Raw genomic sequence first — 144179 nt, forward strand, 5'->3', positions numbered from 1 at the left:
GATCCCCACTGGCATAGCATCGCAGGAGTTGTATGACAGATGGGTATCTATCTTTTCTTTACTCTTGTGCTACAGGGCAGGCCTGAATTTTTTTTTGCACCAAGGCACTCTCTACATTAGTTTCGCCTCTCGGTTGGGGTGGAGGCAGGGCCGGACTGGGAATTAAAAGCAGCCCTGGAAAAAAATATTTACCAGCCCCATAATGCATCGCGCCAGCATCGTGTGCAGATACAGAGTTAGAAAAGAGAACTTAAAATTAAAAACTATTACTCCAACGTAAAGAAAAGCACTCATAGGCTTCAAAATAAACAAAAGTGCTGATTTATTTTAAGCAGACGTGCATGTAATTAATGTTTCGGTCCAACTACCTTGACATATTAAGGAAAGCTTGGTAATGGGACTGAAATAGTGAACGTATGTACGGCACAACTGTAAAAAATTGACGTTATCTTATTTATATTGAAGTCCTGTGGGTGCGCGCTTCACTTCAACCCCTTAAGGACCGGACTGTTTTTGCGATGTTGTACATTTGCGACCAGGCATCTTTTTACACTTTTGTGGTGTTTGTGTTTAGCTGTAATTTTCCGCTCTCTCATTTACTGTTCCCATACAAATTATATATTGTTTTTTTTCAGGACAAAAGGGGCTTTCTTTACATACCATTATTTATATAATCTCATGTAATTTAATTATTTTTTAAATTTTTTTAAAAAAATACATGTTTTTTTACTTTTATGTGAAAAATCTTTTGCTCATCTACAAAAGCGAATGAAAAAAACTGCTAAATAGATTCAAAATGTTGTCCTGAGTTTAAAAATACCCAGTGTTTACATGCTTTTTGCTATTTTTTTGCATGTTATAGGGCTATAAGTACAAGTAGGATATTGCGGTTTCAAAACATACATTTTTAAAATGTATCAATAGTGACATTGTAACACTATTATCTGTCATAAATCGCTGAATAACACCCCACATGTACATATTTTTTTTAAAGTAGACAACCCAGGGTATTCAATATGGGGTATGTCCAGACTTTTTTAGTAGCCAGTTAGTTGCAAACACTGGCCAAAGTTAGCGTTCATATTTGTTTGTGTGTGAAAAAAGTAAAAAACTAAATTGAACGCTAATTTTGGCCAGTGTTTGTGACTAAGTGGTTACTAAAAAAGACTGGACATACCCCATTTGCAATACCTTGGGTTGTCTTATTTTGCAAATGGTATGCCATCATGGGGGTAATTATCATTCCTGGGCTACCATACGATCTCAAAGGCAACGTAACCAACCTGGCCATTTTCAATGTAAAAATATTTGACCCATATATTTGACCCTGTAACTTTCAAAAACGCTATAAAACCTGTACATGGGGGGTACTGTTATACTCAGGAGACTTTGCTGAACACAAATATTAGTGTTTCAAAACTGGAAAATGTATCACAACAATTATATCATCAGTAAAAGTGCTGTTTGTTTGTGAAAAATGCAAAAAAGTCACTTTCACTGACAATATCATCGCTGTGATATGTTTTACTGTTTTGAATCACTAATATTTGTGTTCAGCAAAGTCTCCCGAGTAAAACAGTACCCCCCATGTACAGGTTTTAGGGTGTCGTAGAACGTTACAGGGTAAAATACAGTGATAGCAAATTAAATTCTCTGGACTTTCGGCCTGGGTTGGCAGGCAGGTCCCCTAAATTGCAATCAATAAAATAACTTAATTATGTAAAAATATTACATAAATACGCACGTAGAATTTAAATATATATGCATATTTATAAATTTGAAGTCTACGTGTATATTTATATAATTATTTATGTAATTTTGTATATGGACATATGAATAGTTCGTATTCTTTTTATTTATTTATATATACATAGATATATATACAATTTCATTCTAAGTGTATTTTGATATAAATATATATATATTAATATCAAAATACAGTTAGAATAAAATTTCGTATAGATATATAATTTTTTTTAAATTTTTATTATTATTTTTACATGTTTAATTTAATTTAAATTACTTATTATTTGTATTTTATAATAATATATATATATACAATATATATAGTTATTATATATATTATATATATACGTGTGTAATTTAATTATAAGTGTATTTTTATATTAATATATGTACATATTAATATAAAAATACACTTAGCATGACATTATATATATGATATATAGACGTATATTATATAGGTATAATATATGTCTATATATCATATATATATACACATATATAATAATATTTTTTTTTTATTAACTATAGCTTTAATTTTTTTTCTGATTTTACACTAGCAGGGAGACTGCCTGTCAGCACAGACAGTCCCCCTGCAGGCAGATACTTGGACACCTATTGTGACCATGTGGTCGCCCTGTTGGGCGATCACATGGCCACAGGGGTCCTAATTCGCCATGGGGAGACTGTCTGGGCTGCAGGCAGTCTCCCCACAACGGGAGCACCGCCGATCGCCGCCGGGGGAACGACGGCGATCGGGTAAGTACATCATAAATTTAGGACGGTTCAGGACCGTCGTCGGTCGGCAATGAAAAAATGCCGATGACAGTCCTGAACCGTCCTACGTCCTTAAGGGGTTAAATATGTTATTGTAAATATAAAAGGCATATTTTTATATTTATATATATATGTGTATATATATATATATATATACATTGTAGTAGCTTGCACTCCAAGAAGACTTTTGTAGTGCCCGGTGCTGGTTGTGGCAAAGGTAGATATGGGTGTAGAAACAATCGCACTCCTGGGACTTGGTTGAAGTAGTAAAATTTAGCTTTTATTTATTCCATATAAAATATCAACGTTTCAGCTCCAACATGGAGCTTTCATTTTACTACTTCAACCAAGTCCCAGGAGTGCGATTGTTTCTACACCCATATATATATATATATATATATATAACTAATACACACATTAATATACATGTCATATACCATTGGAGGATCCAGAGCCTGATCCCGGGAGGGGAAAAAATCCATGTACAATAACCAGTACTGCTCTGTGTAGTGGTTATGGTGCAAGGAGTGCCGGGACCCCTTCACAGAGTAAGAAGTCAAACCGTTTAAAACCCCTTAAGGACACATGACATGTGTGACATGTCATGATTCCATTTTATTCCAGAAGTTTGGTCCTTAAGGGGTTAAGAACAGTTTGACAACTTACCTGGGGTCTGCTGGGATATGGGGCTGTAGTAGGGTATAGGAGCAGTGGTGCAATGTGTGAGGGGTGCAGTGTGTGTGTGAAAGGTTCAGTGTATGTGTGTGTGTGGGGGGGGGTGTAGTGTGTGAATGCGTAGGGTGTGTGGGGAAATGTGTGTATGGGGGGGCTGTGAATGTGTGTGTGGGGGGCTGTGAATGTGTGGGGGGGGCAATGTGTGCATGTGTATGGTGTGTGTGTGGGGGTAGTGTGTCTATGGGCCTAGAGTTCACTCTCAACACTGCGACCACCAGGGGAGAGCCTCGTGGGGGGGGGGAGGAGTCTCCCCTCTCCTTCCCAGTCTCTCTCTTCCCCCTCCCCTTGTGTGTGTGTCTCTCCTTTCTCCCTCTGTTTCTCTCTTCCCCCTCGTCTCTCTCTTCCCCCTCCCCTTGTGTGTCTCTCTCCTTTCTCCCTGTCTCTCTCTTCCCCTCTGTCTCTGTCTCCCCCCCTTTCCCTGTGTCTCTCTCTCCCCCACATCTCTCTTCCCCTCTGTCTCTTTCTCCTCCCTTTCCCCGTGTCTCTCTCCCCCACATCTCTCTTCCCCCCTCTCTCCCCCACATATCTCTTCCCCTCTGTCTCTCTCCCCCCTTCCCATGTGTCTCTCTCTCTCTCCCCCACACATCTCTTCCCATCTGTCTCTCTCCCCCACATATCTCTTCCCCTCTGTCTCTCTCCCCCCTTTCCATGTGTCTCTCTCTCTCTCTCTCCCCCACATATCTCTTCCCCTGTCTCTCTATTCTCCCCCCTCTGCCTCTTTCTCCCTCCTTTCCCTGTGGCACTCTCCCTCCCCCTCTGTCTCTCTATTCTCCCCCCTCTGTCTCTCTATTCTCCCTCCTTTCCCTGTGGCACTCTCCCTCCCCCTCTGTCTCTTTCTTGCACCCCCCACCCATTCTCTCTCCCCCTCTGTCTCTTTCTTGCACCCTCCCCCTCTCTCTTTCTTGCACACCCCCCCATTCTCCCTCCCCTTCTGTCTCTTTCTTGCACCCCCCCATTCTCCCCCCCTCTGTCTCTTTCTTGCACCCCCCCATTCTCCCTCCCCTTCTGTCTCTTTCTTGCCCCCCCCAATTATCCCTCCCCTTCTGTCTCTTTCTTGCCCCCCCCCAATTCTCCCTCCCCTTCTGTCTCTTTCTTGCACACACCCCTCCCCCCATCTGTCTCTTTCTTGCCCCCCCAATCTGTCTCTTTCTTGCCCCCCCCCCAATTCTCCCCCCCCATCTGTCTCTTTCTTGCCCCCCCCAATCTGTCTCTTTCTTGCCCCCCCCTATCTGAGAGGAGTCAGGGGGGGCAGCGCGTTCCACGATACAGCCTCGCCGGTCCGGTGGCACTTCTAATGCTGGGGGCTGAGCCTGAAGGAGGAGGGAGGAGCATGTCTCTGTACCGTGCTCCCTCGTGGTTCCTGTGCTGTGAATTGTGGGAACCGCGAGGGAGCATGGTACAGAGACATGCTCCTCCCTCCTCCTTCAGGCTCAGCCCCCAGCATTAGGAGTGCCGCCAGACCGGCGAGGCTGCCACCCGGTCCGGCGGCTCCAGCGTGCAATGCGGCCACCGGCCGACCGGCCGGCCTGCCCCCTCAGAGTATGTGCCACCGGACCGGCCACCCGGTGGCACATACATTGCCAGAGCAGCCCCAGGTGCCGCGGCCCACCGGGAAATTTCCCGGTATCCCGGTGGGCCAGTCCGGCCCTGGGTGGAGGGACTGATTGTATGCCCAGGGGGCCCAAGCAGATGCTTGCCCAGGGTCCAATCAATATTAAAGACGGCCCTGGGTGTTTCTAGAAACCTCGATGGCCTGATGGAATGTTTAGCGTAAAGCTTAAACTTACCTTGAATTCAGCTTTGGGCCGATGTACCAGCGCTCCTTTCTAAACCTCATTTAACCCCTTAAGGACACATGACATGTGTGACATGTCATGATTCCCTTTTACTCCAGAAGTTTGGTCCTTAAGGTGTTAAAGTCACAGCCTCTCTCGCGCCGTCCAGTCAAATGCTTCTCAAAGCAGAGCCAGTGAGGGAGGGATGGATAATGGAAGAGGAAGAAAAGACTTTTTTAAAATATGTTAAAAAAACTACACTGTACAAACATGGGCATCCGCAGGGGGGTGGGGGGTCAGACATGCAGACTGTGACTGGGGGAAGGAGGGAAGCTGCACATGGAGAGTGAGAAGGAGACAGACTGATCTATAACAAGGAAATGAAGGGGTGCAGAAGTGTATTATACTCCAGTATGTGTGAATATTAAGGTGTATTGTAAATCAGTGTGCATGAATTAGGGTTTGACCGATACTGATTTTTTAGAGCTGATACCGATAATCTGTGAACTTTCAGGCCGATAGCTGATAACTTGCCGATATTCTGTACATTTACCAATTAAAAAAATAAACCATTTCTACACAAACCTACTGTTAACTGAACATGTTTATTATTTATTTATTTATTTGCAGATCTTTTTTTTTATTAAGTAAATGCACAAAATATAAAATATGCCAGTCAGAATTGTTTGTGTTTTTAAGAATATATATGTGTGTGTGTGTGTGTGTGTAGTGGATGCAGTGAGAGTATTTGATTATTGAATGCTGTGTGTGTGTGTGTGTTGTGGATGCAGTGTGTGTTTGTATAGTGTGTATATAATGAATGCAGAGTGTGTGTGTAGTGTGTGTATAGTGCATGCAGTGTGTTTGTGTAGTGTGTGTATATGATGAATGTAGTGTGCGTTTGTTTAGGGATGTAATGTATGTAAAATCAGGGGGGCATTTTAAAAAAAATATCTTTTTAAATAATAAATTTTTCAAGATATGTATATATATATTACACAATACACAAGATCCAGCGCACTCACCTATCCACTAAACAGCAACTTCAATGTTGAAAGATTTTATTAGATTTTTTGAAAACACCTAATCTAGGCAAAAATAATGGGGGTTTAGTTACATTATATGATCATACATTGCATAAGCCTGCCACAACATCAATGTACCCCATCTTTGGCAGGTCCTACACTAACAGCCTAATGTCTGCTCTTATGAGATTAAGCCACTTACTTGGGGAAAAAATTCCATCTGGGGCTCTCTGCAGTACAAGGCTAAATAGGGCCCTGGGATGAGGCACCTGTGACACCTGTGAGCAGACATTAGGCTGGTCTGCATTATCGGTAATATCGGTATCTTTATTGGCCGATACCGATATTGCTGAAAATACAGAATATCGGCCAGACCACTAATCGGTCGATCTCTAGCAGGGGTATATTTGTGTGGTATGTATTTGTCCATGAATGCAGGTGTATATTTGTGTGGGATGTATTTGTCCATGAATGCAGGGATATATTTGTGTGGTGTGTCTGTATGCTTGAATTCACTGGTATATATGTGTGTGATGTGTTTGTGTGCATCAATGAGTATTGTTTTTTGTGTGTTGTGTCTTTATGCATGAATGCAGGAGTATAGTGTATTGGTGAAGCGTGTCTGTGTACATTAATGCAAGATAACAGTATGCTGCCTGTCTGTAAATAATCTGCAACTGTGATGTTAAAGCGATACTGTCAGAAAGAAATGTTTTACTACTGTATTGTACCCAAGTAAAGCATTATCAGTAAAATAAAGCAATTTTTTCTTTTTGCAGTGAAAAATAAAAGTGCTTCTCCAATATTGAGACTCAGGATACCAGGGGTACCAAAGTGCAGTAACATGTTTACTGTCTCCCTAGATCCCTTGCATTAGATGAGTTCAGTCATTAGCAGTTAAAGGGTCTCTCCAGTTCCAGGAAAACATATCCGTTTTCCTGGCACTGCAGGACCGTGCAGTGCCCCTCTGCCTCCCACCCCCCATCCCATGTTTCTGAAGGGATTAAAACTTCTTCAGTGACTTACCTAAATCCAGCACCGATGTCCCTCGGCGCTGGGTCAGGCTCCGCGCACGCACACATAAGACCCCCCCACAGGAAAGCATTATTCAATGCTTTCCTATGGGGATTCCGGTGATGGTGGAGGTCCTCATGCATAGCGTGAGGACTTCCAGCGACGTTTAAAACACTTTTCGTGTTCGAAGAACACGGAAGTCCCTCTAGTGGCTGTCTGTTAGACAGCCACTAGAGGAGGACTTAACCCTGTAAGGTAATTATTGCAGTTTATAAAAAGTGCAATAATTACACTTGCAGGCTTAAGGGTGGTGGGAATTTGCACCCAGACCACTCCGATGAGCAGAAGTGGTCTGGGTGCCTGGAGTGTCCCTTTAAGGTTAGATGGCAGGACTAGTATGATGGTTGCAGGCTCTCCTCTGCATCTGACTGCTGCAAATGGCACTGGTGAAACATACTCCGTCACTTACGGCTAGTGCGGAAAGCATTGCGACTCCTTCTCTAGCTTCTCTCATTTACCTTTCAGTCCATGCATTCAGGGCACAATTCTAGAATGCCACTGAGTCCATTAAATGAGCATTCAGGAGAGCAGGATCTTCTGTCCAATCTACCCAAGCTGCAGTACAATCCCCTCTACGCAGCAAAACAAACTATAAGCAGTTTTCTAGTAACTTAGGGCACAGGAGGGGAGCAAAAGACGGCACAGAAAGTTAAGGGGGGCTACAGTGGACACAGGAAAAGGGTAGAATAGGGCACAGAAGGTAAAGGGGGCTAAAGAGTGCACAGAAGGGGAAGGGGCAAAAGAGGGCACATAAGGTGATGGGGGGCTAAAGAATGTACAGGAGGGGAGTACAAGAGGGCACAGAAGGCAGAGAAGCTAAAGAGGGCACAGGAGAGGAGCAAAAGAGGGCACAGATGAAGATGGCTAAAGAGGGCACAGGAGGGGAGATGAGCTAAAGGGGACATAGGAGAAAAATAGGACACAGAAGGTGAAAGGGGCTAAAGAGTGCACAGAAGGGGAAGGAGGAAAAAGAGGGGCTCAAGAGGGCACAGGAGGGGAGAAAACGAGGGCACAGATAGAAAGACACACTGAAGGTCTGGGGGAGAAAGAAACAGAGGGGCTAAAGAAGGGGAACAAGAGACACACAGTAGGGCTAGGGAAGTGGAGAATTAGACACATGGGGAGTTGTGAGGATAGAGACACACAGAGATGTTGGGCGAAGAAAGAGACAGAGGGGCTGAGGAAGGGAAAAAAGAGAAACACAGAAAGGGGCTGAGAAGGGGACAATGACACACAGAGAGCCTGGGTAAGGGGACAATGACACACAGAGAGCCTGGGTAAGGGGACAGTGACACACAAAGGGTCTGGAGAAGTGGATAATACAAACATAGGGTCTGGAGTAGGGGACAGGTTCACACAGAGGAACTGGAGAAGGGGACAATGACACAAAGAGGGGCTGGGGAAGTGGACAACAGAGACTCTCTAATGGATACTGAGACAGCCTCTGTTAAAGAGACCCCCCTCCAAGGACCATTTATATTATTAATACTGCATGCACCTGGTCGCAGGGGTCGCAGTGCATGCAGATACACATACACTTAAATGACCACTACAGACACCCAGATCACATCAGCTCAATGAAGTGGTCTGGGTGCCAGGTCCCTCTAGTTTTAACCCTGCAGCTGAAAACATAGCAGTTTCAGAGAAACTGCTATGTTTCACTGAGGGTTAATCCAGCCTCTACTGGCTGTCTTACTGACAGCCGCTAGAGGAGCTTCTGCGATTCTCACTGTGATAATCACAGTGAGAAGACGCTGAACATCCATAGGAAAGCATTGAGTAATGCTTTCCTATGGGCGGTTTGAATGCGCGCGTGGCTCTTGCCACGCATGTGCATTCGGAGCTGAGAGGCGGATCGGGGCGGAGAGATCCCCAGCGCCAAGGGAGTCTGGTGCTGGAGAAAGGTAAGTGCTTAAGACACACACACTGTCATGAACAGACGCATACACACTAGCTAACAGACACACACATTTACTGACAGACACACACTCAGTGACAGACACACATACACACTCACTGACAGACAGACACACACTCACTCACTTACAAAACGCACACAAACTAACACAGTCAGTAACAGACACACACAGTAACACACTCACTGACACACTCTAACACTAACACACACACGCACTCTAACACTAACACACACTCTAACACTAACACACACATTCTAACACACACTAACACTAACACAAACACTAACACACACACACTCTAACACAAACTCTAACACGAACACACACACTCTAACACACACTAACACACACTCTAACATTAACACACACACTCACACACTAACACACACACTCTAACACTAACTCACACAAACTCTAACACTAACACACACACTAACACACACTAACACTAACACACACACACTCTAACACTAACACACACTAACACACACTGACACTAGCACACACACTCTAACACAAACTCTAACACGAACACACACACTCTAACACACACTAACACACACTCTAACATTAACACACACACTCACACACTAACACACACACTCTAACACTAACTCACACAAACTCTAACACTAACACACACACTAACACACACTAACACACTCTAACACACACTAACACACACAAACTCTAACACACACTAACACACACACACTCTAACACACACACTCTAACACTAACACACACACTCTAACACTAACACACACACACTCTAACACACACACACACACACTCTAACACACACAAAAAAAATTAATCCCCCCAGCCTCCCTACCTTTGGGAGTGCGCCCGCCAGCCTGCCCGGTGACACCAGGGCCAGCCTCGGGGGGCCCTGAGGTGGCCGGCTCCAGGGCCCCCCAGGAGAAGAGGCTGGCCACAGTGGGTACATACCGGGTCGCCGTGCGGCCGGGCCCCCTGGTGGGCCGGGCCCGGTCACAGCCACGACCCCGGTATGTACGCCACTGAAGCCAGTGCTGTGAGTGTCCTTTAGTACTCTGGCAACTGCTGTGCGTGCTCCCTAGTGCTGTGACAATAGCTTTGTGTGAAGTTTGGTGCTTGTAATCTGGTACTGTGCTTGTAATCTGGCGCTGTGATGTGCTGTGGGTGCAGTATGATGTAGAGGATACAATATGGTGCTCTAGCTGGTGCTGTTCATGCCAACTATTGCTGTGGCAAAATGTAACATTAAATGCAGATTCTACATTGTTATTTTTATAATTCAGTTATAGTGCCTTGATCATGGGTGTATGACTAATGGGGTGCATTGAATAGTGTTAACATTAAAACAGATTAGAAATCTCAATACTCAAATAGGTCAATGGCAACTTGATTCTTCTAGTAAGATTTTGCATCAGGTTTCTCAATCTTTTGCATGTCTGCGCTTAATGTGATAATCATTATGCCTCTCCCCTTCATGACACTGTCAAGCGGGAGATAAAAACTTTTAAAGTTAGTTACATCTGATTGAAAGTGAAACCAATTTTTTTTCATGCAGGCTGTGTGAGTCACAGTCAGGGGCGGTGTGGCTAGGGCTGCATAAACAGTAACAGAACTGATTTAACGCCTAAATGGTAGTGAATTGAGCAGTGAGACTGCATGGGTATGTCTATACACTATAACTGCTTTGTTAAGCTAAAGTTGTTTTGGTGACTGTAGTGTCCATTCAAGCAAATATAGCGTATCTGGAAAAATAATTGAAACACTAGTTGGAAATTTTTTCCAGTTTGGCTATTTTGGTCTAATAATTTTTAAATTTCCTGGTTAGGTCATGACAATTTCTGATTTAGTAAATAACCCTTCAATAATTCTAGATATATCACATTAAAAGTCATGACATGAAATTCAAATGGCAAAGCATACACTGAGAGCTCAGTCATTCTAAAGTGGCCTTGTGATTACAGATTTAATTTAATTTTTAAATTATATATATAAAAAATAAAATTATTTCTGGGCCTGTCTATAGAGCATATTGAGTAAGTGTGAACACTCGGCATCATTAGGGAGTTTGACTGCCAAGTGTCTGGATGTGGTAGGTCAGTCAAATGTTTTTGGTCCCTGTCCCACTGTGCTGGGGTATAGCTGTGATATTCCAGTCTATCTGTCCATCCAATACCATCACTTTGTAAGTGCACTGCACATCGACGACTTCTAGAACTTCCCATCACTCAGTCTATGCAGATAAGTCCCCTTAAAAGTATCATAAATATCACAAATTGCTTCATGGCAGCTCTTCCCCTTTACCATTTCCAGGTATGCGAGTTTTGGGAGCTACTTAGCAAAATCAATGCTACTGCAAGGAAAACTGAACAGATCTCTGCATATACATTTTAAAGCATGAAAACAATAGAGAAATAATGAAGAAGACTTTATTTTTTTCTTCTGGTATAAAGAAGGCATTCAGACTATCTTTGCACTTTCTGGCTGAAGGCTAGAATTTTTCTGAGCTGACAAAATCTCAATGCAGCAAATTCCACATGATTAAATCATTTTAGATTAGGGTTGGACTTTCAGAAGAGATATGCATGCTGCCACTAAAACCTTAGTTACAAAACTTGGAGTACAACTTCTGCTGCTATACCCTACCATTTCTCAACAGCTGGTGCCTTCTCCTAGCACGTACCACGTTTTAAGTGCACCTTGCACATAATATATCCATGTAGCTAAGAAATTCTTAGTGTACCCAACCTAGGAGTCATTTCCGACCTTATTGGTAAAAAGCAATCGCGAGTTATTGACAATGGTCGGTATTTTCTAGTGGATGCTACTTACCGACAGATTTCGAACCTTGTTGCTATTTCTTACAGGATGGCCACCAATAACATCTTCTAACAAAGATTCCGACCACTTGCAGATGAGCCAGTTGTCTGGTAAAGCACAGAAAAACGTGTTGTGCAAGTGGTCACCATAGCAAACACACCTCGTCGGTAAAACCAGGCTCATCCATGCGTGTGGACTTCATCCTATAATTGCAGGAGATAGTAACAATGTATTTAATGTATTAAACAGTACATATTGATGTAACTTGTGAGATTCATTTCTTCTATAGTAACTAAATGACATACGCTGAACGTATATAAAAAATAATATATATACAGAGCTCAAAATGTCCTCTTTACCACTTATGCTAGCGAGCAGAAATTCACTCGTGGTGGTGCGCCATGGACTCTTTAGTCAATGTGTTCACTTATTCAGAGTTATTCAGAGTTTTAACTCAGAGTTTGGTATAAAGATAACATTACAAAGTTTGAACTAACATTATTAAATGGGTCAGCAAGACAATCACAGTCACAGCAGAGTGAATGGAGATCAGCCCCAGAATGGCTCCATAAGTAACTGATTGGCAAAGAAAATATTTTGCATTTATAACACCTGTTCAAAACCATTAAAAGAGTGCATGTTAGGAGAGAGAAGTGTTTAAGTAATTGCTCTCCTGGGCTCTTAAATGTTATGAAATTTGGACGAATTGTTAAACAATTTGTGGACCATTTCTTTAAACTAATGTCTATTGGAGGTAAAGCACACACTTGTGAGTGTGTTGGCCGAGACATTTTGGGTTTCAGCTCCATTTGTTTTGACTGCTGTAAGCATGTTTAGAGCTAAGTGTTGCAAGGGTTCGTTTACAGAACGGGAAAACATATCCAGAAGAAATGTTTGGAGCTTAAGTGGTAGCAAGTATTTTGTAGTATGGTATATTAATCTTTGAACAAAAGTCCAATAACATTGAAGAAGAGAACAGTCACAAAAAATATGCAGCACTGTGCCATGCTGAGATTCACACCACCAACATGTGGTTGAGCATTGTGGAGAGACCCTCAATGGAACATACACTTGGATGCAACGTGCATATGTTCCAGGTGGACAGAGGATGCATTTTCCCTAACTCTTTCTCCAACTGGGTCATATCAGTTAGCTTGACATTCCAGTAGAAAATTGTAACACTGACAATGGCTTAAAGGATCACTATAGTGTCAGGAAAACAAACCGGTTTTCCTCACAGTATAGTGCCCTGAGGGTGCCCCCACCCTCAGGGTCCCCCTCCCATGGCGCTGAAGGGGTTAAAACCCCTTCAGCAGCTTACCTTATTCCAGCGCTGGGCTCCCTCTGTGCTGGTTAGCTCTCCTCCCCCGCCGACGTCAGCAGAGCCGTCCGACATCATTGGAGCCGAATGCGCATGCGCGGCAAGTGCCACGCATGCATTCAAGCTGTCAATAGGAAAGCATTTCTCAATGCTTTCCTATGGACGCTCTGCGCGATGGATGCATAATATGCCTTCAGCGTCGCAGATGCGTCTCTAGTGGCTGTCCGGAAGACAGCCACTAGAGGCTGGATTAACTCCAAATGTAAACATAGCAGTTTCTCTGAAACTGCTCTGTTTGCATCTGAAGGGTTAAAACCTGAGGGATATTGCACCCAGACCACTTTATTGAGCTGAAGTGGTCTGGGTGACTATAGTGTCCCTTTGAATAAAACGAAATTAAATACAATGGAGAAGATTCAGAGCTTGCCAGATGTTGTATATTATATGAGGTTAAAATGTTGACTCACAAGTGTGTATACTTGTAACTAGTGGCATTTGTTTTAAATTTAAGTTTTAACTATTACAATGCTAGGATAATTAGTTATCTCAAAAGTGATACAAGAGAGCCTGCATAGAATATTTTTTCAGATGGTTTGGAGGATAAAATCATCCTAGCCCTAATGAAGTGAGCAGGGAGAACAAATCTGTATATGGTTAAAGGGACACTGTAGGCACCCAGACCCCTTCAGCTCATTGAATTGGTCTGGGTGCAATTACCCAGGTCCCGTAACCCTGCAAAGGTAATTATTGCAGTTATTGGCAAAGGTAAATTTTCTCTATACATAATGTCTGCTTAATTAAAAGTTTTGCAGGGTGTCGGAGGCTTGCCGAGAAAGGACAAAGCCTGCTTGTTTTTTATTTTTTTGTTTGTTTTTTTTATTTTTATTTTTTGTTGTGCATAGGAGGTTACAGCATTGCTTGCATAGCCACAGCAGCTCTGACAAGCGAAGTCGTGAACATATTAGTGGCATACGAGTAACTAGCACATTTTTTGTTTTAGTAGATGAGTCTTATAACGCTTAGTAATTGCTAGCATAATATCAAGTAATGAGTATACATGCAGGTAGTTGCTTAGGTTAGTTAGGTACATGCTTAAGTATATACGATACAATATCACCCCATACGCCCCTTAGCTACACATGGATGCATTAGGTAAGGCCTGAGAGATACACCATCAACCCCTAGCCACTTATAGCTACACATGGATGCATTTAGCACATGAAGACAGGTAATATTTCGTCATGGTTACACTAGGGAGAGTAGAGACTATTTAGGTCATGCTTATAAAGTCTCTTTGTGTCTTGAAAGTCCTGCCTTCCATGGAGTCAGCTTGTTCCCGCTGTTGTGGTCTGCTCCTGTTGCGGCGTCTGTGGGCTGGCTGCATGTGGTGCCGTGCGGCTTTCGTTTCTCTGGACCTGGGTCTCGGAGTGTCCATAAGGAGATGTGTTGCAGAGTGGGGGCTAATGTGTTCTGCCGGTAAGGTAGTTGCAGGCTTGGTGCGCTGTGCCCTTTTTCCCACCGCTGGTTGCTGATCCCTCTCCTTACGTGAACCGAAAGCTTAAAGAGGATTCCTCGAGGTAAGTGAGTGTCTCAGTAGGACGGTATATTGCGGGTATACGTCTGGAGCTTGTGGGTGGCTGATCCCGTAGAGCTGTTGAGCCACTTTAGATGCGGCGTGTGTGGGGTGTGTTTCTCCCGCTGGGATCTTAAAGTTAGGTGCGTGTCCTCCGCCATTTTAAATTCTGCCTCTGGCAGTTCCGCAAGGCCCCAGTCCCAGTCATGCCGGTCAGGGTTTCGGGGTGAGGACCGGGATCACCCCCCCGGTCCAGAGGGGGGGGGGGGGACGGAGCCGGTTCCTCGAGGGCCAAGGCCCCAGTCTGGGCGCCGTTTGGCGGGATAGCGGGGCGGCGGCCGTCCGCTCCACTCACCGCCAGAGTAGGCCTCAATTTCAGATTTCCCTCCCAGGGGACTAAAACTCGGCGAGCTAGCCTCTCCCCGGGTCCGGTGCACTATGCCCGTCGAGGGCCGCCGTTGCTGGCCGGAATTTTTGGCGAAAGCTTCAGTTAAAGTGCTGAAAGGCTCAAGTTTTGCTGGAGCTGGTCTGTCTTGCGACCGTCCAGCTCGGCGGTCCGGCCCCGCCCCAAGCCTGCTTGTTTTTGATAGTCTAGGGTTCGTAGGATTTGGTTCAGTCAAAGTGGTACAATTTTAGAGTATAATCAAGCAGTGGCGTACTAAGGAGGGGGCGGGGGGGGCGGCCCGCCCCGGGTGCCACTGACTAGGGGGGTGCCATGACTTCCAGTGTCATGTGTCACCCCCCATCATTACGCTGCGCACAGCCGCAGCACCTTTGCGGCCAAACACCGGCGGGACTTCCTTCTTTATGAGGAGGAGGGGGAGGAGCGTTGCGGGCCGCGGCGTCGCGCAACGTGATGACGACGTGCGCAACGCCGTCAGTCCGCCTTCACGGATCTTCAGCGGAAGGATCCATTTCCGGGCGGTGAGGCACCCAGTGGTCGGATTCGGCGGGCAAGCAAGGCATCATCAAAATGTAAGTATAAAGTAGTTATTTTATGTCTGGGGCTGAATTAATTAAAGGGGGGGTGTATTAATTAGACGGGGGGTGGATTCATTAAAGGGGGGGTGTATTAATTAGGGGGGGGGGTGGATTCATTAAAGGGGGGGTATATTAATTAGAGGGGGGTGGATTAATTAAAGGGGGGGTGTATTAATTAGAGGGGGGTGTATTAATTAGAGGGGGTGGATTAATTAGAGGGGTGTATTAATTAGAGGGGGTGGATTAATTAGAGGGGGTGGATTAATTAGAACGGGTGGATTAATTATAGGGGGGTGTATTAATTAAAGGGGGGTGTATTAATTAGAGGGGGGTGGATTAATTAAAGGGGGGTGTATTAATTAGAGGGGGTGTATTAATTAGAGGGGGTGGATTAATTAGAGGGTGGTGTATTAATTAGAGGGGGGTGGATTAATTAGAGGGGGTGGATTAATTAGAGGGGGTGGATTAATTAAAGGGGTGGATTAATTAAAGGGGGGTGTATTAATTAGAGGGGGGTGTATTAATTAGAGGGGGTGTATTAATTAGAGGGGGGTGGATTAATTAGAGGGGGTGGATTAATTAGAGGGGGTGGATTAATTAGAGGGGTGTATTAATTAGAGGGGGTGGATTAATTAGAGGGGTGTATTAATTAAAGGGGGTGGATTAATTAAAGGGGGGTGGATTAATTAGAGGGGGTGTATTAATTAGAGGGGGTGTATTAATTAGAGGGGGTGGATTAATTAGAGGGTGGTGGATTAATTAAGGGGGGTGTATTAATTAGAGGGGGGTGTATTAATTAGAGGGGGTGGATTAATTAGAGGGGGTGGATTAATTAGAGGGGGTGGATTAATTAGAGGGGGTGGATTAATTAAAGGGGGTGGATTAATTAAAGGGGGGTGTATTAATTAGAGGGGGTGTATTAATTAGAGGGGGTGGATTAATTAGGGGGGGTGTATTAATTAAAGGGGGGTGTATTAATTAGAGGGGGTGTATTAATTAGAGGGGGGTGTATTAATTAGAGGGGGGTGGATTAATTAGAGGGGAGTGTATTAATTAGAGGGGGGGTGTATTAATTAGAGGGGGTGTATTAATTAGAGGGGAGTGTATTAATTAGAGGGGGTGGATTAATTAGAGGGGGTGTATTAATTAGAGGGGTGTATTAATTAGAGGGGGTGTATTAATTAGAGGGGTGTATTAATTAGAGGGGGTGTATTAATTAGAGGGGGTGGATTAATTAGAGGGTGGTGGATTAATTAAGGGGGGTGTATTAATTAGAGGGGGTGGATTAATTAGAGGGGGTGGATTAATTAGAGGGGGTGGATTAATTAAAGGGGTGGATTAATTAAAGGGGGGTGTATTAATTAGAGGGGGGTGTATTAATTAGAGGGGGTGTATTAATTAGAGGGGGTGGATTAATTAGAGGGGGTGGATTAATTAGAGGGGGTGGATTAATTAAGGGGGGTGTATTAATTAAAGGGGGGTGTATTAATTAGAGGGGGGTGTATTAATTAGAGGGGGTGGATTAATTAGAGGGGAGTGTATTAATTAGAGGGGGGTACATTAATTAGAGGGGGGTGGATTAATTAGAGGGGAGTGGATTAATTAGAGGGGGGTGTATTAATTAGAGGGGGGTGTATTAATTAGAGGGGGGTGTATTAATTAGAGGGGGTGGATTAATTAGAGGGGGTGGATTAATTAGAGGGGGTGGATTAATTAGAGGGGGGTGGATTAATTAGAGGGGGTGGATTAATTAAAGAGGGGTTGTGTATTAATTAAAGGGGATGTGGATTAATTAAAGGGGGTGCAGCACGGGGGAAGTTTATTTAGAGGGGGTATGTTTAATTAAAGGGGGGTGCAGGTTGTTTTTTTTATTAAGGGGGTTGCAGTATTTTATTAAGGGAGGATGTGCACTGCAGATTTTTGTTTTTTATTAAGGGGGGGGCATGTTTTTTGTTAGGGGGTTGTGAAAGTTTTTGTTTTTTATTAAGGGGGTGTGCAGGGTTTTTATTAAGGGTTTGCATGATTTTTTTAATTAAGGTGGGTTGTGCAGGTTTTTGGTTTTTTTAAAGGGGTGTGCAGCTTTTTTTTTTAATTAAGGGGGATGTGCAGGGTTTTTTATGTGTAGGGAGTGTATGAAATTTATGTGATCGGGGTGCAGGGTTTTTATGTGTACGGAGTGTATGAAATTTATGTGATTAGTGTGCAGGGTTTTTATATGAAGGGCGAAGGGCAGGGGTTTTCTAGAAGGGGCGAGACCAGGGGCTTTGTAGAAAGGGGCAGGGAAGGAGTTTTCTAGAAGTTTCTCACCAGCCCCTTTCTACAAAAGCACTTGTCTTCCCCCTTCTACAAAAATATCGCATTTATACAAAACCCCTGCCCTGGCCCCCTTCTACAAAACCTCTGCCCTGGCCCCCTTCTACAAAACCTCTGCCCTAGCCGCTACATCTTTTGAACTCAAATCCCTTTCCTATGCTATTTCTAAGGATCCGCTCAATAAAGTGGTATGGGTGCCAGGTCCCTCTAGTTTTAACCCTGCAGCTGAAAACATATGTTTCACTGAGGGTTAATCCAGCCTCTAGTGGCTGTCTCACTGACAGCCGCTAGAGGCGCTTCCGCAATTCTCACTGTAAAACTTACCGTGAGAAGACGCTGGACGTCCATAGGAAAGCATTGAGTAATGCTTTCCTATGGGCAGTTTGAATGCACTTGCCGCGCATGCGCATTCGGATCTAACGTCGGCAGGGGGAGGGAGGGAGCCCGACGTTGGAGAAAGGTAAGTGGCTGAATGGGTTTTAAGGGGTGACCTCTTCTCCCCCGCCGATGTCAGCTCCCGAGTGGAGCCGAATGCACATGCGCGGCAAGAGGTGCGCGCACATTCAAACAGTCAATAGGAAAGCAAAAAATTGTGGGTGTTTTCTTACATTTTTATTATGGGGGGGGGGGGGTGCCACACTCAGGGTCCGCCCCGGGTGCCAAATGCTCTAGGTACGCCCCTGTAATCAAGTGTCTATTTTTAGTAACGGAATTGAGCGATAATTAGCACAGGTAGTTGGAGATTTGCCTGGCTTAGGGAGAGTTACAATATTATCTTAAAGCATTTCTGACGAAAGAGTCAGAATCTTCAAGTCTGTCAAATGAGGAGGTCTGCAGCAAAAGTTGCATGGTAAGTTCTGAGCAAAGACCAAATTGCTGTTATAGTTTCATCATGATGGAGATGGCTAATTGTTCCGCTTGTTCAGCGGTTACCAATGGGAGATAAGTATGCTAAAAAAGGTTCTACTTCTGACATAGTGGGGGTATGGGTGGATGAATCTATAGACAGGTTGTATAATTTGTGTAGAAAACAAATAAATGCATTAACACTGCCTTTTTTAATGAAAGTAATACAACAGTAAATGCATTCACAGCTTAATTTGGGGTCTTATTGATTTAATACTAAAGGGGTGTGTAAGGTGAGAGGAGGGAAAGAGGCATGAAAATAAGGAAAGTAGCAAAGATTGAAAGAAGGCTATGAGATATTGGGGAGTGATGCTAAAAGGGGGTATTAGTAGATGGATAGTAGAGGGGAAAAGGAAAACTAAAGGAAAGGAGAGAGAAAACAATCCATTCAAAGTCATCAAAGTATCAGGAAGAGACTGACATATGATATGAGGGAGTGTGAAAGATCTCTAACTAAAGTTTCTAGGCTGTGTATTTACCACAAGGCAAACAAGGCATTTGCCTAGGGCGGCACTTTCAGGGGGGGCGCTATAAAATGCCACCCCAAGCTCCCAGACAAATGCCTTGTTTGCCTCGTGTTCTGGGGATGTCCATCCTTACTGTGAGTGAGTGAGTGTAGCTGTCAGTGTGTGTCTGTGAGTGAGAATGGGTGTGCCTGTGAGTGTGTGTATGTCATTTTATGTGTATCTGAGAGTGTGTGTCTGTCAATGAAAGTGTGTGTTGGTTAAACAGTGTGTGCCAATGATTGTATGTGTGTGCCAATGACTGTATGTGTGTGCCAATGACTGTGTATCTGTCAGTGAGTGTATATCAGTGCATGTATTATTATTTTATTATTTATTTAGCGCCATCAGATTCCGTAGCGCTGTATCAATGAGGGCATGTGTCTGTCAGTCAAAAAAATGTCCTTGACACGAATTGGGGCGGCAAATTTAGATTTTGGGGGTGCCCGAATTTAGTCGTGCCTAGGGCAGCACAAATCCAAAATACACCACTGGACCGTAGGCAACATGTTGCACTTACGATTTATGAACTACATGTCCCATAATGGTCTTATAACAACAATAATGCTGGTAAAGCATTAGGAGAGATGTAGTCCACAACCCCTGGAGTGCCTTCCCCTGGTCTAGACCTTAAGAGTAAGGGCAGGGCCCAACCATCATACTCTATCAGTGAGCTCTTGTCCCGGCATCTCTCACAAGCAATAACCAGGAAGCCATGGGAGGATTGAAAACATTGTATCCTGTGTCCTTGTCTGTCTAGTAGCCCAGAGTCATGTGAAGACACCTTTATGCGGAGTCTCTCATTTAGTTTTACTAATATTTATGCTCACAACAGAGCGCCTTACTACAGAGACTCTCACACAGCAGTGTAAGGCTATAGGAGGACTCATTTGGCCCTCTACGTGCTTTTAGCTTTTTTTTACTTTGCTACTCTCTACACCCAATTTGATAAAATGTGCATGTGACTTTGAACATATAATGCTCCCTGATAAATATATTTGTGCAGGGGTGCAGTAAGTTTTCCCTAGATACAATACGCCAAATGTTCCCTATAATTTAGAGAAGGGTCAGCACCTGGCAATACACAATCTAATTGATGCCCAAACCCAGAAAATCAATTTGTTTTAGTGTAGACAGAATTTCCTTTTAAAAAAGTCTGTCCCTTGGTTGACTCTTAGACTGACATTTTGCTCCAAATATGCCTCTCAGATGCAACCTCGTAGAATAATCTCTGAACTGAACTCTGAATTGTACTTTGGACTTTAGTCTTAATTGTGCACATTTAAATTGGAAGCTGGAGTCTGCTAAACACATAGAAAACCGTTATGTTGTAGTGGTTATGGTGGAAGAAGTAACCTACCGATATAAGAAGTCACATCGTTCGCTCATGGTTTGATTTCTTAACTGGGGTCTGACAGGTGCTGGTCCCTGCCAGACCGACCTTTCAGCTCCAAAAAGTCCTAAAGTGGTGCCCGGAAGTCCACAGGTAAAAAGTCAAAGTGTTAGACTGCTTATATTGGAGGCACCAGGTCACTCCTGCCAGTATAAACACAACAGTGTATTGTAGTGGTTATGGTGCTTCAGTGTTTCATTAAATATATATTTATAGCCCATAGGAACTTGCTTACACCTGTGTGCACGTAATTCACCCTTCCACATTTTTCCATTGTGCGGTAATGAAACTGTGTTGTAATTTCCAAAGAAAATTGTGAGACTCTTCATTCAAATAAAATATATTCTGTGTTCCTGGCAGCGTTCCATCCCTATTCCCATGACAGGATATGTAATATCAATCTTTTTGAGCATTTGGATGAAAGTCAAACAGACATAATTATTGGCAAACACAAAAACAAAACATGATTACATCACACAAAGGCATCCCCATCTTTCCTTTCATCCATCCTACCCCCACCCTCCGCCACATGTTTTCTGATTTTTTTTCCCATTCATTTACAAAACACCAAAACATTGTGCACCGCCCACAACGGACTGACACAACAAGTAGGTACTTGGGGACATACCTTTACGCACACTGGAATAAATGTTAGAGACAACCCTGCTCCATGGAGCTTACAGTCTAAAGTGTGGGTGGGCAAAGGGTAAACTTCCCAACTCTTCAAGAGCTTTTACATGATGCGTTTCCATTCTTAAAGGGACAGTTTAGGCACCATAACAACTTAATCTAAATTAAGTTATTATGGTAAGAGCGCAATCTAACCTCATGGTGTTAAACCCTCCTTGAACAGTTTAAATCCAAAGTGAGCCTCCAACGTTAATCTAATTTCCCCCAAGGTGGCACCCGGCTTCTGAAATTTCAGTTTCAGGAAGCGCAGAGTGCCGCCAGGCAGGCACTTAGATTAACCTGTTTTGGTGCCTGGAGTGCCCCTTTAAGGCTGGCAAAGCATCATTGGAGTTGTAGATGTACAGCTATGAATCTCTCTTTTTGGCCCTGATCATAGGGGATAAGTTACAAAATGGGGTGTATTCATTAAACTCCAATTTGTAGTGACTGAAATCTGTATGGCAAAATGGAGGCACACACAGTCAAGCTGTGACTATAAATTTTACAAAACAGCTATTTCAGCCTAAATCTAGTAATTTGGATTTCAACTCGCTTAAATTCTCCAAGGTGTAACTCAAATTATTATTATTATTATTATTTTTTAAATTAATTACAGACTAGACCAAATATTGCACGAAAACTACAATTTTAGATTGACAGTGAGTTCTGGCTATGGATGCTGTTGCCAGACAAGGTACCAGCTCTCCAGCCCAGGAAATATTGGAGCTTGATAAAAGTTCTGCTCCCCATGGCCCATATCAGAGATGCAGCAGCTGATCCCCCTCCTCCCCTTTTACTGCCCAGTCCCATGACTGGCTCCTGCCATGCTCCCATTGGCTGTGCAGCCGGTTCCTGCGGCTGGGACCTCACTGTGTCCGTCTGAGGAATGCGCTCCCCCTTGTTAGGAGCTGGGAATGTCTGAGCTGAGAGCCCTGGTCCCTCCCAACCCAAAGCATGATTCATTTCCCTGTATCCCCCGGCCCGGGTGTCATCTTACACTCCTTATATAGCCTGGGAGCCGGGGAGAGCTGGCAGGACTGGGAGCCTGTACTTCTTCCGCCTGCTGCCTTGGGTGAGACTGTGGGGGAGCAAGCTGGGGTGCATGGATCTCCCCTAGGAGCAGCTAGTGATAGTGGGTGACCTTGTGCCCTCTCCTTACTGCAGATACCTAGGAAGGGAGGAAGGGAGGGAGATTAATCTGAGCAGAATCCCTGGGTTTTCTCTAATGTTCTATATGACAAGATCTGTGTTTAAAAACTATAGATCAGCTTTTAAGAGACCTTTTAATCCAACAGTGATACCCCTTTAACACCCCCTCCTTCCCCTCATGAACAGAGGGAGCACCTATAGAAACTTTTTTGTGGGTAACTAACCATATTGTGTTGGTGTCTTATCTAAGGTTTAACCTGTTTTATCTTTTATTTTTTATTTATTTTTTTTTAATCTGCAGTTTTGTGACATGGAGGATTACAAAGTAACTCTGGATGGACCTGCTCCTTGGGGCTTCAGACTGCAGGGGGGCAAGGATTTTAACATGCCCCTTTCCATCTCCAGGGTGAGTGGATGACTACTGGCTGTCTCTGTGCTTGTCTCCATGCAACGCTGTGTAATTAATGCTGCTTCTAAATGCTGCTCATTGGAAATGTAAACAGGGGCAGATACGCTGTCATTTAACTCGTTTAACCCTTTGAATGCTGCCGCGGGGGTACTGTGTTATTTTTGCTGTTCCTGGCAACGAAAGAGTTAACAACTCCCCAACACCTCTTCATTATTATGCTTGGTTTGTATTTACTATATGCCTGGAAGGGAACAAAAAGTTTTCCGTGGTGGTGGGGGGGAGGAGGAGATGCAATAAAAGTTTGATTAGAAATTGGGTGCAGAAGTTCTAGAAGTGAGGTAGTCACCATGGAAACCAGTGGAATCAGCAGTAATGGTTATTGTATTTTGGTTTAGTTTTACACTTCATTGTTAAAATGTTATAAAACAATTCCAGGGGGTAAACGTAAATGTAGGCAAAAAAATAGTTGTGTTTTTTTTTTTTTGCAATTCTAATATTTTAGTCTAAATTTTGCATTGTTTTTGCAGTTACATTACGCTAGTGTAAGCGTTTAGTGAATAATTACCTAAGTCGGTGCTGTTCACTGTGGGTTGTTTGAAGGGTAAAAAATGTAATATGCTTCCCATTAATAGAATCAGCAAGGGGAATATGAGAAATAGTAGTAGTTGCTCTGTATCTTGTTTCAGCTGAGGAATTCCTTGAAGTAGAGGTTCATATTTCTGTGGCCTGTCATATTGGGATGGTCTGTGTTCTCTCTGCAGTAACACAACTAGAAACAAAATGGACTGTCAAAGGTTTTCACAATTTACACATGGGAGGTTAATGGTTTCTAATGATGCAAAATCAACATATAAAGGGGAAAAAATCATTAAACTGTGAATTGCCAGGAATTAAAACTTAATTTTAAATTATCTAGGGTAAACTAGCTGAATGGAAATATATATATATATATATATATATATATATATCTCCAAACCAGCTATTATGGCCTAATTTTTACTTTTTTAAATTAATTTTGAATTCCTGTCAATTTACACCTAAGTAAATAGCCCTGACAGACGTACTTTTATTACAGTGTCAACTAAGGGATTACAGTTTTAAGTACCAAAAATGTGTCTCCCATTGTACTGAAATCAATTATGACAAGGGATTAAGAAAATACCATTATATCATGGTATGTTGTTTGACATTAAGGGGTTAAGGGTAAACATTCCTCCATTTAACACCAACATGAGATGAGTTCCTTTGGGATGGAAGAAATGATCCTTTTCACCCATGTGTAATACCACACTTGCCTCTTAGTCATTTGTCTAGCTGTGTGGCCCCTGTTTACGCCATGAAGCCAAGCAAAGCATCATGGGAGTTGTGTTTCTACCTGTTTATGCCTAGGTGTGTATAGCTTCGTGCACACTCTGTATAAGGTATCACAGGCAGCATGTACTCTTATAAGAATAGAGAGTTTACTAATGACATTGAAATGGAATGTACAAAACTCATTACAGGTTTTTCCGAGTTTTGATAATAGTGATTAACAGCAAGTGGGGGTCTGAGCATTGGAGTGTCTGACATTTTTTCTTCACACCCTCTTCCCTGGGTGGGGCTGCTTTTGTTCCCAACTATGTTGATTTTGCTTCTGTGCCACGTTCAGACAATCCTTTTTCCTTTACACAAAGAGTTTTGTTCTGCCCTTGTGTGTTTGTTTCGTGGGAGGTTCTGCCCAGACAAGATAAGTGTGCGCCTGTAGTTACTGATGGGCTTGGCGTGAGAAACTACTACTGCCCCAGACCAGTATTACTATACCTGTGTTGTCTAGCAATACATTCTAAAGTTTGTAACAGTTTTTGTCTTCAGGCTTATTTGCTGTGCCACATGCCTGGGGCTATTTTGAGGCCTTGTAACCAGTGTAGAGCTCAAGGGGTTTTAGAGATGCAGCTATTTGAATTTCTGTCTCTCTGGTTGTTTGGTGTTCTATATCATGCTTGACATCCAAGACCTCATTAATAGTCCTAGGCTCTTTCTGGACCGTTTCAAGGTGACCTTGAAACAGCTGGGAAGGGGGAGAGGGGGTAGTTTGAGTAGTTCTGCATGAGATCCACTGCTTTCAATAAGTACCCCTGATTTTTAGCAGTATTCGACTGTTGCAGGTTTCTTTTGAATTTAGCAGAATTCTGCTGCCCGAAGAGCATTAAAGAAACTCTAGAGAAACACTAGAACACCCTCTCTCTTTATAAAAGTGATATTTTGAAGATAAATCAGCACTTTTATAAAGTTACTGGTTTGCACCCTCCAAAGTCTCAATCGCAATGGAAGGGGGCTTTTCCTTGTACACTCTGAGCACTTGCTCAAAGCAGATGTGTGGTTTCCCATAGAGAAGCATTGCGTAGATTGCTGCGCATGCACCCTGCCTCCAAGTGTTTCTCAATGAGAAGCATTGAATTGGTCAGATGATCATTAGTAGTGAGGATCTTCCAGATACAAAGCAGAGATGCAACAAGGAGGCCTTACTGCTGCTGAATTAGTTACTAGTAATCTAAATACACTTTACAGCACTCCAGCATTATAAATAAATGCAATTATTAAAAATGGTGAAGTGTTCCTTTAAGCTTGGCACAATAGCTGCTTTTTTAAATCCAAATTTTGCTTCTGACTCCTTGTTACGTAAATAATCCCCTATGTTTCACAAATACAATTTCTTTCAAAACATAGTTGCATTTATTATTTTATTATGATCGTCGATGCGTGCCGATCGCTGTTCTTAGTTATGCTTTGCATATAAAAAAATAATAATATATGCTTTGCATATAAAAGTATCGAACTACTTCAACATTTTTAGCCCAAAATAGGCGAAATAGAAATAATTCTCCAAGTCTATTCTGTTTTCAGTCCAAATATTTTGGCCTTAAAGGGACTCTAAAGGCAACCAGATCATTTTATCCCAATGCATTGCTCCTTTGTTATTTTTAACCCTGTAAAAAAATATTGTTGTTTTGTAGAAAAGGCAATATTTTCATTGCAGAGTTAAAGGGACACTATAGGCAACCCGACCATTTCAGCCAATTGAAGTGGTCTAAGTGAAGTGTCCCAGGTTTTTATTAAACTGCAATAACTACCTTTTGAGGGTTAACTCCACCTCTAGTGGCTGTCTACCAGACCGTCACTAGAGGGACTTCCAGGTCATGGTCGCCTAACTGACGCTGGATGTCAACTTCGGCATACATGGACTTTGTGTCTTGTCCAAACCTATTATTATTATTATTATTATTATTATTATTATTATTATTATATTGGGGTGGGGCACTGACTATAAATCGGGACACTAGTCTATCAGTGTTATTTACTAAAGGTGGAATTTTAGGTCACACTAGCCGAACTGGAAAAAGTTAGCTATGCTTTCAGTTCAGCTACTCTGGCCTTAAATTTGAAATTCATTTTGAATTCTCACTTTAGTAAAAAAAACTCCATATAGTGTTAGGAATACATGTTTGTATTATGAATTCTATAGTGTTCCTTTAAATTTGAATTTCCCTGTGAATTCATGACAATTGTCACTTAAAGTGACGTGTTAGTCACCAGAACCACTACACTTGTAATGGTTTGGGAGTTTATAGACAGTACCTGCAGGCTTTTTAATGTAAATACTTCCTTTTCAGAGAAAATGCAGTGTTTATATTGCTGGCTAGTTACACCTCAAGTGGCAGTCACTCAGGCGGCCACTATAGGTGCTTCCTAGTCCAGTGTTACACAGTGTGCAGCACCTATGTTTAGTGTCTCCATGCTCTGCATAGAGATGCATTGATTCAATACATCTCTATGAGGAGATGCTGATTGGCACAGTGTGGTGTTTTGCTGTGCATGCACAATAGCCTTCCTAAACTTTCCTATGGAAAATAATTGGATTGGCTGAAATCATCATGTGTGATGATGGAGACAGCAATGGCAAGACCGATGCAGCGTGGGAGAAAATAGGTAAGTAAAAACACCATTGGAGGGGGACCGTTCACCTAAATACTGTAGTTAGTTTTACACTATAGTGTCAAGAATATATTTGTGTTCCTTTAAGTGAATAACATTGTTTATTTTATTTTTTCATATTTAAGTGCCCTTTTAAGTAGTTTATTTATTAGACTGCTCTTGCTAGTGTACATTGCTAATAGTTAATGACATGGGTCAGAATATTACAAACTAAATTTGCTGGCCAACTCCTTTATTTAAAAAAAAAAAAAAAAAAAAAGCCTTGTAACAGAAATAAATAATTAGATATTTAGCAGCCAAGTTTTAGGTGTAGTATTTTGTATTCCGCATAAAATTGTGTGTGGTGTTTTTGTTTTCTTATTTCTCTAAATTCCCTAATCACCTAAATTGTAAATCCCAACAAACACATCCTTATTGCCACTTGTGTCTTTGTATACTTTCATTTGGCAGTTACCTCCCAATCCTACGTCAAAATAAACATCCTCCCTACGGATGTTTTCCTGAGCAACATTTTGCATGCTGATTAGAAGAGCAGAAGGTGTTTTTTTTTTTTATTCTCTCTAGTAACATTTGTTCCATGATGTTCATAGTGTGGTTCTTGAAAGCTTGGGAACACATTGATAAAACCGTAATTAAAAGAAATTCGAATGTATATTTTCCTGTACTTTTAATGCAATTTGAAGAACACCGGTTCATACACCTTAATGATTATGCAATTGGAGTTTTTTTGTGTGACACTGTGTAGCATTAAGTCGCCCATTCTAAGGCTTCTGGGCCGGCCAACTTACTTAACCAGACTCTCACAATACTGTGTACCCTTTAAAACTTTTCTGAGAAAGCTGTGTTTGTTAGTTTAGGTTGTGAAGTCATTAGGGTTCACTTCTGAAGTGTTCTCAGTTGTGTACTGGCCACACCTATAGGTGTTGGCAGAAGATTAAGCCGTCCATCGATGCAGTTTATTTTTAAACTGTATGTCTCTACCCCAACATATGTCTTTTTAAGTCAAATGTCAGCTGGGCCTTAGTGTGTTCCACAGAAATTCAGCCCGAGCCTTATTTGAATGCCTGTGTTTTACAACTGTACAACATCCATGTGGCCATTGATGGGTTAGTTTTTTTTTTTTTTTTCTTCATTATTTATCAGTAAGATGACTGTCGGTTAACGTTTTGACACCCCAGTCCTGTTCTTTCGAACCCTGTAATATTCAGAATGGTACGTTGGCTGGAAAAACGTTTTGGATTACGCTGGTGAGATTACTAAGACAATGAGACAAACCTGTTAAAAACTTTTCCCTTCAACCATCTGTGGGATTTTTGTCATGCAATTGCTTAAAATAAATTTCTACTAATATTTAAACTGGCTGTATGCTTTTTTTAAGATTGCACACTAAATATTTGTATAATGTGTATTTATTTGGCACAAAAAGCACAATTGGCAGGAGGCCACGATTGACCGTCTGACCAGATGTTTTGTTTAATAAATCTTAAATTAAAAAACAAAACAAAATATGTTAACCACTCTTATCTTTTTTTATTATCAGTTCTCTAAAATTATTCAGCATATCCTACTTCAACTCGTTAAAAGGGGAGCTGTCACTATTCCACTTTCTCTCAGCCTAGTTCATGCTATTTAAATGTTTTATGGCGTGAGGACTGTATACAATACCACCATCCCATGATGCACCAGTTGTGTACATATTTCGGAGTGCAAGCTCATATGCTCCTGTGCACTATTTTTAAGTCATTTCTTCACAACACATTGCATCAATGGGGGAGAAAGTAATTGGTACATTGTGCCAGAATATCAATACATTTGCTACACCTCAAAACCATTAGATTCATAGTTTCTATGCGCACATGTACGGTTTCCATTGAAAGCACAGAGTTCTGCTTTTTCCTGTGGCACAGAGCAATCAGGAAGAGCACCCTTCCAGCTGTATTAACTGGCAGCTGGGAAGGTACGACTTGTCTCCTCTATAAAAGTGTCAATTTTCTCTGAAATGGGCACATTTATAAAGTGTGAAAGAGGGGACCGTCTGTTATCTGTTAAAGCACCACAGCAAGGGTTTTTGAGTGTTCCCTTAAATAATTGACATACTTTGCCTAATTTATAATAAAATTATCAATAGACATTAAAAAAATTAAATAAAAATATTTAGCACAATCCACTTTTAGTTAGATATAAAATTGATGACTTGAAAGTTATTAAGTTAGTAGTAACTTGCAAATCAGAAAACTATATATGACCATTATTTTTATTGATGTGATTGTTTCTTTAATATTTAACCAAGTGTATTGTATATATTTTTTCTTACATGTGAAGACCTTAAATGACTAAAGCAGACTGCTTGAGCAATGTCTGAAATGTTTGGATGACTGTCACAAAGCACCTTGCATTCATTTTTGTCACAGATTACTTTCTGTAATTAAAAGTCCTGTCCTACCTTGACAAAACATTAGCTTAGTATTCTCTGTGCAAATACAATAAAGCTGATGTGTGCCGTATTTTAACACAGAAATTTGAAACTTTTATGGTTTACTCTAAAAGGTTTTAACCTGTCCGTGATGTGTTCATTTTCATATGAATACAAGCTAGAGCCTCGGATAAAACAGAAAATGGGAGAGACGTGATGTACTTATACATGTATTTCTAGACATTTTGAAAGCAAATGTCAGTGTTCTTAAGTTTAGTTGTTTACAGAATAACTGTAAAGAATATAATCATTGGTCTTCAATCGATCCTGCAATGTCTAAACGCCAAATATATAGCCAAAAAACAAAATTTAGGGAGCACTCCAGGTCTCAAATCCGTGGAAAAACATTGTTTATTCTATTTCAAACAAATAGACTGTGCATATTCAAATCAACGTTTAGACCCCCTAAGGGTCTTTATAAAGGATCTTAAAGACCCTTACGGGGTCGAAACGTCCATTTAAATACGCACAGTCTATTTGTTTGAGATACAATAAACAACGTTTTTCCACGGAATTGAGACCTGGAGTGCTCCGTAAATTTTGTTTTTTGGCTATATATCTCCGCAGGATTTGCACCTAAGCATTGGTATCTACATTATCAATTTAGGGAGGAGTGCCAAGCATTACAAAGTGTGTGTGTGTGTGTGTGTGTGTATATATATATATATATATATATATATATATATATATATATATATATATATATATATATATATATATATATATATATATATATATATAATTTTTTTTTTTTTTTTTTTTGTTCCTGACCCTATAGTGTTTCCTTTAATATAGTTGTAGTTTAGATTATTGGTTTAACCTGGCCATAATCAGTGAGTAGCACAGACATAGGACAAATGCACAGCATTCACCTTGTTCTACCATTGACTACAATGCCAGTAAACGGTTCGAAGGCAAAGGAGTTTGAAATTCAAAGATCTTAAGGAGGAAGTGCTTTGCATGGCTCCCCTTCACTAAGGGATAAATAAATTGTTTAATCGGACAATAAGTCAGTTAAACACAACAAAGAAATAGACCTGTTCGTCATTAACCAGTAACTATATGACATGTTTTAACTTGTAGTTGATTATTTGCTAAACATTGAATTGAAAACTTAATTAAAAAATTTAGGCTAAATGTACATTTTTCCAAATCAGCTATTTTCTCTAGAGTTTCAGTTTTCCAATCACTGCAGTTCAGTTTAGTGAATACGTCTATTAGTTCCTGTAGACCGTTGGAGTTTTCAGCAGACGACTATACTTTAAGAACCTGTTATGAAGATTATTTCTTAAACCAGGATTTTGTTGTCAGTTTATAAACAAATTGCATTTTCGTTGTCGAATTTTTCAAATTAAGCTGGTAAGTGTGAAGCGCAATCTTGGAATGTGACACATTTGAAAAGAATGATGCATTCTTTGATTGTGTCTGTCTGTTACTACAAACACTGGTAAAACTACACAAGGCGTGAGAAATTTATTGACTTGCTATAACTGTTTCAGTGCTTTAGTTTTGTGTGTGTGTGTGTGTGTGCGCGCGTGTTTTTATTGATCTAATTATTTATTTTATTACTTCCCTACTGTTATGGAAACATCCAGATATAGAATTAACAACATAATGTTTAATTATATGTTCTGTGGTCAGTTAGACAGCATTGTGGAATACAATGTCATATAAGCAAAGGATACATAAGGGATACATTTATAAATTACAATACTGCCAGTGTGCCAAAACTTTGCTCCCCACATCACAATTCCAAACATCAACACAAGTGAGTGGGGGGGGGGGGGGGGGGTAGTGATTGAAAACTTTTAACAATGAGTGGCCACATGGTAGCCCCTTACACCTGTTGTTCTACAACAGCTGTAAGGGACTGCCTTCCAACCCTGCCTTAAACTGGCACTAGGCATCCAAACCGCTACATTGTAACGTAGAGGTTTGAACATTTGGCAAACATTCAGTCACTGCAGTCTGCCAAATGTAAGAATTGCTAATTGTGAAAAATGGCAATGTTTTCATTTGTCACTATGGGTGCCTCTTTTGACTGAAAGACAGCCACTACAGGCACTTCCTTGTGAATACTTTCCATTGTTGAAAGTCTTGGTGATCCACATTGCCGAATTCTGTTACCAGTTTGCATGATCTAATTCCATGATTTATGACTCTTGCTGTCTTTGACTTTCTGGCCTTCTTCCATAAATCTCTAGAAGGCTTTATGCTTCTACATCCTCCAAACCATAAAAGGGCAATAACCTCCCTGAAGTAAGGGATTGTTATAAATGTTATTAAAGAGACTCACAGTTCCATGGAAACTTGCACATCACCAATTGGTAAATTAACTTCATAGAATACTCTGACATTCCTTTAAAGGAACCGTATGGGGTTTTAAAAAAATGATTTCTACTTAATTTTTTTTTTTTTTTACTTTTAGCATGCGTTGGGGTATTTAGTTTTCAGGGCAACCTGTTTTTCATTATAAAAATTAGTTAACCAAACACTTACTTGCAATCTAACATTGAGATATCCTCTCCTTTTCTGTCCAGTCATTAGGCCTTATGACCGTTTTGTCCAATCCGATGCTTCTCATAGAGAAACATTGTGGACCTAATGCAATTGGTGCAATGCGCCAATTGAATTATTTTATATAGAAGCATTAAATACAAAGTATCATAGGACATTCAACGTCCTAACTCAATGCATGAGAATGTTGAAGGTCAAGAACTGCATTAGACTGAAGGTGTTTTTCAAAACATTGCCATAGCTCTGAAAAAGTAATGTTTTACATTGCATGACTGAAACGGCAGGGTCACTGCACCCACACCACTTCTTTGAAATTAAAGGGAAACTATAGTGCCAGGAAAACCATTTATTTTTTTTCCCTGGCACTATAGCTTCCCACTCTTTCAAGGCACCCCCACCCGTGGTGCAGAAGGTCACTTATTAGGGTCCACCGCTGATGTCCCGTGGTGCTGGCACAGGTCCACCTTTTCTCCTCCCCCAGCATCATCAGCCAATGGCAGCGCTCGCATTAGGATTTCCCCATGGGGGAATTCCAGAGTTTTTGGTGATTCTAGATGTCCCCATGCATAGCAAAGCTGGTGAACATCCCGGAAGTCGACAGCCACTAGAGAGGGAGTTAAAGGGACACTATAGTCACCAGAACAACTACAGCTTATTGAATTTGTTCTGGTGAGTAGAATCATTACCTTCAGGCTTTTTGCTGTAAACACTGTCTTTTCAGAGAAAATGCAGTGTTTACATTGCAGCCTTGTGATAACTTCACTGGCCACTCCTCAGATGGCTGTTGTAGATCCTTCCTGGGTCATGGCTGCCTAAAATGCATCCAAACATTCAGTATCTCCTCCCTCTGCATGCAGACACTGAACTTTCCTCATAGAGATTCATTGATTCAATCCATCTCTATGAGGAGATGTTGATTGGCCAGGGCTGAGTTTGAATCATGCTGGCTCTGCTCCTGATCTGCCTCCTTGTCAGTCTCAGCCAATCCTATGGGGAAGCATTTTGATTGGATCAGGCTAACACTTCTGATGATATCAGCAGACCGCTTGTTTTTCTGAGGCAAACAGCATGCAGAGTTACAGCTTCAGGCTTGAATACAGTAAGGTTTTGCTATATTTATGGAGGTATGACGGCTCCAGGGGGGGCTAGATGGTGGTTTTAACACTATAGGGTCAGGAATACATGTTTGTGTTCCTGACCCCATAGTGATCCTTTAACACTAGCATGTAATTATTGCAGTTTATCAAAAACTGAAATAATTACTCTCTCAGGGCTAAGGGACCTGGGACAATGCACCCAGACCACTTTAATGAACTGAAGTGGTCTGGGTGCCTATAGGGTCACCTTTAATTGGTCCTGGTGTTTATAGAGGACCATTAATATTGCCATGGTGAATTCCCAATGACATGCGTGATGTGTCATAGAGCTCTATTTAGTCCATGAGCATTTTAAGTTAAGTATCATTGTGTCTCGGTTTCAGAGAGTTTAACATTTTCAGCAGAGAGCAGACATCCAAAGGAGTTAATGTGAAGTGAATGACTAACTTGAAGGTCTCAGACAGACGATTAGCGTGGAGACAGCGACATCTTGTGACCTCATGCACTGGCGGCAAATTAATTTACTATAAAGAGACTGAGCCGTGATCTGAGTCACACCTTATTAGGAGCTTTCAGTTTAACAAGGCCCCAGAATCTTCATAATGTCGGTTCACCAATACCAAAGAAACCATTTCATGTTTCTTTTATTTATATACACATATATTTTCTTTATGCATTATTCATACCAAGTGCAGGCCTGCTACAGAGTACATTATGGTTATGGAGGAGAATATTGGTTATACCTTTTGGTAGGCTTTTTTATTTTCTCTTTTCTTTCAGTATCCTCAGCAGTTTTACATTATGGCATTGACATTGTTGCCCAATATAGTGTGAAATTGTTCCAAATGTTAGCTTTGATTAATTACCCAAACTGCTGTTATTAGTTGACTGATTTCCATATGAAATGGTAATAATTTCCCATACTGCTTGGAAGAATTTAGAAGCGGTGTAGTACCCCTTATCTTTGGTCAGCAACTCGAAAACCTCTACTCCTATTTCTCCTATTATCCCATATAGATCACTCAAGCTAATTTGTAGATTTGTTACAGCTAAGCATCTCGTCACCTGAGCAGACCTAATTTGATTTGTTTGGCAGCTCAACAAATGTCCTCTGAGTCTTCACGTAGGAATGTAGACATTAGTGAGCCTGTTTTTGAACAAGGACTTTTTTTTTTTTCTGTTCTCTTCTTGTTCTTTACATCTATGTTGACGGGGCTGTGTGGAATGCTGGCCATACATACAAGATCTCGCCATGAAGACGTCACTCCAGCAGTCTGTCAGCACCTTGGCTGCCAGACAGGTTTAACTGAAATGATTCACGTTGGTAACTTGCTCATTGTATGCTCTCATACCTTTCATCCTTAAATAATATTAGACCTGCCACTTTTACATAGCCTCCAACTTGGCAATTTTTTTCAGCTTGTCTAGTTTGGACAAATAATTGTATCAAATCTAGATTACTTTTGATTTATTAATTGAAGGGACACCATAGGCAGAAGAACAAGTTAATTTTAGGAATAAATCTTAGTAATACGAACACTAATTCTAACTCCATATTAATTTTCCTTGACCTCTCTGCTGCCTTTGACACAGTTGATCATGCTCTCCTCCTTCAAACTCTTCAATCACTCGGCCTCTGTGACTCTGTCCTCTCTTGGTTTTCCTCCTATCTCTCCCAACGCTCATTCAGTGTCTCCTTTTCCAAGGATACCTCCTCCCCCCGCCCTGTCTCGTTTGGAGTTCCCCAAGGCTCTGTCCTTGGTCCCCTTCTATTTTCTCTTTATACTGCCTCTCTTGGAAAACTTATTGCCTCTTTTGGATTAAACTACCACCTGTACGCTGATGACACTCAGATATACCTCTCCTCACCGGACCTCTCCCCTGCCGTCCTGCAACGTGTCACTGCTTGCCTCTCTTCCATCTCTGACTGGATGTCGTCACGCTTTCTCAAACTTAACCTCTCTAAAACTGAACTCCTTGTCTTTCCTCCTCCTAATACTGATCCTCCTCTCTCACTCTCCCTTCAAGTCAGTGATATCCACATAAGTCCATCCCTACAAGCGCGCTGTCTTGGCGTCATACTTGACTCTGGTCTCACCTTTGAGTCTCACATCCAGTTTGTTGCCAAGTCCTGTAGGTTCCAACTCAAAAACATAGCCCGCATCCGCCCCTTTCTTACGCAAGATGCTACCAAGGAGCTTGTCCATGCTCTAGTAATTTCCCGCATGGATTACTGTAACCCTCTCCTGATTGGTCTCCCCAAAAGCCGTATTGCCCCGCTACAGTCTGTAATGAATGCTGCAGCTAGACTGATTTTCCTCTCCAGTCGGTCCTCTCACACCTCGCCCCTCTGCCAGTCCTTACATTGGCTCCCTGTATCCTATAGGAGTCAATTCAAAGTGCTAACCCATACATTTAAAGCACTGAACAATTCCAGACCCTCTTATATCTCTTCACTGATCCAGAGATATGCCCCTCCTCGTACCCTCCGCTCTGCCCGCAACCACCTCCTGACCGCTGCTCGCATCCGTACGGCCAACTCGCGCTTGCAGGACCTCTCACGGGCGGCTCCTCTCCTATGGAATAACTTGCCTACTGCCATCAGACTCTCCCCTAGTCTTCAATCATTTAAGAAGGGCCTTAAAACCCATCTCTTCAGGAAAGCGTATGGCCTCCCAGAGTAATCTCTCCCTTACATACCTGTCTTTTACTCTCTCCAATGGGATAGTGCTTTGCTCTCTCCTCCAGCTCTGCTTCACTCCTCCTTGATATTTCCTATCCTAATGTTTCTAATACCCCACCTCCTATAGACTGTAAGCTCATTTGAGCAGGGTCCTCTTCAACCTATTGTTCCTGTAAGTTTTCTTGTAATTGTCTTATTTATTGTTACATCCCCCCTCTCAAAATATTGTAAAGCGCTACGGAATCTGTTGGCGCTATATAAATGGCAATAATAATAATAATAATAATAACTAAAGTACCGGTATTCCTTTAAAAGGACACTATAGTCACCAGAACAACTACAGCTATTGCAGCTGTTCTGGTGAGTATAGCATGTCACTGCAGGCTTTTTTTTTTTTTTTTTTAAAGAAAAGGCAGTGTTTACATTGCAGCCTAGGAACACCTCTAGTGGCCACTCATGAGACGGCCACTAGAGGTGCTTCCTGGTTCAGTGTTGCACAGTGTGCAGCACTGATGTTCAGCGTCTACAGGTTCTCATCAGAATTGACGATCTCAGCCAATCCAATGCTTTCCAACTCTGTCAGCCAAGGAGGCGGATCAAGGGAGGGGCCACACTGAGGTGCCTTTCTAACCCACTTAAGGGAGCCAACCACCTAAACGGTCATTTTAGAACTATTTGTGTTCCTGACCGTATAGTGCCCCTCTAAGTTTTAAATGGATTACGCATCCTCTTATTTTACAAGTTTTCAGCCAATTTCCCCCCCTATGTCTGTATTCATAACAATTGTTATGACATTGTTTTCAATAATTTTTGTGTCTTTTAATTTGGTCTGTTGCCTTCTGATTCCAACTTTCTTTGCCAGTTTTTTTTGTAGTATTTCAGTTCACAAATAATTATTGAAGTAGTAGTCTTTCAGCTTTCAGTGGATTTGAGCTAAAAATTGGAAAGCCTATTTTTGAGGGAATTTTGATTTTGGGACAATGTGGACCCAGTAATCGTTGAGAATTCATTTAGGAAACCGTGGTTTAGAGATTGAGAATTTACCACTAGAACATGAGCTCTCTCCTGACCTCTACCTGTTAAAATGTAGAAGCATTGTGTATTTGAAATCTGCTTTTTGGTATGGTTTTCTTTTTAAACCCAGACCTTGCCAGAATGTTTTACTTTGGCCGAAGAGCAATAAGAGTTGTGCATTAGTAACTTTAACAGGGCTATTTGCTAAAGTGAGAATTCAAATTGAAATTAAGATTAAAGGTCACAGTAGCCAAACTAATAGAATGGATGATTTAGGTAAAACATTTTTTTTCAACTCTTTTGACCTTGAAATTCACTTTAAAATTAACCTTAAAGGACCACTATAGTGCCAGGAAAACAAACTCTTTTTCCTGGCACTATAGGGTCTTTAGGTCCCCCCCCATCCTCATGGCCCCCCTCCCGCTGGGCTGAAGGGGGAGGAAGGGGTTAATCACTTACCTTTCTCCAGCACCGGGCTCCCTTGGCGCTGAGGAAATCTTCTTCTCCCTCTTCCGATGTCAGCGCTGAATGCGCGACAAGAGACGCGCGCACATTCAATCCGTCCTTAGGAAAGCATTTCTCCATGCTTTCCTATGGATGTCAGAGTCTTCTCACTGTGATTTTCACAGTGAGAAGCGCGGATGCGCCTCTAGCGGCTGTCAATGAGACAGCCACTAGAGGCTGGATTAACCCATGTGTAAGCATAGCAGTATCTCTGAAACTGCTATGTTTACAGCTGCAGGGTTAACCCTAGATGGACCTGGCACCCAGGCTACTTCATTGAGCTGAAATGGTCTGGGTGTCTATAGTGTTCCTTCAAGTTTTCACTTCAGTAAATAAGCCCTGTTAATATGCTCAATGAAGTGGTCTGGGTGCCAGGTCCCTCAGGTTTTAACCCTTCACATGTAGATATGGCAGTTTCAGAGAAACTGCTATGTTTCCATAGCAGGGTTAATCCAACCTCTAGAGGCGCTTCTATGAAGCTGGATGCAAAATTCGCATCCAGCGTGCAGAATTTCCATAGGAAAGCATTGAGAAAGCTGACGTCGGCGGGGGAGGAGGGGTCACCTGCGCTGGATTAAGGTAAGCTGCTGAAGCCCTGAGGGTGATGGTCCCCCAAGGATGACATAATGTCAGGAAAACTGGCTTGTTTTCCTGACAATATAGGGATCCTTTAATTATATGGTGTTATTTTAGAAGAACTGCCATCTTACAGTTGGTGACAGATCTTTTTTGCCATACCCTAGTAAATGCTGTTGAACATTTCTTTACACACTTCCTGGAGATAAGCACTTCTCTGTTCACACATGCAACCATAACGCAGTGCATGCGCAGGAAGATTAATTGCATCAGGTGATTAAAGAGGAAATATTGCTCCCAGAGAAAAGACAGCTCTTTGTTCCTTCATCCCAGCAAAAGCTATTTCAGCGTTTACTTGGGTAAATAGAGCAGCAGAAGTAGGGGAAACAAAATAGCATTTCTCCGCTGTATGTCTGTACTTTGGGGGGCTTCATGCTCCATGATACCTTCGACACTTGGGCATCTCAAAGAGAAATTCAGTATGAGCACATGCAAGTTTGGGATTTTGTGTTGTATTTCCACTTGTGTTGTGCTTACATTACTGCAAGGTTGAACTAGTTTAAATACTTTAGCTGGCCTTAGAAAAGTAATTCTTAAAAACGTATAGCGCAATCAATAGCTAACATTTAATTGGCTCTTTTGTTTATCCTCTTTAATTTCCAATGAGGAGGACAGGAAGCGGGGGAGCAAAACAAAAAATAAACATAGCCAACGTCTAGATGGCTTTGAGAATAGATAATTAACTTTTTGTAGGGACAGTTTCTCTTAAAATAAAGGTTTTATTTTTCAATTCTAACACTTTGTATGATGAGTGACGTGGGAATGAATGCAGCAACCATTTTCACACCTTGCTTGGCAGAATCGTAGGAAATGCGTATTGTGAATGCATGCTTGCAACAACTATAGGGTGATGTTATTGTAAACAGGAATACCAGGAGGCCGTGCAAATGTATACCATGATTTAAATATTTATAGGACTATGAGCATGTTGTGACAAACTATAATCTCACTACTTGATTTATATTTAAATAGTTTCAAAGTTTATCCTGTTGGTGGATCACACAGGAGTTTAGCTAGGTTATGCATTCCAATGAAAAGCATGTGTTGATTGAGAGAGGGAGTGTATCTTTTTATAGAGGACTCCGTCTGCTGAATTTTAAAGGGACAATATTATAATAAAGTAATATATCTGGCAATCTGAAGCACTGCGTAAATGTTTTATGCTTTAATTAAAAAAATAATTTAAAAAAAGGTGTGGTAGAATATCTCTTTTAAAAGGTTACTCTAATCACCTTGACCATTTCAGCTTTAAAGGGATACTATAAGTGCCAGTGATACAAAGCTGTATACCTGGCACGATCGCTCCCTCTGCCTCCCTACTCCTTCGCGCCCACTGCGCCGCTGTAAATAATGGGTTAAAAATCCTTAATTTACTTACCTGATCCCTCAGAGCTGGGTTGCGGCTCTTCCTCCTCCTGTGGCGCTCGATTGGGGGGGGGGGCACTAATGCTCATGCGCGGCGAGTGCCGTGTGCGCATTAGGCCCTCCCCATAGGAAAGCATTGCATCAATGGTTTCTTATATGGAAATAGCTGATTGCTGTATGTCCTCATGCAGAGGACCAAAAGTCTGTTAACAGCCAGAAAGCGCCTCCAGTGGCTGTCACTGGACGCAGACATAGTGCTGCAATGTAAACATTACAGTTTCTCTAAAACTGCAATGTTCTACATTGCAACACTAAGTGCAATAGGGACACTGCGTCCAGGCCACTTAAGTGAGCTAAAGTAGTCTGGGTGCCAAGTGTCCCTTTAAGAAGCGTTCGTGGTGTTGGGAATCTGTGTGTGCAGAATTTCTGTTTGAAACGCTGCATATATTGAGAAATATATACTTTTTCTAGAGGTTAGTTACTCGTTCGGCTCACATGACCTGTCAATCCTGTGCAAAAAAGACTTCTGTCATCAGTACGCGCTGCATGCTAGTGACAGATGTAAAAAGTTTCTACCCTTGAAGGCAGCACTGGGATGATGAGGGGAAAGCTTCAATGTCATCTCTTGCCCGTCCTTATTTCAGACCTTCCTCCTATCCTCACCCCCCCCCCCCCCCCCAACATCTCCTTTGTCTATTCCCAAATCCCTACCTCCTCTACCTGACTCGGTGTGCAAGCATATACTCTGAGCCGGTGAGAATGTTCCAATCAATAAAGCATTAGAATGGACCTTGCAAAGGAAGCAAGTAACATTGGATGGGGCATTTAGACAAAAAGAAGTAAACAAGAAAACAAAAACCAGTTAGAGTAACCCTAACCAAAATTGTACATTTGGTTTGCCCAGCCATTAGCCAGTCTTTTCAGATTCTTTCAGCTGTTCCAAGCTGATATATTTAGTGTCAGATGGATACATTTTATACAGTTTATCACTGAGCGATTTATCTTTTGGCAATCATCTGTAACACAGATATGTTAACTGACCACTCAGGTTATGTATCCTATGGTTGGCTTAAAGGATCACTATAGTGTCAGGAAAATAAACCTGTTTTCCTGACACTATAGTGCCCTCAGGGTCCCCCTCACTTGGCGCTGAAGGGGTTAAAACCCCTTCAGCAGCTTACCTTAATCCAGCGCCGGGCTCTTTCGGCGCTGGTGACCTCTCCTCTCCCGATTGGCAAGTGCTGCGCGCGCATTCAAACAGTCCATAGGAAAGCATCCAGCGCCGCAGATGTGCCTCTAGCGGCTGTCAGGAAGACAGCTACTAGAGGTTGGATTAACCCTGCTATGTAAACATAGCAGTTTCTCTGAAGGGTTAAAACCTGAGGGACATTGCACCCAGACCACTTCATTGAGCTGAAGTGGTCTGGGTGACTATAGTGTCCCTTTAATAGTTTGCTGTTGTAATTTTAAAGTAAGCTAACGCCTAATGTGGTGATTTTGCTGATATGCTCCTAGCAGTTTTTAATTTATATATACTTAACTAGGGAAAGTCCAGATAAAATGGTATCCTATATTTAAGACCACAGTGACCCCTTTTTAAAGAAAAATGTATATTCTGAAATGTCTTTTTTACACATCTGAAATGATATATTATTTGTTGCATCTATCTGTAAGGCTTATAGCATAAAGATAAATATGATTCTCTGTTCTCCTACAATTGCTTTGGCATGTAAAAGCTCGGGGTTTTTGATCTGATAATTTGCAGCACATTCAATTTTCTTTCTTGGCACTACAGTATTTTCATAATTAAACATGGGGCAAACTTCTGTTTTCAGGTGGTGTAACAAAACCCAGAGGAAGTGAATTTTATATTAAGGTCTCCTCCTGTTGATTTGTGCAAAATTGTTTAAAATTTATTTTTAGACTATTCGTTCAAATCAAATTCCTTTTTAAACAACATTTGAACAAATTGATCCATCTGGGATTTACCTGTGTAGTCTTATTCATTGAATAAGACTTCAGTGGCAGATCCCAGACAGATAGTCATTGCTGTGTGGATGGAAAGAAATCTGATTTAGGATGAACCGACAGAGACCAATTTCTTATTATGTTTTATTCTTTATTTTTGATAGTGCATAGCATAACAATTCGCTAGAAAATGACATTCCACATGAGTACAAGTATAACAATTGCATAAGTGGATAGTGGTTAGGAAATGTCAGCATACAGCACGTTTTTTAGTATTTGAGAGACAGGTTTAGGGAAGAATAGAATACATATCAGGAGAAAACTATTATAAGCACTGGGTTGGTAAACAGGTAATTAGAAAAAGAAAACATCATGAGATAAGTATGTTCAACACACCTGTCCTAAACATTGTAAAAGGGATAGAGTTTTTGTATGTGCACAGTCACCTTTTAGCTATTTCTTCACATCTATCCTAACATAATTAACGCTTCCTCCCTCTTTGATTCAACACAATTTCTAACCTTTTAACACTCTCTTTATGATTTTATACTTTATTGCGTAAAAGAGACATATCACGTGAATGAAGAAAGTGGGGAAAACAAAAACGAATTCCGTGGGAGGAAGTCTTACAGTATTTAATTGGACTTCTAATCAATCAATTATGAGCAAATTTGTTGCAATGTAGAGTGCTTTCATGTAGTCGCATATCCCGGACTGCATTCTCCAGAAATAGCCTGCCTATTTAAAAAAAAAATGTTTTTACAGGTTGCAGAGAGCACAATGGGTTGCTTTTTTTAAGCAGAGCTATTTCAAGACGAGCCATGCACCCTCTCTGCAGCCAAGGGCACAGCTGAACTGGAATATGGGGTTGTTGCCAAGAGACCTTTTTTATTTGTTCATTCTACCCATATTTTTGTCAAGTGGGAGGGTGCGATGTAAGATCTGCATCTTGCGTCATCCATACCAGAAATTAGATACTAGGCGCTGGGTCTCGGTGGATGATTATAAATCTGTGCTGGAGCACATTGTGGGGGTTCAATTACACAGTTACAGGGTGACTAAGACTGCAAAAAGTAGCTATAAAAACTTTGAAAATAGGCTTTTATATATGTTGACCTCCCTTGATTCCTGTAATCAGAACTACATAAATTTTGCTTCATATATGCAGTAATGATACAATATAGAGTAAGTGGTGGTGTATGCAATAATGGTGAACTTTTGTACTGGTGAGCAATATTATCTGGTCTATACTAGTGAATACGGTGTTAAATGCACCAATACATTGTCATTGGTGATATAAAGAGTGATGAGGACCAGTATTGCATACCTACCAAGCATCCCTATTTTGGAGGGAGAGTCCCTATTTTAAGTCCAAATCTTTCTGTCCCTCTTTTCTATCCTAATGTCTCTCTTTTCTATGAGCTCCAATCTGTTGGTGTAACTGAGTGTATAACAGAGCTCCTCTGTGATAATACTCTCTGTAATGTGTGTTTAAAGGGACACTATAGACACCAGAACAACTACAGCTTATTGAATTTGTTCTGGTGAGTAGAATTATTACCTTCAGGCTTCTTGCTGTAAACACGTATTTTCAGAGAAAATGCAGTGTTTTCATTACAGCCCAGTGATAACTTCACTGGACACTCCTGAGATGGCTGTTAGAAATCCTTCCTGGGTCATGGCTGCCTAAAATGCATCCAAACATTCAGTATCTCCTCCCTCTGCATGCAGACACTGAACTTTCCTCATATAGCTGCATTGATTCAATTCATCTCTATGAGGAGATGCTGATTGGCCAGGGCTGTGTTTGAATAATGCTGGCTCTGCCCCTGATCTGCCTCTTTGTCAGTCTTAGCCAATCCTATGGGGAAGCACTGTGATTGGATCAGGCCACCACTTCTGATGATGTCAGCAGACTGCTTGTTTTTTTTAAGCAAACAGAATGCAGATCCACAGCTTCTGGCTTGAATACAGTAAGATTTTGCTATATTTATGGAGGCATGAGGGGCCCAGGGGGGATAAATGGTGGGTTTAACACTATAGGTTTAACACTATAGGGTCAGGAATACATGTTTGTGTTCCTGACCCTATAGTGATCCTTTAAACTACTATAAATGTGTTTAGCAATCAGTCTGTGTAAAAAGGATATATTGTTCTTGTTATAAAATTTTAGTTGCAGAAATTATTAGTAAGACACCTAAATAATGTTTTTTCAGAACAACCCCGCCTCCACTCACACTCCTAAACTTAAAACGTGCCTCTGCCCATTTGAAATGTTGGGAGTTATGGTATTGGAAACACTAATTTGTGGCAATACCTGCACCAAGTACGGTAAAACAGTACTTGACAAATGTCCCCAGAATTGAGGGCCAAAAAATAGAATGATGGCAAAATATTGTGTATAAACAACTCCCACACACGTTATTGGCAATAATAATATTGTGTGTGTCCCTCTCACACACATAGCTAGACTACTACACTCTCAATCATACTACATCAACTGATTTCACATGCTATTCTAGGCATATTCTCTCTCGAACGCCTACAGGATTTTTCACACACCGGTTTATTTACTAAAGTGAGAATTTAAAGTAAGGCCAAAATTCCCAAACTGAATCCAGAAATGATTTGGAGAATTTTTCTAAACTTGCTATTTTGGCAAAAAAAATTAAATTCTCTTTGAAAATTGTCACAAATTGTTCAAAGTGAGTTTTAAACAGAAGGCTACTAAAATAGACAAATTGCAAAAAACCTCCAACTAAATTCAAATGAAATTGTTATGGCGCCCATAAGGAAATAATGCAGACTTAAAGTGGCTCTGTCATATTGTTTCTTTTTTGTTTTAGAAATGTTATCTCCACCTAAGCCACCTCTCTCTATTAATATATTTAAAATGTTTTTTTTTTTTTTTTAAAGCTATGATCATTTTAGAAGTTATACATAAGGAAACGTAGGGACTACGTTAACTTGTGTATAACATGCAGGTATACAAAAGTTGACAAAGGGTAGAGCTTTAATCAGCTTTACTCACTTCACAGCGGCGTCCATCACTTTCTTAGCAACATCAGTTCTATGTTGACTCCCGCAGGAACCCGAGAGCCAGCACAGTGCTGTAAACCCTCAATTGAGGTCCTCACGGGCATTAGTGTGATTTGAAGTGCTGTCGCAAAAAATTGCAAAGGATGACATTTTCCGTCAGTGCCATCTTGGAAAAGCCAGGATGGCGGCACTTGAGTGAAGACCCCTCAGGACCGGAACAACATAAATGGAGGTAAGTAGCACCAGTCCCAAACCACTAAATGTTATAAGGGGATGGGAGAAGCTGTAGAAAGGCAGGGGGGTGGACAATAATTATAGTGACCTTGTCTTTGGAAGTTTCCATATGTTTTAAATACACTTAAAGGACCACTATAGTGCCAGGAAAACATACTTGTTTTCTTGGCACTATAGTGCCCCCACCCTCAGGGTCCCCCTCCCACCAGGCTGGATGGAGAGGAAGGGGTTAAAGCCTTACCTTTCTCCAGCACCGGGCTCCCTCAGTGCTGGGGACTCTCCTCCCTCTTAGTCTGAATGCGCATGCACGGCTAGAGCCGCGCGCATTCAGCCAGTCCATAGGAAAGCATTCTCAATGCTTTCCTATGGACGCTGGCGTCTTCTCACTGCGAAAATCACAGTGAGAAGCGCGGAAGCGCCTCGAGCGGCTGTCAATGAGACAGCCACTAGAGGCTGGATTAACCCATAGGCAAACATAGCACTTTCTCTGAAACTGCTATGTTTACAGCAGAAAGGGTTAATCCTAGGTGGGCCTGGCACCCAGACCACTTCATTGTGCTGAAGTGGTCTGGGTGCCTATAATGGTCCTTTAACCCCTTAAGAACACATGACATGTGTGACATGTCATGATTCCCTTTTATTCCAGAAGTTTGGTCCTTAAGGGGTTAAAGAGTATTGCGTAGGATAGATGCCTTTTTGCCAAAAGCAACAACTGCTCTCCTAACACACTCGCACCTGACCTTTTCCATGATTTTACTAACCTACCTACTGCAGCGTGCTAACCTTATTTTATAAATACCGTACATTAACCCCTTAACGCCGTTACGGCGTTCTATGCCGTCGCGGCTTTAAAGGGCTTTAAAGCCGTTGCGGCGGCATAGAACGCCGTAACGGCTTGCAGCCCCAGGAGCAGAGGTGTACTCACCTCCGCCGCGATCCTCTTCTGGGGGGCTGTCTGAGAGCCCAGGCAGCCCCCCTCCGGCAAATGAGGCCCCCGGGGGCCATGTGATCGCTCTCAAAGAGCGATCACATGGCCCCCTATAGCTGGCTATGGATCTGCCAGCAGGGGGACTGTCTAAAATATTAGACAGTCCCCCTGCTGGTAGGTAGTGTAAAAAAAAAAATATATTAAAATGTTCTAAAATAAATTAAATGCCTTTTTATATATATATAATATGTATATATATTATATAATATATATACATATTATATATATGTAACGTCATACGTAATGTATTTTAATATTAATATTAGTATATATATTAATATTAAAATACACTTAGAATGACGTTACATATATATAATATGTATATATATTATATAATCTACATATATATATTATATATATATATATACGCATAATTACAATAATAAATAAATAAAATAATTAAATAAATAAATAAAATATTGAAACAAAATATAAAATAAATTATATATTCATATGTAATTTCATTCTAACTGTATTTTGTTATTAATATATATATATTGGAAACAGAATACACTTAGAATGACATTCTATATATATCTATCTATATATAAAATACAAATAACCGCAAATATATATATAGAGATAAATACATATAATTACATAAAAGATTACATTAGTATACACGTAGAATTTATATACCTATGAATGCATATATATTAAAATTCTACGTGTATATTTAAGTAATTTTTTAACATAATTATGTCATTTGATTAATTAAAATTTGATTGACATGCCTGACAACACAGGGAGAAAGTGCAGAGAATTTAATTCGCAAGCACTAAATTAGACCCTGTAACTCTCCAAGACACCATAAAACCTGTACATAGGGGGTACTGTTTTACTCGGGAGACTTCGCTGAACTCAAATATTAGTGTTTAAAACTGGTAAATTGTATTACAACGATGATATTTTAAGTAAAAGTGACGTTTTTTGCATTTTTTTTTTTTTTTAATTCTTTATTTTTCAGTGCAGAGTGAATTACAGGCGTAGATACTGACTTGTTCAACATATGAGATCATAAACAATTTGTATGGGTAGTCAAGAAATACTGCACGTTTTTTTTTTGTGATCACAAGTTTGAGACATGAGGAAGACAAGAAAATAATACAGTGATGATTTACACAACTGTTTAAGCTAGGCATACATATCTAGTCGATTAACTAGGATTAAGTTATGTGGAAATTACTTGCTAGATATGAAAAGGTTGTTTAGAAACACCCCAGGGGTTCCCAGGTAGCTTTCTGCATGAGTCCGTCAATCTCGGTATAGAGATGGGTGTACAAGGAGGAATGCCATGGTATTAGATTGCTTTGGGATTGGTAACAGTGTTAGGCAATAAGGTTGAAGACTGGTCCCCTTTAACCTATGCCTGTGGTAGGTAGGACATAGTCACCCCAGAGTCTGCGGATCTGAAATGTTCGGCACTGGACTGCTGACAGCCTGACTGCAAAGAGCATCTCCGGTTCCCTGTGTGAGTTCACGACTATTTCCCTCCTCCTGGAGGTCCAGATGCTTGTCACCGGAGGAGGCCTGTGTGCCTGCCGCCGCAGGTTTTGCAGTCTCTGCCATTTTGAGGCGCGTCTTACGGGTTTTGTGGACCACACGTCGGGCTTGCTGGCTTCTTGGTGTTGTTTTCGGCGGGTAGGTGGTTTGGACTCGTGTGGCAGCTTCCAGCTGTCTGTTCTGCAGCTTCCTCCAGAACGCCTCAAAAAGGCTGTCCAGCCTGGATAATATGTTCTGTGGGTCAGTAGAGCACGTGGCGACCGCCATCTTGGGAGTGCTGCTAAAGGTGCTGTCGCTTGTTGAAGCTGTGCTGCCTGCTCTCAGACCAGTCGGGCAGTCCCCAGGGTGCGGGCCGGGATGACCCCCGCCGGCCCGGGGGGGGGGGGGGTTGCAGGGCGCTTGTGCTGTGTGCATGGTAGCCGGCTCCCGCCGGGTAGGGAGATCGGCCGTCTCTCCCCTCTTCGGCATACACCAGGCCATACTTATGGATCTGCGTCCAGAGGGCTTCATGTGGCTGCTGACAGCGACCCCGAGCCGGACAGTCGGTGCTGGGTGCCTGAACCGCTCAATTTGCCTCCGAATAATAGCTGATACTGCCGGTTTTTAGGGTGAATTGAGTATTGCTCGAGGAGCTTGTTGAAAATGTGTCCGGGCGCCATTACAGTCAGGCCCGCCCCCCCCCGTTTTTTGCATTTTTTACAAACAAACGGCACTTTTATGGACTATATTATTGTTGTAATATGTTTTACTGTTTTAAAACACTAATATTTGTGTTTAGTGAAATCTCCCGAGAATAACAGTACCCCCCATGTACAGGTTTTATGGTGTTTTGGAAAGTTAGAGAGTCACATATAAGGCTTGCATTTCATTTTTTTGACATTGAAATTTGCCAGATTAGTTATGTTGCCTTTGAGACCGTATGGTAGCCCAGGAATAAGAATTACCCCCATGATGGCATACCATTTGCAAAAGTAGACAACCCAAGGTATTGCAAATGGGGTATGTCCAGTCATTTTTAGTAGCCACTTAGTTACAAACACTGGTCAAATATTTGTTTTTTTACTTTTTTCACACAAAAACAAATATGAACGCTAACTTTGGCCAGTGTTTGTGACTAAGTGGCTACTAAAAAAAACTAAACATACCCCACGTTCAATACCTTGGGTTGTCTACTTTTTCAAATGGTATGCCATTATGGGGGTAATTCTCATTCCTGGGCTACCACACCGTCTCAAAGGTAACATTACTAATCTGGCAAATTTCAATTTGAAAATGGAACGTTCTATATTTGACCCTGTAACTTTCCAAAACACCATAAAACCTGTTAATGGGGGGTACTGTTGTACTCGTGAGACATCGCTGATTACAAATATGTGCATTTTGTTGCAGTAAAACCTAACAGTATTATGACATTTACAGCTAAAATGTGAGGCGGAACTACAAATTTAAAAAAAAAATTTAAATTTCTCAGTTTTTTTTTATTTTATTCATAATAAATTGTTTCATATACAAATATTTTATATGAAATGAAAGCCCTGTTTCTCCTGAACAAAATAATATATAATAAGTGTGGGTGCATTTAATATGAAAGAGGGGAACTACGGGTGAACAGACATATAGCGCAAATTCCAGTTTTTGTTTACGTTTTGTTTTGATCAGAACGTGTACTATTGACTCCGTCCTGAAGGGGTTAAAACATGAAAATGGAAAACCTTCATGCACAAACTCCAAAGTATGGTTTTACCACCAATGATACAAATTATGACTGCCAACTGCTCATGTGATTCCCGCAGACAACAAAAAATAGAAAATCCTTGGTTGACCATCTTCTCTGCTAAATCTTTGCTTTGCTGATTATTTACCTATTGTTTATTTTGATCATTTAACTTGTTGCCCTGAACAAAACATTTAAATTTTATTTAAAAAAAAAAAAAACCCTTGGCCAATCTCGAGACTTTAAACACTTCTTAATGTTTGCAGGTGCTCTACCTCCCCCTGTGTCCCACTGTTGTGTTTTGCAAGTTACTGCATAAGGTATTTAACCCCTTAATGACGCTAGACGGTTCAGGACCGTCATCGGCATTTTTGCGTTGCCGACCGACGACGGTCCTGAACCGTCCTAAATTTAAGAGGTACTTACCCGATCGCCGTCGTTCCCCCGGCGGCGATCGGCGTTGCTCCCGGTGTGGGGAGACTGCCTGCAGCCCAGACAGTCTCCCCATGGCGGATTAGGACCCCTGTGGCCATGTGATCGCCCAACAGGGCGACCACATGGTCACAATAGGTGTCCAAGTATCTGCCTGCAGGGGGACTGTCTGTGCTGACAGGCAGTCTCCCTGCCAGTGTAAAATCAAAAAAAAATTAAAGTTATAGTGAATAAAAAAAAAATATTATATATGTGTATATATATATATATATATATATATATATGATATATAGACATATATTATACCTATATAATATATGTCTATATATCATATATATAATGTCATGCTAAGTGTATTATTATATTAATATGTACATATATTAATATAAAAATACACGTATTATTAAATTACACACATATATATATATAATATATATATAATAACTATATATATTGTATATATATATATTATTATAAAATACAAATAATAAGTAAATTAAATTAAATAAAAAAAATAAAAATAATAATAAAAATTTAAAAAAAAATTATATATCTATACGAAATTTTATTCTAACTGTATTTTGATATTAATATATATATATTTATATCAAAATACACTTAGAATGAAATTGTATATACATCTATGTATATATAAATAAATAAAAATAATACGAACTATTCATATGTCCATATACAAAATTACATAAATAATTATATAAATATACATGTAGACTTCAAATATATAAATATGCATATATATTTAAATTCTACGTGCGTATTTATGTAATATTTTTACATAATTAAGTTATTTTATTGATTGCAATTTAAGGGACCTGCCTGCCAACTCAGGCCGAAAGTCCATAGAATTTAATTTGCCATCACTGTATTTTACCCTGTAACGTTCTACGACACCCTAAAACCTGTACATGGGGGGTACTGTTTTACTCGGGAGACTTTGCTGAACACAAATATTAGTGATTCAAAACAGTAAAACATATCACAGCGATGATATTGTCAGTGAAAGTGACTTTTTTTGCATTTTTCACACACAAACAGCACTTTTACTGATGATATAATTGTTGTGATACATTTTCCAGTTTTGAAACACTAATGTTTGTGTTCAGCAAAGTCTCTTGAGTATAAAAGTACCCCCCATGTACAGGTTTTATAGCGTTTTTGAAAGTTACAGGGTCAAATATATGGGTCAAATATTTTTACATTGAAAATGGCCAGGTTGGTTACGTTGCCTTTGAGAGCGTATGGTAGCCCAGGAATGAGAATTACCCCCATGATGGCATACCATTTGCAAAAGAAGACAACCCAAGGTATTGCAAATGGGGTATGTCCAGTCTTTTTTAGTAACCACTTAGTCACAAACACTGGCCAAAATTAGCGTTCAATTTAGTTTTTTACTTTTTTCACACACAAACAAATATGAACGCTAACTTTGGCCAGTGTTTGCGACTAAGTGGCTACTAAAAAAGTCTGGACATACCCCATATTGAATACCCTGGGTTGTCTGCTTTAAAAAAAATATGTACATGTGGGGTGTTATTCAGCGATTTATGACAGATAATAGTGTTACAATGTCACTATTGATACATTTTAAAAATGTATGTTTTGAAACCGCAATATCCTACTTGTACTTATAGCCCTATAACATGCAAAAAAATAGCAAAAAGCATGTAAACACTGGGTATTTTTAAACTCAGGACAAAATTTTAAATCTATTTAGCAGTTTTTTTCATTCGCTTTTGTAGATGAGTAAAAGATTTTTCACATAAAAGTCAAAAAACATGTATTTTTTTCAATTTTTCATCATATTTTTTCATTTTTTTAAAATTAAATTACATGAGATTATATAAATAATGGTATGTAAAGAAAGCCCCTTTTGTCCTGAAAAAAACAATATATAATTTGTATGGGAACAGTAAATGAGAGAGCGGAAAATTACAGCTAAACACAAACACCACAAAAGTGTAAAAAGATGCCTGGTCGCAAATGTACAACATCGCAAAAACAGTCCGGTCCTTAAGGGGTTAAATAAATGTGCACCTGTATTTTCATATGTGCAGTCATGGATTTCACGATTCCAGCTCCAGCAGCTAGTGACACTCTACCTAATAATAGCCACTATACAGGGAGCTACTGCGCACGACTTGTTCCTTTCACCACCGCCCACTCATAGCATTGCTCTAAAATCACACTTTAAAGTCACCGCATCTGTCCTCGGGGCCTCTTCCATGTCTTTAATTAACACATTCCTCCTAGAGTTGACTGCATAGACAGACCCTTTCAGAGGTCATTTGCCCAATCAAACCTTTCTAATCAGAACATGGTGACTGAATGTCCATGATCTCTTTCTAAAAAAAGATCTGTCTTCAAGTCAGGCACTTGCACTCCATTCAGGAGAACTGTATTGGTTCTGATATCTATTCTTGTGAACACTGGGGAAAATCTTGTAATTCTCTATCAATCATTTGCTATGACAGGCTGTGGCAAATATATTGCATTCACCTAAAAATAGATTATTTACATAATAAAAAATATCTTGATAATAGCCCAGGCGGGACCATAACATACATTTTGGATGTACTTTTTGTTATCACATAAAAGTTTTTTCATAAAACGAAACCTGAGAGTGTGCCAGTTTGTTTCTATGTATGTGTGTGTGTGTGTGTGTATATGTATATGTTTTTTAATATTTATAACCCCCCCCCCCATGTAATTGTGGCTTCCCGTGTTGCTACTGTTGAAGTCACAGCAATGATTTCTCTAACAAGGTTATTAACTTAAACGAGAACTGTCAACAGTTCTCCAAAAGTAGCCAAAGTAGCTGTATTAGAAGCATAGCTGACCGATCATTTAAAAAAAAAAAAAATGTAGCTACTTTAGCCTCAAATTTGAAATTCACTTTTTTTCTTCTCGACAATTCTCACTTTAGTGAATACTGCTGTAAAAAAAATTGTGTTTATTGTATAATGCATGCTTTTGACAATTTAAAGGTCTAGTATCTCGCTAGCTAAATCTGTCTCTTTACTCCTTGTGACTACATTTTTAGAGTCTCCATACATAATAAAATAAAAATCTACAGAATGAAAATTGATTTAAAAAAAGCTATGTTTTTTCTACAGGGTTCACATCACTGTCTTAAAGTGGCACTGTGATGCCGAACTTACCGTTCCCTAATTGCTTCCTCTTCTCTTCCTCTCTCAGGATCTGTGCTTCATTTCTTCCTGTCTGCTCTAGTTTTCTTTAAAACATAAGACAAAGTAGGGACCTATTGTCCTCCCTCCACCCATGAGCGGCAGGTGGGGGACCTATTGCCCTAACCCCCCGGCCCCCACCCATGAGCGGCAGGTGGGGACCCTAAATTAAATTGGCGGGGGAGGCCTATTGCCCTCCCCCCGGCCTCTACTCATGAGTGGCAGGTGGGGACCCTAAATGAAAATGGCGGGGGAACCTATTGCCCTCCCCCTGGCCTCCACCCATGAGCGGCAGGTGGGGACCCTAAATCAAAATGGTGGTGGCACCTATTGTCCCCCCCTCGGCCCACACCCATGGTTGACGAGTGGGGGCTAAATGTAAAAATTCCCCCCCAAGGTGACATGGGGTCCCCAAGCCCTACCTACCCCCCTTACCCTAAAAATAGTGAGAGGGGAGACAATAAAACTAAATACCTGTAAGTAAATTAAAACAATACTTACCATTTGATGTCTTCTTCTTTCTAAAACCTTCTTTTTTTCAGCCCTAAAAAAGGCCAAATAAAAATCCACAATACCCGTTGAACTTTTAAAATAAAATTAAAAATACGCCCCCCCCCCCCAAAAAAGCCCAGACGCTAAAAAAAAAATCCATCTTCACCCAGCGAGGGCACCGCGCATACTGAGCTCTGCAGGGCAGGGAAAGGCTTATAAAGCTTTCCTACGCCCTGCAATTTGACTTGGAGTGCTCTGATAGGAAACTAGTGAGCCTTACAGGTAACCATTCAGGTAAATGGTGAGCCTTACAGGTAACCATGCCACGTGTAGGGGCATTCGGGAGATTTTAATCTCCCTTATGCTAACATGGGGGTCATATTGACCCCCAAACAGTAAGGGAGGACATGGGGGACTTAGAAAGTGGCGGGGGGCACTGCTCACTGCCACTTCTATCTTTACATATTACAGGGAGGGAGCTACCGGCTTGTAATCAACTAAACGAACACCGGTATTCGATGTTTGTTTGTTCATTTGACATTGCTATTCATTCATTTGTCTTTCTGACAAATGAATAGATTCAATTCTCTTGGCGAATTGGCAAATGCCCCAGTGTTTAACTGGGCATGCACGGAAATTTCACAGCGCTATCAGGCAGATGACGTGGGGACTTTATCAACCCATACAAAGATGGTGGCGCCCAGGACCTAGGTCCGGGCACAAAGTAAAGCATTAAAAAAAAAAAAAAGAAAAGGGAAAAAAAAAAAAGGTAATATGGGGGTTACTAGGGGGGAAGATGTAGTGGAGTCGGGAGGGGGGGTTAAAAACAAACAGATGCGGCCATGACAGTGCCGCTTTTATTAGTGATAGGTGATTTTTAAAAATGTATTCATGTTTTTTTTGCTATGATTTTCTCCTTATATTCTTATCTGCTTATGTTGGGAAATTTGCTGGCCATACTATTTTTATACAAACACAAGTAGGTGTGGTAGTGGTTGGCGCTTATTTTTTATTTTTTTTTATATATGCAGGATTCAATTGTAGATGTATAGTAGATTTATTCCAAAGTATAATTAAAATTAACAGTAAAGAACACAATGATTAAAAAATAAATAATAAATATAAAACAGTCTCAATACTCTGTGTTCACTCTGCCAAGGCGCATTTCGCTCCGATTAGCTTCCTCAGTTGGCTGTGATGTGTATTCTGTTCTGGTTTTTTCTTCGTTTTAAAAGCCGGCTGACTGATTTTATATATATTTTTTTTATTTTTTAGTCATTGTGTTCTTTACTGTTAATTTTAATTATACTTTGGAATAAATCTACTATACATCTACAATTGAATCCTGCACTCTTTCCGGTTAGGGGAAGTGTCACTCGAAAAATTGACACCAAGCCTGCAAACTTAGAGCCAGTAACTAGAAGGCTCTGAATAAGGTAAGCACCCTTTCTTTTTATGCTTAAATATAAGTCAAGTGGTTATCTGAAATACTGCACCTGGAGTATTTTCTCTCTTCCTGTCTCCTTTACATATTGTGAAAGGGAACATATATAAGGATCGAAAAAAAAGGGTCAAGCTGTCTACCTTAAAAGACACGGAAGCCTGGAAGTTTAGAGCCTAAAATCTTAAAAGTTAAAAATTTTAACTCACACACAATATAATAAACAATAAAAATGTTTTGGTGTATATACAATACTGTACCATTATTTTGTATTTCTTCTGTCTTTCATGCACACCCCCTAACAAGCTCACAGAGAGGGGTGAGTGATATATATATATATATATATACATATAGAGCGCTGCACTCCAACTAGAGGTTTGGAAGGTGGAAACACCAACCAGACCCCGAGTTATCCGTTTTTTGGTGTTTACTATTTTTATACCCAATTTAATTTACTTGATGCTAAATTATTTGACTAAAAGGCTAAAATTGAATTAATGTGAGAAAATAACACTTTTTTTTGTCTCAGAACCAGTAGTTAGTTTAACCTTTTTGTTGCTTCAATGTACTCTTTTTGCACAATTGAATGATTATGTAAAGAATTATGAGGACTCTCTATAGTTGATAATTATTACAGAACTGATGTAGATTTAGAACTAAAGGAACACTATAGGGTCAGGAACACAAACGTCTATTCCTGACCTTCTAGTGTTAAAACCACCATCTGCCCTACTCTTGCCTCCCTAAATATAGTAAACTCTTACCTTTATTTCAGTCTGTTGCTGCTGGCTCTGCCCTTGATCTGCCAGCTTGACTGACATAATCAGAAGTGGTGTTCTGAGCCAATCACAATGCTGAGGAGTGGCCAGTGGAGGTATCCCTAGGCTCTGAAAAGACTGTGTTTACTGCAAAAAGCCTACAGGGAATGATTATACTCACCAGAACAAATACAATAAGCTGTAGTTGTTCTGATGACTAGTGTCCCTTTAAGAAATCTCCCCTTTAGGTTAACCGGTGTGTGGGATTCATAATCATAAATCCAGTGCAGGCTCTGAACTTAGTTTGAAATTGATCCTCTTCGGGTTTAGTTACACCAACGAGACTTCCTTCTGATGAGCTGTTGTCACAAATACTGTAATTTATGGAGCATACCAAGTGCACATGTCAAGTAAGGATAAGTTAACTGTGTTTCAGTAGAAAGGTTTCAAGATATAAATCTATACGATAGGCAAAAATATTGCCCTGTAATTTAATAGCCATACTTTTAATGCTTTCTCCAGGAAAAACATGTTGATTTGAATGCTTTATTTTACATTCAGTATCAGTTACATGCGGTGTGCATATATCTGCTACAAACCAGACAGCGTGTTACAGTCAGGAGACGACGGAGGCTGTCTTAAGGCATTAGGTTTACATAACCCTAAACTCAAAGTAACAGATTGCCTGAAGTGGCTCCTAATGTAATTAGGTGCAGGCGATGAGTTCTATGGCTCCCCCATTAGGGATCCTGGCGTGGAATGGGTTAATGACTTCATGTGAAAGGAATGCATGTGGTGTAATGGTAATGTATGTGGCCTTGTACGTGATGGGAGGATGTAACATTACCCTGCTGTTTTTAGATGCTGCTTTTGTATGTATGTTCTGTTACCATCAAACTTCACCACTAATTCAAAGGGCACGTTGGTTATCAAGCTAGTTCTCTTTAATTAATAGTCTGACATCAGTGGGTGAATCCACAAAGTCAAACTTTCAGCGAATTCACTCCCAGTCTCGTTGTAATCGTATTAAATGACTTTGCCAGTAAGGGAGGATTTAGCTTTCTCCTGTTATCAACATGGCCTGGGATGTTGATGATACTACCACCCAACTGAATTGCTGACTCTGAATTGTCAACGCCATGAATCAAACCTGAAAGTTCTAGATCGAGATACTGCAGGTGGAACACTAACCACTTAGCCATCTCATATGCTAGTGGAGATTTCACTGAAGATCACTCTCCTGCAACAAGATATTGCAGCATTAAAAGTGTTAATTTGGGGGTTTCTGTTGCTTTTTCTATTTGCTTAATGATGCATGTTTTGTGTATAGATCATGACCCTGCAGTCTCACTGCTCAATTGCCATTTAGGAGTTAAATCCATTTGTTTATGAAACCCTAGTTACACCTCCCTGCATGTGATTTACACAGCCTTCACTTCCTGTAGAAAGTCTTCTAATGTTTGCACTTCCTTTATTGCAAATTCTGTTTAATTTAGAATTTCTATTCTCATGCTCCGTTAAAAACTTGCTAGACCCTCCTGTGCACAATTAAAGTAACATTTACAAAGTAGAAAGTAAAAACTTTCAAAGTAAGTTACATCTGATTGCAAAGTAAACCATTTTTTTTCATGCAGGCTGTTTCAGTCACAGGCAGGGCAGGTGTGGCTAGAACTGCATAAACAGAAACAAAAGTGATTTAAAGGCACCCTATAGGGTCAGGAACACAATAGTGACCATATGGTGTTTAACCCACCATTTAGGTGGCTTTCCCCCTATTTGCCCCTTCGAAAAGGTGAAAATTCATCATATTTCCATCGCTGCACGGGTCTGCCTCCTTGGTGACATCATCGGAATTTGCCAATTTTTAACCAATCCAATGCTTTCTCATAGGGAGAGCATTGGATTGGCTGAAATCGGCAAGGAATCAATGCATCTCTGAGAAAAATGCAGCGTCCCCCGGAAGAGAGTGGAGACGCTGAACGGCAGTGCTGCCTACTGTGCAGCACTGCCCCAGGAAACAACTCCAGTGGCCATCTGAGGAGTGGCCACTTGGTGTCTCTAGGGGGCAATGAAAAAAACAGTGCCTTTTCTATGAAAAGGCAGTGTTTGCATTAAAATGCCTGAAGGCAATAATTATACTCACCAGAAAAACTACATTAAGCTGTAGTTGTTCTGGTGACTATAGTGTCCCTTTAACTCCTAGATGGCAGTGAGACTGCAGAGTCATGATCTATACACCCAAACTGCTTTATTACAGTTGTTTTTGTGACTATAGTATCTATTTAATGCACCTCTTCCGCCATTGCTTTTCTGTTCCATTCTAGTTTGTTTTTTGTTTTTTGTCATTTTGTCATTTTGTTCACAAGTGTGTCTGTTCCGTTGTGTAAAAAAAGAAGATGGCAAAAGTGTGCCTTTTTCTTTCCAACAAAATTTTCACTCTGCAATTGTCTTATTTCATGAATGTAATCAATGGCAAAACCATTAGGGGGTAAAAAGGAGCAAGAATCCAAATAGGAATAACAACTGGAGGAGATCCAGATTATTTTAGTGCAGTGAGAAAAGGAGGGAAAAAGTCTCCAATCTATAAAGGGGAATAACCCTTTTATACATAAGAAAATGGGACATGCATGCAAATCTGCTGCAACACTCTATATGCAGAACCATTAGCATTAGTCCCCAGGGTTTCAAACCTTAAGGTCTGTTTATGGAGAAGTGCAGGGTTGTGCATCTGCTGAATTCGTATAGCCAAGGTGGGCATACGTAAGAAGTTTCAAGTTAAAGTATTGGCTAAAAATTGACCCTCTGTATTTTTTTATTTATTTTTTTTGGGTGTTTTTTTTTTATTATTATTATTATTATTATTATTATTATTATTATCAAGATAATGCATTAAACATAAAGCACCTAATAAATTGCAATACATACATGTAGTATTTACCTCCGTGCACTATTTGGGTCTACCTGCAGCTGCAAGCTATCCCCTATCTTATCAGGAAGTGATGTTTTTCCCATAAATGGCTGAGGAGCATAGTTTTATGGGATCACTAGTTTCGTTTATCCCCAAAAGCAGCTCCTCCTGTAGTCCTGTGACATCACTAAATGGAGGGGGGCAGGGGTGCTAATAGATTAAGATTATTGTTTAAAAAAACAATAAGGAACTGCACTCTATCCCATCACTCTGAGCCATGGTGCAACCAAACCAGGACTAAGCACCAGGTCCCAATAACAATATGCATAAAGTGCAAAGAGGTTTAGGCACTCCAAGGTTCAGAAACTGCAGTTTATTGAAGCCCAATGTCACACAACGTTTCAACCTACACGGTCTCACACTGCCGTTTCTGTACCTTGGAGTGCCTAAACCTTGTTGTATTTAATGCATATTTCAATGGAGCTGTGTCTTTTTTTTTTTTAATGAGGAATAAACAAAGCTTTGGGCTTGCTCTATATCTGGGCTATAACCCACATCTGTGATAGTCATTTTAAAGAATGAAGGTCACAGTGTTTGCAAAACAATCCTATAGTTATTTTCTTTTCTTTTAATTCAATGCTTTCCCATTGGGAAAGTATTGGATTGGCTAAAATTGGCAAGGGGGAGCAGCGAAACGCCATTGTGGCCAATTAGCATTTCTTCATAGAGATGCATTGAATTAGTGCATCTTTGTGAGGAAAATTCAGCGTCCCCATGCAGTGCATGGAGATGCTGAACTTCAGTGCTGCCTACTGTGCAGCACTGCCCCAGGAAGCACCTCCAGTGGCCATCTGAGGCGTCGCCACGTGGAGGTGTCCCTAGGGGCAATGTAAACACTGCCTTTCCTCTGAAAAGGCAGTGTTTACATTAAATTGCCCGAAGGCAATGATTATACTCACCAGAACAACTACATTCAGCTATAGTTGTTCTGGTGACTATAGTGTCCCTTTAACAGTTTAATTGATATGCTTTTGTGAAAAAGTGAGTTTTAATGATATTTGGAAGGAGGGGAGACTGGGTAAGCGTCTAACGGAGAAGGGAAGGGAGTTCCACAAGAACGGTGCAGCCCTAGAGAAATCTTGAAGGCGTGCATCAGAGGTGGGAGTATGAACAGAGGAGAGACGCAGGTCTTCAGGAGAGCAAAGGGTCCTAGACCGGACATACTTGTGTAGTAGGGAGGATAGATAGGTGGGAGTAGCATTATGTAGAGATGTATGCAAGGTAAAATAAATTAAAAGAAGAATTAGAAAATAACAGATGCAAAATGGAAAAACAGGGTTATTACCTAAAGTGAGAATTGTTGAATTTCAGAGTTAAAGGCACAATATCTGAAGTGGAAAAATTCTCAAAAAAAGTTTGACTACTTTGGCCTTAATTTTGAAGTTCTTGAGAATTCCTGCTTTGGTAAACAGCATTACATCACTTAAAGGGACTCTATAGACACCCAGACCACTTCAGCTCATTGTAGTGGTCTGGGTGCAGTTTCCCAGGTCATTTAACCCTGCAAATCTAATTATTGCAGTTTTTAATAAACAGCAATTACCTTTGAGGGTTATTGCCACTTTTGATCGCTTGACGCTGTACATCCTCACGTTATGCAGGAGAACATCCAGCGTCACCCTAATCACATAGGAAAGCTTTCCTATTGGGGAAGTCCTAATGCAAGCATGGCCATTGCTGCGCATTGGGTCTCCCGCGGAGGCCGAGCCTAAGCCTGAACCAGTGCCGATGTCAAATAAGTGTTAGGATGGGTTTTAAACCTCTTCTGCACCACAGAGAGCACTATAGGGAGCTATAGTGCCAGGAAACAATCTTGTTTTTGTGGCACTATAGTGTCCCTTTTAAATGGAAATTAGGGCTTCCTTTAAATACCCTACATGTATATATCAAACAACACTAAGTAGGAATAAAATATATATATCTTTTTAAATGTAAAAATAAAAAAAAACAAAACAAAAAAATATTTCTCAGTTTAAATACTTTCTACACACCAAGTGCAACTTAAGAAACCAACTCAAAATAAATTCACTAATTAGTACTGACTATAAAAATGCCTAATATGTCTATGATTTCAATAAATTTTTAGCACTTCTAAAAATGTTAAATAAAATAAAAAGAATATTGAAGGGAGTGAATTACCGTTTTAAAGCAAAAACCTTGCAAAATGTGTCATGCTGAGTTTACAACTTTTGTAGTAGTCCCAGAATTCAAAATTGCTACACAAAAGTATATATTTGTAGAAAGTACATCCCCCATCCAATGTTACCAAGAGCATTTTGACACTTTTGATTTACCCATTTTATCAATCTCCGTCAAAATATTTAAATGTGTTTTTTTCAAATTGCCTCGGTACTAGCAGGGATTTAACCCTGCGGGTACTTTTACTGCATGACAGTCTATGCCAATAACTTGCATTAATGTCCTGCACAGCAAGACATACTTCATATTGTCCTTAAGTGGTTAAATGGTCCCAAGAGTGTAGTTCTTGGCCTCCTTTAAATATGTCATCAATGATATTTTATCAACCTCAGAAGGACGAATTGCTTATTGATTCTTCCTTTATTCCAACTTACTTTTTTAGAGAACATCACCAAGCTATCTAACAAGCTTGCGATACAGGGGGAGAAAACACCTCTAGAACTACTAATGGATCATGTTTATTGCTTGACATAACTCCACTGATGAACCCAAGCCACCCAAATGGTGGGTGTAGCACTATAGGGTCAGGAATACATGTTTGTGTTCCTGACCCTATAGTGTTCCTTTAATGGCTCAAAAAAAACAAAAAAAAACACACTAAGTCTTCATTAAGTACTATTCAACAAATCTACTTCCCTAATACTATCCTTACCTTTTGTGTCACTTTACCCCACTCCCTCTAGCATGTAAGCTCATTGAGCAGGGTCCTCTGTTCCTGTGCATCCAACCTGTCTGGTTACAACTACACGTTTGTACGTCCACCCATTGTAAAGCGCTGTGGAATTTGTTGGCGCTATATAAATCTAATAACATATGTAAGGAATGCCCGAGCCCACATGCCCTCATATCAACATGAAATGCAGGTGTGTGTGCTGTTGTTGTGGTTTATTTAATTTATTTTTTTACTCCTTTTTTCTCTAATCTAGTTGCAGTCTAACTCCAGTAACTGCTTCAGTAACACTTGCTGTGCAGAGAGGATGAGGAATTGTCACTTTCAGAGCAGTGTCCGTTCCGTTAATTTTCACCTTGCTACTTTTCATCCTCGTCTGGTAAAGCGATCTAAGCAATGGTGCCTTTTGTCAGAGCCAGAATTCCTTGGCAGTAGTTACATCGCTATTCTGTAATGTTGCAACTTGCACACTGGCTTCTGTTTGTGAAGACTAATTATCTTACACCTAAATGCAGACACTAATTGTGTCATCATTGTGCTAATTTTCTCATGGAAGCACTTCTATCCACGGATCCTGTAATGTCTGGCAGAGGCTCACTGACTGTGAATATAGGAAACAGGTGGAGAACGTGTCCCAATGCCGTCATGCGGCTGTTCTGCAGAAATGCTGAGGTTGTGTAATTTGAGTTATAAATACAGTGATCCGTCTCTGCTCACGCACAGGGGACTCTAAAACTGCTTCGTGTTTCGCTCTCTGGGGAGAAGTAGGAATACCTTAGACCTGGCGTACGTTGTTTAAGGAGCCAGAATCTCCAAGCCAATTCCATAAATTATTTAATTTAAATACCAGAGGATGGGAAGAGTAGTAAGATTGCTAAAATGCAAGTATTAGGATGACTTCTTTAAATGTGAAAACCTTAAATTAAAGAGCACTATAGTGTTAGGAATACAAAAATGTATTCCTAACACTATAGGAACCCTTTGCCCCCAACTCCCTGGGTGATATGAAAGGATTAAATAACGCTTTAAACACTTAAATAATTCCAGCACCAATGTCCCTCGGCACTGGGTCAGGCTTCCCCTCCACAAACGTCCGCGATTGTCAGCGCACGCATTAGTGCTCACCCTCCCCCCCATAAAAAAGCATCAAACTCAATGCTTTTCTATGGGGTTTTGAAAATGCTGGATGTAATCATACAAAGTGTGAGGAGGTCCAGCGTCTTTTCACAGAGTCAAACTGCAGGAATCACTTTTAGTGGCTGTCTGGTAGACCGTCACTAGAGACAGTCTTAACACTACAATGCAAATATCGCACTTATATCTCTAAAAATATTATTGGAACAGGGACCACTTAAACAAGATATAGTAGTCAGGGTGCCTATAGTGTCCCTTTAAAAACCTTCTTATAGAAATCTGAATGCTTCTCTTTTTATTAATTTTTCTCTTCGTATATATTTCTACAGAACTAATATTTTCTTTAACATTGTGCAATACCCTTGCTCACCTTTTTTTCTCCTCTCCAAAATGTTATATTCTGTACTGCATAGAATATATATTACACTAAATTTTGCAACATGTCTCAATATTAAATTAATCCATCCCAGAAAATGTTTGTACCGGATCAACAACAGCAAAAAATAAATAAAAATAATCACCCTGCAGAGTGTACACCCTCTATTTGTTTGCACAGCAGCAACCAGGAAGTATCTGACCTAGTCAGCCAATCAGTTTTTTGCGTATAGCCCCGATGTTTCCTATACAAAACATTAGAGCATATTAACGGTAATGCCAGAAAAACTTGCCAATACTTCTACAGAAGTTAATTAATAAAGAAATTCCTGTTGGAATCAGAAGTTGAAACTGAAGGTAAATTAGGATTTTACCTGTAGTCTGTTTTTTTATTTTTTTTATTTTGGAAAATGTTCTGCATGTGTATTAAGCAAGACAAGTTGTCTTACCTTTTAGTTTCAATATGCATAAAGATTGCTCGGGTGTGTGGATTGCCTGTACAAGTTTTTAAGAGACTTTGGAAGGATGAGCAAGTGTTTGATTTGTGCCAGCTGTCAATAGTTGATGGCACTGACCTCTTCTTGTTCGCTTCACAATTGAAAATTGTAAATTTAAAGGATCACCATAGGACCAGGAACACAAACATGCATTTCTGACCCTATAGTGTTAAAACTACCATATAACTCTCTTGGGCCCCTCATGCCTCCATAAATATAGCAAAATCTTACTGTATTCAAGCCTGAAGCTGTAGATCTGCATGCTGTTTGCCTCAGAAAAACAAGCAGTCTGCTGACATAATTGAAGTGGTAGCCTGATCCAATCACAATGCTTCCCCATTGGATTGACTAAGACTGAAAAAGGGGGCAGATCAGGGGCAGAGCCAGCATGATTCAAACACAGCCCTGGCCAATCAGCATCTCCTCATAGAGATGAATTGAATCAATGAATCTCTATGAGGAAAGTTCAGTGTCTGCATGCAGAGGGAGGAGATACTAAATGTTTGGATGCATTTTAGGACGGTGTTTACAGCAAAAAGCCTGAATGTAATGATTCTACTCACCAGAACAAATTCAATAAGCTGTAGTTGTTCTGGTGACTATAGTGTCCTTTTACACTTTGCATGAATACTTCCAGGATCTTGTAAAATCCCATAGCAGAGCATTGATTCAATGCTTTTCTATAGGGAGGCTTAATGTATGAGAGCACTTGCCACGCAGTCGCATTAAGTTCTCCCTCGTGATGATGTTGTAGGGGGTGCGCAGGAATCGGGCAAGTGTTTAAGGCATGGGTAGTCAACCTGGTCCCTACTGCCCACTAGTGAGCGGTTTGGGATTTCAGGTGGGCGGTGGTGGGTTCTGCAGAAAATGTTCGCCATGGACCAAGGCCGGCAGGGGAGATCCTTTCATCTCCCCTGCTGGCCTATGCAGAGATAGCCTTGCTGGTGAGGAAAGATCTTCCTCTCTCGGTCTGGTGAGGAAATCAAAGATATCCATGGGAAAGGCATCAGTCATGCGACACACTCCGTTGGGGGGGAAGAAAAAAGGACAAAAAAAAAAGTTTCATCTGTATGTGTCTTACTGTATCTTGTTCCTCTAATAATTGCTTAGTGAAAAATACTAATGCAAAAAAACTTACAACACTCAAATATGCGGGACCTGCGTGTCCCACCTTCAAAAACTATCAAATTGCATGTACTGAATTGCCATACTTCATGCACAATAAACCGCTTAAACAGCTTTGAAATCCATAATAGAAAAGAGAAAAAAATTAGAATAAAATAGATAAATTGAAGTACATATGTTTTTTTTGTTTTCTTTTAAAAACTCTCCTTTCTAAAAAGAGAGAAAAAAAAAAGGTAGAAAAAAAAAATTGCACTTGCGCTATAAAATTAGTTACTGTGGCACTGGTGGGCGTTAAGGAAATGTTACCATCAACAAAGATTCAAAAGTGGGCGGTAGGTATTTAAAGGTTGACTACCCCTGGTTTAAGGTTTTTTTTTAACTCTGATTGTCACAAGGGAAGGGGGAGAAACTATAGTATTAGGAGTACAGCTTTATATTCCCAACACTATAGTGTTTCTTTAAAGCAGAACTGTCATTTTCTTTTCCTATTTGCATTCCTGAGATATGACACAAGAAAAGAAATGCATTTACCCATATTTTGCCAAACCGCTGACGTCAAATGCTTCTCCCCAAGAGCACACATTTTAAGGTGCCTTTCATATAATTTTTATTAATGTGAGTAGTGGTCTGGAACGTAGCGAGCATACAGAGGATGCTACTGGAACACTGTCTGCATGCTTCTTGTGCCCTTAACACAATTGTGCACTTGCGTAAGCGAACACTGCACTAAGGAACACAATCAAGATGGCGGAACCAGAAGATATAGTGTGTGTGTTTGTGGGGAGTGGGGGTATTTTATGATTTTTTTTTATTTTTGCTCCAAATATTTTTGATATATTTGAATGAACACTGGACTGTTGGGAATGCAAACCTGTATTCCTAATGCTATAGTTCTCTCTTTATTTCGATTAATGCCACCCCTATATCCGGGCAGCCGCTCAATCTGCCTCCCACAGCATCACACCAATGTGTCTAAAATCTAACGTTCCTCATAGCGCTGGCAGTAACTACTATAGAAGGTAAGCTGTGAGAGCAAAGTTTGACCTGGTTCTTGCAGCGGAAGCGCCTCTAGTGGATTTAACCCTACAATGTAAACCTTGCTGTATTTACTAAACTGCAATGCTGTACTTTACAGGGTTTTAACAGAAGGACCTCTGCACCCAGACCACTTCATTTAGAAGAGATAGCCTGGGTGCCTATAATTGTCCTTTAAAGAAAATGTTTATTTTAGGCTCTATAACATCTGTGTCTTTTTCACATTGTGTTTTAATAGTACATTATCTGCGGTCATAACTGTGGGGAATGTTTTCCAAAATCTTGGATTAGGCACATATGACTAATTGTTGCCATGCTTATTGGTCGCAGATGATACACATGTCTGGATTTCCTTGCGTGCCGCACATGGCGGGTGCTTTTATTTAAGTGGATTATGCAGAGATGCTATTAACTGTTCTTTTACCACAAAGGAGAAGGTATGGTTTCTGTGTTTGGTGACATATCTGTGCTTTATGCACTCCTTTGGTTCTGTAAGAGCGAACGAGAGGCTGAGTAATCTCCATTCACTATATAAAAATGTTTTATATAAATTACATACATTGTATGATAAATGGATACTACTTTCAAAAGGAATACAAAACAAATCCTGTCTAATAAACGCTGTGCCCAGCTACTTGCATGAAACTTATATTTGGGTGTTCAGGTTGTATGGGGAAAACCGATCACAGGAGACAGAACAAATTATTTTTTTTTTTACAAATCAAGCCATGATTTTTACTATCTTTGCAGAAATATCCATTTCAGAATATACCCTCAAATTGTGGGCAAATTGAAAGAGAAAAGTGAATCAGAAGACTTTTCTGTTGGGAAAATATAACGAGAATAAGGTTAATCTGCTGCGTTTTTGACATGATGCAAAAGAAGCGACAGATGAAAAAGAAAAACAAGAGATTTAATAAAATGCAAAGAAAAAGAGTAAAACTGTCTGCAACACTGACAGTTTGTGGTACCAACATCAGTCCATCCTTGCAAGCGCGCTGTCTTGGCGTCATACTTGACTCTGGTCTCACCTTTGAGCCTCACATCCAGCATGTTGCCAAATCCTGTAGATTCCATCTTAAAAACATAGCCCGCATCCGCCCCTTTCTTGCACCAGATACTACCAAGGAGCTTGTCCATGCTCTGGTAATCTCCCGCATGGATTACTGTAACCCTCTCCTGATTGGTCTTCCCAAAAGCCGTACTGCATCCCTACAGTCCGTAATGAACGCTGCTGCTAGACTGATTTTCCTCTCTAGTCGTTTCTCTCACACCTCACCCCTCTGCCAGTCCTTACATTGGCTTCCTGTATGCTATAGGAGTCAATTCAAGGTACTTACTCACACCTATAAAGCACTGAACAACTCTAGCCCCTCTTATATCTCCTCACAGATCCATAGGTATGTCCCTTCTCGGTCTCTCCGTTCTGCCCGTGACCACCTCCTGTCCGTTGTCCGCACTCGTACGGCCAACTCGCGCTTGCAGGACTTCTCGCGGGCGGCTCCCTTCCTATGGAATAGCCTGCCTACCGCCATCAGACTCTCCCCTAGTCTTGCATCTTTTAAGAAGTGCCTTAAAACCCATCTCTTTAGGAAAGCATATGGCCTCCAAGACTAACCCTTACCTCACATACCTGTCTCTTGCCCTCTCCTAAAGGGCAGTCCACCTTATTTGATTGCAAATTCATGTCCTAATGTGTTTTACACCCACCTCCTATAGAATGTAAGCTCGATCAAGCAGGGTCCTCTTCAACCTATTGTTCCTGTAAGTTTATTTGTAATTGTCCTATCTATAGTTAAATCCCTTCTCATAATATTGTAAAGCGCTACGGAATCTGTTGGCGCTATATAAATTGCAATAATAATAATAATAATAATAATAGCCCCCTTTGTGTCCAAATAAAAAATGCATTTAAAGGGACACTATAGTCACCAGAACAACTACAGCTTATTGAATTTGTTCTGGTGAGTAGAATCATTCCCGTTCAGGCTTTTTGCTGTGAACACTGTCTTTTCAGAGAAAATGCAGTGTTTACATTACAGCCTAGTGATAACTTCACTGGCCACTCCTCAGATAGCTATTAGAGATACTTCCTGGGGCAGTGCTGCACACTGTGACTGACATTCAGTGTCTCCACTCTGCATGGAGACACTGAACTTTACTCATAGAGATGCATTGATTCAATACATTCCCTATGAGAATATGTTGATTGGTCAGGGCTGTGTTTGGCTTGTGCTGGCTATGCCCCTGATCTGCCTCATAGACAAGAAGCTCAGCCAATTCAATGTTTTCCTATTTGAAAGCCTAGTGATTGGCTCAGAACACCACTTCTGTCAGCCAAACTGGCAGATCAGGGGCAGAGCCAGCACATTAAGCTGTAGTTGCTCTGGTGACTATAGTGTCCCTTTATGAATTGTATTTTATTGTTGAAAATCAAGCTTTGTTCAAAAAAATCCTGGCTCCTAAATTTTTCAGCTGGCTCCTAGGTTCAAAGCAAATTTGTCAAGCCCTGCTGCATAGTACAATATTACATTTTCTGTTTAATTTTGCTATGGGTAATGTGTCATGGCAGATAATATCCTGCTTTCTCTTCTACAGTTTTTATTCTCATTGCCCCGTCCGCTGCTGCCTATCTTTACACCGTGTTGACGGCTCTTCATTTTAGGATTAACCCTTTTTTTTTTTTTTTTTTAATGACAGCTGACACCAAGTGGAAAGGCAGAACTTGCCGGAGTGAGTGTAGGGGACTGGCTATTGCAGATTGATGGCGAGAACACATCAACCATGACTCATATTGAAGCTCAAAACAAGATCCGTGCCTGCAGCAACAAACTGAGTCTTGTCTTAAGCCGGTAAGATGGGATGACTAGTACTGTATCCATATGTGGAATGTAATGTTTTCTTTTCTTAGGAATTCTTTCCCTAAATCCACCTCCCTAAATCAATCATTAGTGAACACGCATAAATGGGAACTGCCAATTATCTGGAATTACATCACCGTAAAAAAAACCTTTACGCTCACCTATAAATACTTTTTAGCGTTTTTCGTCTTGCTCTCTTGTCTTTTAAATTTATATCAAAGATTTATCATGTGATAGCTTTGTCCAGGCACGGTCAGGGCACAACATGAGGAGAAAGATAAATAGTGTTTTATTTCTCCTGTTCTCTGTATGCTTTCTCTCTGCTGACTGCTAGGTGCAAAGAGACACACACAAACACCCTCTCTTAAGGCAAACAGTCACACACACACACACACACACACACACATACCTAAAGGCAGGCAGACGATCACATACAGAAACACACACAACGTTGCAGGCAGACAATCACAAACACACACCGTTGCAGGCAGACAATGACAAACCCACACAAACTCGCTCACAAACACCTAGATCTATGGTATGTATCGGTTTCACCGACGCGATCTGCCTATCAGCAGCGCTATGTTGGAGACTCCATGATTGAATCTCAGACTTGCACAGATCCTCAGCACTGGACTGAAGAGTGGGGTTAAACCCTTCAGTAACAATTTAACCTCTGAATGTGAGCCGGCGCCACGGACTCTTCGCAATATAGCAACTTCATACCAATGATGGTGTTATGGTGCACAGAGTGACCTTTTAAGTATTTAAAAAAAATTAAAAATAATTTAGTGTACCAGCATATAAACACATTTCAGCAGGGCCCTCTTCAACTCTTCTTTCTAGCCAAATTTATTTCATTTATTTGCTATTTGATATCCCCATTATATAATGTAAAAGTGTAGTGAGTATTTTGGCGGTATATAAATAGACTTTGTTTTGATCTGTAAGCTTGCATCAAGACAAACTAAAACTTTTTTTTATTTTTATTTTGTAGGTTCTCACATAACCTGGCTAATCAACCAAAGGTAAGTTTCTCGAGGGCTCTAAATCCTTAAACATGAATGAATGATACGTGAAATGTAGAGGTACAGGTTTTTGAACGGTGGGATTTTTGTACTATTCATCAGCACATGTTTATTAGTCTTTCCTATTCCCTTTTCATGTTTTCTATGGAAATTTAAGTTATCTGCTTTATTTGTCCCACCTGTTCTGATCTCAGCAAACTCCCTACATACAGAAGCATTGCCTTTTAATTGGCATTCTCCTACTCCTGGCTGTGGCTACCTTGGCATTAAACCTTTGGGCTTCCCGGGATTTGCATGTTCTCACTCTCTCCCTCCTCCTCTGCTGCATTCCTGGAGCGGCATGTTCTCTGCAGGATAAACAGCCTGGTTTATTCTAAGCGATTGGAATGTCTCTAAAGCTCTCAAAGGAATACAGCACTTCAGGAAGACTAATTATCACTCATCTATTAACTGTGCTGTCAAAAGCATGTAACGCAAAACCCAAACTTTCTGATTATTGCTTGAAATACAGACAAATCTCAGATATATCATATCCTTTATTTTCCTATTTGACAGTTAACTGCTTTTTCTTTTGAGGTTTATTGCCATTCTACTTTTTCCATGCAAATCCTTTGGGGACTATTCACTACAATTGGGAATTGGGAAGCACTACAAATTAGTGGCCAAAATATCCAAATAGAAAGCATTCTCTGATTATCCCGTGTTTTGTGTGACAGCATTACAGTTTAAAATTATTAATTTTCTTCTAGGTCATTGACATTATGCTGTGACTCGCACAATTCTGTTAAAGGGATACTATAAGCACCAAAATGGCTGACCAAGGTATCCGGTGTAAGACCACCGGTGATCGAATTGAAATTCAATACAACTTTAGCCAAATTAAGTGATTTTTGGTGTATAGATCATGCCCCTGAAGTTTCACTGCTCAATTCTCTGCCATTTAGGAGTTAAACAATTTTGTTTATGTAGCCTTAGCCACTCCTACACTGCATGTGACCTACAGTCTCTAAACATTTCCTGTCAAAAGAGATCTAATGTTTAAACTTCCTTGCTTTATTGCATAGTGTTTCACTTAGAATTTTGTATCTCCTTCTCTGTTAATTGCTGGCTAGAGCCTACAGAAGCCTTGTGCGATTGCGTGTGTGATTAAAGTTCAATCAGCAGTGCAGGAGATAAAAAGTTTTAAAGAACATACATTGTGCTGTCACGTCTGATTTAAAAAAAAAAAACAAAAAAACAAAAAAAACAAACATTTTTTTTCATGCAGGCTGTGTGATTTACAGTCAGAGGAGGTGTGGCTAGCGCTACATAAACTGAAACAAAAGTGATTAAACTCCTAAATGGCAGATAATCCGTAAGACTGCAGGGGCATGATCTATACACTAAAATGGCTTCATGTTGTTTTGGTGCGAATGGTATCCCTTTAACTGTGTTTTTACATTGTGGCATGCATGCTGTAACCTCCACCACTGTGTTTTGTTTCTAAACCTAGCCTGTTTACTTGGCACAAAATTGTGTCCTACAATATTAAAAGGGCTTAAACAGTACATTCCTTGATATATTAATCTTGCATGGGTTTAATTTCTTCTGACCTCTGACCCCTCTCCTGCTAGGTAGTGCCTTTAGAATCACAATACAACTTTACCAGCAGGAAATGGTTTATTTAACAGGTGTGTGTGTGTGTGTGTGTGTGTGCCTGTGTGTGTCTGAGGGTTGACGGGTTGGGCATGGGATGCTCTGTATGGGTGCATGATGCCTGGTTTGTTCCCCTGTGCTCTTCTCCCAAAGGGTTTGATTGCTCCAGAATCCCAAGGAGTGAAGTACAGTTTTGCACCAAGCAATGCCCTCAACAAAACTGCCCGGCCGTTTAATGCCGGTACACCACCTCCAGACAACTCTCGGCCTGGTCAAGTCACCAAGGCAGTGACATACATACCCCCTCCAATGTCCTTTGCTGACAGCCCAACACCCAGATCCCAACAACAGAACGGGTATGTGATTTGTTGCTCCTGTGTATGTATGCACTATGGGATAGTGGAGGAACTGTATAGAAGGGTTGCTGTCAGAAAAGTAGTTTAAATATGGTATAATTCATGACTGCTTGCATGTAGAAAAATGTTTCATTAAAGTAGAAAAGTTCTAGTTGTTTGTAGAATAATTAGACGGAGAACATTATTTTTCCATAAAATTAATGTAATATTTGTAATTTCTTTGACTGTAACATAGTATATTAAGAAACATCCATTACCCCAAATATACACCTGTTAACTAAAATGCAAGATATTGTCTCTATGTGGGTTTTAACAGAGAGCTTAAATAAAGGAAATATTGCTAAGGCTTATGATTGCTTATATGTGCTCCATTTAGTAAAGAACATGTTTAAATATTTAGAAAGCATGACGCGTCTGATCACGTTTCATTGGAACTATTATGACATTATTGTGTATTGAACCTGTATAATTAAAGGGAATATCTACGTTCCATATGTATATTTTGTAAGGGAACAATATAGCGTTAAAGGGATTCTCCAGTGCCAGGAAACATATTAGTTTTCCTGGAACTACAGGACCCTCTAGTGCCCCTCTACCTCCCACCCCCCATCCCAAGTTGCTGAAGGGGTTAAAACCCCTTCAGTGACTTACTGGAGTCCAGCGCCAATGTCCCTCAGCGCTGGGTCAGGCTCCGTGGGCGTTGGCGTGAGAAACCTATGCGCATGCGCGGCAATGGCCACGCACTCGCATTAGACTTCCCCATAGGAAAGCATTGAATAATGTTTTCAATGCTTTTCTATGGGGATTTCGGCGACGCTGGAGGTCCTCACATAGCACAAGGGCGTCCAGGGTTGTTTTAAACCACTTTTCGTGTTCTATGAACACAGAAGTGTCCTCTAGTGGCTGTCTAGTAGACAGCCACTAGAGGAGGACTTAACCCTGCTATTTAAATATTGCAGTTTATGAAAACTGCAATATTACACTTGCAGGGTTAAGGGTAGTGGGAGTTGGCACGCAGACCATTCCAATGGGCAGAAGTGGTCTGGGTGCCTGGTGTATCCCTTTAAGAATACTAACATACAGTGTTACCCTATCTGTGAGGGTTTAAAAGTAAGTCTTTACTTCTTTGCCGAGCTGGTATCGCTGCTGCCGCCCCACCTCTCTGGCTGAGATCATTAGGACTGATTATCTTGGCTAATTCAGTGTCATAGGTAAGCTTTGGGAGGCTAGTGAAAAATGCAGTGCTGTGCCAATCAGGTAATCTCTGAGTGGCATTTTATTGAATACCCAAGTCTGACTGGGTTATTTAGTTGGAGTAACTCTAGTATCTGTCAGGAAGACAGTCACAATGTATTTAGCCCTGCAATCACAACGTTGACGTTTCTTTAAGGACAGCGGGCGTTCTATGTCGTCCTTTTTGGGATGGCTCTAAATGCCAGAGGGCTCCGTAGAACGTCCCCGCCGTCCTTCATACTCATCGGGTCCCCGCCGATCCCACGTCGGCGGTCGCGATCCTTGGGTCTGCCTGGGAGCTCAGGCAGACCACCTCAGCCCGATCCAGCCCTCCCGGGCCATGTGATCGCCGGATCCTTGGGAGACTTCACTGTACACAAATATTAGTGTTTCAAAACAGTAAAACATATCACGACGATATTGTCAGGGAAAGTGACGTTTTTTTTAATTTTTCACATACAAACGGCACTTTCACTGACAATATACCGTATATACTAGAGTATAAGTCGAGTTTTTCAGCACAGTTTTTGTGCTGAAAAACCCCAACTCGACTTATACTCGAGTCAATGTCTGTATTATGACAATCTACATTGCCATAATGCAGACAAGGGGGCTGTGTAGGAAGCACTTACCTCTCCTGCAGCTCCCTCCTCCTCCGCGCCGGTCCGGTCAGCACCTCTGTCAGCTCCCAGTGTAAGTCTCGCGAGAGCCGCGGGGTCATAGTGCGGCTCTCGCGAGACTTACACTGTGAGCTGACAGAGGTGCTGACCGTACCGGTGCGGAGGAGGAGCTGACAGGAGCTGCAGGAGAGGTAAGCACTCTCTGCCAGCCCCCTCCACTGAACTGCCAATGCCACTGGACCATCAGGGAGTGAGAGCCCCCCTCCCTGCCATGTATCAAGCAGGGATGGGGGACGAAAAAAAATACAAACAATAAAATATCATATTTAAAAAAATAAAAAAGAATAATAATTAAAAAAAATATATAACAAAAAAACTATTAATATTAAAATAATAAAAATGCCCACCCCCCACCAAGGCTCTGCATCACAATCTGCATCACACACACACACACACTCTGCATCGCATCACACTCTGCATCACACACACACACACACACTCTGCATCACACACACACACACTCTGCATCACACACACACACACACTCTGCATCACACACACACACACACTCTGCATCACACACACACTCTGCATCACACACACACTCTGCATCACACACACACTCTCTGCATCACACACACACACTCTGCATCACACACACACTCTGCATCACACACACACTCTGCATCACACACACACTCTGCATCACACACACACACTCTGCATCACACACACACACTCTGCATCACACACACACACTCTGCATCACACACACACACTCTGCATCACACACACACACTGTGCATCACACACACACACTGTGCATCACACACACACACTGTGCATCACACACACACTGTGCACCACACACACACTCTGCATCACACACACACACTCTGCATCACACACACACACTCTGCATCACACACACACACACACTCTGCATCACACACACACACTCTGCATCACACACACACACTCTGCATCACACACACACACTCTGCATCACACACACACACTCTGCATCACACACACACACTCTGCATCACACACACACTCTGCATCACACACACACACACTGTAAATAAATATTCAATTAATATCATTTTTTTAGGATCTAATTTTATTTAGACATTTACCAGTAGCTGCTGCATTTCCCACCCTAGTCTTATACTCGAGTCAATACGTTTTCCCAGTTTTTTTGGGGTAAAATTAGGGGCCTCGGCTTATAGTCGGGTCGGCTTATACTCGAGTATATACGGTAATTGTTGCGATACGTTTTGCTGTTTTGAAACACTAATATTTGTGTTCATCGAAGTCTCAAGAGTATAACAGTAGCCCCCCCATGTACAGGTTTTATAGTGTTTTTAAAAGTTACAGAGTCAAATATACGGCTTGCATTTCCATTTTTTCACATTGAAATTTGACAGATCAGTTATGTTGCCTTTGAGATTGTATAGTGGTCAAGGAATGAGAATTACCCCCATGATGGCATACCATTTGCAAAAGTAGACAACCTTTTTTAGTAGCCACAAATACTGGACAAAATTAACGTTCAAATATTTTTTTTGGCATTTTTCACACACAAACAAAGAAGAACTGGTTGAACAGACATATAGTGCAAATTCCAGGTTTTGTTTTGATCATAACTTGTAGAACTGCCTCAGTCCATAAGGGGTTAAACAGCAGTTATTTTACATTGCAAAATTAAAGGGGCCACTACATCCAGACCATTTCATTGAGATGAAGTGGTCTGTGGATGCTTAGTGCTCCTTTTGATTAAAACAATATATGCAATGAAAACTTGTATGCATTTCATTGTGGTTTTAGGGCTTCGACTAACACATTAAGTGATATTCATAATGTTGAATATGGCACTATGTAAGAAATCTAAATTTTTGGAAACGCACACATTTTTTTGTTTGTTTTTGTTCTTTTATTGTCCAGTTCAATGTTATGCTGTTTTTGTTGGAATAGACGTTTGCGATATGCGTTGTTATAATTATATATATATATTTTCTAATGTCACTTCAACTGTTTTTGTGTTATACATTTTATCCTGCCGAACTCTCAATCAGTGCTTGATTTATAATTAACAGGATGTGAACGTAATTCACATATTTATTAAAGATGGAAATCTTTGTTCCAATAAAAGAATGTTGTACACCTCTCCTACTTCTCTGATTGGCCAAGAACCTTGTGTGCGTTTGGCAAAGTGCACAGCAGTAGTGTTGGTGCCTGCCACAGGTTTTCTCACGTAGATACATGCTTTGGTGTTCTACTTTGAACTGCACAGCTTTCTGAAAATAGCTGAACGAGAAATCCAACTGGGGGATGAATAATTCTCTCCGAGAATGCATAAGGATTTGTTAAAACGTTTCAACAACTTCCTAGTCTGGTTGCAACTGTGTGTAGAAGATTGTGGGTTTTTTAAAAAGACATTTTTATGAATTTGTTCCTGTCTACCTCGTATAAAACATTACAATCTGGAAAACGTTTTGGAAAGTCTGGTCGTCAGATGTTTTTTGCATTCTGGGGAATTTTGAGTTTTCTATTACATCATGGATTTCTGTGTGCAATCAGAAAATGCACCCTAGGGATTTATGTTTATTCTCTATTAAATACATGTTGCTTTCAGCAGCTCGGTTAGGGCCCATCTTTCCTGTTTACCAGTGTGCTGGCATGGGTTTGTAATGTGGAAAAAGTAAAACTAGTCCTGCTGGGCCAATTAATATTTATCTGCAGTCAAATTCTGGATTCTTATGGAACACAAATCTGTGCGCAAGTCTATCCAAGGCAGGGCACTAAGTGGGATTTTTTTTTTTTTTTTTATAAAAACCTGATTTATTATTATTAGTATTTATATAGCGCCAACTAATTCCACAGCACTTTACAATATTATGAAAGAGGGAGAAATTTACAATACACGAGACAATTACACAGTGACACCGGAACAATAGGTAGATGAGGCTCCAGATTGTAGCTGGGCAGTACGGCTTTTGGGAATACCAACTAAGAGAGAATTACAGTAATCCAGGCTGAGAACATGAACAACTCCTTGGCAGCATCTTGCGTGAGAAAGGGATGGATGCGGGCGATATTTTTTTTTTTTTTAATTCTTTATTTATTCCAGTGCAAAACATCACAAGCAATACATGCACAGTAATACAGAAATTCCAAACATAAAGCAAGTATATTGATACCGTTACATGAAATACCAACAAGAGGAGTGAACTAGCATGAATTTCCAGGTCACCCTGTCTCGTATCCCCATAAGCATGCCCAACTCCCGTTCACCACAGAAATCAAAAACCCCACAGGAGCTTGGATGTTCCGCCTGGCTTTTTTGTTATTATATAAAACAGTAATCGGTTAACCGATGAATAAGGTCGGCCGCACCTCCATCGCAAATTTGAGGAAAGAAGCATCTCGATAGAGTTTAGCACCCCAGCGTACTACCTTTCCTGTAGCATTAGTGTCACTCAAAAATAGTTCCGCTACGTGCGGCTCAGCCGTAAGAAGATTAAGAGACAGGAGAAAAGAGAAAGATGAAAGGTAGAGCCCGAGAGGTCGGGGCCTTAGAGAATGGGATAGAGAGAGGAGGAGGAGGGGGGGGGGGGAGGGGGGGGTATCCGAGGAGTGAAGCCCCTCACGAAGCCTCGTGAGGGGTATGATGCCCGCTCACCACTATCTCATACAGGATTAATTAGTTCTTCTCCCTGTAGGTCGTATCTAGTCCGCCTAAAAAAAAAGCGGGCGATATTTTTAAGGTGGAATCGACTGGTTTTAGCAACATACTGGATATGTGGGGCAAAGATGAGGCCAGGATCAATGATAGCACCAAGACAACGAGCTTGCAAGGATGGACTGATGCCAGCACCATCAACTTGCAGGTAGAGCGAAGGAGAAGGATCAGCATTTTGAGGGGGGGGGGAATAAGAAGCTCAGTTTTAGAGAGATTGAGTTTCAGAAAGCAGGAGGACATCCAATCAGAAATAGAAGAAAGGCAAGCAGTGACACGTTGCAGGACCGCGGGGAAGAGATCAGGGGAGGAGAAATGTAGCTGGGTGTCGTTGGCATACAGATGGTAGCGGAATACAAAGGAGGTAATGAGTTTGCCAAGAGAGTCAGTATAAAGAGAGAACAGAAGGGGACCAAGAACAGATCCTTGGGGGACTCCAACCGAGACAGGGCGAGAGGAGGAGGTGTCATTGCCAAAGGAGACACTGAACGAACATTGGGAGAGATAGGAGGTGAACCACGAGAGGACAGTGTCTCAGAGGCCGAAGAATTGAAGAGTTTGGAGGAGGAGAGCATGATCAACAGTGTCAAAGGCAGCAGAGAGGTGAAAAAGAATTAGTATGGAGTAGTGGCCTTTGGATTTAGCTGTGATTAGGTAATTTGTAACTTTCATAAGAGCAGTCTCCGTAGAGGGGAGGGGGCGAAAGCCAGATTGGAGAGGAGGGAGTTGTAATTTAGGAAGTGAGTCATACGAGTAAAGACAAGTCTTTCTAGAAGTTTTGAGGAAAAAGGAAGCAAGGATATCGGACAATAGTTGGAAGGGGAAGACGGGTCTAGGGATGGCTTTTTTTGAATGGGTACGACAGTAGCATGCTTAAGGGGAGCAGGGACAGCACCAGATGAAAGAGAGCAGTTTAGGATGTGTGTTAAGGATTAATAGCTACAAGAAAGCCACTTTGAGTAAACATACAGAGAATGTTAAATGTGATCCATGACGGCAAGATAACCGTGAAAATTTGCTTGGGATAATTGAAGAGGAACTCAACAGGAACAATCCGATTACGAGTATTTATACAGATTGGAATTGCAGAAATGAACCCTGGAGTGGGCGCACTGTTTATATTTTATTTTACCTTTACCCCTCAATCGGTTAGATCCACTTAAAGGACAACTGTTACCTGTTTATTATTCTAAGAGTCCTTGCAGCATGTAATGAAAAGATATGGCATTTAAACAAAAAAAAAAGGTATATGTAAAATTACCTGAAAATCTGACCCCTACTTTCACAGAACTCTAGATTCCCCTGCCATGTTAGTACTCCTTTGGTCGGACTGAGGTTAAATCCGACCGTTAGACTGCTGCTTAACTCCCTGTACAGAGCGGTGATGTCATCAGCCATTGTCTGGAGTGCTCTGCCTGGTCCAAATTCCAACCACATTGACAATTCTCCTATTCACTAAAGTCAAATACGCTCAGAATTTGGTCGGTCTGACACTCTGTAAAATTGGTTCAGATGAGGAAATAGCTTTTCTTCTGAACTCATCTGAATATATAGCAGCAGAATCACAAATGATCAGTTACCTGCTAAATACCATATCTTTTCATTACTGCTGCTATAAAAAAAAAATTAAAAAAATTCTGGTGTCAGTTTAACAACAAATACAAAAAATAAATACAAATTCTGGTGGCAGTTTAACAACAAATACAAAAATTAAATACAAATTCTGGTGGCAGTTGTCGTTTAACTACATTGGGTGTCACTGCTGTGCAGTATGATTGTTTACTTATCAAATGCCAACAAATACCAGAGAGTCTGCCCAATGCAATGGGGTAAAAAAATAACCTGCTACACATTATATAAAGTTAAAGGTCTTGCTTGTTTTAAATGCCAAACTTAAAGTAAATGTGCCCAAGACCTAATTAAAAGAAAGAACCTTGACCGTTATATTATTCTTTTAATTGTTTACTACATTTTGATTTAAAGAGGGTTGTTGACTAAATATCCTGATTTTAATACGGCCACGTATTGCCAAGTACCCAGGTGAATTATTTAATTAATAAACTTTTTCAGGAATGCAGATTTCTGTTCTAGCACATTCACATTCACATTCATCATTTTTAAGGTTGAAAAACCTTGTGCTATTGAGTTACATTTCAAATGAAAAACCCGTTGCTGCCTTAGTTGTAATAAACAAGCAGGTATATACTGTCAAGTGATCGCTGATAAAGATGCACGTTCTTCCCAACCAATCCATTTTGGATGTTGGCAATGTGCGTTGGTAAAGGGTAAAGTGAAGTCTGCTCAGATCTTCTATTGCCATGTAATTAGAGGGGATAACAGTTAAAAATTGTCTCCATAATAAACATATATCTCACTGCATGTAGGATGGGTTACTAGCACTGACCTAATAAACACTTCTAATTAGTATTATACATGTGCAGGCTAATTAATGAATTAAAGATTGTTATAATGTGGTATGAAGACATCCACCAATATCCCACAAACTCTAGTAAGATTGATGTTGCAAGTTTTTAAATTTCACCATGTGTTTGAACCATTTTCTCCTTCCTTAAGAGTGTGTGCAATTCCATTTGTTGCCACCTGGTGGTAATGTCTACACATTTAAATTGTAACTTGTTCTGTAGGTGGGGATGTTTGTGTAGGTCGGGATTCACACATACGTGTATAAAAACAATGACACTAAATATATCTTGCTTCCCAGGGAGGAACAACCAGGGTAGAGGAGTGCATCAGGCATTTTGTTTATATATTTGTGTATGATGTGTGTTTATCATAATTAACTGTGCTAAGCTTAATGCACACTTTACATGTGTGATAGAGAAGGTGGAGTATGCAAGCAGCTTTGTGAATTTTATGAATTCAATTTCCTTTAAATGTTCACAGTTTGTTTACGATAACATGAAAACCAGATAAGAGCTCATCTCTCTTATCAATTGCTGCTTGCATCTACCTTGCTTGGCTTATACTGACAATTCCTTTCTTCTTAATGGAAGATGTGTCAATTCAACAAAATAAGCTATCCTGATTTCAGTCTCCGAGGAACAATGGTTTTAGAATGTATCTCTATTCTAACTTATATAGGTTCATTGCAATCTTTGTCATTTTTGTGTATCTTTATTTTGATGTAACCTGTGGACTAGATGCTGTGAAATGTTATTCCGTAGGACATGCACAACAAAATGCAATCAAGGCAGCTCGTTTTGTTCAATTTTTTTGTTTTTTATTATGCTGAGAATCAAAGTTTTAATTTGTAAAATGTGATAATGACGCCTATTGTGATTTAGAGTCAAAGCAGATTAATCTTTTTAAAAACCTCTTTATCTTGACTCTTTATTTTTGCCTAAAATGCACTTTTTTACTATGTGCATTATTTGATGCTTTTTACTCCAACCCCCCTTTCCCCTTATCATTCTAAAAGCTTTTTTAGAGTTGGATTCTTGACGAATAATTTTTGGCAGCCAATATCTCTGAAGACAGACTATATGACCTCTTCTTCCCTACGAAACTGAAAAAATAATACTGGATATTCCTTTTTGCCAAAGAATGTTTAGACAAAGGCTCCTTTAGAATTCTCCACCTTCCTTTTTGGCCCAATTTCGAGGCCAACCCCTAGTCCTCTATTACATTGCAGTATACATTCTCCACTCCCTCGCTGTATGTTTTAACACATTATCACTATGTTGTTAACATACATTTATTGTGTGTTCAAAATGAACTCATCGTACATTTGATACCCATGTCTAGCCTGAACAGTGAGGGGGTGAGGCTGTTGATTTGAAGCTAGCGGGTTTCAGCAGTTGGATGTTGGAAGCTGTCTTGTTTACTGTTGGAATTGTACTGTAACTAGACCTCTTGCCCCTCCTCTTGATGTACTTAACAGTGCGTTGGACTTGGTGGGGGTTCAGGGCAACCAAGCTGGCAGAGCCTTACTAGGGCTGAAGTAACTTGACCTGAGGCTATATTGAGGCTGCCAGCATAAGCAATTTTCACCAGAAGCTTTGCACATACAGGAGCTGCTAACATCTACTCTGTGTCCACTCAGGTATTTGGGGTTTTCATAAAAACGAAAGGGTCCAGATTTCCCAAGTGACATTAAGCTGAAAGACTTCTTAATTGAGAGGCCTCTGTAGATCTAAACACTCCTTGTAATGCTATTGGCATGTATTGTGTGGCTTACGGGGCATATTGAGCCATACGTCATTAGCATCAATGATCAGACTTTTTTCGAGAATTTTTTTTCATAGAACATCTGGTATCTTGGGTTTGGCTTGGTGTATGAGATTGTTGGTAGAAAATGCAATGTATTAACATTTCATCAAGCATGAGTATTTCACAGGTTGTTGGTATTTTACCCTTTTTTATTTTTTACTTGGACGGGGAGATTTTTTTTTTAAAGTGTTGCTATTGGAAAACTGGGGCAACATTCTAAAATTCGAGAAACCATGGAAACCAAGTGAATCCGTAGGAACATTCCACTTGTTTCCATGGTGATTGCGCCTCTTTTAGATGTTGCCCTTGCTTTTCTCATAATGACACGTTCAGATCTCCCCCAATGTGATTGGCATGAATGATGGATTTTTACATGAGTGATTTTGGAAATGTGTCTGATTGGGTTTTGCTGTTGTTATTTAACAGTGTCCCGAGAATGTAAACTATGATTCATTCAGTTGAGATACAGTGGAAAAAAAAAATCCGTCTTGATTTGTTTTTCCAAATTACTGATCATGGGGGAGGTTGGGGTAATCTCTAATTTTTTTTTCTTTCTATCCTCTGACTGTACATTATATCTGCTTAATGCTCTCTTTTCTCTTTCACCCCTTTCCTCTGTCCCTTGTCTTTTTCTCGCAGGTGGAAAACATAGAAAAGTCAGTAAGCATTATTTGTCTTTGTGTCTTTTAAGTATTAATGGCATTGTTTATTTAGAAACGTAGGCTTTTTATCCAATATCCACTGTCTACCACACCATTTGTGATACCAGATAAATGCATTGTGGCTGATGTCTGTGTACATAACCAGAGTCTTGCATGTTAGTGTAATTCCTTTTGTGATCTAGAGCACAGATAATGGCTCCTCTATGTATTAAACATGTTCCGCTCTCGCAGGGTTCACGTGTACCCAAAAGAGCAGAAGTCATCAGGGGCCCTAAACGGACTAACTCAATCATCTCTCAACGCTTTTTTGTTGGACGATAAGTAAGTCAGTTTTAATCTTGTTTTTTGGGGGGGTTTACCCCTTTGGTAACTTAGACTGCAATCTACATTAGTAACCTGACCCTTCCACCCATCCCCACCTTGCCGTATACTAGACACTCTCTTAGGATGGATAGTCAACCAGCCATTCTTCCCAATGACTCCAGCAAAAAGAGGCTGGTAGAGGACACTGAGGACTGGCAGCCTCGGACAGGCACCACGCAGTCCCGTTCTTTCCGCATCTTGGCACAGCTCACTGGCACGGACTTCAGTAAGTTGGCCTGCATGTGTGTTCTGAAATGACCATACCTGTGCCATCTAGCATGTCTAGATCGTAAATTTCATATTACTCTGCAGTCAAAGCATGACAAAAATTGTATAAAATAGAAATATATATATATATATATATATATATATATATATATATATATCTCCAAATCATTACTTTATCAACTGGTTATATTTTTTATATTCTAGAAAAGATTTGATTAACCTGCATCATCATAGTGGCTGCTGCTCTATTGAATCACTCATTCAAATTGGACTTTCTGCAACAAAATTGCACCAAATATCGAAGTTCTAGATATCCAACCCTGATGGTAGTTCACTCCAGGAATGTTTTTCTACATCAATAGAGATCCTTAAATCTAGATTCCTTTCATTTTGTTGTATTGTTATGTCTTCAGCACTTCTGACAAACACACTGCAGCAATGGCATTTGTCTAGAACCTCTTGAATATTATCACCCATTAAAAGTGACACAAGCTTTCTAAAAGCTAGAGTTGGCATCTCATTGATGTCTCCTCCTTGGCAGGAAGGGATCGATGCCTCCCCCACACGCAGCAGTGCCCATTGATTCTGCAGTTTTGTGATAAGCACAACCCTTGTGATGCAGGTGTTTATTTTACCTACCTGTCACATTTATTTTGGTCTAATAGAATGATGTGTGTGTGACAATAGACAAAATAATTACAGAAAACTACTTAGACAATGTCCTATGCCTGTTAGAACTGACAGCTTCTGGCAGAGGCATTAAACCTGTATTTCATTGTTCATTTTGTTTGTAATAAACCAAGCTGATCTTCCATGTCTGTCTTTAAATAGATATGGCAAATCTTTTTCTGTCCCGACTATAGTAAGGACTGATGTATATTTAATTCAAACTTCTATATTTAATAATCCCGTATGTATTAGTTTCCGATCTAAATTCTCTTTCCTATCCTCCAAGAACAGCACCCCTGGCCTCGTAATTTTAGTCGCAAGAAGCAGGGTGCACATGTATTTGGTAAAAATGGAGAGGCATTGTAATCAAATTCTCTCTTGCGCTTATATCTTGATTTGTTGCAGCTCATTGTAGGTTCAAAAAGCTCCAAATACCATAACTACTTATGCATTTTGCTTAAATTATAGCCCAAGGAAGTTCTCCGTCCTTGTTTAACTTCAAAATAGTGTTCATAACTGTAGGGGTTTGCAAACATCGATGTAGCAAGAAGCCCACCCATAATCATTTGCTTGCTGCAGCAGAGCTGAAGTGAATATCTAAAAAAATACACGGATGGATCTTGATTTGTAAGAACTTTTCAGCCACTTCCTGGTCTGGAGATAGCTTGTTGCAGAAGTGGCAAATCCTGCATTTTTATTCTGGTCTCCACGTTTTTTTATTTTTTTTATTTACATTTGCATATTTTAGTCAACTAAAAATGACCATCAATCCCAACTTGTACTTTTCATCATTTGAAGGCTATATCAGCAGGAGTCTGTAGGAAAGTTTCATACTGTGTTGTGCATAACTCCTAAGATTAAAGTACGCCAACTTATGTTACAAACAGGTTATTAGATGCCCCTGTTCCTCGTGTATGAGTTTTGTGTGACAGTAGATGTCTCAAAACCACCTGACCATTCTAATGCCACTGGTTATAAAAATGAAGAATCATTCACCCCCCAAAACTCTTGGTTCTAACTGTCTCCCTCACAAAAAACATGTGTCCAAAAGTTTCCACCACAGACTCCACTTCATTTGACTTTACTTTGGAGTCTATGGTATAAACCCAATGCACTGTTTATAGAGGAGACCAAACCCTGCTAAATATAGTCCTCTAGTTTCTAATTTGTTCTCTACCACTAAGAGCAGAACATACTTCATTCCCAACACCTCTTATATTGATCCAGTTCATCTGTCTCCACTTTGTTATTTATCTAGCTTGTGGCAGGCGTGCCCACCACCTAAGGCAGTGCATTCCTTAAAATCCTTAAATGATGGACCACTCAATGCCATTTTCAATGGCAGGCCCCATACCTTGTCCCATCTTCTTACTCCTAGCATTCACCTTCTCTTCAGATCTGTCTGTCTTGTATTCTTGTTTATACTAGTAATCTGCTCTCATGTTCGTTCTTTCCTTCTTTCTCTCCACCTTTCTCATGATTCTTGCTACTCACAGTGCAAGACCCAGATGATGAGAACATGAAGCGGGTGAGGTAAGGAACTGTCACTTACAAGGTGTATTGTTGGGAACACGTAAAATATACAACCACAATCCACTATTAACCACCTATAAGACTTTTATGAGTCATCTTTATAGACCAGCGGTATATTAAAAGGGTTTTTGAAGGTTTTTTTTTTTCTTCTTCCAGGATTTAATGTTTTTCATTAAACCAATTTTATGTTTTATTTTGAGCACAGATTCAGTTGCCTAAACAATTCCAATTAGATACCCCTGGTTGAATGTGAGGGTACCCTAAAACTAACTAAAATATATAACATTGCAAAGTGTACCTGAATCCTAGGAGAAGCGTGCAGACATTGGATTTGGCTTGTCGGACCTGCTCCATCATAAAGAATGAACACCTCGGTAATGATAAATAACGTCTAGTCAAAAGTTGACACCGCTGAAATGTTTTGTTCCTCACCGGCACTTCTTCAGAGACTTTCTTCATGATGGTGGAGTTCCGACAATCCATTCAAGCCCAGTGCCCTAAAAATTTAGATACGACTTTTGGGGCATGTTACTACTTTTCTTATTGGGCAAGAACTTTAACTTCTTAGCGTCTGCCTCTACCACTGCTCGTGAAACCCAAAAATAATTATCACAGGACAGCATTCCATTTAGTGCGTGTGTTAACACTAAATAGATCTGCTAGTTATTACATTTGAAATAGAAATCACACATGTGAAGGCAGCTAGGAAAAGCATGGACTAGTTTAGCTAAACCATATTCATTACAAACCAAGAGTTTAAAAAAAAATAAAAAAAAAATATGGAACACGAGTCCCAGAGCACAGGGCCTATAAATAACCCCTCTCAGGAGCATATGCTAATGGGAGCAGAGACAGATTTTAACCTCACTTAGAATGCCTGCTATCCCGAAAAGAATTGAGTTCTTAAAACGGTGCGTTGTGTTTTTACTTTACTTACCAGTAAACGGAGCAGCTGCAACTAATGTAAGCTGCAGTGAATGATGGAATGCATATATTAGTTGCCTTGAGCCAGCAGCTAACCGTCATACAGCACTGCCGAGCACCATTCCCCTGTGTCTGAATGACTGGCATATCATTTAAATACACTGGCCTAGATTTACAGCGCTGAAAGACAATATTCTGTCCAAATTGAATAAATGTTTAAAAAGAAACTACATCAGACCTGCTTTGGAATAAAACTGTCTAAATATATCCATATGATATGATTTAGGGGTTTACGTGGTATGCAGTGCACACTGGTGAATGGACAAAAACATTTTAATTGTAAAATGTCATTAAAAATAGAAATATTGGAAAAATGCTAGTTTATTCTAAGTTTTGCGATATGCTTGGCCAGTGAAATATTATTTATTGAACATAGAATTTAAAGAGAACTTATCATAAAAATTAATGGCAGACAAAAATCTTTTTTACCGTGGTAATCAGATTATTCCATATCTGAAAAATATGTAGTTTTGGCTCTCTTTAACAACCCCCACCCTGTCTCTGCTTACAGGCTACTTATTCAGTGAATTTACAATGCTTTCAGGGTAGGGTTGGATTGACATCTTAGGTGCCTTTAGGCGCAGAATTCTCACACCCCCCTCTCCCTCCAAAAAAAACCCCTTAAAAATATTGCTCTGTTACTTGTATCATGATTTGAAGGATAGACAAAATAGTCAGGAGGTACATCTCTCCCATCCCTGCAAATATAAGAAGAATCCAATTATAGTGTAAAAAAAAAAAATAAGACATAATAATATATCTAAAATTAATGAATACAAATTTATACTCTGGGTAGGTGTCCTTTGTAGATGGATACCTGTCGGTAGCTGTCTACTTGCAAATCCACTAAGCCAGGAATTCTTTACCAAAATAGCAAAGTTTGTCAAATAGCCAAGTTGGTTATTCCCATACCAGCTCTTTAAATCGCGCTATGTTTGTTGGAACAAACAACTGAATTATATTGAAAACTGTTTTTTTTTTTTCTTTTAATGGAGTTTAATTGCTTGCTTAGTAATTTGGGACATGCATTTAGGAACAAAGAGGTTTGTTTTCCCATTGATTTTTCTTTTGAGATCTCTGTATCAATAGACTTTTTGTTGTGGTGCAATACAGGAGCAGTCTGGGCACTATAACCACAAAATGCTGATGTAGTGGTTATCATGCTATTAGGTCACAGATGTTGTTTCATGATCCTTGGTTAAACTATTCTGATCTGACCAAAACCAGGACCCCTGAGGCAACTACAGCTAGCAACCACTTGCCGAAAATGCTAATGTTGAGGTTTCACTATCCATCCGCAACATTAATTCCATCATCTGACCTGCTCTGCCAATGAATGACTTTAAAATATGGATGACTTTTAAGCGGAACTTTCACATTGGCAATTCCGGTAAGCAGTGGCTGAGCAACAAATATCTTGGGTACACCTGATTTTGGTAAAACTTATCAAAAAGTGTTTGACCAAGTACTGGTGGATTGAGCCCGCAGTCTAATGGCTCAATAACCACTTAATCAGTGTGGATTTGGTGCCTAGACTGCTTCTTTAAAAGGAACACTCAATAACCTAATCACCACAGCATATTCTAGTATTTGCAATGCAATAAGTCTTTTGGTGCAGTCACTCAGTTTTTGTTTTATTGTCAAACTGTTTTTGATTTTCACTTCCTCCTTATCCATGCAAATTTAAACAGCAATGACGTATTATTATAGAGAATCTCAGCATAGCATTCATAGATGTTCAATATGTTGTATGATAATGCAGTGTGTGCCCACTCCGTTCAAACATTTGTATGATTAATGAGGATGTGAAGTGTGTAATGCATGAGAGTGGGCTCGAGGGCCCTGTTTTTTTTTTGTCAAACCACCTGAGAACCGTTTTCTTTAAAAAAAAACAAAAAAAAAAAAACACGAGGGAATGTACCCAAAGACTTGTTTCATAACTACTGCAATAAACCTCTTAAACAATGACCCTTTAATGTCAGTAATGCAGATAGAATTGGATCTTAGAGCTGTTCCTCTCGCGTACTGTAACCTTTTCAGCATATACTATCTCTGCATGTTTAAAGTTCTCCTGTTTCGTTTTCAACTAAATTCCTCCTGTTCTTTTCTTTTTATTTTCCCTTTCCCTTTTGCCTGTCCTATCTTCCATTGACCACCCTCCTCCAAAACCACAGGGAAAAGTTCATCACAGAGCTTCAGAGCCCCCGATACACCCGCCTGCGTGACTGGCACCACGAGAGATCAGCCTGCTCCCTCAATGTGAAACCCTGAGCACCAAAAACAGGAGCAGGAGGAAGGGGAGTTGGCCAAGTTGGGTGGAAGTACATTAGGGAAACGTCACAGGAGTTAATGTGATCGTGTATTCTACTTGTTGCATTTTCCACTGTGTTCCATTTGATCAGATCCTACTTTAACCCTTTCCTCAAATTTCTGTTTTCCTCTCAATGTCTACTAGCTTAGTCTAATAAATGTTTTAAGTGCCAGAGACACGAGCAGCACTTTGCTCTAAGTGTCCTTCGCACCTAGACCCATCACCCCACATACCGTGCTGAAGATCTTTTATTTATTCCACATTCTCAGTGTTAAAGACCTATTTAACATGGCTATGTGCATTGGTTATACCAGACCGCATGTCTAAATCTCCTCTGCAGTGAAGCCTTTGTAGAAGAAACTCCCACATATCTCGTTAAGGGGGAGATGAACGCAATGCTGCTGTATATAATAGAATTAATTTGGGACGCACAAACACAGAGGTCTGGGAGAGCATCATTTTATTCATTTTTTTTATTTTTTTCTCAGTGTGTTGAAGGTGTCTCTTCAGTACCATGAAATAGCCCAGTGTAATATAAAATGTACGGTAACTGACATCTCCCATATGGCAAATACACATTGATTGCTTTGTACCATGTAAATTATCTTCTGCTCTTTGCTTTTCCCTGCTTGTTCCGATTGACTGTGAGATGTAACCTAAATGTGTTAGATCAGCTTTAAAACCACTGCCCCCTCCTAATCCAATTGTAAAAAAACTGCTACTGTCTAGCCCTCCCTCCTTTTTGTGGGTTAACATGGGGAGCACATTGTATATGTTTCACAAAAGCATGGGTAGTGTTAGGCAAAGGCAACAGATGTTTTTAGAATGCATGGGGTCAGGGCTCTGCTTTTAGCTGACAGAGTAAAACCTATTCACAATAAACTTATTTCACGTATGTGTATCAGTGGAATTATTCATGTTATTTTTTTATAACAAAGTATTTGAAACCTTTTTCAGTCTAGCATGTGTCCACAATCTATTTTGAGCATTTGACATTTCTTGTCCTCTTGGCAGTCTCACCCATGCCGACTCTGTGCAAACATGAAATATTCTATTTATTAAGCCTCAAAATCATTATGTAATCATGCTGCAACTGAATAAATTGGACTTGCCAGCATAGGATCTTTAAGAACTATATTGTTATGTTGCTACAGATTGCTCTTCTTACTTTTAAGAAAAATACACCTACAATTATGCCCTTTTCACAATGTAGATCATGGGTGACCTGGCATGGCTGCTTATGTAGAACAGTACAAAGAAAATTTGGGTTATTCACAAAATGTTGGGAATCCACCTTGAATTTCACATTTTTGCCGAGCTGAGAACATAGCAGACTTAGAGAATGTATTCAATTTGGCTATTTTCACTATAAATTTGGAATTCACTTTGAATTCCAAACAATTCACACTTTAGTTAAAACCATGACAGTGTTTGCAACAATGGTTTTTCAATTAAAGTAGTTTATTATAGATGTGTTTGTATCCAGACCACTGGAACTCCTTAGCAGGGGCTAGAGATTATCTTTTTTGGCATTGCTACAGGTACGTCATGGTCAAACTTGGGTTAAACTTTACATAGTTACATAGCTCAAAAGAGACTTGCGTCCATCAAGTTCAGCCTTCCTCACATATGCTTTTGCTGTTGATCCAAAAGAAGGCAAAAAACCCAGTCTGAAGCGCTTCCAATTTTGCAACAAAATAGGAAAAAATTCCTTCTTGACCCCAAAATAGCAGTCAGATGTCTCCTTGGATCAAGCAGCTATTACCCCACTAATTAGAAATTATATCCCTTGTGTGCACTGGTAATCATAGACGCGCAACTAGATGACCATGAAGTACGATGACCACTTACATGGTTTGCACACTCTGGGGCATGCACACAATCTACTCTGACTTGGTAATTTTCCCCCAAAAAGCCAGTTGGAGACACATTTTGGATTATACTAGATGTAGAGAGGCTGGATGCCTAAACGTGTAGCTAACACTGACTGTTCCAGTTTTTCTAGAGGTTTCTCATAGATCATTTTTGATCTTTAAACTTTGGGGCTATTAAGAGTGCAGATCCATCAAACTAGTTCTCTAATGTGTTTTGAGCTTGATTGTATCACCATGGCAACAAAGACTAGGAATGCATACCGTATCCTTCTGGTACAGGAAAGAAGATACACATGGGCCAAACTTGGACAGAAGGGATTGGGGGAATACATATATTAAAATAATAAATCCTAATGCTTTTTTGAGGAAAAAATATATACAATTGATCAAGGTAAAAATAGTGATTGTGGGATACAAACTCCTAAATTTACAGTAGTCCTAGAAACCTCATGTATCACTCTGTGTGAATTGCTCAAAATGTATCCCTTTATTGCAGTTTTACTATGGTTTTTTGGGGGGCCTTTTTTTTTTTTTTTTTTAATTATACATGTTCTATATGAAATAACAATTGTACTTACTCCAGAGTTACAGTTGTCGTTTATTTCCATTTTACAAATGGCATCTCCAACAGAATAGTCTGAGAGGAAAATACATAAATAAACAAAGGAAGTATGCCTTCTCTGAAAAATAATCTGTTAAATAATACATTTTTTTTTTATATTACCTATTTTTCCATGTGCTGCTCCTTTTTCTATTAAAATGTTAAAGATTTAACAAGTGACATCACAATCCTTTTCAGTCGGGGAAAACTGCAGATGCAAGCACTGTTTGAGTTTCGTCTCTTCCACAGTATTCACTGGCAGAATAGAGCAACATAGCGATGATTGACAGGGAGACAAAATGGAGGCACCCAGTTCCAGGATAGATGTGTGGATTTATACGATTAATAATTTTTTTTCTAAAATCTCGCTGATTCCTATTTGCTAAATATAGGAGACATCAACTTAAAATCAAAGGAAGTCTCTGTTCCCTTTTACCATCACTCTTTGTAAGACAGAATACACTGGAAAGAGTGGTAACACGTCCTACTTGCCCTTCCTACAGGGTGTTAGGTGAGGAATCAATAAGTGCCGGTGCCAGTGGGTCTATGAGCACATACATCAAACTCAGATTGCTATCGGTATGTCCGTTATACTAACTCTTAATTTAACTGTTCGAGTGTCAGAGGTAACCCATCCCTTTGGCAACCACTGTTTAAGAGTGATTAATGGAAGGAATGTAAACTTGACCTAGTTTGAAGAGCTAATGTCGCTGTGGCCTAGTTTCCCCTAAAGCAGACATTAAAAGAACCATTGTCATCAAGACTCGGCTATAACACCACGTTATCCAATAACAAATTCGCAATGATCTTGTATAATAGTTAAAATGATAAAACATTTATTTTTGGTACTAGTGGTTTGTATTGCAATGTAAATGCTCCTTCATGATAGTTAGACATTTTAAAGGGGAACAGTCACTACCCAGGGTTTGAAATATTTTGTTTTCTTGTCCCCATGTATTAAGCAAATAGGTGTTTTTAAAAAAAAAAAAAAAAAATTTAAATGAGAAATCCTCACTGCTGCATTTAGCTCTATCTTCAAACAGGGAGCTTCCATCTAATTTCCCTTTTTAATCATTAGGATTCGTCATTAAATTCTGAATTGTAGTGAATAGAAATCCAAATGGCAACATTTAAGGTAAAGACTTTGATTCATATCGGCTAGTTTACCTACATTTTGCAGTTCTGATTTTAATTTGGTACAATTTGGAATTTTAGTGAATAAATAAATGCTTCCACAGGGCTGGGTCCACATGTGGGACAAAAATACCAGTACTCGATTCTTCGGTTAAAAGATGTCCTTTATTAAACACAAAGTATTACATTGAAGCTCAGTGTCCAGAGGGCGGCACAAAGGCGGGAGGCGCTAACGCGTTTCCTGCCTTACAAGGCACTTGCTCGGAGACCAAATTGTATCCAGTATTTTTGGAATTTAAGTGAATAAGCCTGTGTTTATTTTCTTCTTCTCGTAGGTATTGTGTGCTCTGCGTTTGCCTGAAGCAAGCAGTAGAGTAATGTCCCTTGCTAAATCTTTACTATTCATGTGAAAGAAAATGGAGCAGCACATAAGAAAAGGTTATAGGTGATTTTGTATGTTTTATTCAATCGTGTTATTTCTACCTCCCCTTTAAGCAGTGCAGGCTTAGAGAAAGTGCTATCTATTTACAACCTCTGAAGGTATCTATGCAACAACCAGATACATTTTATCTCAGAATAACAGCCCTGGTGAATGTTTTGTGGCATGACATTGCTGGCTGAACGTTGATTGTGCCAGGTATCCTTACAGGTCCCTCCGGTTTTAACCCTTCACATGTAAACATAGCAGTTTCAGAGAAACTGCTATGTTTACATTGCAGGGTTAATCCATCCTCTAGTGGCTGTCTTCCTGACAGCCGCTAGAGGCGCTTCTGTGACGCTGGATGCGAAATTCGCATCCAGCGTGCAGAACGTCCATAGGAAAGAATGAGAAATGCTTTCCTACAGACTGTTAAAATGCACGCGCGGCTCATTCCGCTACACTCGGGAGCTGACGACGGCGTGGGAGGAGAGGTCACCAGCGACGAGGGAGCCCGGCGCTGGATAAAGGTAAGCTACTGAAGGGGGGGAGGGAGGGACCCTGAGGGTGAGCATCCTCCAAGGATGACCTAGTGTCAGGAAAACGGGTTTGTTTTCCAGACACTATAGTGATCCTTTAAGCACTTCAATGTTGGACTACATTTCCAGTGTAGCTCAGGTAGCAACACTGAGCTAGTACAAGGAGAATGTTGGATTTGACTAGTGATTATGGTACTAGGACTACCTGAAGGGGTGCTATTTTATTTTAACTTTATACCCAGCACAATTTTTTTTTGCACCTGAATCGAAACTCACACAACATATGTTCAGTGAAACTCAAAACAACTATAGAATACATAAGGATACACTTGAGTGACACTGCAAGTTAATAATTCCTTCTGATTCCTGCCCACAAATAGATAGATGGTACAAAAACTTGGACGAGAGGAAGGAGCTTGACTCTGTGGCAAGTAACCCTAATCTATACCTCCCAACATTTCAAATGGACAAAGTGAGACACTTCAAAGGGATTCTTAAGTCATATTGAAGTTGTCTGGATGCAGTGTCCTCGTCCTCTTAACCCTGCATTGTAAAGCATTGCCGTTTTTGAGTTTAACATTGCAGGGTTAAAGCCACCTCTAGTGGCTGTCAGTATGCCGATCTCCCTTGGCCAAACCGTTAAAGTCACTTAGCACCAACGAGACGGCCAATCAGCAGGCAGAGTCTTATTGGTAGTCTTTTTTTTGGTGCAAAGATTTTACTCCTAAACGTAAACCCTTCCTACAATTGGCACATGCTATATAAGCATTCTCTTTCATTAAAGGATCACTATAGGGTCAGGAAAACAAACCTGTATTTCTGACACTGTAGTGAAAATCCACCCTTTAGGTGGCTTGCCCTCCCCTTAGCCCCCTTAGAATGGATTAAAACTGCCCCGCCCCTTTAGTGACATACTGTAATCAAAATGGCAGATTTTTGTCCAATCCAAGGCTTTGCCATGTGAAAGCCTTGGATTGGATAAAATCGGCACGGGGTGGGGCCAAACGCCGTTTTGGCCAATCGGCACCTCCTCATAGAGATGCATTGAATCAATGCATCTCTATGAGGAAAATCCAGCGTCTCCATGCAGAGCGTGGGGACGCTGAACGGCAGGGCTGCTTACTGTGCAGCCCTGAGCCAGGAAGCCCATCTGAGGAGTGGCCACTTAGAGGTGTCCCTAGGGGCAATGTAAACACTGCCTTTTTTCTGAAAAGACAGTGTTTACATGAAAATGCCTGAAGGCAGCCCTTATACTCACCAGAACATTACGCTGTAGTTCTGGTGACTATAGTGTCCCTTTAAATATAGCCCCTCTTTCCTTCTTAAAGTTCTGTTTTGCACTAATTGTGTCGAATGAAGTATCCAAATTATTAGTGATGACCTGAATCCAGAGCAAGGGGAGAGGGGGCTTTATAGTGTAAATGTCACAATCTTTTTTTTTTTTTTTATTGTCATCTCTTCCATTTAAAGCGTTCACACAATGCCACAGCGATCCATGACATTCTTTATCTATTACTGATGACGATGATACCTGACCTGTATGTAATTAAATCCTGAAAATCTCAAAAGCTCAAAGCTCTTAGAAAGATGTATGCTTTTTTTTTTTTTTTTTTTTCCTTGTTATGGCAAATTGGCGTTTTGAACATTTCCATTGTTCTTTTTTTAGTTCTAAAGACTGAATCCTGAATAGCCTTATATGGGCATTGCAGAGAGAAGTATGGTTCTGAGCTGGCTTGCTTGGAACCACACAGTGAGTTTGCTACTGGTAGAATAAGGGGGGAGGAAACCTAGCATGGTATTATATTGTACTGAAGGAAGGGGCGCAATATCCAGAAATCTAAATTCATTATTAGTTGACTGCGTAATAATTCCATAGCGAGTCCTAAAGAAAAGCAGCAGGCAGCAAAAAGAGGCATTGTGCTTTTTCTGTTCAGGTTCGTGGTGTAAAAAGCCTATTGTTAAATGATTACTACTTTTGCTGCAATATAGAACAAAACTTAGCCAAGCCAAGAAGGGGTTAAACCGACAGAACCATTTTCTTTCCCTTCCCCACCTCTATATTAAATGGGCATGGGAGCTGTACAAGTAGAATTATTAATGCATACGGGAGTCTGTCCAGAATCCAAATGTGAGGAAGAATTCTCCTTTCAGTGTGCAGCCCAAGGGAGCTGGTACAAAGTGAAGGCTGGGAGCAGAAGGCTTTGTGCTACATCCTCCCTCTGACAAGTAATCCCGTGTCTGCCCCCACACTCCTGACCAAGGACAGGACAGATGTTGCACAGATGTTGGCTGATTAGGAGGCAGACTGCTGGCCACGTAACCCTTACTCTGCCAGTGAATTGAAAGGATCAAAGTAAAGACCCCACTGCTACCGTATTTATTTATTACTGGCATATTCCGCAGCGCTGTACAATTGGGGAACTCAAACCGTAAAATATACACAGACAAATGAAAGAGTAAAGAGGGCCCTGAGAATTAGCCATTGAAGTTTATACATAGTACTTCGTTAGACAGCCCTTGAGCTTATAATGTGTATTTGAGACCAGAGGAAGCAGGGGGACTTAAAATAAGTACCTTCCTGAACACAACAGAAAATATTTTTCAGATCAACCGTAACTTGGTGTTTTTGTGTATTACATTTGTGTGTGTGTGTATCTGTATACACACACACACACACACACACACACATACACGTATGTGGGTGTGATCATTTGCAGTGTTTTTGTGGACATTTCTCAGTTCATTAATGGCAGTGCGTCTCCCAATTAGCGCCTTACGTTCCATAGAAAATTTTCTTTGAATAGATCAAATCATGAATGTATTTAATCCCTTGTGTGGCAGTGTCTATAGATAATAATTGGGTACAAAAGTAATTTATACAGCTTAAAATGAAGCAGCCTATGGATTACTGACTTAATGCATATATTTAAAAAGTCTTCAGTTCCCTCATTTATTGATTTTAAATTTTTTAAAGGGACACTTGAAGCTTGGACCCTGCATTTGTTTGTGGCAATGCAAACCATTGACATTTCTGACAGACCGATAGCCAGTAGATGCACCTCCTCATTGAAGACTTGTAATTACTGAAGGTCTGGACAGCATGAAGCCGCAGAGTGATTGGATTGCTTCTCACAGAGAAGTTTCTCTATGTGAAACACCCTTAGAGTGAATACATCCATTTGGGGGCTGTGTATAAAACAATTCTGGGGCAAAGTTTACTATTATTCTTCAAACCACTTTGAATATTTCCCTTAATTTTTTAAATAAATTTAACAATGTGACCCCTCTGCCCTCTCTTACACACACCTTCACAGGCCCCAATTTCTGGAAGCCATAGCTGAACTTGCTACAGTTCCCCCAAGGCTCTAACATGCGTTAAAACATACTTTGTTCTTTATATATAATACTGAACCTGTGCAGGAAGAGCTGCCTCTGGCTGGGTATTTATAAATTAGACTATAATATATTTTAAATAGAGGATTGTTGTATTGTAAGCGCTTGTTGCACTGCATGCTTTAGTCATGGATGGTGTACGAGTTACATGGAACATGCGTTTTCCTCTGTTAAGATGTTCTGCATCAGCGTTTTTGTCATTACAATTTGTTTAGAACAACCAATCTCTCTGGGCTGTAGATGAATTGACAGATCACATTTATCCAGCCAATACTTATATTAATGAGTATGAAGTATGACTGCTCTATTTGGAAATCTCCTCAGTCATCACGTAAGGCTAGGTATAGTTCATCTAAATCATGGGTGGTCCAACTTCAGTGACGTGGGATCTACCACCTAATCAGCACAGGAACGTTTCTGCCACCATTACCACTGCAGGACACAGTTCTCTGTAATGGTTATGGTGCTAGGAGTGCCCTGAGACTGGCCCATGGTAAGCAGTGAACCTTTTTTAGTAGTGTGACAACTTACCTTGTTCCCCATGCACCACAGCTTCCACATCTCATTTATAGCCCACATTTCATCGTCGGTTTCTCCCTTCTAAAATCCTTCACCCCATTTAATCTCCAGGCGACTATTTTTTATTTTCTTCAAGGGAACAAAATAGCAGTTACAAATTCCATGTTGTTGTTGTTTTTATCATTATTGGTATTTATATAGTGGCAAATTATTCCGCATATTGTATGAGGGGGAAAGTTAACAATAAATGAGACAATTAGAAAATGTTAGAGGAACTATAGGTAGATGATGACCCTACTCAAACAAGCTTAAGGTCTAGAGGAGCATATAGAACCTCAGCCGCTACTCAGTCTCTTCTTCAGTTACCTGCTTTCCAGCCAAGTGTCATCCCAGAGAGGTGACTGCACTGCTCTGATCCCACAATGTAATATCCCTGCCTCTCTTCCACTGGAGAGGAGACAGATGCCCGACCTATTTGCTAATGCACATGCTGTATGCATACACTGGACAGCTCTAACATGGCAAAGGACTAAAAAAAAAAAAGCTATTTTGATCTTCTCATTTTAAGAGGCACACATATGCCTTGAAGTTGATATTCTCAGCCAATTCAGTTTACCCCAGTATCAAAAATGTATATAAAATAAGGAAGGTGACCTTCCACTTAAAATACATCAGAGGAGCAGACTAGGCTTAAGGTGATTGGGGGACCTAGGTGTCAAAATGTATTAAACTAATATGTGTGGGGCCATGCCAGGGGACTCATGGGACCATGACGATTACTGTGCTCTGTAGTGGTTATGGTGCATAGACTGACCCTTTAAATCCCTGAAGTTCAGATTTTCGGGAGTTCCAGGTTTAAAATAATTTGATTTCACAATGTTCCCCGGCAACTTGATAGGTTTGCACCCATAAATAGTCCAGGCATTCAATATGTAACTTATGGAGGAAAATGAACTGGTCACCTTAATTTTCCTATTGTTTGTGGTTTTTATTTCCTCAATTTTATATTTCTAAAGACATATTCTGCAGCACGGTGTATAGAATTGATGCATTAAACATATAGCTGATAAACAACAAATGCAAAAATAGAGACCAATAGTGCAAAACGCTTTTAGGAAAGCTGGATCACGAACAACATAGAAGTAGAGAAGTGCCAACTCACAATTTAAAGAGCTATGCCCAGCTCTAGGTAAAACAGCATCAGGGCCGGCGCTACCTGTAAGGCGGACTAGGCAGCCGCCTAGGGCGCCCCTTGGGAAGGGGCGCCGCCAGGAGCGCCGGCCCCCCTAATGCTGCAGCCGCCCGAGCGCTCTGTAGAGAGCCTCAGGCGGCTGCAGCTTTGCCCGGGCTGGTGCGTCCATGAGGGCGCACCGCCCGGGCACAGCATGAGGAGAGGGAGGGGGCTGACAGGAGGGAAGCGCTCAGCGCTCCCTCCTGTCACTCACTCTCTGTAGCGTGACCGAGCGCAGTATAGTCCGCCGGTACAGGGAGCATCTGTCTCCTGTATTCGGACGGACTAACAGGAAGTGAACACTGGTGTTCACTTCCTGTCAGTCCGCCGGGTACAGGAAACAAAAGCTCCCTGTACCCGCGGACCATGATACAGAGCTCGGCCACGCTACTATAGAGGTAGGGGAGGGTGGGGGGAATAAATAGAGAGGGGGGGGGAGATAAATAAATGGAGAGGGAGGGGAGGAGGAGAAATCAATGAAGAGGGAGGGGGGGAGAAATAAATGGAGAGGGGGGGAGGGGAAATAAATGGAGAGGGGGGGGAGGAGAAATAAATGGAGAGGGAGGGGAGGAGGAGAAATCAATGAAGAGGGGGGGGGGAGAAATAAATGGACAGGGAGGGGGGAGAAATAAATGGACAGGGAGGGGGGAGAAATAAATGGACAGGGAGGGGGGAGAAATAAATGGACAGGGAGGGGGGAGAAATAAATGGACAGGGAGGGGGGAGAAATAAATGGACAGGGAGGGGGGAGAAATAAATGGACAGGGAGGGGGGAGAAATAAATGGACAGGGAGGGGGGAGAAATCAATGGACAGGGAGGGGGGAGAAATCAATGGACAGGGAGGGGGGAGAAATAAATGGACAGGGAGGGGGGGGAATAAATGGACAGGGAGGGGGGGAAATAAATGGACAGGGGGGGGATAAATGGACAGGGAGGGGGGAATAAATGGACAGGCAGGGTGGGGGGAATAAATGGACAGACAGGGAGGGGGGAATAAATGGACAGGGAAGGGGGGGATAAATGGACAGGGGGGGAAATAAATGGACAGGGAGGGGGGGAAATAAATGGACAGGGAGGGGGGGAAATAAATGGACAGGAGGGGGAGGGGATAAATGGACGGGGGGGATAAATGGACAGGCAGGGTGGGGGAATAAATGGACAGGCAGGGTGGGGGGAATAAATTGAAAGGGGGGGGATAAATTGACAGGGAGGGGAATTGACGGGATTAGGAGGGGGAATGAGAGTGGGGAGGGGAGAAGAGAGTGACAACGGGGGAGACGAGAGTGACAAGGGAGGGGGAGAAGAATGGGACACGCAGGGGAGAAGAGAGTGACAAGGGAGGAGGGGGGAGAAGAGAGGGACAAGAGGGGGGAGAAGAGAGGGACATGGGGGGGAGAAGAGAGGGACAAGGGGGGTTGAGAAGAGAGTGACGAGGGAGGGAGAGGGGGAGAAGAGAGTGACAAGGGAGGGGGGAGAGATTGACATCCATCACACACACACAATGCACCCCTTGCACACAGAAAAACACACAATGCATTACACACAGACACACACACACACAAGCAATTCAACCCTTACACACAATGCATCCCTTACACGCACAGAAACACACAATGCATTCCTTACACACACTCAATGCACCCCTTACAGACGCACACACTGCATCCCGTACATACACAGAAACACTCATTGCAGCCCTTACATATACAAACACAGATTCACACAATGCATTCCTTACACACATATCAGGACATCCCCTACTCCTGGTGGAACATTGGTGGAATTGGTGGAACATGAAGGTGGACCATGGGGCCCAGACCTTGAGCTGTGCAAAGGGCCTTAAAAAAAATGGAGCCTTCTTCCTGTTCTCCCAGAACACAAACAGCCTCCAGAGAGCCTGTTCTACACCAGACCAGTGGAGCCAGACTGCAGGTAGAGCCCATCACCATCCTCATCTGATTGTAAGTAGGCAATCTAGTATATTATTCGTGGCACTAATCTCTAATTTACCTCACATTAAAGGGACACTTTAGTCCCCAGAACCACTGCAGCTTAATGTAGTGGTTCTGGTGTCTATAGCCTGTCCCTGCAGGCCTTTTAATGTAAACACGGTGGCACTGCAGCACTTGCGTTAGTTAACATGGGGCATTGTGATGTCATATCGGGGGGGGATGGGGGGCGGCAAACTTTACTTTTGCCTAGGGCGGCAAAAATCCTTGCACCGGCCCTGAACAGCATACAGTGGTATTTAAACTCCCCACATGTAGGATATCCTTCTAGCGATGCTTGCAGTGCCGGTCTTATGAAATAAAATCACAAGAGAGGGCCCATAGTGTTTACCGTATAAAAAACAGCAGTAAAAAGTAACATGAAACGTACTTACAGTGTTCAGAGCAGCCACACTGCTCTATGAACCAGGCGTAGGTGGAATAATTCCCACCAGGGATTTCTTTTGTAGTACTGGATCTTTAAAATGATTAAAAAAAAATCAGCCAGGATAAAACAGCAACAAATAAAAGTAAGTGTGCAAAATACTTTTATTGGATTCTTATAAAAAGACATCTTGCATAAACTTGATAAAGCCTGTGTTGGCGAAATGCGTTGTGTTTTTATAAGAATCCAATAGAAGTATTTTGCACAATTACTTTTATTTGTTGCTGTTTTATCCTGGCTGATTTTTTATCATTTTAAAGATCCGGTACTACAAAAGAAATCCCTGGTGGGGATTATTCCACCTACGCCTGATTCATAGAGCAGTGTGGCTGCTCTGAACACTGTAAGTACATTTCATGTTACCTTTTACCGCTGTTTCTTATACGGTAAACACTATGGGCCCTCTCTTGTGATTTTATTTCATAAGACCGGCACTGCAAGCATCGCTAGAAGGATATCCTACATGTGGGGAGTTTAAATACCACTGTATGCTGTTTTACTCAGAGCTGGTTATAGCTCTCCCAATTGTAAGTTGGCACTCTTAGGACCTCAGTGTTGTCTGTAGTTGCAGTTAACCTACGTTATTGCACCATTGGGTTTTTCCCCCTTTTATGTATTTTATATGCTGACGCTTATCTGGAATGCTGTAAGAAGTCTTGAGGATACACCTCCAAGCAGGGCCGGTGCAAGGATTTTTGCCGCCCTAGGCAAAAGTAAAGTTTGCCGCCCCCCCCCCCATATGACATCACAATGCCCCATGTTAACTAACACAAGTGCTGCAGTGCCGCCGTGTTTACATTAAAAGGCCTGCAGGGACAGGCTATAGACACCAGAACCACTACATTAAGCTGCAGTGCTTCTGGGGACTAAAGTGTCCCTTTAATGTGAGGTAAATTAGAGATTAGTGCAACGAATAATATACTAGATTGCCTACTTACAATCAGATGAGGATGGTGATGGGCTCTAGCTGCAGTCTGGCTCCACTCGTCTAGTGTATAACAGGCTCTCTGGAGGCTGTTTGTGTTCTGGGAGAACGGAAAGCAGCTCCATTTTTTTAAAGGCCCTTTACACAGCTCATGGTCTGGGCCCCAGGGTCCACCTTCATGTTCCACCAAATAGTTTGTTCACAGGAGTAGGGGATGTCCTGATATGTGTGTAAGGAATGCATTGTGTGAATCTGTGTTTGTATGTGTAAGGGCTGCAATGTGTGTTTCTGTGTATGTACGGGATGCAGTGTGTGCGTCTGTAAGGGGTGCATTGAGTGTGTGTAAGGAATGCATTGTGTGTTTCTGTGTGTGTAAGGGATGCATTGTATGTAAGGGTTGAATTGCTTGTGTGTGTGTGTCTGTGTGTGTAATGCATTGTGTGTTTTTCTGTGTGCAAGGGGTGCATTGTGTGTGTGTGATGGACGTCGATCTCTCCCTCCTCCCTTGTCACTCTCTTCTCCCCCTCTCCCTCCCTCGTCACTCTCTTCTCTCTCCCCCCTTGTCCCTCTCTTCTCTCCCCCCCCTTGTCCCTCTCTTCTCTCCCCCCTTGTCCCTCTCTTCTCTCCCCCCTTGTCCCTCTCTTCTCTCCCCCCCTTGTCCCTCTCTTCTCTCCCCCCCCTGTCCCTCTCTTCTCTCCCCCCCCTGTCCCTCTCTTTTCCCCCTCTTGTCCCTCTCTTCTCCCCCCTCTTGTCCCTCTCTTCTCCCCCTCCCTTGTCACTCTCTTCTCCCCCTCCCTTGTCACGCTCTTCTCCCCCCTCCCTTGTCACTCTCTTCTCCCCTCCCCACTCTCATTCCCCCTCCTAACCCCGTCAATTCCACTCCCTGTCAATTACTTCCCCCCACCTTGTCAATTTATTCCCCCCCCTTCAATTTATTCCCCCACCCTGCCTGTCCATTTATTCCCCCACCCTCCCTGTCCATTTATCCCCCCCTCCCTGTCCACTTATCCCCCCCTCCCTGTCCACTTATCCCCCCCTCCCTGTCCATTTATTCCCCCCCCCTCCCTGTCCATTTATTCCCCCCTGTCCATTTATTCCCCCCCCTCCCTGTCCATTTATTCTCCCTGTCCATTTATTCCCCCCCTCCCTGTCCATTTATTCTCCCTGTCCATTTATTCCCCCCCTCCCTGTCCATTTATTCTCCCTGTCCATTTATTCCCCCCCTCCCTGTCCATTTATTTCTCCCCCCCTCCCTGTCCATTTATTTCTCCCCCCCTCCCTCTCCATTTATTTCTCCTCCCCCCCACTCTCTCCATTTATTTCTCCTCCCCCTCCCTCTCCATTTATTTCCCCCCTCCCTCCCTCTCCATTTATTTCCCCCCCTCCCTCCCTCTCCATTTATTTCCCCCCCCTCCCTCCCTCTCCATTTATTTCTCCCCCCTCCCTCTCCATTTATTTCTCCCCCCTCCCTCTCCATTTATTTCTCCTCCCCCCCACTCTCTCTCCATTTATTTCCCCCTCCTCCCTCCCTCTCCATTTATTCCCCCCCCTCTCCATTTATTTATTTATTTCCCCCCCCCTCCCTCTCCATTTATTTCCCCCCCTCCCTCCCTCTCCATTTATTTCTCTCCCCCTCCATCCCTCTCCATTTATTTCTCTTCCCCCCCCCCCCTCCCTTTATTCCCCCCACCCTCCCTACCTATGTTGTAGCGTGGCCGAGCTCTGTACTGTCCGCGGGTACAGGGAGCTTTTGTTTCCTGTACCCGGCCGGACTAAAAGGAAGTGAACACTCAGTGTTCACTTCCTGTTAGTCCGTCCGGGTACAGGAGACAAATGCTCCCTGTACCGGCGGATCATACAGGGCTGGCCACGCTACAGTGAGGGAGTGACAGGAGGGAGCGCTGAGCGCTTCCCTCCTGTCAGCTCCTCTCTTCATGCTGCGCCCGGGCGGTGCGCCCTCATGGACGCACCAGCCCGGGCGAAGCTGCAGCTGCCTGAGGCTCTCTACAGAGCGCTCGGGCGGCTGCAGCATTAGGGGGGCCGGCGCTCCTGGCGGCGCCCCTTCCTAAGGGGCGCCCTAGGCGGCTGCCTAGTCCGCCTTAATGGTAGCGCCGGCCCTGCCTCCAAGTGTCCAGTTATATCCTACATGTGGGGAGTATTAAATACCACTGTATGCTGTTTTACCTAGAGCTGGGCATAGCTCTTTAAATTGTGAGTTGGCACTTCTCTACTTCTATGTTGTTCGTGATCCAGCTTTCATAAAACGGTTTTGCACTATTGGTCTCTATTTTTGCTTTTGTATTTCATATTTACCACTGAGGATTCAAAGCAAGAACTGAAGAATTTACACTCCAGGTCTTCGCTGTACTTTAAGAGACTCTTTATATTATTTTTGTTTATTATCTCTCATTGTCCTACTTAGCGCACCCTGTATTTGTTGTATCTTGTTCTCTCCATTCTTTGAAGGGTTTGAGGGTTACCCTTCCCCTCAGGTGTGCAGCTCTATTCTCCCCTGTGATCAGTACTGTAGCGCTGTTCCTCTCCTATTTTTTTTTTCTGTTACGATAAACAACAAATGTAGGCTTTTCTGACCATTCTGATGTTAAAGTGCAATTGCAGATTGCTCACTGCTGGAGGGGATGTACTGAGCCCTCTAGGCGTAAAAGATAAATAATCAAGTATGCACTTTGTACTGATGTCTGCATGACCCTGTGCAGCAACATGTAAACTGTAATTGGATTATGGAATTGATTGATGGCATGTATGAGCCTTGTTTGGCTGTGACACAATCAGTGTGAAAGTATTCCTTTAAATTCTTGCTCTCTTTACATTTTAGTTTTTGTTTGGTTGCTTTATTAATTGAAGTAGAGAAAGGCAAAATAAAAATGGTATCAATCAGGAAATATGATTTTATACAGAGACCAAAAAAATGATATATATATATATATATATATATATATATATATATGCACCAGGCAAACAGGGGGTGAGGGGGTTAATAAGTCTACTTAGATTTAGGGTATTGATGTGTGCTTATGCCTTTGAATGCTAAAGCACTGGCGAATCCGAGGTTCTCTCTCTCCCCTGCCGGCTAATGCAGGGCTGGCGCTGTCCAAGCGCCAGCTCTGCAATGTGCCTTCATGGACCGGAGGGGAGATCAGGCACTGTTTGCTGGCCGCCGGCAGTGGAGGGAGAGAGAGAGGACCCGGGGGAGCTCAGTCTGCAGCTCCTCCAGGTCCTTCTCTCGCAAGCACAGAGCGTTGCCACGGCAACGCTCCGGATCTCGCGAGAGTCAACTCTAGCCCTGGAGACCGGGGCTAGAGTTCACTCTCACCACATGGACCACCAGGGATTCCCCACCGGACCACCAGGGATCGAGAAATGTCCCCCATACACACACACTGCCCCCATACACACACACTGCCCCCATACACACATTGCTCCCACACACACACATACACTTCCCCCATACACACACATACACTTCCCCCATACACACACATTGCCCACATACACTGCCCCCAATACACACACACCCAACACACACATTGGCCCCCCACACACATACACACAAACTGCCCACCACTCACACTGCAACGCACACACACTGCCGTCCTCACGTACACACTGCAACTTTCTCACACACACACTGCTCACACAGTCCTTCTTACACAAACACACACACACTGCACCTCTGCTCCTATGGCCTACTACAGCCCCATTTCCAAGCAGACCTCAGGTAAGTTGTCAAACTGTTCTTAAACGGTTTGACTACTTACTCTGGGAGGGGGTCCCGGCACTATAACCACTACACAGAGCTGTAGTGGGTATTGTGTCTGGATTATTTCTCTAAATAATCTGTGTAACGGATCGCCTGGCACCCCGACTTGGTACCTCCGTTAATGGATGCTCCTAGTGCTTCCTGAGGACTCCAAGCACTCTGGCAGACACCACAATCACCGAATCCGAGAAACCTTTTAAATTCTCCCAAGCATATGAATGCTGTAGATTATTGAATAGGAACCATACGAATAGGCTTACACTCCTAGCAGTCAACTGGAACAGCATGCAATAAATCCTTCCCCCAATAATGAGACGACACTTCACTTTGAGGGTAAAACAGGAACTCTCGACTGGCTCATCCAGCCTGGCTTTTATTACAATAATACACATACAGTCCACACCCAGGGGGAGGCATAAAATACCCAATCACATACATGGTTCAGCCCACACATCCCCTTCCCTCAGATAACATTAAACCCAATTATCCGGTACACCTTTTCAGCCAAGTTCTGGATGTACCCCAAAAACCGGGGGTACACCTTTAAATCCAGCATCGCTGGATAGCCCTTATTCAGAGGGACAACATATTCAAAATTCAAGTCATTCAGATGAATGGTTCGGGAGATATGGGGTTCCAAAGATTTTACCGACCGCATGGGTAAAGTATCTGAAAACAGTTCCATGCATTTTGGCCCTGCGGTCGGTCACAGAAAAGGGAATGAAACAGACGAATTGCCTGGGTTATAGAGACTAAGGGGAATTCGCATGAATCCCCTAGTTCGTGAGTTTCTTTCTACCGAACGGCGGGCCGTTCGGTAGTTTCCCCACAAAATCCTGGAAGTCTGGAGGTCTCAGCGGTGTTTGCCTAGTCGAGTGTCCGATTTTAGTTCCAGACACTCGACGGCAAAACACCGCTGTTCGGTAGTTTAAGATGGCCGCCGCCACGTGTTCGTTTCCCGAATGGCGGCCACCCAGAGGACAAAGAATACATTACACTGATTGCCAATTACCCGTTTGAAACATTGTTGCAAACGGTAATTGGAGGCACACTTATTCCTGGGTGGTCTGGTTGTTCGGTAGTTTCACTCAATATACTGAATGGAGTGATTCTACCGAACAATCAGTTGAATGCTGCATACTTATCCCAGGTTGACTCAACACATAAATACATACATAATATTAAAGGCAGTATACTGTAATATGCTCCACAGTCTTAAAGGTACAGTATCCCAAAAGTCCCAATAGGTCCACGGATGGCCCTTAAAGGCCCAATAGCAGTAATATAAACTATTACATGCCCAAATATAGTTTTTACAGTGCAATATGTCCAGGGGCCATAGTCGCAGGGCAGGAGGCTAGCAACCAGGCTTCTCCAGTTCTCACTGGCGAGGTTGGTTCCGCCACAATCTGCAAGTGCCCCTCCCAAGGTCAGGCTCTGGATCCGCCACTGTGCTAAAGATGTTTGCATTAAAATTTCATATCAATCAGAGGGTTAAAACCATCCAAGGAACGGACCAGTGACCATTTTTTCTTCACTGTTTAAAAGATATGCCCAGAAAGAAAAGATGCATGTATTTCTTTTCTGTATGTTTTCTTTGTGGGTCTATGAAAACACAGATTGCAGAAACTGCAGATCTGCTGTCTGCAGCCTTTGCAAACTCTTCCCTTTTATCAAACCTTTAATCGTTGTTGATTTTACAAGTGACAGCTGTAGGATTCAGGCATCGACTTGCTCATCGCAAAATGCAATCTATGGAGGGTCTTAACCCCTTAAGGACACATGACATGTGTGACATGTCATGATTCCCTTTTATTCCAGAAGTTTGGTCCTTAAGGGGTTAAGGGACCCTCCCTAGACCTAGTGTTGTGCTGTCACACATGCACAAGATTGCAGCACTTTGTGGCACCTGTCAGATGTAGCAACAGACTCTGAAGAAGTTCTATAGGAAAAAGTTGGCGACGGCCACAAGGAACAGCTTCAGGTATGTAAACCTACGTTACACTGCACCCCACAGCCACAGGACCCTAACTGGAGATGCCAAAATTGTGTTATTTTCTTAAAGCAGATTTGTCACTTTTAGGAGTATTTACATGACACCTGAAAGTAGATAGACTTTCATATTAAAGCATTTTGCTGAATTTGGATGTGTACTACATGACATAATTATTGAAAAGCATGATCTCCATAGACATACCTGCACTACTCTGTGCTCTTACCGTAATACCATTTGTAGATCACTACCATATGTTCTTAGTGCACAGTTTTTGGCTCTATACCAGATAATACACAGGATTCCTACTTTCCAGGAATATTAATGTCTGTAGGCACATAAAGTAATATGTAATAAAGTGAGTCAGGCACCCCACTGGACCATAAGGGACTCAGGACCCCCAATAGACCACCAGGCAGAGCTAACCTCTGCTTGACCAGCAGAGAATATGACCCCCTCCATGGGGATCATTGCCTCCCTCCCTGTAAGAAGGGCAAGGAGTAGGGGGCTATACAGAGCATGACCACACACATAATATACACACATCACATGCAGCCAGCACACATCCTATACAGTCAGCGCACACACACACATTACATACAGCTTGAATTTTTGAGATGATTTTATGGTAAAGTTATCTTAAAGATGGTTTTTAGATGTTTGGGCAAGGGCCATGAGGGACGTATTTGCAGTGCTTGCCATGGGTGCTTTCTTAAGTTGATACACCTCTGCTTATCTGTGATGCTGCTATACTGCATAGCCGAGTAGAATCTGCTGAATATAATATCACTTATATTAATATAATTATCCCTTGGCAGATAGTATATTTTAGAATATTGCTGTAGGGTTATTAGCTGTGTCTTGCATTATTTAGTTTGTCAGTTTGGTCTCCTGAGACTTGGAACCAAACTGATTTTTATCTGGATCTCTTGCAGGCCTGGCCAAGTCTCATTAGACAGATTTCTAATTAATAGGCCTGGATCAAGAAGCTCACTCAGTGATGTCGGAAGCAAATTTTCTACAATCGTGTATTTCTGTGGTTCAGTTTGGGCGACCCTCATTGATCATCGACTCTCATAGTCTGGAAACTAGACTTCGGTATTTGTTTTTGGACAAACATGTTTTCGTCCAGATTTTCAGCAAATGCAAATTATAATGAATGAAACAAAGATTTTTAATAATCAAAAATAATAAAGGCTTTCCCACGCTGTGAAATTTATGTCCTAGAGCTCTGATTACTCTGACAGGTAAATCTTGAGACATCAGAGTGCTTGATAAAGACCATTGCAGTGGTCAAAATGTTGCTTTTTTACACTAGGGAAACCTGAATAAAGGGACACTACTTTTAAAAGGAAGTGCTGGTATTTATTGTGACCTACCAAATATATATTGAGCAGAACCGGATTCCTTGCACCCATGTGTGGTGGGTAGGTGCAGTTTTTATTTTAGAAGAAAAAAAAACAAAAAAGTCATCTAGTGTTCTTAATCCTTATGTTGGATTGCATAAGGATACCAAAAAGGAGCTATCTACTTATTAACTCCCAATTTGTTACCTTTAAATATGGCAATCCCACAGGAGTTATCTACTATAAACAGCTGCAAGATGCAGCGTGGATTGGAAATTTAATTCGTCCAATTAAATTCTGATATGAAAATGTCTGAACTTCGTCTGGAAACAAAAATAATGTTTTTATTAGAAAAACTACATTTTGGAGGCGCCCAAGTCTACTGGCAACTGAAGCACCAGGAGCGGAAGTTGGACTGCAGGAAGAAGATAGATGCCGTTGTGAAGGACAACTTGAGGTAAGTAAAAACTTTCCTTCCTCTGTACCCTACAGCCACCAAATCCACCAGATCTGTCCTGTTCAAAGTATGCAAAGACCACATGAAGTGACTAATCCACTAGAGGACATCAAAGATTCCTCCACCACTTTGGCTACAGGTGATGGGACCAGCATTCTGCCAGCAGCTTCACTGAGAACTTTGTTTTGGCAAATAACCGTTTGTTTGCAAACTGCAACCAGGATTTTCCATTGTAACTTCTTTAAAATGTAGCAACGATATCTTATGAAAGGACACCTTTCCTCACAGTAAATACAAAGTGTGATTTTATTTTTTTTATTTTATTTTCATTTTTTTAGAAGTAAAACGAATGACGTTGGTTCTACTCTACATTAAAGGGAGCCCATAGTCCCGAAGCTAGCAATTGTTAATTTGTGACTGTGTGGTTCCCTTTTGTCCCCCTCCATCCTTTGCCCTGTAAAATTGTAGTCAAATAAAGTTTACTCACCTTGTTTTCAGCACTGTCGGTCCTCTGCTGCAACCTTCAGCTCTGCTTCAGGTGATCACCAGCGACCTTCTCATAGGGAAGCACTGGATTGGAGAGAGCATGCACAGTAAAACATTGCACTTCTCCAATCAAATGCTGCTATGAGCAATACCAAGTTACTCGGTCTGGAGAAGGAAGTGCGTCTAGCGGCTGCCAGGAAGACAGACACTAGGGGTGGATTTAACCCTGCAATGTAAACATTGCAGTTTCTTAATTAAAAAATGTTTTACATTGCACGATGAAAACTGTAAGTCCCAGACTGCTCCCAGACCTCTTAATTGACCTGAAGTAGTCTATATTGTTTCTTTAAGATCAGAGTCTATTAAAATTCTGCGGAAGTGGTGGTACACCGACCAGTGCTAGTTCATGGACTGGCAATCATGGACCTGCATTTTTCTCCTACAAAAGGGAAGGACCACACTCTCTCAACCAGCCCAGGGGGTGTCGAGGTTATTTTACCAGATTCTGAGTTGGATAGAGCTACACATTTCTGCTTGTTCACATCAGAAAGCTTGAAGTTTGTGAAGTGCTTCTCTACTAACAGTTTGTCCTGAGGCCATGAGCAAAGGATGCTGATTTCTGGTTTAATGTCAGTGCCATCATATCAGCCATGCCTGTCAAAAGTTATGGTGGCCCAATCACACCCATACACAGTTTTTCTTTCATATAGTCTATTAATAATACATGAAAAATCAGTGGTTTCTGAAAACATAATTCAGCTGGTACTGAAATGTTTATGTGACTTAGACAGAATACCAGGAAGGTAATTCCATGTTGCCAAAATATTTTAAGGTGAACCGCTGAATATGTATGTCATCTAGCTTCTTAATTCTACAGAACATTTTCTACACTGAACATGTTGTATGCTTTCATTTCTGTCAATCACTAGAACCTAAAATGTATAGTTGGTGTTACTTTCAAACTGTAGTGTTTAATGTACGTATTTCAATTTCTATATTTCAATCTACCTGCCTGGAACTCATCATGCACATTCCAATAATATCCCTACAATCTCTAGAAAGTCCTTATTTTTCCTGCCTAAACCACAAACAGGATATAAAGATTAATATCTGGCAACCGGACCGAGAGAATTCTAGCACATATTGTTGGTTATTATGGGATGGGAGAGGGCAAGGCAGTTGTATAAAAGTAAGTTGTTCATTATTTTCTTTTAACTCTTTAAAACAATTACTGGCTCTGTGTAATTTTTAAAGTTTGGTTCTGAGACATCTGGCACAGAATTTTTAAAGGAACATTACCTGAATACAATATTGCTAACACTATTGTGTCCCTGTCCCTAATTTATAAGACACCCGCTCCCCACCTTCCAGTGACTAAAGGGTAAAAACCCTATTTTACCGTAAATTCCAGTGACACAGCTTCCTGGGTGTTGGTTAGGTCTTCTCCTCTTGCCTCCGATCACTGAAATTGTGAGACCTAATGCGCATGCACTATAGCTTCCCTACAGGAAAGCATTGAATCCGTGCCTTCATATGGTGAGTTTGAAGACCATGTGTGAGGTAGTCCAGCGTAGTTTGACAGGGTAAAACTCAGTAAGGGAGCAGGAAGCACCTCTATTGGCTGTCTGGAAGATAGCTTTGGACTTAACTCTGCAATGTAAACATTGCAGTTTCTCAAAAATGTCTATATTTTACATTGTAGGGTTAAACACAAAGGGGCACTGCACCCAGACCACTCAGTGAGATGAAGTAGTCTTGGTGCCTTTTAGAGACCCTTTAAGGACCAGAATGTTGTTTCATTATAGAATGTAATTGCTCCTTAAGGGCTTTAAGAGACACTGTAGGCAGCATAACAGCTTTGTCTCATGAAAGTGGTTATGACGTCTAGATACCGCTGTCGATGTCCTTCCATTCAGCATTAAACAGTTTTTAATATTTTAGTACTAAACAGAAGTTCCCAGAAACTCACTTACTCTGTGCTGCTTGGATTAATAAGGAAGCATTAGCCTGAGTAGCAATGGATGGCTGTGATTGGCTAAGAGTGTCATTACAGATATGAATCAGTATAGCTACAAGGAAGAGTGTACTTTCTCCCTTAGCCACACCTCCAGTGAGGGTAGGACTATTGGAAGCCAGGCTTGAAAATGATTTGGCACCGAATGAAAGCACAGTGCCAGGGGCATATGCAGTTTTTTTTTTTTTTTGCCATGCTAAATTTAATTTAATTTTTTTTTTTTTTTTTTTACCAACTAGACCTAACATTTTGATGGCCAGGAAATAACTTCTTCTCCAACTGTCCTCTATGAAGTCCTCCAGTGTGTACTGTATAAGTGCATTACAAGCGGGTACCTTCCAATAGGCTTGAGTTCTGTGGATTGTGAAAATGAGTTCTGACTGTGAGTTTGCAAGTTATGTATTCTCCATTCCTCTGGTATCCAAGGGCTTTAAATGGTTTATACGGGCAGAACCATGTAAATCCTTCCTACCAACATTTTAATTGCCAGGAGGATTGAGCAGCAGTTAAAACAATGGAAAATGTGCTGTTTGTTTCATCCAAAGTAAAAACAAAATGGTGCTGTCAAAAGCAGTGGGTAGACTAATATTATAGAACATCTAATGACTAACTAGATCAAGGTGAAATATATATACACTGCTCAAAAAAATAAAGGGAACACAAACATAACACATCCTAGATCCGAATTAATTAAATATTCTTCTGAAATACTTTGTTCTTTACATAGTTGAATGTGCTGGCAACAAAATCACACAAAAATAAAAAAATGGAAATCACAATTTTTCGACCCATGGAGGTCTGGATTTGGAGTCACACTCAGAATTAAAGTGGGATAACACACTACAGGCTGATCCAACTTTGATGTAATGTCCTTAAAACAAGTCAAAATGAGGCTTAGTAGTGTGTGGCCTCCACGTGCCCGTATGACCTCCCTACAACACCTGTGCATGCTCCTGATGAGGTGGCGGATGGTCTCCTGAGGGATCTCCTTCCAGACCTGGACTAAAGCATCTGCCAACTCCTGGACAGTCTGTGGTGCAACATGAGGTTGGTGGATGGAGTGAGACATGATGTCCCAGATGTGCTCAATTGGATTCAGGTCTGGGGAACGGGCGGGCCAGTCCATAGCATCAATGCCTTCATCTTGCAGGAACTGCTGACACACTCCAGCCACATGATGTCTAGCATTGTCTTGTTTTAGGAGGAACCCAGGGCCAACCGCACCAGCATATGGTCTCACAAGGGGACTGAGGATCTCATCTCGGTACCTAATGGCAGTCAGGCTACCTCTGGCGAGCACATGGAGGGCTGTGCGGCCACCCAAAGAAATGCCACTCCACACCATTACTGACCCACTGCCAAACCGGTCATGCTGGAGGATGTTGCAGGCAGCAGAACGTTCTCCGCGGCGTCTCCAGACTCTGTCACGTCTGTTACATGTGCTTTCATCTGTGAAGAGCACAGGGCGTCAGTGGCGAATTTGCCAATCTTGGTGTTCTCTGGCAAATGCCAAACGTCCTGCACGGTGTTGGGCTGTAAGCATAACCCCCACCTGTGGACGTCGGGCCCTCATACCACCCTCATGTAGTCTGTTTCTGAGCAGACACATGCACATTTGGCGGAGGTAGCGGTCCTGCTGCTGGGTTGTTGCCCTCCTACGGCCTCCTCCACGTCTCCTGATGTACTGGCCTGTCTACTGGTAGCGCCTCCATGCTCTGGACACTACGCTGACAGACACAGCAAACCTTCTTGCCACAGCTCGCGTTGATGTGCCATCCTGGATGAGCTGCACTACCTGAGCCACTTGTGTAGGTTGTAGACTCCATCTCATGCTACCACTGGAGTGAAAGCACCGCCAGCATTCAAAAGTGACCAAAACATCAGCCAGGAAGCATAGGAACTGAGAAGTGGTCTGTGGTCACCACCTGCAGAACCACTCCTTTATTGGGGGTGTCTTGCTAATTGCCTAGAATTTCCACCTGTTGTCTATCCCATTTGCACAACAGCATGTGAAATTGATTGTCACTCAGTGTTGCTTCCTAAGTGGACAGTTTGATTTCACAGAAGTGTGATTGACTTGGAGTTACATTGTGTTTTAAGTGTTCCCTTTATTTTTTTCGAGGTGTGTGTGTGTGTGTGTGTGTGTGTGTGTATATATATATAGCCTTGGTTTGTGTGATTTATGGGATCTTATATGTTTTAATGCAAACTGCTCATAATTTGAACTGCTTCTATTGGAGAATGTTTAATTGCTTTCCAAAAAAAACAAAACAAAAAATGATGAGAGCTTTATTAGAGCTTTTCAGCACTAATTATTCTCATCTGTAAGTCATGTGTAACTGTGCCACACGGACACATTATGTATATGAACATATATGATGTATCTGAATATAAAGTCAGTGGGTAAATTGGGAATTTAAAACAAAATTCTAATTTTAAGCCAACTGTTTTTATCTAAAATTTCAAATCTCTTTCAGTCCAAAACAATTCATACTTTAAGGGACTTTATGGCCACCCAGACTATATCATCCCAATGAAGTGGTCTGGGTGCAATGGTCCTAAAATTTTAGCTCTGCAATGTAAAACATTAGGGGGGGGGGGGGGGGGGGAGTTAAACTATATCTAAACAGACTGATAACTTGTTCTTCGTGTAACCATGCATATTGGAGATATTGTTCTTTAAGGATTGTTATAGTTCTCTGGCAGCACCCTTTAGGATGTTTAACCCCTTAAGGACACATGACATGTGTGACATGTCATGATTCCCTTTTATTCCAGAAGTTTGGTCCTTAAGGGGTTAAATAAATAGGCCTTGTAAGTCTATAATGTAGGTTTTGCTTTAGTGGGACGTGGCCTTCTGTAACGTGTGCGCAATAATCTAAAATATGGGACTTTTATTTTCTTTGCCAGACAGGAGAACACAAACATAGCTTCAGTTTCTGCAAAAGGTGAGTGACGTTTTATTTTTTATTTTATTTTTAATGAAAAGTTACTGAAATTGTTTTGTTAACCCCTCCAAACGAATATACACGAATATACACTGGGACCAAACACTTAATAGAAAACTCCAAAAGGAAAAACAAAACATTTTATTTAACAATTTAATAAATATGCTCCCCATGAGAACATGCATTCATTTATTATAATTTGTTTTATTATAGATTTATCATGCAGCTTGATAAGCTTCAGATCTCTTGTCTGCAGCTTTTGCAAGCCCTCCCCTTCTAACCCAGCCAAGACTTTCTGTGGCTCTCCAATCACAGACTTCCCAGTGCAGCTCATTGAGAAATCTTTATAAGACTGTTGCCCTGGGTAATTGCTGTCTCCTGAGTTTAGCTCCACTGAGCTCACCAAACCTTGAAGTAACAGGACTTGTTGTCTGCTTAAAAGCCAAGGGGGTGTTACTTTTTTAATTTATAAAAGTGCCAATTTCTATTGATATATGTACTTTTTGTAAAATGAACAAAATTAGACGCACTGTATCTAGCCAACGTGCCTTAGGTGTTTGGAGTGTCCCATTAAATATTTATTCCAACCTCCATGGCCTCTTTTGCTCTTAGAAGTCTTCATGGTGGTAAAAAAATCTGCATATGCAGCGTCCCTGTTTGAAGCACTGCACATACAGAGATGTCTGCACTTTTGTTGTTACACCCGCAGCACACGTGACCTAGGCAGTCCGGGCTGCCTAATGTCAACTCTGTGCAAAATTACATCTAACAAGCATTATCAGCTTCTACCTTTGAGCCTGCACGGGGAATCTTACATTTTCTCTTCCTCCCCTGGTGTGCTTCCTCTCCGCCTCCCTCCATTGACAATGGTTCTTTTAATTAATTAATTAATTATTTTTTTTTAATTAATTTTTTTACAAATTCAGTCCCACCCCTGCTTGCTTTCCTGGCTCAGAGGGCACGCATGCGCTCTGAGCCTAGATTTGGTCCAGTCACATGCTATTCAAAGCAATTGTTAGGACCACGGAGAGGGAAGGAGTGATGCGGTGTAACGCCAGATAGGACTAGTTACCGCCTGGCTAATGCACACCATTGCATTCATTGGTTGAGAGCGCTCAGCTGACATTCTCAGCCAATTAATGACCCGTATCCAGCCTCTGCAGAAGCCAGATGCATGCCACTGGCCACAGAGGACCCCTGGTGAGGACAGCAGAGTGTTGCAAAATGTTTTGCCCCATTACCAGGAAATTGGGGCCGACTGCAGTGGTTATGATGCTTCGGGTAACCCTTTAATATATTACCTAGATATTGTATTTCTGTGCGGTTATTGAGGGGAAAAAATTATATTTCTGAATTGTTAATAAAAGGTTAGTAGAGCATATAATTATGCACATGTTTTGACAAGTTCCTTACTGACTTATAGCTATGTTTAGTAACTCTTCCACTACCAATTTTTTGCCTTTTGGTTTCCTGTAAGAACTTTCAGAATGCCACCAAAATATGTGTGGTGGCATAACGCTCACATACATCGAGTACATATAGTAGCCATTCCCATAAGAGACGTTTGTCAGATGCTTGTAGTTGGGAGTTAAGAAAGATCTTACAAAGAGCAGACACTATTATGATGTGGCTTTCAGTAATTGTTGATTATTTTATTTTTTTCAGATACCACAGACTTTCCACCTCCGCCTGTAGCGCCCTCTGGGCCCGCAGCCCGCCCTCCTTGGACTACAGATCCTTCTTTTGCTGAACGTTATGCACCTGACAAAACCACTACTGTGATGACAAAGCACACCCAACCAGCAACCCCCACACCAGTTCAAAACCGTAGTTCCATCTTGCAGGCAGCACAGCCTGCCTCTACAGGAGAGAAAACTCCCATCTGTTCCCAGTGCAATAAGGTCATTAGGTGAGTGTCAGATTGACCACACACCATGTAAGGAACATTCCAAGCACAAAAACCACTACAGCCTACTGTAGTTGTTACTGTGCCAGGAATGCCTTAATGCCATCCCACAGTAACATGTCAAACTGTTTAAGCACAGTTTAATTTCTTAAGTAGGTGCTGCCGGGCGCTCACACCACATTTGTCCCATTCAGTCTTCTCCAGGATGTTGCTTTAAAGAGCAAACCAAGACCGCAATAATTGGCTGAGAGTCTCTTGTGACGTCCTGATCTGTTGCACTGTTAAGTTGCATTTTTTTTTCATTTTTGTCTGCAGAGGGCGATATTTGCTGGCCCTGGGGCGCTACTATCACCCTGAAGAGTTTACTTGCTCGCAGTGCCGCAACGTGCTTGAAGAGGGAGGGTTCTTTGAGGAAAAGGGATCCATATTTTGCCCACGCTGCTATGATGTCAGATTCGCCCCCAACTGTGCCAAGTGCAAGAAGAAGATTACTGGGGTAAGTTTTTGATCATTCTTTTAACTTCTGCCGATTCCATACAATATATACCAGCGTAGGTATTTATCTGCTCCTCAGCATTATGGGTCCCATGGGATATTTTATGGCATCTTCACACATCACTAAATGTTATGTGATGGCAAAATGTAGGCTAAAATAGTTGATTTGGAAATATTCTCCATCTCGACTGTAGCAACAGTTGATTGTTTTAGCTTAAATTTTGCAATCTGATTTTTAATTCACTACACACTAATAGTGACTCCCCCAACACCCCCCTACCTGTGTTTGTTTTTCCCATTGCATTACCCAATATGTGAAATTGAATTCATCTTTCATTGTGCAGTTGCTTTTGTTAGTTTGGTCAAACTGAGTGTTTTAAATATCACATTTACATATTTATATAAAGTGCCAACTAATTATCTATTTGTAGGGGATAGCTGTCAAATGCAGAATTACAAAGAATGTTTCACTTGCCAGTTTTATTTATTTATATATATATATATATAAAATACACAATCCAGCGCTCTCGCTTATTCACTAATCAATGATTTCAAAACACCTCACCTAGGCAAAAAATAATGGGGGTTTAGTTACATTATATGATCATAAATTGCATAAGCATGCCACAATGTCAATGTACCCCATTCTTGGCAGGTCCTACTCTAGCAGTCTCTAGCAGTCTAATGCTTGAGATATATATATATATATATATATATAATAATTTTTAGTATATTAAGAAATCTCAATATATTTTACAATTCCAGGTCTAGGGCTATTCCTGATTAAAAGCGACACCGTTTCTAGAGTCTCCCAGAGAACAGTTACTATGTATAAGTGTGAGAAAGCACAGTCAAGTTTGCTAAATTGTTATTTGTCTTGTGCCAAACGTGTGGTTTAAATATAAATATATATTTCACTTTGTGTACGCCTTCTTTCTTTAATCTGGTGGGACCCCTGCATAATTAAAGGGACACTATAAGCACTATAACATTAAATCTGTTTTTTTGTTGTTGTTTTTTTTTTTTAAACCATTTGGCAAATACTGTAACTCTCCTTGCACTCAGTGTTTTACATTCACGTTAGGCTTAAAGAACTCACAGGCTATTGTTGCCAGGATATTGTATGGATAAAGTGGAAGGGGAACTTCATATTGTCTCATGGGTTGTAAAGGAGTCTGGCTTTGGGTGCTGGAGAGCCCTGCATTTTTGTCAAATAGTTTTACAAAAACTGGAGGGATTGCACCCAAAGACTGTTGCACCATGAACACTGGAAAAAGGTATAGTGGTCATGGTGCGTAGTGTCCTTTTAAAGTGAGCGTATTTATAGAATAACAGTTAATGGTTCTAGAAGAACTTGTAAATTTAAATGCCATGATTGGATTTCCTAATTGCCCTGGGAACATGTGATTACTTTATTTCTATAATTTATTACTAGTTTTTAATGTGCGTTTCTGACCTCTGAACAGCACGTGATCCTCACTTTTGTTTTCAGGAAATCATGCATGCTTTGAAGATGACCTGGCATGTTCAGTGTTTTACCTGCGCCTTCTGCAAGACTCCGATTCGTAACCGTGCCTTTTACATGGAGGAGGGGCAGCCCTACTGTGAAAAAGGTAACAATTGTATTTCTCTTGAAAACTATTTGAAACACAAACCTAAATGTTTTATTTATATAAAATAAAATATTAACATATATATATATATATATATATATATATATATATATATATATACACACATATTTTCGTATAAATATATGTAATATAAAGTCTTTATTACGGTAATTGGAAAAATGTGGTCATCTGGAAAACATTTCAGACAAAAAGCTTGAAAGTCCTGATTTGCTTGACTTAATGGATGTTTTCCATGCCCAGATTACGAGAAGATGTTTGGCACTAAGTGCCGCGGCTGCGACTTTAAGATTGATGCCGGTGATCGTTTCTTGGAAGCTCTTGGATACAGCTGGCATGACACCTGCTTTGTTTGTGCGGTAAGAACTTTATTTTTCTCTTCTTTAACATGCAGTAGCTTCAGTGCAACCAGTTATTGCCCAGGAGTCATGTACTTAACCTCTTCAGTGCAATGTGAAAGTTTCAAATATATCTTTTTTTGCATGTGCAACAAGAAGTCACCATGTTGTAGGTTCTTAATGGATATTTTCACCTACATAACTAATTGTTCCAACAGGAGTGAAAAGTGTGCGATCTATTAACTTCCGTAAGGCCACACAACAGGCTAATTGTTGTGCCTGCACAACTAAAAGCTTTAAAATTGACTTTTTTTTAATCCGTTTAATTTACCAGCCTAATAAATGTATTAAATGTTCTATAATTACACAGCTGGAGCAAAAGATGATAAAAGAAAAAACTATTTATAGAGATAATCAAGAAAAAAGGATGTTAAGCTAAAACAAAAAAATTGCGTTGTGTAAAACTCAAGTGCACATAAGCAGATGCACCAGTATAGGGGATTGGATGATGAGAGGGGTATAGATCCATCCAGTGACCCATACTGGAACATTGCAATTGTACATACATTGAGGATGTGGAGAGGGGGATGGTTTGGAGTGTGATAGGAGTTTGAGGAGAGAGGGAATAATTGTAAGTTAGGGAGTAATAGTTGGACGTGATGTGGGAGTGAGGGAAAGATTGGTGAGAATGAGGTATAAGTGGGAGAAGAAGAGCAGATAAATATTTGGGACAGGGTAGGGTGTAATAAGAGAAGAAGAAGATGGAGCTCCACCTAGAAGAGTTAGCACTATGGAGCTCTGTGCAGTGTTTTAAAACAGAATATCACCATTAGTAATGAAAGCATTGCTCCGTACTGTTGGTGGGGTGCAGGGGATGTGCCATGGAGTAGTCCTCCCATGCTGCATTTTTCGTGGGAAGGCAAAGTCATGTGATGTCACATCAGCCTTCATACTACAAGCTCCACTCACAAGAAGAATACCATAGTGAGCCTGCCTTTTCTTCTCCACCAGCAAAGTCCGTAATGTATTATGTATGGCAAATGGCAGTAATGCATTGTTTGCATGGTGCAGGTCAGATCGATTTGCAACATTCTAAATTAAAATGAGGCGGGCCGGTCAGAGAGATCTTTACATCTCTCTGCTGGTTTGCACTCAGCCGGCTCTCCAGCTGAATTACGGTGTCTAGGTACAAACAGCACACCCCATGCACACGTCGAAGATCCTATTTCAAACAGAACACAGGAGGGTTAAGGCTTCATTGGCCTTAATTCTCTACAGTTCCACTAGACAAGGAATTACTGATGTGTCTAAGTATTTGGATAAGATTGTTCATCTTCTAAAAGTGCATAGTAATCTAGGTTGAAAAACACTAAAGTCCATTAAGATCAACCTTTAAAACCAATTCCTTTATGCTGTTTGTCCAAAAGAAGGCAACAATACCCAACTGTAGAAAATTCCAGTCATACTACAAAAAGGGGAAAATAAAAAATCCTGCCTCCCTCCATAATGACAATCAGATTAGGATGAACAACCTGTTCACATTCATATTAGTTGTATCCTTGAATAGTCTGTTTTTGCACAAAAAAAACATACAGGCCTTAAAAAATCCAAACAATTCTTCAAAATTTGACACCCTCTTTTTAGGCAGAGAATTTCACACGGTTTGTTCTGACCCTGTATATATACGTATAGTGCTATCATATCTTAGACACCTTTTTTTCTGGAAAAACCAAATGCAGTTTTTCTTGCCTTTCTTCGTAACCAATGCTTTCCATCCCCTTTATTAATGTTGGAGATCGCCTCTGCCCTGGACAAGAGCCCATGTGTTCTTAGCTGATATTTCAATGATATACAATAGCCCTGCGCCACAAGGTGGGACTTATTTTTATGTTGTGGTTAGAACATGATGGACTTTCTTGTCCTCTGTATCACATTTCCAGGGCTAGTCACATACCAGCAATATGAGCAAATTAATATTGGATCATTGGGTGTTCCTGCTTTAAGTTCAGAAAGTGTTTCTTCAACAAATTTGCTAGTCTTTCGCTAAGAAAGCAATCCGATTCATATATTTCTATGTACACCTCAGGTTCTCATTATATTTTTTTCTTCTTCTTCATTTTCTAGATCTGTCAAGTGAATCTGGAAGGCAAGACTTTTTACTCCAAGAAAGATAAACCTCTGTGCAAGACCCATGCTTTCGCCAATGTCTGAGGAGCAAAAAGACACTTCCACCTAGGCACACTCACATCATCACTCCAAAGAGTAAACATACACACCCACAAAAACTCACACCCCTTTACACACTGGGGCCGCTTCCATGAAATATGGCACACCTGAGATCCTGCTCAGCATTGGTCCGTTACATTTAGGCAGGGAATGAGGAATTGTTGCAGGAGTAGTTCTTCTGAGATAGGAATTTTTAAAAGCTGAAGTTTTTGTTTGATTTGTTTTAGTTTTGTTTATTTTGTCATGTCTTTAGTATTACCTTATTTGATTTAGGTTATTCCCTGGAGCTAATAAGTCCTGATGCTTTTTAGTCTACAGTGCTCGGGCTTGCAATAATACCAGACACTAGCGTTCCGTAATCTGTTACAGCTTACGTTTCTAGCCAAGGCGGTTTCCAGAAAAACATTGCCTGCATTTGGGGAATTTCTCCAAATTACATCATGTCTGGTCCACACGATCAGATTAATTTAAAAAATAAAAAATGAATAATAAAAAAAAATTCTTTCAAACGATTTTGTATAAGAAAAAGTACCGGTAAAATAAAGAATAACTATTAGTGGCAGAACAAAATAACGTTAAAGCTGTCCAGTGGGCTTTGATTTATCTACACACAAAGCCTTGCTCACTTTGCACACAAGCTATGTTTTGGGCAGGGTTTCCTTTGTATTCATTTCTGACAAAAGGTTCTGACAAAGGAAAATTCACAGAGAACAAGGCACATATAGAGGTTTAGGAAGAAGATCTGGGGAGTCGATCAGTTTACAGGGTGCTGAGAGTATATGAGACCTTTGCAGACGGCTTAAGTCATGCAGTTTACAGGTTTGGGATAAGATTGTGCTTTACAGTCGTATTTGTTGTGCAGTGATTGCAAATCATACATTTTCTTTGTACGTATAGTTGTATGGAGTGTTTACATTACATTCTGAGGATCCTTGTTACATTGTAAATCACACCGGCTTATGAAGCAGAGGTGGTGCAGAATGGTTGTGCATGGTCTGCATACATTATATACACCATAATTCACAGCTAAGCACCTTCCTGCCATCCAACCGCAGTGATACTCAGCCTAAAAGTCATTTCTGTATATCCAACATATCACACAGTACATGAGCATCTTCCTGTCTAGCTTCTTGAATACAGCATGGGGGCTAAAACCAAAAACTTAGGCTGGCTGAGAATCATGAGATTTGCAGTTCATTTACAGTGGCATCTACTACTACAGGGATAATCAGCTGTGCTGCACACCTGCCCTACATACACCCCATGCACAGACATATTTTTGTCCGACCACTGCGTTTTAATCAGATCTTTTGATAGGGTTGGTTTATAAACTGATTAAACGATTACATAATGCAATTTTACTGAGATCTTTATTAGTGGTGGCCACATGGTTAACTGTCTGCAATAAAAAATAAAATGTTTGTGTGCTTGCAAATGATTTAAAAATTATGCTGTTTGAATCTTTGTAATGGATACAGTGAACTGGGTTCTGTTTATAGCCCTGGTATCTCCGAAGAGTTAAGATTTTTGGTTCTAAGCCCTTTGAATGAAATCACTACATTCCATGTGATAAAGGTTGAAAGGCTATGCATCAGAACACATTTTACATTCTGCAGAGTTTGACAGATGCACGTTAAAGGGACACTATAGTCACCAGAACAACTACAGCTTATTGAATTTGTTCTGGTGAGTAGAATCATTACCTTCAGGCTTGTTGCAGTAAACACTGTCTTTTTTAGAGAAAATGCAGTGTTTAAATTACAGCCTAGTGATAACTTCACTGGCCACTCCTCATATGGCTACTCGAGGTACTTCCTTGGAGACGCCGAGCTTTACTCATAGTGATGCATTGATTCAATTCATCTCTATGAGGAGATGCTGATGCTGGCCAGGGCTGTGTTTGACTTGTGCTGGCTCTGCCCCTGATCTGCCTCATTGACAGTCTCAGCCAATCCTATGGGAAAGCATTGTGATTTGCTCAGAACAACACTTCTGATGATGTCAACTAAGCAGGCAGATCAGGGGCATAGGCAGCAGCAAAATACTTGAATACAAGTACGATTTTACTATATTTATGGAGGCAAGGAAAGGCCAGGAATACATTTTTGTGTTCCTGACCGTATAGTATTCCTTTAAAGAGAAACCCTAAAATCGGATCATGGTCTGAAGGGTTTTTTGATGCTGGTAAGCGGCAGGTCTGAGGAAGTTGCAGAGTATGATTACCCAGTGTTAAAAATCATAAAAGCAGACGAGCTATGTGCAACCAGTTTTAGTCTAGGAAAATTAATCTACAAACCGTAAGAGATACATTTAATAGTGACCTGTCTGATTTTGTACTTGCACACAGCATGTGAATAATACTTCTGTCTTAACGGAACAGCCCTGCTGAAGTAAAATGTTCAGCTCATTAAAGTTTATATGGAGACAGTAGTTGAAACCACTTTCCAACAGTCTATCCCTGAAATTGTTCCTCCAGCGCTCAATACTGCTGCCCCTGACTTGCTTCCTCCAGCCACCTACTATAAAGAAGGTTTTACCAGGCATTTCTCTAAAGTGTAGGCATTGTGGCCATTACATGCCAATGTAGTGGTAATGGTGCCATTGGACTACTGCCATTATCCCTGGTTTATCCAGAACTCACTCACCAGAATCATTAATGTGGATGTTCAATTCCCACATTAGCGGTCTTAGTTTATTCTATATTTTAAAGTCATTGATTGGCTGAGTGCCAAATATGTCCCTTCAATACTATGTGAAAAATGGTTTATAAGTTCTTGCATTAGAAATAGGGTGAAAGCTTAAATAGGTGGGTTTAAAAGGGATAGTAGTAGTTTAACTTTACATTTTACTTACAGAATATAACAGAAGCACTAAAAATGGTTTTATAGTAATTACATACAATGTATGTTATTTTAAACTTTACCTGCAGACATTTAGTTCACATTTCCCAATTTACATCTTTGCGGATTTCTGTTGTGCAGTGCTCAGCTTACAACTGCAGTCCGGGAGGTACCAGTGTGACTCTTCCCCACCTGATACCTTCACATCTAATGCCTTTCCTATAATCATTCTGTTTGGCCCATCCTCCTCCAAGCTGACTGTTGGTTCACCTCTTTCGCATACTGTTTTCATAATATCTGCTGCTATTCACATCATAGATACACTGAAAGGGTGAATTACTGTTCTATGATGTGTGGTGCTAAAACAAAGCATGGACACGTACGTGAAACAATATGGGCAAAAATGGGCTAAAGTAGCACTTCTAATACAGTTCTACTCTGTTTAAAATGTGTTAACTAATACAAATAAATGTCACCTTTTGATTGTAGTGTCCCTTTAAAGGGAATCTTATCAATTAAACTTTTATGATTTATGGTAGTTGCATGGTATAATAAAAGGAAACTGGAGGTATAAGGGAGGCGTGTGTCATGAAAGTACCAGTGATATTCCAAAAAAACCAAAACGACTGTATTTGTTGGGTTTGGGTGAAGATTATATGTTGAGGAAACATGTTCAATGTTTTTAAGAGGGAATCGTGTATCTCATCTTTATTATTCACAAACCGGTAACAGGAACTGCACTTAATCCACAAGCCGATTGGGTGCTTCAGTAGACCATGGGCCAGCACTAGTCCATCTGAATATAAATACCAGTCAAAGAAAGAAAGAAGGTAGGTCCAGGCACTCCGATGCATAAAGAGACACTATAGGCTCCCTGACCACTTCAGCTCTTTGAAGTGTTCTGGGTGCACTGTATCTGTCCCCTTAACCCTGCAATGCTAATAACTGCAGTTTTTTTAAAAAGTGCAATAATTAGCTTGGAGCGCTAACTCCACCTCTACTGTCTACCAGACAGCCACTAGAGGGACTTCCGGCCGTCTAACTGATGCTGGATGTCCTCACGATATGCATTGGGACTTTCAGCATTACCCAAAACCCCCTGGGAAAACATTGTATAATGCTTTCTTATGGGGAAATCCTAATACGAGTGCAGCCATTGCGGAGGAGCGAGCCAGCACAGAGGCACATCGGAATGAGGTAAGTGACAGAAGGGGTTTATAATTTAAGGGTTTTATAATCTTTATTATTGTCATTTTGATATCACTAAAAGGTGCTTTAAATGGACACTGTATTCACTATCAGCACTTCAGTGGATTGAAGTTGTTATGGTGCCTGGAGTCTGCCTCATGCCATACCAATTCATACCAGGGATTGGGGCTGTGAAATTCTGAACATGTTTAGCTGATGCCCACTACCCCCAAGTAATGACGTAAAGCAGAGCATAACAACTTTTTTGCCATATCGTTACTGGGTGACATAGTGCAGGCTTCCAGGAATTTAGCATCTCTGCTAAATGGCAAGTAAAACGTGTAACATTGACACAGGACCTGGTGTTTTGAATTCCACACAAACACATGAATCCATTTAAGTGGTTATAGCACCAACAGTGTCCCTTTAAATTGTAAGAAAGCTGGGCATTCCAGGACCTAACTGGTATTTCTTAACACATCGAGCTAATTAGCTGTCTCACATCCGATGTATTTTTCTTCATTGGTAATGTTCTGCTCTTCTAAAAAGTCTTAAAAATATACTGAAAAGTTTAATAGAAATAATAGAGGCATTTCTTTCAAAGTCCCATTCTGTTGGAAGGTCACGGGTGCCTATCATCCAGCTTTATTATATCATTGCTTTTTATTACAAATCAGGAAATCTTCATTTTCCCATTACCGTTAGCCATCACATTGGGTATTTCGAGTTCATTAAAACCTATGATGATGATATTATTTTCTGCATAAAAAAATGAATATGTAATATTGGATTCCTTTTTATAGCACTTCAGGAAAAGAACGCCAATGTATTCACAAAGAAAAGTAGTGATAATTCGGTGTCTGTTATTTCAAGATAATTTAGACCGTAATTGAAAACGAACACCCATTTTGCTTTGAAATAAACTGTGAATGCATTGTGTACTTTCTCTCTGCAACAGGAAACCAATTTATGTTTATGCTCTTAACTACTTTAGATTTGCAGTAACTGCAAAGAATTCAGATCAATGTCAAACATTACAATAGAGGTAAAATGCTGCAATAAAATCTCTGGATTCTTAAAACAGCCACAGGTAGAATAAAACAAATGTTTGTGTAATTTTAACTATACGGAGTTATGAAAATCATTATCGTACCTTTAAAGGGACACTCCCCTGCCCAAATACAAAATAAATATCACTGTTTAGAAGATATACCCCGAATGAAAACCTGCATGCATTTAATTACGCATTTTTCATTGAGATATCTAAAAAAAACAGCTTGCAAAAGTTGCAGTTCTGCCGTTGCAATTCCTCCCCTTTTAACCCCTTAAGGACCAAACTTCTGGAATAAAAGGGAATCATGACATGTCACACATGTCATGTGTCCTTAAGGGGTTAAACCTGCCCAACCTTTGTGGCTGTACAATCACAGACTTCCCAATGCAGCTCATTGAGAAGTCTTTGCTAGGCAGGTGTTCTGGGCAATTGATGCCAGCTAAGTTTAGCTCCAATGAGCTAACCAGCCAGGAAGTAACAGGACCTGTTGTCTGATTGACAGCCAGCGAGGTGCAACCAGGTTACTTCATAAAAGTGCCACATTCTACTGAAATCTGCACTTTTTGCAAAATGAAATAAAGATGAGACACTCTTCACACATAAAGCTTTTCATCAAGCTAAAGTGCTTTAGGGGTCTGCAGTGTCCCTTTAACAATCAAATACCAAAGTCATAATATCCATACTTCCGACAAGTCGCAAAACAGGAAAAGACGTCTTTTTTTTTTATTAATTGAACAGCTGGTATGATTAAAATATAAATGTATTTTCATCATTATGTAGAACTTATATTTTTGTCTTGATCATGCATTAATACATTTTTTTAAAATCTAATTAGCAGATTGTATAAAAAGCAAATGAAGATATTTTGACTAGCTGTACTGTCATTTGTTTTTGTGTGTGTGTGTGTGTCCCAGGTCCTTGTGCATAACAAGTACATTGCATCATCTTGCCATTTAAGCAATGTTAATTAGCGGATCTCTAAAGATGACAGGTTTTGATTGGTCGTTTGGATAACATTTTTTCTGTTAGTCAATTAGTCTCTGAAGGGTTTAACTCAGGCAAACTAAGATTTAAGGCACCTGTAGGATCTGAACAGTCCTGAATTTAGTGGGACAGTCCTGATTATTGTTTCATAGATGTGCTTCTGGCCTTACACCAGTTATATTCAAGGCATTCAGTCCATGCTCTTCAATTATCACATGGACTGTCCTGAGTGTGTTTGACAAAATGGTCTGTCTGTTAGTCAGCCGCCCATGCATGTATATCAGGCTAACATGCACCCTTTTGGAGTGAGACTTCATGTTTTCTCGGTGACCAACACACCCCTTCATAGATCACCCCGTCCCCAGTCCCGCATTCTCTCCCGATCGATTCTGGCCAGTATGTCTGGTTGTAAAGCAGAGATTCATTCTGGCCAGTCTGGTTGACTATATTTCTCTAGAAGTACAGGTGTATGAAACATACTAGAGGCTGGCTGAAGATAGTGGGAATGTCTAGGGCAGCGTTTCCCAAGGGAACACCAATTGGGGTTCCGCCAAAAGTTTAAAAAAATAAAATGGCCGCGGGGGCGGCGAGGGAGCAATGATCTCCCTGCTCAGCTCCCTTGCGTGCAGAGCAGTAATGCTGGAGCCGGAATAAGACATCACTCCAGCACCACTAAGAGGCGCGTGAGGGAGCTGAGCAGTGAGATCACTGCTCCCTCGCCGCACGCCAGGCGCCCAGCAGCCCCACTGCACCCCAGGGACCGCTCGCCAGCAGCCCCACTGGACCACAGGGACTCTATGCCAGCACTCCAAAAGATAGGGGGGCTGGGTGGAGTAAAATGTAAAAAAAAAAAAAAATTGTATAAGTGTCTGCTAGGGAGTTTTTATGTGTTTGTGTGTCTGTCAAAGAGCATATGTGTGTCAGTGAGAGTGAATATGTGCTTGTCAGTGAGTGTGTGAGAGTGTATGTGTTTGTCAGTGAGAATGTATCTGTTCTTGTCAGTTCGAGTATGTGTTTGTATGTGTGTCTGTCAAAGAGTATGTGTGTTTGTCCATGAGAGTGTATGTGTGTTTGTCAAAGAGTATGTGTGTCTGAGTGTGTATCTGTGTGTCGAAGTTTGTGTATGTGTCTATCTTATCATTCATTTAACAAGCCGCCTCCATTGTTCCCTAACCCCTTCTAACCAATTTCTTACTTAGAGCTTATGAGCTCCCCTTTGTTTTGTGTTTATAAGTTTCCTTTCCTTTTTTTAGTGTTTTATTTTTGGTTCAATTACTGTTCCTTTTTAAACCTATATAAATACATTTAGTTTTAATTACATTATATTCATATAATGACTTTACTCTGTCCTCTGGATTTTATGTCCATTGGTCATTTCTTTGGGTGTATATGTCAGTGTGTGTGTATATGTCACTGTGTGTATCTGATTTTTTTGTGTATCTGTGTGTCAAGGTGTGTGTCAGATATATATATATATATATATATATATATATATATATATATATATATATATATATATATATACACACACACACACACACAGGTACACACTGACACAGATATACACACACCAGCACATACAAACACAGATACACACACTTTGAAACATAGATATACACATCTTGACACATAGCTATCTATACACACACACACACTGTGTGTCAAGGTGTGTATCTGTATCTGTGTGCCACTATCTGCCAGAGTGTGTGTATCGGTGTGTCATATTCATACACACTGGCACATACAAACACAGATACACACACCTTGATACGCAGACACATAAAAACACAGATACATACATATATACACACACAGATACACACTGTGTGTCGGTGAATGTGTATCTGTGTGTCACTATGTGCCAGTGTGTGTAAGATATACACACTGGCACATACAAGCACACACCGGCACATACAAAAAACAGCGCAATTATTATTATTATTTTTTGGGGGTGGGGGGTGGGGGGCATGATGTTTATATACTATGCCAAAGGGTTCCACTAGAAAAATTAATTGGGAACCCCTGTTCTAGGGCAATAGCAAATAATTATTTGAGCAGGTTAATCAGCATCACTAATGACCAGTTTTCTACAAACGTTTCCCATGGTGCTCTGCAAGATAAGCAAAAAGTCAAAGATTCATTTAGCCTTAGTCACAAATAAATTCCTAGTCCTATCAAGGTGTCAATGACTCTAAGCCTGCCCCTGGCCTGTTGGGGTTGAGTTGCAAAAAATAAAACTCGACAATATATCATTTTTAAACATTTGCAAAATCTGAAATGACAAAACTACTCTTACTCTAGTCGGAAAAAAATCTTGCTGGTGTGGGTGTCTTAATTGTTAAGTCATTTAGGAAACAGCTAGAATCTGCTGCGTGAATTATAATTGTAGACATTACTATGCCCCTACCAGATGTTCTGTCTCACGATGGGTGGAGCAAGAATGCAGAAGCAGCTATTTTATAAATATAAACTACTGCACAAAAATACAATACAGAAAATTAACTAGCGCTGGTTTAGTAGATTAGAATTTGACCCTTCAATGGGGTGAGGTTGGATAAGCAAATGCTTTAAAGGTTAGAACCAAATACTCAAAAGAAGAAGACAGAGCCTAGAAAAATTGACTGTTTGTAAAATATATACAATAAATCTAGACTCCATTGAACATAGATCTAGAATTTGCAGACTGTAGCCCATGGAGCAGCGTAGCTAAGGGGAGTGGGCCTTGACATTGCCAGGAGACGGAGTCAGGCCATCTAGGGGTCAGTGGTTTGGGTTGGGCTTAAGGATATGGAGTGGGGTGGAGTTATAAGGGGAGTATAAGTAGTGGCCATTTTAGATCTAAGGATCACTTTTAATCTAAAGTTACACTTACCTGTCGTTGTAGCAGGATTTGTGTGGCTTTGTTTTCTTTTGTCTCCTCTGCAGGTCTCAGCAAGATGGAAGATTGGCTGGATGGTGTCAGGGCTGCTGTGCAGGAGAGGGGTGTCGAGTGGCTGAGGGACCATCTTGGAGATGCTCTGCCATCCGGATCTGGAAGCTCCCAGGGTCAGAGGCCGGTTAGGAGGATGAGGCCCCCGCAGAGATTGAGCCCCAGTGTGGTTGCAAGTTCGCGGCGTCCGAGGAGCCCCTCGGGAGGTCATCTGGGCGGCAGTGGGGCTGCTGGCGGGAAGGCCGCAAGCGGAGGAGGTCGCGGGCGCCATCGCAGTGTGGCCGCACGAACCCGCCATCTGGCGAGGCTGGAGAGACAAGCTGCGGGTTCGGGAACCGAATCGGAGACTGCCGAACGTTTGGGTAGCGAACGTGGAGGTAGGAGTATCGGTGATCGGATGGAAACTGCCGAACGTTCGGGAGAGGAACGTGGAGGTAGGAGAGCTGCCGAACGTGCGGAAAGCGTTCGGTTCCCGGACGGGGAGGTAAACATACTGCCGAACGTTCGGGAGTTGAACGGGGAGGTAGCTATACTGCCGGCCGTTCGGCTGCCGAATGTGGAGGCAGCAAAACTGCCGAACGTTCGGTTCTTGTGTCCTCTTTTACAGGAAGAGAAGGAGAAGTGGATGCTGGTGACAGGAGTTCGAGGAAGGGGCCATTGCAAGCACGGGCCAGCGGAAGAAGAAGGAGCGGTACGGCAGGCTTGGCAGCAGGTTCAGGGAACGCTGTAAGTGCTGTTGGTAGAACAGGAACAACGGCTGCGCATCGCCCGGGTGAGTCGCCCTCTGACGCTACTGCCCCTTCCGTTGCTAGCCCACAGGTTACCCCGGGGATGGGTCCCGGTACTGGCATGGTTGGTGACGACAGGGTGGCAGGTGGCAGGCGAGGGACTGCTAGGGCACGGAGGGGGCCGGACGGGTTTAGCGCCACGAGACGGCATAGAGTATCCCCAGTCAGAGGGCGGGAGCGCAGCGCTTCTCCAGGGTCTCCCATACGACTAGGCCGGGGACGATGACAGGCTGGTCAGGGAGTCGGGGACACGTCCGAAGGGAGCGCCAGCGAGGGACAGCGCTGGAGGTCAGCACCCTCCAAGGGGATAGCGCGCAAGGCTGTTGCGAAGGGTGCACAGGGTGCTAGGAGACACAGGTCACGGAGCAGCCACCGGAGGGGGTCGGACGGAGACAACAGGGACCCCTGCGGTATGGACCACACCCGGGGGCGGCGTAGGTTGCCCCCTGTCAGGACTAGGGGATGGATGCAACAGGACGATAGTTCCGTGAGCGGGAGTTCCCCAGAGGGAATACAGACTGCTGCGCAGGCTCTTGCCCCTCGTGGGCGTACGACTGGATGGGAGTTGGGTTACAGTTCCCGGGACGAGGGGGGACGGGGCAGGGTTTCCACGGCCAGCCTACCCAGGATGTCTTCTCCTTGCAGGTCTCGCAGACGGTCATCCTCCATGATGGAGCGACCCTACGCAATGAGGACGTCAGGACGGTCGCCGGCAGGCGAGGTGGACCAGGCTTCAAGAAAGGAGTCGTCAAGGTCGCCAGCAGATCGGGTGAGACCCAGCGCCACAGGACTACGGCCCGGAGCAGCGGAACGCTTGGGGCAGGACATCCAAAGCCGAACGGCAACCCCACGGCCTTCGGCGGCAAGGGGTTCGGAAGGTGAGGCACTGTCATTACAACAGTCGGGGGAGCTGTTAGCGGGCATTAGACAGTTAATTGATTCCTGGGGAGGGGGTAAAAGGAAGGACGGGGACTGTAGCCAGGTTTGGGCTCCGCAAGGGGAGGTCTCCGGGACTAGTCCAGGGGTGACTTCCGGGGGCGGCGTAGTTGGGGACGGGGGCGCGACTTACGCGGTGGAGACTCCAGGACTGGCGAGCGGAGGCTGCGCGACAAATCGTGCATGTTTCGTTCGCAGGTCCTTTGGGCTGTCACCTCAAGCCTGAGGTGAAGGAGAGGATATGGAAAGGGGAGTTTGTGGAGCTCTTTTCGCTTCTCCCCCTTGAGGAATACATTGACCTCAAGGAGGAGGATAAAAAAGACGCCAAAACAGAGGAGGAGGAAAAGAAACGGCGGTACAGGAAGATCCCCAAAACGTTTGGGAACTGGCTAAGGGCGTTCTGCATCTTGGCCAGTGTGATGGGCGAGAAGGTGGCGGAGCGCTGTTCGCAGCTCTTCTGTTACCTGGACGGGGTTTGGGAAGCATACCGGACGTATGGGGGTCTAACGTGGTGGCGGTACGACAAACAATTTCGTCAGCAACTGGCCGCTAATCCGGGGATGCGGTGGGACCAGATGGACCTACCGCTCTGGATAAAACTGATGATGGCGCAGAAAGCGTCCCCCTTTCAGTCGGGGGCTGGCACGGGCGCTTCTACCGCCGTGTCAGCCAACCAAAAACGGGGCTACTGTTGGCTATACAATGAGGGGCAGTGCAAATGGGGGGCCACCTGTCGCTTCAAGCACGAGTGCTCAGGGTGTGGAGGCACTCACGGGCTCCACAGGTGTTTTAAGAAGGGGAAGTCAGCCTCCGCAGCAGGGGGGCTCGGAGGTTCGGCCACGTCCCCTGCCACTGGGAGCAACGCCAGTGAAGGTAGATGCGATGCTGCCTTGGCTAAACCAATACGCTAACAGGGAAGATGCTGGGTTGCTTGAAGAGGGTTTTTCCAAAGGGTTTGTGATACCGTTTCGGGACCGGGAAGTGGCTCATCGGCTTCGCAACCTGAAGTCGGCCGGGGAATTTCCTGGGGTGGTCAGGGAGAAGTTGTTTAAGGAGGTACAGTTGGGCAGGGTGACGGGGCCATTCAGCAATACCCTTACCTAACTTGAGGGTATCACCGTTGGGGGTGGTACCTAAGAAGGAGCCCGGCAAGTGCCGCTTGATACATAACCTGTCCTACCCCAAGGGGTCGTCTGTTAATGACGACATTGACAAGGCCCTTTGTTCGGTATCATATGCTTCGTTCGACCAGGCGGTGAGTCTGGTGCAGCGAGCGGGACGGGGGGCATTGTTGGCGAAGGCGGACGTGGAGGCAGCGTTTCGCCTGTTGCCAATCCACCCGAAGTGCCATCACCTACTGGGTTGTCACTTCAAGGGGGAATACTATGTGGATTTATGTTTGCCCATGGGGTGTTCGATATCGTGCGCATACTTCGAGAAGTTTAGCACGTTTCTGGAATGGGTGGTGAAGCTGGAAGCGGGCACTAGGATGGTAGTCCATTCCCTGGATGACTTCTTATGTGTCGGGCCTGCCGGATCGGAGGAATGCCGGAGGGGATTGAGGACCTTGGAATGGGTGGCGCACGTTATTGGAGTCCCCCTGGCAGGTGACAAAACGGTGGTGATCAACCTGAGGCGGTCCAAAACGGACACAATGGGGAAGGGGACCTTGGTTACGCTGAGGGAGCTCCCAGGCGGGGGCACGTGCCCGGTTAAGTGCGCCACGGCCTTCCAGGTAGTCCGGGCGACGACCGGGGGTTCATATTTTCAGCACGAGGACGGCTCTTCCCTATCGAAGTTCCAGTTCCTCAAGGTTTTGCGGAAGGCGTTGGAAAAGTTGGGAGTGGACCCAAGACAATTTGGGACTCATTCCTTTCGAATTGGCGTGGCTACGGAAGCGGCGAGGCTGGGTTTGAGTGATGATCGGGTAAAAAAGATCGGCAGGTGGGAATCCCTGAGGTTCAGGTCCTACGTTAGGCCAGACAAGTTGGTGTGAGGCCTATGGGTGGTTCAAGGGGGGTTGTTACTTTAATGTTGTGTCGTGGTGGAATTGTACTTTCTGTTTTACAGGTTGGACGGCATGGGTGGTCGGCCACTCATATATATACTGGGCACATCGGAGATCTGCAGTTCGACATCGGGGTCTACAGCTGGGCTTTCCGAGTTCCACGGTGCAGCTCCGGTGGTTTGGATACCGGGGTTGGGGTTGGAATGCTATCTGTGCGGAAATGTTTTGTAATATTCTGTTGGGTCAGGTTCCGGACATGGTGTTGCTTCATGCAGGAGGCAATGACGTGGGGTCGTTGCCTCAAAAGGTATTGATTGAGAGTATGAAGAGGGATGTGGATAAGTTGAGGGAGTTAGTGCCAGGGGTTATGGTGGTGTGGTCGGAAATGGTTCCGAGGTTTTACTGGCGGCACGCGTGGAACCCCTCCGCGGTGGCGAAAATTAAGGGTAAGGTTAATAAAGTCCTGGCGGCGTATGTGAAGCATTTGGGGGTGTTGTAATTAGGCACAGGGAGTTGGAGGACATGCTTCCGGGCTATTTTAGGCGGGACGGGGTTCATCTCTCTGAAGTGGGCTTAGATTTCCTGTTGCTCGGTTTCCAGGAGGGCCTCCAGAGGGCAATCTTTTCCTTGGGAGGGGGGGGGGTCGCTCAGGAGCTCGAGGAGTCGAGCTGTGGCGGGGGATGGAGAGTAAAGTTGGGGGGAGAATAGAGTGAGATGGGGGAAAAGTTTGGAGTTCAGGGCTAATAGGTAGGCCTTTGGACTAGTTTGGTAGGTTCGAGCTCGTAGGTAGCTCCGAACCAGGGTGTGTAGGGGTGTCTCGGTATGCCCCTACACTGGTGGTGCCCTTTGGTGGCAATGGATGGTGCCCTTCGGTGGCAATGGTCATGTTTCAATGTTAAGTTAATATGTTACAATGTTTGGGTATTATGTTACGTGGGGGTGGGTCATTGTCAAGGGGTTAAATTGTAAACTACTGTGGTAATTGTGCAGGCCAACGTGGGCCTGATGTTGACAATGACCTTTATAATTTATGTTAATAATAAATAAAAGCTGTGATATACTTTTGCCAAAACCCTGGTGTCAGTGTCTTTTATTGTAATGGGTATTGGTTGGGGGTTTTGTGCATATGCCGACAAGGCGACTGTGCACATGTCATGTAGCCCATGGAGCAGCGTAGCTAAGGGGAGTGGGCCTTGACATTGCCAGGAGTCAGGCCATCTAGGGGTCAGTGGTTTGGGTTGGGCTCAGGGCCGTTTTTAATATTGATTGGACCCTGGGCAAACATTTGCCTGGGCCCCCTGGACCCTGGCCCCCCACCTCCCGGGCATGCAATCACAACCTCAACTCCCACTAAGCGGCAGAACTAATGTATAGAGTGCCCTGTTGCAAGAATATTTTTCAGGCCTTCCCTGTATCGCAAGAGGGAAGAAAAGAGAAATCCCCATCTTTCATATAAAAGTCATGCTATGCTATGACAGCTGGGGATCTACTATCCTTGCAGGGTTGTATTTGTGAGCAGTGTTTGTGCATTTGAAGGTAAGCATGTGTTTGTATAGAGTGTATGTGTGCATGTAGGGGTGTATTTGTATTTACTGTTACCACTGGAATGCAGTTGTGTACTTGTGTGTAGTGTTGGCTTTTAAATGCAGGCGTGCTTTGTCTGTAGAGTTGGCTTTTAAATGCAGGCGTGCTTTTGTCTGTAGAGTTGATGTTTGTATATAATTTTAGCGTTTTAATACAGGGGTGTGTTTGTATGTAATGTTTGCATTTGCATGCATGGGTGTGTTTGGATGTAGTGTTGTCTTTTAAATGCATATGTACATTTGTGTGCAGTACTGGTATTTCAGCAAAGGGGTTTGTGTATATGTAATGTTTGTATTTGCATGGGTGTGTTTCCATGTTCTGTTTGATTTCTGGGATGTATGTACATACATATTAACACATATAAACATACACATTAACACGCAGATACACACATAAACACCTTGACACATACTGGCACATACACACATAAACACCCTTTGGCACACAGATACATGCACTTGATACACACACCGACATACACACACTGGCACAGCCACACTGAGACACACACACATCGACACAGATATGTACACACTCAGATACACACATACACATGTACACATGCAGGGGTGTATTTGTGTACAGTGCTAGTGATGGAATGTAGGAGTGTATTTGTGTGCAGTGCTAGCGATGGAATGTAGGAGTGTATTTGTGTGCAGTGTTGGCATTAAAATGCTGGGATGTATGCATTACCACACACTCAGATGGACACTTACACACACACAGGTAAACATACACACTGACCCACAAGTACACATACACACAGCCAGATACACACACACTGACACAAATGCAGCCAGATACACACACTGAAATAAACACAGCCATATACACACACACACACACACACACAGCCAGATACACACACTGACATAAACACAGCCAGATACACAGCCAGATACACACGCACACAGCCAGATACACATACTGACCTAAACACAGCCAGATACACATACTGACCTAAACACAGCCAGATATACATACTGACATAAACACAGCCAGATATACACACACTGACATTAACACAGCCAGATACACACACTGACATAAACACAGCCAGATACACACACTGACATAAACACAGCCAGATACACACACTGACATAAACACAGCCAGATACACACACTGACATAAACACAGCCAGATACACACACTGACATAAACACAGCCAGATACACACACTGACATAAACACAGCCAGATACACACACTGACATAAACACAGCCAGATACACACACTGACATTAACACAGCCAGATACACACACTGACATTAACACAGCCAGATACACACACTGACATAAACACAGCCAGATACACACACACACACACACACACACACACACACAAACACAGCCAGATACACACACACACAGATACATACACTGACATAAACACAGCCAGATACACACACTTATGAGACCCATGTACACACACATATATAAGTGTCAATTTACATATTTTAATCTCTGCCCTCTAGCAGCTTCTGGATAGCAACTCCCAACAACCTTGGCCAATATAATGTCTCAACTCTGTTCTTACATAGTTAAAATAAATATTTGACAATGTTTTATTTATTTATATTTAATAGGGCACTGTCAGGTTCATCTAGAAATTTTAACATGTAGTTATCCCCAGTGTGTTTCACACATGGGTGTTTGTAATCTCTGATAAATAAAAGTGAAATCAGAAATTAGCAAAACAAACAGAATTTTTTTTTTTAGCCACCCTCCTGTCTCCTTACCTTTTGGGTACAGTGGGGTGGCTTCCCTGGGGTCCAGTGGGAGCTTGCTGGCCCTGGCTGATGGGAGTCTGCATTCAGCTGCCCCAGTCCCTCTCCCACGCCCCCCCCCCCCCCCACAATGCTTGCATTCTCCTCTGTGTGGTGTGTGCCCCCTCCCCAGCGGCACTGAGAAGGAAGTGATCTGTTCTTACTGGGAGGAAGCGATCTGACCTCACTTACTCCCAGCATGCCCGGGGAACAAAGAGACTCACAGGGCAGTGTGTGAGATGGGGGCTAGCTGTGAGTATGTAGTCAGCCACCCCCCATATTACAGGGGCCCGGTCCAGAGCAGTATTAAAGGGCCGGGGCCCCTGATTATCTCAGGTGCTGCAGGGGGCCCATGGGGCAGCTGCCTTAGGGCCCCCAGGAGTAACTGGGCCCAGGGCAGCTGCCCCTTTTGCCCCTCCTTAAAGACGGCCCTGGTTGGGCTTAAGGATATGGAGTGGGGTGGAGTTGTAAGGGGAGTACAAGTAGTGGCCATTTTAGATCTAAGTATCACTTTTAATCTAAAGTTACACTTACCTGTCGTTGTCCCACCCACCCTCCCTTTGCTTTCAGGTGTTTCCCGTTTGGTCACGGCGGCGGGGGATGGAGAGTAAAGTTGGGGGGAGAAAAGAGTGAGATGGGGGAAAAGTTTGGAGTTCAGGGCTAATAGGTAGGCCTTTGGACTGGTTTGGTAGGTTTGAGCTCGTAGGTAGCTCCGAACCAGGGTGTGTAGGGGTGTCTCGGTATGCCCCTACACTGGTGGTGCCCTTTGGTGGCAATGGATGGTGCCCTTCGGTGGCAATGGTCATGTTTCAATGTTAAGTTAATATGTTACAATGTTTGGGTATTATGTTACGTGGGGGTGGGTCATTGTCAAGGGGTTAAATTGTAAACTACTGTGGTAATTGTGCAGGCCAACGTGGGCCTGATGTTGACAATGACCTTTATAATTTATGTTAATAATAAATAAAAGCTGTGATATACTTTTGCCAAAACCCTGGTGTCAGTGTCTTTTATTGTAATGGGTATTGGTTGGGGGTTTTGTGCATATGCCGACAAGGCGACTGTGCACATGTCAAGTATTGTTAAAGATAGATCTCAAATGGGGGCGGGACCTGACTGTAATGGTGACTGGTTGTGTTTCCTGGGAGCTCCACAGGAGATACTCTATAAATCACACATCTTGGCTGATCTAGCTATACTTCTACAGCTGACAGCATTTCATATACCTACTGAAACATCTGACCAGCCTGGGAATGCTTCCCTTGCCTGGTAAGCCTTCACCACATGCTAAGCAACCGAGGCCTGGTAGGAGCGGTCGTAGGGAGATGCGGACGATCTTCCGCAGCGGCGCAGACAGCTGGCGCCCTGTTACCCCCTCCCTTTGGACCTGCAGGAGTGATCCCGGTCCCCACCTTGGCAGCAGCCCATCACAACAGTGCTGCAGATCTTGACAAACGCAACCGTTGTACATCCTGTTCTAATGTGTTTTATACCCGCTCCTATAGACTATAAGCTCACTTGAGCAGGGTCCTCTTCAACCTATGGTTCCTGTAAGTGTTCTAGTAATTGTCCTATTTATAGTTAAATCCCCCCTCTCGTAATAATGTAAAGCGTTACGGAATTTGTTGGCGCGATATAAATAGCAATAATAATAATCTAAGATGGTGGAAGGTAGAAAGGTGCTCAGAGGCGGGACGCACTGTTTGAAGCCTTCTGGAAGAGGCTAATGGGCAGGAGAACCTCACCGGTTCCTGTTATACCAGAGGACCACCTCACAGCACTCAATGCCACACAGCACGCCCGAGGCAGCAAAGAACATGCCGATGCACCACAGAGAAGGTAGGCGGCAGATCAGCGTCGGCACTAAGCACTCCCAAGATCAGCATGAGATGTGTGAAGCAGGACAGAGAGGACAGTAGCTCATCGCGTGGAATCTACAGCTGATGCTATTGGCACTGACCAGATGCCTGGAGATCTTGGCTGGCACCACATCGTACCCATGATGGTAGTAGGCTGACCGCATGGCTGAGATTCTTAATATTATGTCAATACATTGCCTATAGATCTCTGTAGTTAACAATCCACCATTATTGCCTGTTTATTAATATCATCTAGTTAAGGAAATCTGACTGTCTGTTGTAACCCAGGATCAGCCTGGGGTGGTATTCGTTCTTAAAGTTTCCTTCATGTAGATCTAGCCTGACTATTTCATCGTTTTTTGTTTTCCCATGTATTCCCAGCTTGTTTATATAAGTCTACTCATGCATACCTCACTCAACTATCTTCATATAAAAATATTGTGCTGTTTCTCTCAAATGCCGTGAAATCTATTGTTTTCATCAAGCTTGCTTTTTCTGTTGTGGTACAGCAAGATTGTCTGTAAACTCATGCACAGCTAAAATAAAGAATAAAAGAAAAAAAAAAGATAGATCTCAGATTATATATAAAAGAAACCATGTGTGTTTTTTTAAAGAAATCAACAGATTATATTCTCTCATGATTATATATATCATGGAATGAGAATCTTGTGCTGCCTACGAACTGCTATCTACATTCCAACACATTTCATTACACATACTTTTGTGTGGGAATCTGATATAGATAATGATTTCGGCTTAAAAGTCAGAGAAGAGGAAATCATTAAATGCTGAGTCAAAGTAGAATCTTTAAATAATCTTTCTTCAAGAACAAGTAATGTATTCACTAAACAACAAATTGCAGAGACAAGAATAAACAACAAATAAAGGTAGGCAAAACGGGACACATAGCTTGATTGCTCTACTGGATGGATGCGCTACAAGACGACTCCACTAAACATTGTCTTCATAGACCAATAATCGTCAAATATTGGCTCTATTTTCATAATCCAGCCGCAATTCCTTAGTCTGGGAAAAATGGTGCCCTTATTAAGTCTTCTTAAAAGAACACTTGAATGGAAACAATTTTTTGTAACAGTTTAGGCGCAACACAAGGCGCACAGCCAAACAGCTTTATGTCCACCCTCCCTGGTAAAGGGTAACAAGAAGGGAGGGGGAGACATTAAGATAGATTTTCACATCTCTCTTACACACAGCATAGACCCTTTGCACCCCTCACACACACTACACTGCCACCTTCACACTGACTGCCCCCTCGCACACTCTATCCCTTCACACATGCACAGCACCCCTCACACACAGTACCTTTCACACACTGTACCTCTGACACACACTACACTCTCTCACACACACAGCCTGCTCCCCCACACAGACTTCCCCCTCTCTCCCCCCCACACACACACAAACACCCCTCACAAAACACACTGACTGCCCCCTCACAAACTACACCCCTTTACACACTCACAGCAACCCTTCACACACGCACAGCAACCCTTCACACACGCACAGCAACCCTTCACGCGCACACAGCAACCCTTCACACACACAAACACCTCACCCCTCACACACAGCACCCTTCACACACACATAGCACCATTTACACAAACACACAGCACCCCTCTCTCACATACACACATAGAAAACAAAGTAGAATAGAAAAGAGAAAACGAAATATACATTTAAGTTTTTTGTTTGTCATTTTAAAACCCTCCCTTCTAAAAAAAAATTGCACTTGCTCTAGAAAATTAGTTCCTGCGGCACTGGTGGGCGGTAAGGAAATGTTACCATCAACAAAGATACAAAAGTGGACGGTAGGTATTAAAAGGTTGACTACCCCTGATGTAGAGGATTTAAAAAAAAAAGAAATAGGCCAAGGTTTATGTAGCTAAACTGGAGACTATTTGCAAACTGCCTATTTAGCTCTAAATTTTAAAAATTACTTCTACAAAACTAGAATTCATATGTAATAAAGTCTCCAGTGTAACAAGGATGATATGTATTGAGGTCTCACACCAAATGTCATTCACTCACAATCATCATAACTTGTGTGTTTCTAATGTTATCTTATGTTCCAACACTGCATTCACTCACAATGCACGTTTAACTCCTTTCCCTCGATCATCATTCACACCCCGAGCGTCACTTCTGAACTCACCCAAAACCTCTCTCTAATTCAAGTGGATCTGTTTCGCTAGGCAACCTTTGGCACTTTAGATGTTGTGAACTACATCTCCCCTGATGCATTGCCAGCATTATGGATGTAAGAGCATTATGGCAGATGTAGTCCACTACATCTGACGTGCTGAAGACCCTATCCCAAGTAATTTGGATGAAGCTCCGTCTTTTTCACTGTGTGTTTATTACTTTTACAACTAATATACTTCGATCTGGCATCTGATGTACCTTCGGTGAACCCCAACATTTGACTGGTTCCCTGGACTTTCATAGTTATTGCAGAATGCATTTGGCTTCCTCTGACTACTCTTAACACACACTTCTTAATTAAAGAGCCACTCACCACATTAAAGTGTCTCCTGCAGCTATAACTAGCAGTTGCTAGCCTACACTGTGATTAACAATTTACCTCTGCCTGTTAGCACTTCTTCCATCTGCAAAGTCGGTTATAACACTGTGGGCCACCTTGAATCTCCAGCAAGAGACTAACGCATGTTATGGAGGCAACAACTTGAATCTTGGGCATTGACCCTTCTTTGAACCTATAGATCCTGAGAACAGCGTACTCATTTATGTAAGTCAGCTAGATACTTCAAATGGTCTGTACCCTTTGTTAATTAAATCTGGATTTTGGGTACCGGAATAATAGGAATAACTTTAGGCTAAAGATCGGGCATATCATGGAAACAGTAATGCAAGGTTGTCTACATTTCACTAGTTAAACATGCTGAAATGTTTTATGTCTGTGTCATGAATTTAAATACAGAATATTTATATACATTTTCTTAACTTTCCCCAAGGGGGTAAAGACCCCACAACTCGTATTTGTACCAAACTATATTAACAGAATAAAAAAATACCACACATATTGTACTAATACTCCATCAATATAAATAGCACAGATAATGAAATCAACATGTATGTGATGATGAATGTATTCAATTCTTGTTTCATTCACCATAGAACAGCTAAAAACCATTGTTCATTGCAGACAGCACTCAAGAATTAAAACTGCATAGGGTTGGCAGAATGGGTAACAAACACGGTTACCTTTGTATACCACTACCACAAGACTTGTAAAGGGACCATGGCTCATCTCTCTGACGCAAAATAATATTCAGTGTCCTCTCTTAAGAAATGTGCAAGGAAGAGTATTTTAAGGACTCCATCGTTCAGTTTGGACTCTACATCTGTGAAATTACATAGAAATGTTTGGGAAAAATTTATTAAATCCAGAAAAGTTTAAACAATGCCGATCATGGTTCCAAACTTTTGAACATGCCATTAACAAAGCTTCATCACGAGCTTGCCAGGGCATAAAGAGTAACTTGTTTGTTTATAGGGATTCTCTCAGAAAATCTGAGTCAAATTCTATATAACAGGAGAGAGAGAGAGAGAGAGAATGACCAGAAGTAGCAAGAGTTACAAAGCAAAGAATCCAGTGATATTCTGTATGTCAGCAAACGCATTAAAAGGGACACTGCTGCCCAAATAAAAATAAAATACAATAAAAAAATCACAGTTTATAAGATATTCCCGAATGCCTCATCAGAGTGCTGGAGGTGCATGAGTGGTGAGGGAACAGTGAAACACATCTGGTGGGAATGTCCACAAATGATCTCTTTCCGGAACATGGTAAAATGGATCCTGACTGACATTCTGGGCTCTCTGCCTCTATTAGAATTTGAACACGTACTGTTGCACACAACACCACAGTCAATTTCGAAGTACAAGAAATCAGACGTACGCCATTTCCTAAATTCAGACAGGTGCTGTGGACAATTGCTGCCTCTCCAGTTTAGCTCTACTGAGCTAACCTAACCAGGAAATAACATGGCCAGTTGTCTGATTGACAGCTATGGGAGTGTAACCAGGTTAATTTATAAAAGTGTCAATTTCCTTTCAAATATTCATTGTTTGTAAAATAAAAAAGAAGAAACACTTATCACACATAAAGCACTTCAGCAAGCTAAAGTACTTTATTGGCATGGAGTGTCCCTTTAACACCATAATCAATAGTTGATCATGTTGGAATATAGTGCATTTTGAAAAGTAGCCTAAACATCCCATTCCCTCTGATATTAAATTAGGCAAAATACATCGTGCACCAGGGTGTATTAATACTACTTGTACCAATTTATGTCACTGAAGGAAACAGTTTGTCAGGCACACATTACATCCAGATGGCACTGCTAACTACAGGAAGGTCTCAATTCAATCCCCCCTCTCAAGGAAACATTAGAAAATGTTTAACAATGGCAATGGACAGCCATCTGTCTACTCATATATTTTACAAACCATTCCATGCTGGTCCTAGAATACAACACACTATTGGCTTATGTGCTGAATGAACGGTTTTCTGAAACAAAGGGGGTGGGGTGGTGATCAATATCATTGCTTCCAGACCTGCCTGTTACATTGACCCTAGTAATCAATTGTCCTTTCATAAAAAGCACGGAACACAATAATATGTGCACAGAGCCCATCACACTGTGTCACATTACAGACAGCTTCTCTTAATTCTCATACAGCCTTTGGAGGGTTAAAATGATCTGTATACCGATTGCAAGTTCTGTGCACATGGGACTAATTTAAATATTTTGCAGTTAATAATTTAATGATTTTAATTTCAAGGTAACAATGACACAGTAAGAAATAACGGCCCCCGGGAACTGCAGGGATTGGTACATGCACCACTAAAAAGCACGCCTCACAAGAGTCCCTCTTTATGAAAGCCAGCCCCTCTACATTGGGACTTAAATCGTAAATTAAAAAAACAAAACAAAAAAACAAACACATTTTACTGAATAAGCCTAACAGAAATATGTGATGTGTAAAAGTGTATTGCAGAGTTCCACAGAAGTTAAAATTTCAGTAGTAGGTGACACAGAACTCCACAGCAATATATCTCAGAGCAACGTGTGCAGTAAAGGTTTTTAAAACAGTGAGTCCTAATGACAATATTTTGTTTTGAACCTAAGCAATCTGACACTATAGTCCCAATACAACTTTAGCTTAAAGAAGCAGTTGTGGTGTATTGATCACACCCCTACAGTCTCACAGCGCAGTTCCGGGCCATTTAGGAGTTGTCACTTTGTTTACGCAGCCCTAGTCACACCTCCCTGAATGTGACTTGCACAGCTTTCCTAATCACTTTCTGTAAATAGACATCTAATGTTTAAACTTCCTTTATTGCACATTTATTTATTTATTTTTTACATTTATTTCCTGCTCTCTTAATAGCCTTCTTGACTCTGCATGAGCCTCCTGTGTGTGATTATAGTTAAATTCACAGAGCATGCAAACTTCTAAATCAAATTAACATCTGATTAAAAATGAAACCGTATTTTTAATGCAGGCCGTGTGTGGGCCACGTCCAGGGGTGGTGTGGCTAGGGCTGCATAAACAGGAACAAAAGTGATTTAGCTTGTAAATGACAGATAATTAAGCATTGACCCACAATCTATACAACTATAAAAACTGCTTCATAAAGCTAAAGTTGTTTTGGGGCCTACAGTGTCCATGTTTGCCTGTGTTTCTTGATACATTTTCATTTAACATTAGATATATTGTCACAGCTAGTATTATGGAATTATCATTTTTTTAATCTAAATAAAATGTGAATAAACAGAAGCAGGAACAGCAATGCCTTTTCTGAGCATATTAAACACTTTGGTTAAATTCCAAATTACTTTAATAATTGCATGAATGACTATTAGGGAACCTAAAATGTTTGGCCGTTTGAAGTATTGGGATTGCAAATTCCGAGAAATACTAAAACA

The 144179-nt window shown here is 41.6% G+C and overlaps 1 protein-coding gene across 3 annotated transcripts; it reads left to right on the top strand.

Annotated features, from left to right (window-relative positions):
• Positions 1-22399: 22399 nt before the first annotated feature.
• On the top strand, positions 22400-120819 carry PDLIM7 (PDZ and LIM domain 7). 3 transcript variants are annotated; one of them, XM_063447310.1, is made up of 11 exons: positions 22400-22596; positions 22975-23079; positions 67822-67973; positions 68980-69010; positions 70799-71001; positions 113632-113669; positions 115335-115578; positions 115891-116071; positions 117563-117683; positions 117945-118060; positions 120164-120819. In XM_063447310.1, exons 2-11 carry the CDS (start codon positions 22984-22986, stop codon positions 120248-120250), a joined length of 1269 nt encoding a protein of 422 aa, XP_063303380.1. In that variant the 5' UTR covers positions 22400-22596; positions 22975-22983; the 3' UTR covers positions 120251-120819. The 3 variants fall into 3 exon arrangements, with proteins under 3 accessions (XP_063303380.1, XP_063303379.1, XP_063303381.1); XM_063447309.1 differs by having other exon boundaries at positions 22403-22656; positions 120164-120818; XM_063447311.1 differs by lacking the exons at positions 70799-71001; positions 113632-113669; positions 115335-115578; ... (2 more) ...; positions 117945-118060; positions 120164-120819 and adding exons at positions 81466-81482; positions 81720-81809; positions 81923-82077; positions 84245-84281; positions 87440-88471 and having other exon boundaries at positions 22555-22656.
• The last annotated feature ends 23360 nt before the right edge of the window (positions 120820-144179 follow it).

Source organism: Pelobates fuscus, chromosome 3 (assembly GCF_036172605.1).
Source record: "Pelobates fuscus isolate aPelFus1 chromosome 3, aPelFus1.pri, whole genome shotgun sequence".
NCBI lineage: Eukaryota > Metazoa > Chordata > Amphibia > Anura > Pelobatidae > Pelobates > Pelobates fuscus.

Coding starts and splice junctions, on each gene's coding strand:
- PDLIM7 (XM_063447310.1), top strand. CDS start 22,984: ATGGAGGATTACAAAGTAACTCTGGATGGACCTGCTCCTTGGGGCTTC. Junction 23,080..67,821: donor TGCCCCTTTCCATCTCCAGG/GTGAGTGGATGA, acceptor TTTTAATGACAG/CTGACACCAAGTGGAAAGGC. Junction 69,011..70,798: donor ACCTGGCTAATCAACCAAAG/GTAAGTTTCTCG, acceptor CTTCTCCCAAAG/GGTTTGATTGCTCCAGAATC.